This window comes from Centropristis striata, chromosome 4 (assembly GCF_030273125.1).
Source record: "Centropristis striata isolate RG_2023a ecotype Rhode Island chromosome 4, C.striata_1.0, whole genome shotgun sequence".
Lineage (NCBI taxonomy): Eukaryota > Metazoa > Chordata > Actinopteri > Perciformes > Serranidae > Centropristis > Centropristis striata.
The window spans coordinates 9,953,880-10,076,410 of NC_081520.1; the positions used below are offsets into that span (position 1 = coordinate 9,953,880).

At 37.7% G+C, this 122,531-nt stretch overlaps 6 protein-coding genes across 6 annotated transcripts; 3 read left to right on the forward strand and 3 right to left on the reverse strand.

The window, feature by feature from the left end:
* The first annotated feature begins 21,378 nt into the window (after positions 1–21,378).
* On the forward strand, positions 21,379–75,008 carry esamb (endothelial cell adhesion molecule b). Its single transcript, XM_059331242.1, has 7 exons — positions 21,379–21,671; positions 59,943–60,088; positions 61,255–61,456; positions 61,936–62,091; positions 69,120–69,242; positions 69,328–69,457; positions 71,438–75,008. The coding sequence occupies exons 1-7, from the start codon at positions 21,617–21,619 to the stop codon at positions 71,907–71,909; spliced, it is 1,284 nt and encodes a 427-aa protein (XP_059187225.1). The 5' UTR covers positions 21,379–21,616; the 3' UTR covers positions 71,910–75,008.
* A 117-nt stretch (positions 75,009–75,125) lies between these two features.
* On the reverse strand, positions 75,126–82,915 carry acad8 (acyl-CoA dehydrogenase family, member 8). Its single transcript, XM_059331243.1, has 11 exons — positions 82,776–82,915; positions 81,130–81,230; positions 80,444–80,613; positions 80,101–80,210; positions 78,765–78,841; positions 78,504–78,641; positions 78,243–78,378; positions 77,197–77,294; positions 76,935–77,087; positions 76,735–76,837; positions 75,126–76,645 (listed from the first exon to the last, which is right to left on the reverse strand). Exons 1-11 carry the CDS (start codon positions 82,891–82,893, stop codon positions 76,590–76,592), a joined length of 1,260 nt encoding a protein of 419 aa, XP_059187226.1. The 5' UTR covers positions 82,894–82,915; the 3' UTR covers positions 75,126–76,589.
* Positions 82,916–84,138: 1,223 nt separating this feature from the next.
* Positions 84,139–89,082, forward strand: si:ch73-311h14.2 (uncharacterized protein LOC556846 homolog). The gene is made up of 4 exons (XM_059331548.1): positions 84,139–84,377; positions 86,331–86,443; positions 86,577–86,662; positions 87,416–89,082. Exons 1-4 carry the CDS (start codon positions 84,177–84,179, stop codon positions 88,282–88,284), a joined length of 1,269 nt encoding a protein of 422 aa, XP_059187531.1. The 5' UTR covers positions 84,139–84,176; the 3' UTR covers positions 88,285–89,082.
* A 1,210-nt stretch (positions 89,083–90,292) lies between these two features.
* On the forward strand, positions 90,293–94,942 carry thyn1 (thymocyte nuclear protein 1). Its single transcript, XM_059331743.1, has 8 exons — positions 90,293–90,394; positions 91,596–91,660; positions 91,736–91,893; positions 91,982–92,050; positions 92,208–92,300; positions 92,400–92,495; positions 92,577–92,727; positions 93,656–94,942. The coding sequence occupies exons 2-8, from the start codon at positions 91,612–91,614 to the stop codon at positions 93,700–93,702; spliced, it is 663 nt and encodes a 220-aa protein (XP_059187726.1). The 5' UTR covers positions 90,293–90,394; positions 91,596–91,611; the 3' UTR covers positions 93,703–94,942.
* Positions 94,943–96,040: 1,098 nt separating this feature from the next.
* On the reverse strand, positions 96,041–101,760 carry vps26b (VPS26, retromer complex component B). The gene is made up of 6 exons (XM_059331742.1): positions 101,095–101,760; positions 99,570–99,726; positions 99,231–99,395; positions 97,849–98,024; positions 97,613–97,755; positions 96,041–96,710 (listed from the first exon to the last, which is right to left on the reverse strand). Exons 1-6 carry the CDS (start codon positions 101,315–101,317, stop codon positions 96,573–96,575), a joined length of 1,002 nt encoding a protein of 333 aa, XP_059187725.1. The 5' UTR covers positions 101,318–101,760; the 3' UTR covers positions 96,041–96,572.
* Positions 101,761–103,759: 1,999 nt separating this feature from the next.
* Positions 103,760–114,337, reverse strand: jam3a (junctional adhesion molecule 3a). The gene is made up of 9 exons (XM_059330404.1): positions 114,193–114,337; positions 109,107–109,178; positions 108,914–109,027; positions 108,555–108,707; positions 107,289–107,491; positions 106,587–106,686; positions 105,135–105,264; positions 104,998–105,049; positions 103,760–104,881 (listed from the first exon to the last, which is right to left on the reverse strand). The coding sequence occupies exons 1-9, from the start codon at positions 114,251–114,253 to the stop codon at positions 104,846–104,848; spliced, it is 921 nt and encodes a 306-aa protein (XP_059186387.1). The 5' UTR covers positions 114,254–114,337; the 3' UTR covers positions 103,760–104,845.
* Between the last annotated feature and the right edge of the window lie 8,194 nt (positions 114,338–122,531).

Consider the following 122,531-nt stretch of genomic DNA (forward strand, 5'->3'; position numbering starts at 1 on the left):
AGCAGATGAATCATTCCAAAAAGAGAGTGAACCTGGGGTTTGCTTTCACTTCGTAAGCAGTGATTCCTGCATGGTATGCCTTTCGCTTTACTTAAAATAGTTTGAATGCTGTTTAGCCTCAGAACTAAGGCCGTAAATGGTTACGAGGGCTCATAAATTTATGTTGTTTTATTTAAAGTGGTCACAAGCCAAAAAAGGTTTGGAAGCACTGGGTTAGAGGTCAAATTCTGGGGGGCATGTTAGCTGGGTTTTCAGGTTGATGTTAAGGTTGGAAGTCGAAATCAAATAAGGGAATCCTGGATGTCATATAGTTACATCACAGTAAATGAACTGCACTTATGCATGGGGCTTTTTCTATCTGAAGCACTTCCACTTATGGCAGCTATACTATAACTCCATTCAAGGGGCTGAATGTATTTACACGAGGAAAGGAAGGCCAATGAGACTTTCCTCATATCTCTCTTTAACAGTGTCAAGCCAATGTGATAGTTCTATGTATTTCTTCTTAGTCACTGCCTTAACAAGATCTTTACTCATGTTGTGTTTTAGTTATCTTTACCAAAAACACATCTTGTGTATTTCATGCCCTAGTAACTCTTTCAACACTAGTGATTGTTGTGTTATATGAACATTCCTGGTATAAAATAAGCAATAAATGAATGAAAACATTTTGTTTATTCCTCATAATGTGCCTTTGGGATCCGCTTAGATTTGCCTGTAAAGTTTCCAGTCTCTGTAAATCCTTCTGAGGGAAATATCTGATCATGTGCAGGATTAAAATAAACTTGAATTCACAGCCATTATTGTCACCATCAGTGCTGCTGCTGATGGAGAGCGTGCATGCTAACAGACGTCCTCACCACTCCAGATCATTGAAGTGCTGCTGTTCAGCATCCACTCTCTCTGATTTATAAAGCAGCTGTTGTTTCACACTCCCTTCTCCCTCCACAATCTGGCCCTGGCTGGAGCCTCTGGTGCCTGGCCTCTGTCCTCCTCCTCCTGTGGACAAACACGGCTCCCTTGGGGGTATGATCTCTGTTTCTCTCACTGCCCCTCCTCCAGCACAGACCAGACCGGTTCCTCGGTGCCGTTGCTTCTTCTCCCTCCTCCTCATTGTCTCCATGTCAGGCTGCGAGAGCCTAACATGATGGAGAGCGACTTTTGGACGGTCGGACGCCTGCTCTCCTTTGTCCCACTTGAATGGGACTGGAAATTGGGCAACAGAAGAGGAGTCCAGATGTCTGTTGCGAGGCGTGACACAAAGAGGGGCCCCACAATGGCTTCAATCTCAGCTTTGGTGGAAGTGTGTAGCTTATTAAGGGCCACAAAGGCTAAACGGGCATAAAATAGAGGCATCTTAACAGGAGAGTGGCCGGAGTCTTGGAGGTGTCAGATGGGGATGGTGGTCTCATTTAACTTCAACTAAAAAAGCTGATAGAAGTCATCAGTGGATCCTCTATTTATGGCTCTGCTTGTCTGCTTTAATGCAGGAAGAGTCGTGTTTGGGTTGCATTGCCAAGTTTTGATGCCTTTTAAATGAGATTTTAACATCTTTTTTTTTTTTTTCAAAGAGCTCCAGTTTAAATCCAACCCATACAGCTACATATGTCCTTTGTCCCTAACCTCTAACACCAACCCACAGAAATGATTCCTAAATTACCTCCATTACTGGTGCCAGGAGATTAACAAATGTAACAGTCGTAGTTGGCACATGTTGTTGGCCCACAACAGGTTTATATGATTTTTTTACAATACCTTTCGCAACACGGTTTGTGAGATATACCACGAAATAACGGTGGCTGGTTTTAAAAGGTGATGGCAGAAAAAATAAAAAGGTAGATAAAATTCCAATGAGACACAGTGTGGACACAGACAAATCCCTGGTAAAGCAATAGTTTGACTGAAATGTGTTTATTCTAACAAGTCAAACAACAGAATACAGCTCTCATCCCATTTTACCATTAATTCTTGAAGAAAACAATTTTTTTTTCACAGATGCTTCCACAGTGACGGAAGAATCCAAAAAGTCGAAAGGCGTTTTTAACAACAGCAAAACTATGTCAAAACAACTCAGTACTTCCAAACACGTGCATTTTCACTAAAATTGTCCTATTTAAAACTTCCCCACACAAACTGTTTCACACTTACACAGGCACGCTGTCAAGATATGCGCTAAAGCTTTAAAATATGGTTTCAGTGAGAATGCACGTTTGGAAAGTAGTTGGCATAAGACTGGATAAATGAGATTTTCATATAGTTTTGCAGTTGTTAAAAGTGGATCCCCATTTACTTTGATTCACTCATTTTCTATATTTACCATGAAGTCATGAGAGTAAAAGTTTTCTCCAATAATTCAAGGCAACCTAGTCGAGTAAGTTATATACAAATTAGAACTTTAGGGGTGAAGTATTCCTTTAAGGTGGGAGTTTTTTTCTGCTCGCTGTAGGTAGGTTAGTGTGTGTTTAACTGTGTGTGTGTGTGTGTGTGTGTGTGTGTTGCCAGTACAGGGAGGTACAGATGGTGGGATGTGGCAGTCTGTCTGACTGCGGTGAAGAATGTGAGGTTCAGCTGTCGGCCTCTCGCCCCCTGGCTCTGACCTTATGCGTCTCTGATCGCCGTCTGGCTCCATCTCATTATGACAAACTCCATATTGCTTCACTCACACAGCACCAGCCACAACAATTACTAAACAAAAAAAACTCCAAAATGTCTCAAAACAGCACTCACAGCAGACATGCATTTAGATTCTCCTCTGCTGTCACTGATTGAGCTCCCGTTATCTCTCTTTACATGGTCGAGGGTCTTAGCTGTTGACCTGCCAACATACCTTGTCAGCAGATTTCATTAGTCACACAAGAGCAGGGCTTTTGTTTCCCTGTGGTGTGTGTGTGTGTGTGCATATGTGTGAGCAAGTGCAAAGGACCTTCACATCGCCAGGAGGACCAGGGAGTTTATTTATAGGCCAAGTGTCACAGCAGCGCAGGGCCAACAGCAGCAAGTCATTTACATCCAATGCACCAGAGTGCGAAGGTAAGCAGCTACTATCACTGCAACATTTGGCTTAAAGGCTCAGCTTTTTTTTTAATGTTTCGGGACCCTTGCCAGCAGAGGGAGCACATTCAGGGCAACACTGCTCCTCCTTTGTCATGCTCTTAAATGGCGGTGTCACATTGACTAAGAGATGTTTGTAGTGAGCTGTGCAGAGAGCTAGAAGAGCCCTGGAGGAGCCCCGGCTCCTGCTGCATCTGATAAACCAATATAATGAGCCTGCTTACAGTACAGCACGCTGTGTGATAAATTTTACAGTTGCTTTCAACTCATCTCACTTTTTATTCAGATAGGTTCGTGCTCTGTAAACACTTTAGACATGATAGAAGGAAAGTAGATTCAGAAGTTCTTTTTATTTAACTTTTATAGTGTTCACAACTCCTTTTTCACAACTCTTCTTTACTTTTGCGAAATATGGAAGCAAGTTCCTGCCAAAACACAAAACAAAACATTACTTTTTATCTTAAAATACTAACTTTTCATCTAACAATTTTGACTTGTACCAATAAATTTGATAGTAGAAGGATAGTAGGTTGTAGACATTTTGACATTTATCTTTTAATCTTAAGTTTTTATCTAATAGTTTTGAGTTAGTACGTTACATTTTCACTTCTTATCTCATTTCTGGCTGACTAATTTTGTCAATATTGTTAAAATTATGAATTTTATCTCTTAATTTTGACTCTCCTAATTTTCCATTTTTATTAATCCTATTATTACCATGCTATAGTGTTGACTTAGCCAGTCTCAATGAGAACAGTTCTTGGTAAATCACATGTTCTTCTTAGCTCATAATTCAGAATTTTCTTCTCTTTTTTCTTTTCGGCAGAAATGGGCTTCTGTACTTACAGGTACATCTCAAAAAATTAGAATATCATGAAAAAGTTCAATATTTTTTGTCAATCATTTCAGAAAGTGATACTCATACATTATATAGATTCATTGCACATAGAATGAAATATTTCAAGCCTGTTTTTCTTGTAATTTTGATTATTCTGGCTTAGAGAAAATGAAAACCCAAAACTCAGTGTCTCAAAAAATTAGAATAGTGTGAAAGAGTTCAATATTGGAGTTCACAGTCAGTGGTGATTTGGGGCCATGTCCTCTGGTGTTGGTCCACTGTGTTTTTTTAAAAGTCCACAGTCAACTCAGCCACCTACCAGGACATTTTACAGCTCTTCATGCTTCCACAAGCTCTTTGGAGATGCTGATTTCATTTTCCAGCAGGACTTGGCACCCGCCCACACTGGCAAAGGTCCCAAATGCTGGTTCAATGACCATGGTGTTACTGGGCTGGACTGGCAAACCTACTCGGCTGACCTGATCCCCATAGGAGTCTATGGGCTGTTGTCAAGAGGAATGTGAGAGACACCAGACTCAGATGACCTGAAAGCAACATTGTACCGTAGACTTATCTCCTCCATGCCATGCCGTATTAATGCAGTAATTCATGCAAAAGGAGGCCCAACCAAGTATTCATGTATAGAAATGAACATATTTTTCAGAAGCATGACATTTGTGTTTAAAAATATCTTTTTTCTTTATTGATCTTATGTAATATTCTAATTTTCTGAGACACTGAGTTTTGTGTTGTCATTATCTGTAAGCCATAATCATCAAAATTACAATAAATACAGTCTTGAAATATTCCACTCTATGTGTAATGAATCTATATAATAAACAAGTTTCACTTTCTGAAATAATTGACAAAAAATATTGAACTTTTTCACAATATTCTAATTTTTTGAGATGTACCTGTAAGTGTGATAATGTCAAACCTTTTTTTAATGCTTGTCTTTTTATGCCGCAGTGAGCAGAAATAGCAATATAAAACACAATAAATCATAATTTACTTATGTATGCATGCATGTTCACAACTTTAAATGACTTAATTCATCATCAGCCCTTTCTCATTTATGTTAAGTCAGGATGATCTTGTGTCTCTGTCATTGATTTAATGATAATGAATGTAGCTTCAGACTGCTGTGTTTGCTGTTGATTGAGAGTTTTGTATGTGTTGTTTTGGTAGAAAACGCATTTCATGGGAAAGTAATTAAAGTAACTTGTTTTGTGGGATTATGAAACACTGAGACTGGATGAGATGAGCTCCACTTCAACAACATCATCCAATGATCCTGATATTTGCAGAAATGATGAAAAGCGAAAAGACTTCTCAGTTTCCACATCTTCAGCCACTGATTGCTCGGCCCAAATAGATCTCTCATGTAATTGCCACTTGTGCTCGAGAGCCCATTTATCTATTCTGCAGTGTTACGTCACAGGCCTCTCGTCCCTATGTTTCTGCAAGGAGTCAGACGTGTTTAGCATTGAGGTAAAAACAGAGGTCATGGGCTGAGGTTGTGTACGATCAAGAAGACATTCTGTCCTCATGTTATTATAAGTATCATTCGCTGGTTTTATTTGTGGGTAGTTGCATTATCCAGCAATGCTTATGAAAGGACTATTGACTATAAGAGTTCATGACAGAGGAGGAAAAAAATGATTATTTTATATTGAATTTAATTTAGAGCAGCGTCTCATTTCAGTGGAGGCTCAGGGGAGTCCTCTGCTGGTCTGATGTCATAACTGCACATCTTTCCTGGGAGATATCAGAGCTGCACGAGTCAGCAGAAGTGTCGGCACTGATACACGTTTAAAATTGAGTTTTAGCTTGTAGGTCAGCTTCCGTGCCCACACCAGATGTTGAATGTCTACTCCCTAAAAATGCATCTCATAGTATCTAACAGTACAGAACTCAGAAACTACTATAACAAAACTGTTTTGAGGAAACCAAGTGCATGAAAACAGAGTTAACAGCATGGTTGCAACTAACAATTATTGTAATTACAGTTAATTAATCAGTTTGGTCCATCAGATTAAAAATCACATTTCCCTAATTGAAGAATTCAAATGACTTGTTTTGATTGAACAACAATGCAAAACCCCAAAGGTATTCAGTGTAAATCCTCACTCTGTAAAAATATAATCTTCTTATAGAAGAACCTTCCCTTACTTTTTTAAACCATGCCAAATAAGGGCAAAAAAAAGCTAAGGAGGTTTGATGGCTCACTTTGAGGCGAGGGATTTTGAGCTATGTCTTTCTATTCTCTTTTTTTTTGTTTTTTTTGCTTAAATCTTGACTGTAAAGGCACACCTTCAAATTCTTAAAAAGAGATTCGTAGTCAGGAATGTCCATAGGTAAGAGATGAGAGAACTCCCGCATACAGCCCTTTTACCTGCAATAAACTTTATTAAATACAAGACTTCTGGAAGACTTCATGTCTCATTCCGGTTCCTTAGACAAAACACCCCAGGGAGCCAGGTGACTTCAGGCCAGTAGCACTGACATCCCACATCACGAAGACCTTCCAATGGCTGCTGCTTCATCTCCTCAGACCCCAGGTCCACCACACACAAGATCCACTGCAATTTGGAAACCAGGAGAAGGTGGCCGTGGAGGATTCTATCTTCTATCTGCTCCACGGGGCTTACTTTCCTCTGGTACTTTCATTCCAGCGCCTTCAACGCCATCCATCCCCTCCTGTGAAAGACAAGCTAAAAGAGACGAAGATGGACCCACACCTGGTGAGATGGATTACGGATTACCTCACCACAGTACGTCAGACTGAAGGGCAGCACGTCAGACACTGTGGTCAGCAGTACCGGAGCACCACAGGGGACTGTGCTCTCTCCCATCATCTTCACCTTGTACACATCTGACCTCCAGTATAACTCCGGGTCCCGTCACATGCAGAAATACTCGGATGATAGTTGGTTGTATTACAGGAGGGGTAGTACAGGAAGCTGGTCTATCTATCTATCTATCTATCTATCTATCTATCTATCTATCTATCTATCTATCTATCTATCTATCTTTCTATCTATCTATCTATCTATCTATCTATCTTTCTATCTATCTATCTATCTATCTATCTATCTATCTATCTATCTATCTATCTATCTATCTATCTATCTATCTATCTATCTATCTATCTATCTATCTATCTTATTATTTATTTCCCAATTGTTTGTCCCATGTATGTCGAAGTTTGTCAAGGACCTCTTTGGACATAAGTTATTTCAATTCTGTGAAGTGCTATACTCAGAGATTTTGTGTCACAATAACCAACTTTTGACTTGTTGTACTTTAAAATTCCAAATAAAAATCTAATCAATCTTTGCTTTAGCTCACTGATCTGTTATAAATTCTACTGGAGGTGCCACATTTTCCAAGCCAATACCAGATCAGTCAGGCTGACATTCGGGGAAATGTGTATGAAATGATAATATGAAACATCTAAAATATTTCCACTGATTAAAAGTTCGCAGCCATAAAAATATCGAGATCTCAGTTTGAATTTTTTACTCGGTGCGATCATCACACAGATTCGATGGACAAACTGATACAGAATATATTTATGAAACTGTCAGACAGTGTGGCAACAAGAGGATTTTTCCAACGTTTAAGCTTCTTAAGAAGAAACAGAAGCGGGAAACTTAGCGGTCAGTGTCTTCATAGACAAAGGAAAACAGCAGCATTCACATTTTTGGAAGCTGGAGGCTTTAAATGATTGACAGAGTTTTCCGTCTACAGACTCATCAGTTCAGCTTTGGAAGTTTAGCTCCGAGGGGCTCACTGTCTGGGGCGGGTATCGTTTGAAAACTTTCAACATCTGTGCCAATATGATACCTGAACTTCAGTATCAGCACCTGAACAGCAGAGCCAATGAATCGATTAGCCTTCTCTTTTTGAGTCTTTTGCCAAAATGCTCTGGTTTCAGCTTCTCTTTTATCAATATGTCACATTTGCCCTCATTACAGTTTTTCTCAGTCGCTTTGGTACAATTCTCAAATCATGCTCGACATTTGCAAAACAGTAAGTGCATTTCTCAAAACAATTTGTACAAATAGCAAAACACCATGGATGACCTGCAAAAGCCACTCTCTTGCTCAAAATCCTTAGTTCATCTCTCAAAACTAAATATCCGTGTCAATGAACATGTCAGTGCATCAGAATGACAAGTCCTTGTGTCATTGTGTACGGATAAGACAGTCAAATTGCTTAGTCATGTTGTCAATATAACAGTGTACTCTGGAGGGATGTTCTGATGTAAACTATGGCTAAAGTTTTGATGACAATTATTGTAAATTGTAGGTTACACCTTAGTGTATGTGGAGTTTGAAAGAGACTGGACAAGATTCACATTTACGCTTTTATTTTTTTCCTGATAAAGAAAAGAAAAGACAGCACTGCATAGCACAAAGAAAAAACAAAAACAAAAGTAGAAATGTAAACATAGGACAATCTCCTTAGGGAAAACTGTACATGTGCCTCTATTTTGCCTCCCAAGTCCTCCGCCACGCAGCCTCACTCCTCTTCTTCTTCTTCTCGCTGGCTGTTGACCCCGTCCAATTCCTTGTCCGTCCATTTTCAGAAATTGTAACACTGTGTTGTGCTCCGGCTATATACGTATATACTTGCCAGTTGATTGATTCGTTTGAGAAAGTCAAGATTCACCTGGGAGCAATTTACCAATTCAGGACAGACTTAGAAAAAAAGTCTCATGGAAATGTATAGAAATATGCTTGACATGTAATGACAACGTGTTCAACCATTTTGCATGTAAAGACTTATGCTATGAACTAATGCCTAAATGTTGTGGGTGGTGAGACTATTCAACAGAGACCCATGATAATACATTTTGATCAACATGACATAAGCAATTGATAATGTAGGAAACAGAAGAGAATTGTACATAATCATTTGCATGGATGTACCAAAGCATTTGCAACTTGCTCAAAGAAATGAGAAACTGCTTTTTTGATGTGCACAAGTGACACAATGATGTGAAGATTGAACAGGTAGTTTTGAGAATTTCAGTTCTGATCTGAGAAATGTACCAAAGCGACTGAGAAAAACTGTAATACTTAGTATGTGTCTGATTGGAAAATCCTTACACTGATTAATTGTTTGGTTTAAATGATGTTCTGATAACTGATGATACTTGCTATACTTAGTAATATATTATATATTATATATATAATATATTATATTCATATATTGTTATATAAATGTTTTATCCTTCTTGCTTTTAAAGTGTTATGTTTCAATTCACCACAAGTGACTTTTCTTGTATCACTGGTAGATTCTACAGACTACAGACAGAAATTACTGTTAAGCTATATCTGCTGCAACAAATGTATTATGCATTATTCTTGTGCGTTCCTGGACAAGTACTAATCACTTGTTTCAGTTGTCCCAATTGTGATTGTGATCCAGATGCTATACGATAGCAGCAGTTCTATGAGATTTACCTTCCTGTTTGATTTGCAGACTTATGGGTCTGTAAAGTTCTTTGAAATAACATACTGTAATTTAAACTCTAGCACGCTAAATAAACATGAACATGAATTAGATACAACCATGAGGCATAAGGCCAAACTATTAGCAACATTTTCTCTCATTCTCTGATACTGACACATTTTGTTTTAATAATACAGGATTATAGCAACATAAACAGCAGCCATCTTTTTGTCCATATGTATCAAAAAAAAAAATTCATTTTCCCTCTCAGCTGGTTGTCACCTTCTTTTGAATGAAATTCATGACAGGAGGGTGAGTCAGAGCACCCTCTCCAGGCTGCTGTTATTAAAAAAAAGCAAAACAAGAGTCTCGTCTGTCTGAGATGCACAATGACATCTTTAGGCTCAGCTGTGATGTCTTATATTTTGAACACCGTTTCATGTTTATTTTGTTGTCTGTAAATCCTAATCCAGTCGGACTGTCTGCGGCAGGAATTTTGTTCTCACAGGTTCACTTTCAAGATGGTGAGTCTCAGATGTTTGAAAATAAAACTCTTCAGAAAACAGTAGAGTGTGTTTGAGGCTCTCTGTAGTGTGGAGCTTCTAAAACATGTAGCTTCATGTGAAGAGCATAAAACAGATGCAATGCTGGCGTGAAGCAAATTGGCAATTACGAATTAAATCAGGATCACTACTGTTTCCAGCCTCTGAAGAGAAGCAGGACCAGGACGGTGCAGAGCTACAGCTGATGATCTTGCTGAGTCACATTACAGCAGCATGCCGGGATAGATGTTTACTTCTTACTACAAAGTAAAAGAAATGCAGATTAAAACTCACGGGGAGCAGTTTAGAATAAGTGTTATTGTTCTGAACAATAAGAATTGCATTATCTCTTCCTGAAAAAAGAAAAAAACCCAAGACAAGGTCATCTTCATATTCCTTATGCTCGTCCAAATCTAATCTCCTCTGTAATGACGGTAAAGAGTGATAAATGACAGAAGGCCCATTGCACAGAGGGCTCATATCACCAAACACGTGGCAGACATCCAGCCTCACATACACACACACACACACACACACTCACACACACACAAATAGCCTCTGAGATTATTCACCGGCCCGCCTGTCACCGTGCTCTGCTGCGAGCCTTCCTGCTGCACAATATGAGCGTGTCAGTGTGACTCCTACATTTTTAATGGAAATGCAGGAAGGAAACGGTCAATGTCCACAGCAAACTAATAGCTCCAATTTCACTGTAAGGATTCTTCAAACTCTTGTTGCCAATAAACATTCATATTTCCAGTAAGAAAAGAAGGCTTTTGTAACAAAGGAATTCATTTAAAAGATATGCAGGTAAAAAAAAAGTGGATTTAATTCCAATTTACTTCACTGAGGAAAGAAATGATTCATGCTTTATTTTGTTTGGCATTTTGAAATCTATAATTTATGATGGCGCATAACTTTGCAGATATTCCTGTGTGCCCAGTACGTCCATGCTTCTGATGTTTATATGTGAGTAGGCGTCAAAGGTTTCACATGCAGGATGAATTAAAAGTATCAGGCCTGGCTGCTGATTTATTGAAGGGGTCACTGAAGTAACTCTGGTCTACAATTGCTCAGATATAGTGTAGGCGGATTTTTAAACGTCACTCATCCAAATGTCAACCTTCGCAATCTTTCACGTCCTTCAAAACAGACATTATTATTATTATTATTATTATTTGTGAGGGGGTGAAGGGAATTTGTCAGAAAAGAAGTTATCAACTAGGACTGCAAGCAGTACTGAACGGGCCCTCACAGTACACGCATGCTGCTGTCGGGGTGTGTGCTTTACGGGGCCAGTCTATACCACCCCTATGAATTTCATTGCCTTAAGTGTTATAGTGTGGCCACGGTACCAAATATGAAATTAGACTGCCACCACAGTGCCACCTAGGGGCCGATCAATAAAACCTTAAAGGGTTATCCTCAGGAGGGCATTGACAATAATTGTACCAAGTTTTGTATAATAATGCACAAATTATCCAAATTTTATTTTTATTTTTATTTTATTTTATTTTATTTTATTTTTTATTTTATTTTTTATTTATTAATTATTATTATTATTATTATTATTATTATTATTATTATTATTATTATTATTATTATTTATTTATTTAAAAAAATAATAATAATAATTTTTTAATAAAAAAAAATTTTACGTTTCTGCGCATGCGCGGCCTTTCCGGCTTCTGCGCATGCGCGGCTTTTCCGGCGCTTCTGCGCATGCGCGGCCCCGCTGCGGTTCTGCGCATGCGCGACTTTTTTCGCTTCTGCGCATGCGCGGTTCTTCTGGACATTACGCCGGAAAGGTCGCACATGCGCAGAAGCGCCGGGAAAGCCGCGCATGCGCAGAGGCCAGAAAGGCCGCGCATGCGCAGAAACGCAGAAAAAATAATAATAAAATATTTAAAAAAATAAACAAAATTAATAAATAAAAAAATAAAAAAGAATAAAAAATAAAATTAAGAAAAAAGAAAGAAAAAAAAGAAAGAAAAAAAAGTAAAGAAGTAAAAAAGACAGTGGTGGAAGAAGTGTTCAGATCCTTTACTTCAGTAAAAGTACTAATACCACACTGTGAAATGACTCCACTCCGCTCATTTTAACTACCTAATAAACTTTTAAGTGGTTTAATTTAAAAAAATGGGTAATCATTTTAAATGTATCATGTTTTTCATTTTAAATCTTGACCTGAAAAGTAAGTAAAGCTGTCAGCTAAATGTAGAGGAATAAAAAGTACAATAGTCTCAAAATGTAGTGGAGTAGAAGTATAAAGTTACATAAAATGTACATAAAAGTACCTCAAAATTTTACTTTAAGTCCAGTACTTGAGTAAATGTACATAGTTACTTTCCACCATTGCTACCTGCCTCTTCTAACTTATACATATCAGTTAAGAGTCCTCCTTCAGACACTGTATGAGGATTAAAGGGATAGTTTGTGCATTATTATACAAAACTTGGTACAATTATTAGGGCCTCGGGACAATCGCACCGAGCACTACTGTTATACTGTGGATTTCTTCTTCTTCCTCTTCCGGACGCAATTTCGTCCCGCTACTAATCCTACAACTTGAAGAGTTGCAGGACAAATTATATATCAAAACGGTTTGATCGGGATCGGTGTGCTATTACTTTTCTCTACAGAATACGAATTTTTCGCGACGTAAGTCGCGAAAAACTGGCCAAAATTTTGCATTGAAATGAATGAACCGACAAAAAATTTGCGAAAAAGAACAATAATTGAAGATTTTTAAACGTCTACTTCTCTGGCATAATTTCACCTAGAGACTCCATTTAAACTTTAAACAGTAGGCACAAGTCTTGTGTATTGGTGTATTAATCCACGTTTCGAAAGGTCATATAGTTTTTTATCAATCTCTGTTCAATGACCATGATCATTTTTGGAGAAATTCTGAGATTATAATGGTTGTTGCCTGCTCGGGCCCTAATAAACACCAGCTTCACTATCAGCAAACTTAAACTAGGCCATTGCTGTTTTACAGAAATCTAAAACATACAAGATGTACTCTTTTGGTAAGGAAATTAAAATAAAGGCGTGATATGCAACGAATATGACACAGCATAAAAACCTAAGTCAAAGACATTAAACTACTCATCAGATTTTTCATGGATTCGAAGAGCAATTAAATAACCATGTTAATGTTGAGCACAAAATATTCTAGAAACATTATTTAGACTCTCAAACTCTTAAGTTTCCCCATGATTTTCACATCAAATCTCACTTTTTACTTTAATCTATTTTGAAGTTTTCATCATTTGTAGTCATCACTTTTTCTTTGTTTGTCCTGCCATAGTTGAGTTGTTGCATTAGCTCTGCCCACCCTATAACATCCACTATGGACAGTATGTTTTTGCAGGGATGTTGTCACAGACGCTAAGTTCATAGTACTGCAAATATACTAGAAATGCATGGCTTTAAATCTTAAAATAGTGCATTATGTGCATGTTAGTGGCAAGCATCAAAGAAACTAAACACCAGCACTCAGAGATAAATCATTTTCTTATTTACTATGGACAAACCCCAATGCATTTCAGCAAGAAGTCATCATGATGGCTTTTGCAGACAATAAATAATAAGATTATTTATATGTGAGTGTCAGTGTTTTGGTTGTTTTTTTCTGTGATATTCCAAATGCAAAGGCTATGTCAGATAGAGAGCAGATAGATTATGACTCAACAGACATTTATTAAAATGGAAAATGATTACTTTAAGTAACTTAAAAGACACACTACCTGCTCTTTATATAGGAGTACCACTCTGCTTGTTTAAACACTTTATTGAAGCTGCTTACTGAATGCTCACTGTGTAAAAGGTGAAATGCTCAAAGCAGACACAGCACTTTGCTTACTTAGTAGCTGCACTGTTACATCAGATGGAAACACTGTAGATTTGTCGTTGTGCCTCATTTTATACAGTTTCAAAAAAAATCCAGCCTGATATATTTGGTATTTTTAGACTTTCAAGCAACATTTTCCAAATTGAAATACCTTAACAACTATAGAACGGTTTGCTATAAAATTGTATACACACATTTGTATCTCCCTCAGGATATCGCTCTTCATCGACCACCATTGTCAGGTCAACATTTTAATTTGTCCAATAACTTTGTTACTTTCCAAATACATGACTAAACTAAATGATACAAACAATCTTCATGAACCCTTCCAATCCGGCTTCCGTCCAAAACACAGCACTGAAACAGCCCTAGTCAAAATCACCAACGACCTCCTCCGTGCAGCCGACTCTGGATTACTCACCATTCTCATTCTCCTCGACCTCAGTGCAGCATTTGACACCATCTCCCACCCCCTGCTCCTGGACCGCCTGGCTGGCATTGGGATCACTGGTGCTGCACTCTCCTGGTTCACATCATACCTCACTGACCGTCAACAATTTGTGCAATTAAGGAACCACAAGTCTGGGTGTCTGGGTGTCTCACTGGGTGTCCCCCAGGGGTCAGTCTTGGGTCCACTTCTCTTCACCATTTACCTCCTCCCCCTGGGCACAATCCTCCGTCACCATGGGGTCCATTTTCACTGCTATGCCGACGACACACAGGTCTACATCTCCTCCAAACCCACCGCTGCCATCCCTCCCACCTCACTCACCACCTGCCTTGAAGACATCCGGAGCTGGATGAGCAGGAACTTCCTCAAACTTAACGGCAATAAAACCGAGGCCCTGCTCATCGGCTCCAAATCCACCCTCACCAAATCACAACGTACCCCAGCTCCACCCATCATCGTCGACGGATTCCCTGTACCCTTCTCCTCCCAAGTTAAGAGCCTCGGCGTCATTCTGGACAACACCCTCTCATTTGCACCCCATATTCAAAACATCACCCGGACTGCATTCTTCCACCTCCGCAACATCTCCAGACTCCGCCCATCACTGACCCAATCCAGCACTGAAATCCTGGTCCACTCATTTGTCACATCACGCATCGACTACTGCAATGCCCTCCTCACTGGACTCCCCACCAAACTCATCAACAGACTGCAAATAATTCAGAACTCGGCCGCCCGGATCATTACCCGTACCAAATCAGCTGACCACATCACCCCTGTTCTCATTCAACTCCACTGGCTCCCCGTACAATACCGCATCCAATACAAGAACCTCCTCCTCACCTACAAAGCTCTCCACAACCTAGCCCCCACTTACCTCTGCGACCTCCTTCAAGAATACACTCCCTCCCGCTCCCTCCGCTCATCCTCTGCTGGACTACTAATCACCCCCACATCACGCCTCAGTACCATGGGTGCCCGATCCTTCAGCTGCTCAGCACCCAGACTCTGGAACTCCCTCCCCCCACACATAAGACAGTCTGACACCATCACAACCTTCAAGTCACAACTCAAAACTCACCTGTTCAAACTGGCATACACTCTATAACTGGACACTAATTCACTTGCTTTTATCGTATTGTCTTGTTTTTACCATGTCGTGATGTTTTTACCATGTTGTCTTGTTTTTAAAGATGTTTATGATTTTAGACTTTGTAAGGTGACCTTGGGTGACATGAAAGGCGCCTATAAATTAAATGTATTATTATTATTATTATTATTATTAATGACATTGCCATCAGCCTCTGCTGTACAACAACGTTTAATGGTAAATAGCAAATATTAGCATGATTGGCTATGATAGGGATCATAGTAAACAAATTACCTACTTAATATTATCATGTTAGCATTGTGAGTATGTTAGGTAAAATATTTGTTAGGTCATTTTGATTTACTTTTACTTTACTTGGGTATTTTTATTTTTATAGTCTTTTATATACTTTATCTGTTCTACTCCATTACATTTTGAGGCAAACATTGCACTTTTTACTCCACTACATTTAGCTGCCAGCTTTAGTTACTTTTCAGGGCAAGATTCAACATAAAAAACATGATCAATTTACAGTAATTAGACTTAATGATCCAATAATATATTTGGAACATACATTTAACAATCAAAGTGGGACCATTCTGCATAATGAGTGCTTTTACTTTTGATTTTTATACAAGTTTTGAAGCAGCCGGAAGGTCAGAACAGACGACCGTTGCACACCTGCAGTATCCAGACATCTGGACAACTTCCCTTCAACTTACTCTGGAGAAACCTACAGATGCCTGGAGGAGTATAAATGGACGGAAGTGGAGATTTGAGAATATAATATATCTAATATATAAATTGTTTCCAGCTCTTTTTCCTGCAGTAATCCATTTTTGCCGTATTTCAGGATATTTAGGAATCTGTTAAAATGTTTTCCATATCACTTACTTTCTGTATGTTCTGGTGTCCAGGCGCACAGCAGCTATCTACCACACACACTCTGTAAATCAGGTGGCAACTTCCCGGTCTGAGCAGTGAAGTAATGCGGAAGTGCCTTAAGCATGCAACTTTTGAAAGTCCAGCAGGGTTCGACATCGTCGGTGGCAAGAGAAGATCGGTTCTATGATCTCAATATAAAATGAGACTACTTCTCACTTGATTTATTACCTCAGTAAAAATGCTCGTGGCAAGATTATGGTCTCAGTCACTAGTCTTCTTCAATGCAAAATTATATTAATTGCGTAAATAATAGTCCCATTTAGAGGAAAATAGATGATATAGCAGGGGATGATTTGGGCCGTGGCTACCTTGTGATTAAACACAAGTAGGTTGGTTTTAACAATGATTGGCTGCAAGTTTATAAAGTTATAACAAGTAGCAACAATAGAGTTTATAATGGCAAATGATCACACTTTTCATAGTGAGATGGGATCCAATCACCATTACACAGGGCTTGTCCAGTTTAAAATAATATTAGCAATGCCATCTTCAACCCAATCATTTAGAATAAAGGTGGAGGTTGATCAAATGATTATGGACCTCATTTTTGAGATCCTCTTTTGCTAGTAGGACAACCGTATGAATACATGGTGTCACTTCACATTTTAAGCAGAAGTACCTTTTAGAAAACTGGTGCTTTTGCATGTTTTAGTGGGAACAAACAGGCTTGGGGCTGGCTGACACAGACAAGGGTGGATTGAGAGGCATTGTTGGTTTTTGGGATTAGGCACCGAGGCATATATACAGTTATGGCGGCATTTTTTTTAAGCAGCAGACAAAACGCTATCAATGCCCAATAACATTACTTTTCCATGAAAAAAAGGTCCAATCATCTTAGTGTGTAATAACAAACTTAATTTTGTGGCATTAGGATCCTATTTTGTGGCAATTTACCCTCTGGAAGCGCTGTGCCTGTCAGTTAACAATAACAGGTTTGATTCCTGCTGTGGCCTTTGGTAAGAAGACATTGCATGTTCTCATGCTCTCACATGGATTTCCTCTGGGTGTTTATTCCCAAATCTGTCCAAAGCCACAGCAGGTCAAGAGTGAAGACTAAAGCTGCCAACAGGTACATGAGCGTGAGTTTGAATTATTGTCTGTCAGTCTGAATTAGCCCTGTGAGGGACTGCTGACCTCTTCAGTGTTTTACCTGCAGCCCCACAACCCCTAAAAAATAATAACAGAATCCAGAAAGGCAGAGAACCAGTGGTTGAGGCATTCACCACTAGATGGCACAAAAGAATCAATAAATCTGAACTCTTTGCACTTTGTAGGAATGCCAGTAATTCATCATTTTGTTGTCTTCAGACACTGTAAAATACTGTGGAGTGAGATGAAATGTTCTTCACAAAGAAGTACAGTCAGGCTATCTAGAAGAAGACTGTCAAGGCTGAGTTCATCTCCCACCAGCTGTCAGTAAGATAACAGCATCTCCACCAGCTTTAACAATGAATGTATTCAGGAAGACAGCAGGGAGTGTTTTTCTTATATAGATATCTACTGAAAGTGACACAAATCTCAGAGATACTGAATTTTTTTTTTACAACAGAGACATTCCTCATCTCTTCTGTGCAGTCTATAAATCATGTGTACACTTGCATGAAAGGACAGGTGGTAAAGTACTCTGTAACATTTTTGCTGAATCCATTTTGTAAAATCTACCTGACCTACTGAAAATGTTCCTTATTGAAGAGGAACGGGGTTCGGAAAAGGCCGGAACATGCAAGCTGTGCAGTTTCATATCGCTGCTTCTTTCACACTTGAGTAATCAGTTATTCACACATAGCAGAGACATCAGGTTTCTAATGTACAAATGTCCAACATTTGCACATTTTCACACACAAATATAAAGATGTGAATGTCATGTTTTGATTAAAAAAAATACAGATGGTTATAGCGTAAGAGGGGACCTACAGCTCACTGTTTATGCCAGCGACACATGCTTTAGTTGTATTTCTACACTCAAAAACTGCTCCAATATAGATAGTCAATTCAGTGGCATTTCCATTATTAAGGCTACAAGCATAAACATGCATATATCTTTTGTGCACTTCAGTGTGTTGTTTTACACCTGCTTGCTCAAATTAACAACAACGTAGGAATAAAAACAAAGGAGTAATAAATGCAAAGCTTAAAGGAGTAATGCTAACACCAGTGCCTATTAGAATACCAGTGTAAGTAAGATACAATACTTTTTTAATGTTGTGCAAAAATGTAATTGTAATATTACACATGTCATTGCTATTTTAAACACTGTTACCCCATTTTCCCTGCCTTGGTGCCCTGTAGTGTCATTACTGCACTCTATAACTATTAAATAGGTACAAAGTAATTAAAGAAATACTTACAGCACAATGCTGGTGGACACAGGAAGGCGGCAGGGGTGAGCATCACCCTTGATTCCCTGCACATTTTTAATAAAACTTTGGAAAACTGCCCTTTTTATTGCCCATATTTGGGATAAACAAAATGCTGCATCCTCTAAGGTGTACTTTCAGTTATAAAAATGTGCACTAATGGGTGGCCTTAAATGGAGAAAAACAATCTAGTGGAAAAAAAATCCTTTAGAGTTGCCTTAAAATTAAGAAAACATAATGCAGTACAATAGGCTGCCCTACATGCTTACATGCCCCAGTGTGTCATTTCCTCTATAACACAAGGTGTTGCCTCTTATTCCCTGAGGTCTTGTTTTCGTCTATGACACAGTTAAGGGACCCAGAAAGTATTTTATTAATATCATGATATGATAAATAATAACTTATTTTCAGGCAGTAATATAGAGCATCACATAAATTCACAGTTTACCCTAAAATTTATGGATATTTTGCATCTTTCAGGTGTAATGTAATTCATAAAGGACTCATGGCTCATTTGACTCAGTGATACTGACTCATATTTATCTTACACAGTGTTTTCTGTAAAATCTTACTTAAAATCTGACAACAATAGAAGAAGACAGCAGGTTCCACAAAATGAGAGCAATATAAATAAGTCAGGAGTGTAACTGCCTGTCAGACAGCATTAAAGCAGATTTTTTGAAAACTGAAGAACAACACAGCATCTTCATATCTGTCTTCATGTCTCTGAATGAGGGTTCGTGGCCCTGTGGTGTTTAATTGTGAACGTCAGCACACGCACAGGTGCTGCCAGTGCTCTCAGAAAACATGTGAAGCTTTAATATCATGTAATAAATCCATTATATTCCATTAAATATACAACACATCGACCCACCTGCATTAATATTTTACCTGACAAGCCATTTATTGTGAGTCGAGCGGGGACCTCAGACTTACATTACAGTGTAAAATCCCACAGCAGCTCCTGTTCTCCTGTCTAAGTGGCTGCGCGCCGTGTTCCTGTGAGACTTTTACCTGTGACTCTTGATTCCGCTCTGAATTAGACTTTGTAATACATCAGGTAATGCATGGTAATTGAGTTGACATTACATTAATATGGCACTATGTGTATTCATGAGAGTTTTTCATTATTTTAATGTTTGCAGGTAAAAAAAGGATGTAATACTGGACTGTAAAATACTCAAATTAAAATCACTATTAACACAGATTGGTCTGTTCACTTTGTTGCTGACTTTAAAGTTAATCAGTTAACCAGCTTCTATTTTTTATTTTTTTATTTTTATTTTATAGGAATACATGTGGCAAGTCCCTGAGGGGCAACCTCTGGGCCTGAACAGTGAAGGCATTGCTGAAGTGCCTTGACCCTGCATTCTTCCTGATGGCCAGCAGGGGGCGACACCATTGGTGGCAAAAAAGTAGTCCATTTATATGTAAGTCAAACAGGAAAATGACCCTACTTCTTACTTGATCTATTACCTCAGTAAACATTTTCCCTCATGACTTTATGGTATCAGTTGTTGGTTTCATGTCTTTTTAAATGATGGTCCCATTTAGAGTAAAATATAAGATGAAGCAGGGTATGATTTAGGGCGTGGCTAATATATGATCAACAGGTAGCTAAATCAAAACATATCTAATCTGAGTGAATATTAGATAGACAGACAGACAGACAGACAGACAGACTTTATTGATCCCAAACTGGGAAATGAATGTGTTACTGCAGCAGCAAAAATTAAAACACCAAGCAGAGAGTTTAGTGTCATCTGTCAGACAGAGGTTAAGTTTTACACGCACAAGTTTTTTATACAGTTTAATTGCTACTGGACTTGCACTCAGCATGTGAACACAAACACAACTGCTCTTTTCATAAATAATGTTTCTCTGTAACTGTTGGCTACTGCTTTCTAGCATTTGCGGTTATTAAATTAAAGTCTTAACTTAACCTTGTTGCACTGATGTAGAAGTGTACTCCATGATGGTGTGGTTATCAGGGCAATAGACCACTTCTATCCTTTTTCTACATCTTTCTCCTGTGCAGGGATGTGTGGGACAATCAACAAAAAAAAAAACAATTGACACAAACCTTGGGATGCAGCCAATACTGAGTAGCGGTCCGAGACCAATATTTAATCAGACTTATTTCATCAAACTGTAGGTATCACTGTGTTGGATGTGAGTGGGATCACATTAAAATTGCTTTTCTAACTTTGTAAAAGTAACAGCAAAGTTACTTTAACTAGGTTATTGTGTTTTTTCAACACTGATGCTAACTTTGAATCTGTAAACAGATTGCTATGAGTGGGAATGCAACAGTGTAACTAATTTTATTTATTGTTATGGCAATTTGTTGTCATTTTCCACCATTGTATTAAGCGGGGAAATGACAGGAATAAATAAAATCTACAATATTCATGACATTGTGTACAGTAAGCCTAACCCAAAAAGAAGAACCAAGAGAGACGCACAGTTTTTGGCACACCCACTCCCACTGTCAGTTTAGCATGCTTTTATTTTAGGACGCTGTCTATTAAAGACAAAAGGTCTAATAATGTCAACTGTTTTCTAGCCTCGTGAGTACAGACATGTCCCCTGGCGAGCTGCAGTTGAGGTTTTGTTGCCAGGGGGCGTCACCGAGCAGCAGGCAGGTGGATAAGCTCCTGCAGTTCACTGTGTGAGCAGGTTGAGAAAGAAGCGACACACACTCAGCAGCACAAGTGAAGCAGGTTCAACATAGAAAGGGACGGAAAAGAAAAACCTGAATGCTTTTTAAAACAAGCCTCCTGTGGTTTTAGGTGAAGGGGAGCGGAGCTGCCGGTGCGCTCTGCGATGTCAGCCGCTGTCAGTAGGCGGGATGGGAAGAGGAGAAGAAGCTTTACTTGCAGACGTTTCCTCGCTGGGTTGAGCAGCGGACAGTTAATTGCTACCTGAAGACAATTAAAGCAGCAGTTGAGGAGCGAAGACAGTGTTTGGTGTCAACTTTGAAGAAGCTGCTGTGTGCTGGAGCAGCCGGTGGATGTTGCGCCATGGAGATAAAAAGAAGACTTCGAGCCATGCTGATGTTAATATGGATTTTTCAAGGTAAGCCAATTAATTTAGTCGACGGACATTAAGCCGCGTGCTGCTGCAAGTGGCAGAGCCCAGTAGCAGGTTGTTATTGGCCTAGAAAGTGATAAATATATGTTTGGAGTAACATTTATAAGGGGGAGAACTGTTTCTCCTCTAAGATGCTTCCCCTGTCATCAAACTTCCACTTTTGAACCACTTAATAACACAATTTCTCTTTTAACTAACGTATTCCCAGTCATCGTCAAAAGTCTTTTTTCATGGGAAATGTTGCTTTAATCTTCTCAAATGTGGATAGTTTCTTCCTTCTCTCTGTTTTAATCTCATATTAAATTTAAGATCGTTTGTTTTTGGAGTGAAAATGATATTTATAACTATTTTCGATATTTTTTAGCCCAAACGATGAATCAGTTAATCGAGACATTTATCAGCAAATCGACGATTAATCGTTAGTTGCAGCCCTGTTCCATACAGAAACAAGCCAACGTGAGTGTTAAGGGTTAATTGTGGGGAATTAAATCACTTAAGTACTATACAGTAAAAAGTACTGCTGCTGCTATAGCTGCATGACCTTTAACCCAGGTTGCATTAACACCCGATTTAAATCCCGAGTGGCTGTAAATGTATTCAAATGCATCACTCAGTTTCGTATTATTGGCAGTTGGGAGCAGCTATTAGCCTGGTCAGATGCCAAAGATGTGTCAATATGAAAAGCCACCCTCTTCTCCTCCTCCTCCTCCTCCTCCTTTCCTCCTTCAGGAAAATTTTGAATTCAAATGCAGGAACAAGCACGCTGACAATTCATGAAATATGTAATTTTTATTGCTGAGGCTGCTGCTGCTGCTCGTAGTTTAACCAGAGGTCCCCTTTTAAGCACACAGCAGAGTACTCTTCATCTTAAGAGGGCATAATGTTGTTGCATGGTTGAATGCTCTGAAATGAATTTCAAGGAAGTCAAGAAAGTGTTGTTGCTTTTTTTGATGGTTATTGTCCCTTGTGAGCTTGGAAATAACATAAAAGCGCGAGTGTACCTGAAAAAAGAGGATGTCATTTAAAAGAATTCTGGACTAGACGTCCCAGCTGTCACATTTCGGGTCACTTATTTGCCACAAAGGTTCAACGTCCTGCAACCAGCAGTGTTGTTTTACTCGTCTGGCATGTGTGCATACACTTAAGCGAATAATTCATCAACATCACAAAGTAACATTGAATGTTTAAGAAGATAGGCAAATTGTTTGCATCGCTTTTACTCAACAGTCTCGATATAAAAAGAGTTTTTGTCATGTTTGTCTTTTTGAACTGTAAACATTTCATTTGCAGCCAAAACTGAGAGCCAGCTGGATGTTTTTACTCTACATAATCACAAACAAACACAAGAATATTGACTTGATGAGTGTTAAATACTCCTAATTTTCCTCGTTCTTATCAACACGTACAGTATTCTGCATCATTCAGAACTCAAAGAATCCCTTAAGGCTCCTCTGACTTGGCCATTCTTGCTCCTGTCAACCGTGGCGCTGCATCATTTCTTACCAGATGTTGGCTTTCCTCCAGTGTGGAAATCAGAGATTGTTCCAGCTTGTGTCTTTTATGTCAGGATTTGTTTGGTTCAAACTCAGGTTTCAGTGTGGCGTAGCACTGGAGAAGACAGAAAGGGGGCATTATATCCATCTTCAGCTGACTTTTGAGTGCTGAAATTACTTAGGAGGTGTGTATGTTGTCCTTTAAGAATGCAGAGGACACCTGGCTTAAAATCAGTGTTGCTCTTATGGGCTTCTGCATGGAAACTCACTGTGGCATGACATTACATCTGCTGTCCTTTGATTTGGTTCAACAGCTAAATAAAATGAAATAAATGAATGCTTGCGGCCCACTGACAAGTAACTTCAGCCGCTTCCTGTCCTGATGATCGAATGGATTTCTTTTAATTAGCATGATTGATTTCTGTTCACATTTCTGACAGCAGCCAAGCCTGTTATAAAAAATAAAAAACAACAACAGTGCTGCCTGTCAGAAATGTGAAAAAGTGAATCAGGAAACTGCAGGACAAAACTGCATCACCTGTCATTTTCAACTGGACCTGAGCAGAGTAGATGCAGCTGGTATTGATGAAACGCAGCAGCTCATTGGCTTCACATGAGATGAACCATAGCTAATTGACTACTGAACACAAAAATAAATTGGTTAATACTTCGCTGCCTGCGGGATTCTTTAATTTTTGATGATTAGAGACAGACGCTGAACATTTTATAACCACTGACAGCAGTAAATCACATTTTAGTTCTATCATAATGCCGCTGCCCATCAGATAGCACAAACTGGCCCGAGGACAGTCACAAGGTGACCTGGCTCCCAGCAGTCTGAGAGTTGCCAACCTCACCCCCCCTCTTGTAAAAATGCCTTTCTCTTCGGCCCGGCTATTAAAATGTTGTCATGTCCTCAGCTGATTGTGTTCAGTGACGGCTGGTTTGTAATGAGACGGGAGCCACTTGGCCCTGGTGTAAGCTGGTGTTTTGCGAGCCAGCTATATCCCTTTTCACAGAATAACTCACAGAGCTTAGGGTAATTCTGATTATGTATTGCATGATTAACTAAACAAGAAATTGGTCGGTCGATGGAACAAACAGCGTTCCCGGCAGGGTGCTGCATGAGAATTAACTATTAGGGCAAAGCTTCCCCTCTGGCTCGCCTCTGCTGCGACCGAAGTTTGTCGATGAAGAGTCAAGATGTGGAAGATATGTGGAGGAGAACAAGTCAAAGTCAAAGACTTTAACAGTCAAATCAGTTGCCCTTGAGTTTTTTCTTCTAGATACCAACGTGTGGGTGTGTAATATTGAGGTAGAGTTGTTTTTAGAAGAAGCCTTGTACAATGGAAAAGTAATTGTAATTTTACTAAGATGCTCCAAACTGCATTTTCCAGAGCTTTATTAGCCACATCTGGTGGACTTTGGTGGAGTTTGCTCAGTCATCACACAAAACGTTTTAATTGTAATCACGTGAAATTCATTGCTCATTTGATTTTTTATTAACATTAATTGGGTTGCTACACAGTGGTGTAGTATTCTTGTAAGAGGGTTGCCAGTTCCACTCCGGCATGCGGCTCTTCTGTGTGCAGTTTGCATGTTTTCCCCGTGTCAGCGTGGGTTCTCTCCAGGTCCTCTGGCTTCCTCCCACAGTCCAAAAACATGCAGTTTAGGTTTAACTGGTGACTTATATTAACTGTAGGTGTGACTGAGATTGTGAATGGTTGTCTGTTTCTGTGTGTCTGCCCTGTGATAGTCTGGCGACCTGTCCAGTGTGTTCCCCACGTCCCGCCCAATGTCAGCTGGGATCAGCTGCAGCCCCCCGCGACCCGAGTTCCGATAAGCGGTTAAGGATAATGGATGGATTAATGGGGTTTAACACAGGTGGCCCAAACAGTCTGGCAGTAAAGTGACAGGAAATCCAAATGGGAAAGGAAGTTGTTTTATCCATTTCCACTGCACTTTCTTGCATTTTAATTTAACAATATACCAAATTTCCCACCTTGGCCTAATGTAAAAACATTTTCTTCCAAGACTTTATTTTTTAACTATAGCAATTCCACTCAGGAGTTTTTTGTGCAAATTAAAAATGCACATGAAAACAGGTAGATGGAAACACATAATGACACCAGTGGTAGTTTAGTAAAAAAAAAAGATATTATTTGTTTAGTGAACATCTAGAGGAAGATTTAGATTGGCTGACTGCTGACATTGTTATCCCTTGGTGATTGATTGATTGATTGATTGATTGATTGATTGATTGATTGATTGATTGATTTTTTTAAAAATGTCACATGCTGCCTCCATGTTTCTGTCATCTGTTACAGCTTTTTTACTGTTGATTTCCATCTGACTGATCTGAGTGAATAAAGTCCATGAACTTAGCTAAGGGCAAGATACTTTTTATTAACAGCAGTGAAATAGATGAACCAACTAGATAAACTTATGAACAGGAGATATTTTTGAGTTGCAATGTTTTACTAATTAGAAGCTACAGTGTGTCCATTGTCTGTCTTTCACATGATTTTTTTTGCAAAATGCAAGTCCTTTTTAGTCTCATATTTGGCATAAAAAATAGGTCACAATCAAATAGTTTTTGTCAATTTTTCATTGCTGAAATCAACACAGAATGACACTTAAAGTCATATTAGATTGTTTCACTTCTAAGATGTATGACGAAGAATCTGATTTTTTTTTTACCGGAATCTCTTCTCAGAGAAAAGTGCTGAAATGTTCTCTCCTCCTGCAGACTAATACGCTGAAAAACATTAAATGTAAACAATAGCCATCTTTCTTCCGCTTCACCAGAACAATCTGCTGCTGAAAAACATCCTGGTGCCGTATATCTTCTTAGTCACTTTATTGAGCTGAATTAATCTTCTCTGACTCAAACTGGTGAATGCTACCAGTTCCCTGAATGGTTACATTTGTTAGACTGACGCATACCTTCGTGTGTGGGAGCCTAATTGATCCGGTCCACTGTGTTTGCCTCAAACACACACAAAGACCCCTGCAGAGGACACAGAGGCAGGAAGAGCCTGTGCTACCTAAAGGACTCTCTCATGTAAAACTAGGTCAAATTAATTGGCTCATGCTCACCACACAATAAAGAAGATGGTGGTGCTCACATTTTTTTAATGTTTCCACACACAACAGCTGCAGCATGTTAGACTTCATTCTGCACCCAGTGACAGTTACGGTAGTGGAGGTTGACAGGTGTTGATTGGAGCTTTGCGTGCCGGCTCATTGAGCTAATGTGACTTTTAGGCAGGTGATCAAAACAATCTGGATGTGCCGAGTTAACTTTGATGGATGTGCGACTATGTCAAAACTGACACAGCACAGATTTTTACACTCTGTTATATAAACTCAGAAGATTTTACCCTGAATAAAGCTGCAAATCGAGCGCTCCGTCTTTTTCTTCACTATCACTATTCCAGCAAACATTTATAAAGGTTCTATAATTAAATGAAGCGACCCTGTTCCGCCCACATCAGACAGAAAAATATGGCACACAATGTTAACTATTATGTTCACACAAACTCATCAGCATTTTTCTTGCTGAATGGCTCACTTTGATGTTTGGCTGCATCAGTGATCTGCTATCTGCAGCACACTTAAACAGCCCAGTTACTCTCATCATCATGCTTATTCAGTAAAGAACCTTTAAAGCAGTAACTTAAACTGTTACTTTAGGCAAAATGACTGTATGCAAAGGAAAATGCATCAATCATGACTGTCGAATATTGGGTTTATTGATGTTTGTTGTTTAAACTGGACGGAAAGACAGTTTTTTAACAGGGCAGGAGATTCAGCATTTCGGCCAATAACTCAGTCTAGCCAGTCAAGCTTGATATCAATAATAGTCTGATTGGTGTTAATTTGTTTAGTTTGGGAAACAATTAATTGAATCAGTGAAGTTGTAATGGAAAGCAGTTGACCTCCAGTAATGCACAGTGCAAGGCAATCACTCACATGAAGCCTAACATTATACCTCACTTTTATCTTGAGTATGTGGAACTGTGTCGGAGGTCTGGATGCTGAGGCATTTCCCTCCTCCCTTCTTTTCAGTAGCAGCTCCAAGTTATCTTTCTCTAGGTTATTTTGCTTTGTGTTAAAAAAAAATGGTAGTTTTTCCACAATGGATGTTTTCATTCACAGCTGTGAAACGGCTCTAAATGCTGCTTGCATTTCGTTTTTCCATCACTGCAATTATGTGCTCCATGGTGTGCTGCAGGTGCACAACGTGTTTTTGAGTGTGCATAGTACAACTACATCAATGGAGAAGCAAAGAGTACATACACTGAGATGTGTTCATGACATCTGAACGATACTCTTTGATGAAAATAAGTGTAATGTAAAGTAGAGATCGGTATGGATCCTGTTGACGTTAGAATCTATGTTAAAAAAAGATGATCTAGTATCTGTATTATTGATACGAGCAGCAGGGTAAACCCTGGACAGGTTCAGTCACAGGGCTGACACAGAGAGACAGACTACATTCACACCTACAGGCAATTTAAAGTCGCCAGTTAACCAGACCTTCATCTCTTTGTGAGGGGAAACCAAAGGAAACCCACGCAGGCACAGAGAGAACATAAAAATGTGAAACTGACAGAGAACCACATGTTTTGTTTGTAGCAGCAGTAATAGAGCATCTACAGCAGTTTGAACATGTTTTGTCGTGTGTAAGGATTTTGTGTTCTCATGTGTCATTCAGCAGTAGTCACTTTCTCAACTGACCTTTTTAAAATGTCGTCACTTCTGGAAAAACAAATCTGCTTCCAAATGTATTATCCACAGCGTCTTTCTATTAGCAGAAGAAGAAACTCAAATTATAACTGTCAATCACCTCTGCTCCAATTCAGAATAAAATGTCATGCTGTCTCAATAATATGCAAAACCCTGAGACGATGAATTTTTACTTATCTGATCTGATTTTAATACGTTTTTATTCAGCAGTAATGGATAACAAATTCAAAATGAAAATGGCTGACAGGATGTGGAAATACATTGTTAAAACCAGCAAAATTACTTTAAATACAATACATGAAAGAAACTCAAGCTGATGAGACATACAGTGTATCTAGCACTAGTGTTGTTACCAAGAGAAACCTTTAGTAAGGGATTCGTCGATTGTGAAATTCTGGGCTGATGCCAAGTTTAATTTGTTATTTATGTCTCCTCTTGTGCCAGGAAATATATATTATAGATATACTAAACTGTTTAATTGAATCAGCCTTTTTTTACACTATCTTTGAATGATCAAAACGTCAGTCATACAGATGTAATAAACAATACCTTTTTAATATAACCTTTTTTCACATACATATTTTTTAATACCTGCTTCAAAATCCTATTTGCCTGTACCTAAACTAACTACAACTACTAAAGATATTGTAAACATCTCTCAGTTTATTTCTCCTCTCCAACAAGATGTGATACACACACACAACAGACACTCACTGTTCACGCTGCACGGAGCACATAGATATTGCATGTTATTTGTGCCAGCAGTGAGAACTGCAGGTTGTTATTTCTCCAGTATCCGTGCACAGTTGTATTTCTGGAAATGGGGTCTCTGCAAAGAAACATGTCTTACAAACTGCATGTGGCTGATCTTTCTCTGAAACAGTGTAATGGCTGCCTTATTCTTTCATTATGATTTGAAAACAAAACACATGTGCACATGGCACCTGGTGCCCTCTTACGTCATGCCAGTGTCTTGTCAAGCCAGTGACTTCTTCTTCACATCAGCTTTGAATCCGTCAGGCTCAAACTACTGTTATTGGAGCACCACAAACGACAAACAGAGCATTTAGCAGTCTACAGATTATTGGTGAATGTGAGGCCTGTCACGATGACACATTTTTTAGGACGATATATTTAAACTATCACGATAAACGATAGTATCGATGTTGTTTTAGTTTTATAACGATATTAGACCATAATAAGTACATCCTTTTCTACGACAAGGTGTTTTTTTATCTCGAGAATATTAAACATTGGAATTGAAATGTGGAAAAGAAAACATAAATAGATAAACTACAACCAAAACAAATAAAATAGACTTTCAGGCTCTGTTAACAAAACAGTGCAATGAGATAATCATTATGTATTATATTAATTTATATTATAAATAACATATAAACAGCTGGAATGGCTGCTTGGGAAATAAAGTTGTTGTTTTTGCCAAATCGTACTGCCTGTCAAACATTTGCAGCTTTACTTTAAATACAACACAAAAAAGCACAAAAAGTCACACGTGTAAACAACAATATATTGAGTCCAGAAAAAAACTATCGTGTCCATTTTTATATATTGAACAATAAGTTGATATATTGTGATAGGCCTAGTGAATCTTTTTATCACAGTCAACATATGGTGAATCTGTGCTTGAAAGGCACCATTGGTAACTTTTATATAAATATGTTTTTGTTGTATTTGATGAAATTGACGGTAGTATATAAGAAGTTTAATCTATCAATAATGCCGATGACTACTGTTTTAAGAAGCACATTTTAGCATACTGTTAAGTTGTAAAATTATAAAGTTTGAGAGAGGAGACAAAGACCTGAAAGGTCTCACTCTACTTTAAATTCTGTCTTGTTTTTTTTCCCAGTTTCCTGACTACTTAATCTTTACGTGTTAGTTTGATAATGAATCATGTTTCATCACCAACATGTACACTTCATAAGGCCGCATTCAGCTGTTGAGCAATCAGTCTTCTCGAAGTTTTTAATTTTTAAAATGGAAGAAGAAATGTAAATGTCACAGCACAGGAAATTAAATGTACTTCTCCGTGTTTAAAAAAAGACATAGTGTGTAGTCACAGAAACAGGAGATTTATCCTCTCAGCATGAACCTAAAGCTGCAACATACTTCAATGGCGAGATGTATGTATGAATATGAATCACACTGAGAAAAACCACGGATGCTATGTTGAAAAGCAGTCTCTGTATATTCCATTGATTTTGTTGATTCAATTTTTAAACCGACTTCGCTGGTTGTAGCATAATTAAACTTAAATATTGCAGCTCATGCTGTGCAGCCAGATGCTTCACCTGTTGTCACCTCTCCACCCACATTCCATCTTCATGTGGTTAATGATGCGGTCGCTGGTGACCAGTCTGGTTCGTCCACCGGGGAGATGAGACTATCAGGACACTTTATGAAATCTTCCTACTCAACCAATTAGATCGTCTTTTTGGCTTTTAGTCTCACCTCGGCTGCAGCACCTTCACAGGGTCTGAATCATAAACACTCTGCGAAGGATGAAGCATCCAAATGAAGTGTAAGCTGCGTTTGTACTCGCTGAAGGTTCATCTCCCTGTTGATCGTTGCCCATAAATGATGCATCTCGGAGGAGTGTGTCAGACGTGGGCGAGGGTCGTGATGATTTAGACCAGGTGCACCCTGGGAAAATGGCACGCTCTAATGAGGTACATTCCCCTCTTTAAATGAGACCTTTGCGCTGGGTAGAAACCAGTGTGGGACTTCAGAGACCAGGCATACAAACACACACACACACACACACCCACACACACACACACACACACACACACACACACACACACACACAGACAGAACACGACATGTGATTTGCCAAGAGCCATTTATCTTAAAGAAACCCTGTTAATGCTGGTGAAAGCAGTGGTAACCTGCTGAAATTATTTTTTTAGACAACTCATCACAATTACTCTGTTCTTTTTAATGAAAATCTGCATCTAAACTGTAATTGCAGGAGGTTGCTACACTCTGACAGAGGCGCTTTTCTTTTAAAAGCAATATGACTGTTAAAAAAAAGACTGTTTCATCAGCATTTTAAAATGTTAGCTTTTATCCAGAGAGGAAGATTGATTTTCAAGGGTAAAAAGCGTGAAAACTGCTGGTCTGTAAAGAAAAAAAAAACCTTTTATTCTTTTGACTTTGTAGTGCAGGTAGGAACTGGGCTGTCTGGTGGCAGCAGATGAGTTTTGCAGTAAGACGCTCGAAGATTATAGTCCTGTTTGGCTGTTATAGTGAAGCAATAGAGGATGGGATTTTTTTCCTCTGTGGTGTCATAGGGTTGGATGGCTTTTTCTGCCACGTGGCATTGGTGATAGGTTAGTTTTAAAATGGTAGGTGATAGCCCTGTGAAACTGGTGATTTTTTTTCTTCCGTTGTACGTGGAAGGAACCGAATTGGAGTGTTTGGAAGCAGAGATGAGAGATTAGTATTCATTGAGGAGTGAGAGGCATCCTTGCTCCTTTCTCCTGTTGCTCGACTGTCTCGCCAGATGGAGGGGAGGGTTGTTGTGGCCAGATTAATGCAGTCATCTGGTTTGAGGTGTAACCTGGCCATACAGGCTCCAGGCGTGGTTATGTGAGGATAAAGAAGGTCCCTCGAGTCAATCCTGTGGTGGCGAGTTAACTCAACCGCACAGGCTGCGGTAATTCGTCCTCACAGATTAAAACAGCATTACGTTGTGCCTCTGTAATGTTACCACTTCTCATGTAATGCAGATGCACTCTTCTAGTAAAGCTTTCATTTTTATTGGATCTTACAGAAAACTCCTTAATATTTCATGATCTTGGAATTATAGGCTTCTGTGTAGGCCCTATGTGTTGTCTTGAGCTATTGAGGTTTACACATCTCATATAGCATAATTCTGTTTCATTGGCGAGAATAACATGCATCTATGCCTTCTGAACAGCAAGCAGCTCCACAGTGTTTCTTGATCCTGTCACATTTTACTCACAGTTGCCTTGTTTTTCACTGCAATATAAGTCCTAGAAAACCATTGCCAGAAGTATGGAGAGCTCTAAAATGCCTTCTGTATACCATAGCACAGTTAGAATTTCATAAATGAGGAAAAAAAAAGAAAACGCTCAAGTTTGTTACTTTACATATTGAACTATCCTGCAGTTTTGTCTGATTTTCAGTGAATTTTTGTTATCATTATGGCTTCCCAGTTGCGCCAAAGAGCGTAGAATTTCATGTTTTTTTACACAATGTAGTTAGTACAAGCTGTTTATTTTTGGCAAATCTTTATGGAGACATGTAGAATAAAGTGATTTTGAAGACATTGCACAATTTTAAGCTTCCTTTTTGGTTACTCTTTCTAACCAAAACCTTAGATGATATGTTCAAGGACCATTGGAAAGTTAAAACCCTGATGATAATGCCATTATTTCCATTATCTGAATCCCAAAATTGAAATTCAAAAACCTACCTTACTTACAAATGAATGATGATTTACGAGTAGTGAAATATTTGAGTCCAGCCCCAAATACAACTTTTTCTCATTAAAACATAGTCAAAACAAACCTTAGAAATGTGTGTTATAAAATGTTAGGAAGCGGTAGAAGATGCACATAAATAGTCAGATTACAATTTTAAGGTCACAATTTATTTTCTGTGCTCGTCTGCTCACCATGTATGTTACACCAAACCCTCCGGTGGTGGCCTTTTGTTTTTTTCCATAAATCCCCTCACTTCGTTTTCCAGCCCTCAAGTGTTTATTGCAGCTGTAACATCAATTTACTTTGTGGATCAAATTTTCACTCTGTTTGGACCCTCTGGTCGTGAGGCAATTGCCATTAGAATTAATACCTTCGGGGGTGTTGACGCTTAAAATAGAAACAACCTAGCAAGCAGAATATGAGGCCCAACAGTATTTTATAATCTCAGTTATCTGTCAAACCTCGGAATAATTGGCTCTTTGGGATGACTGAGAATTGAAGCTGGGCAGAGTAATGACCTTACCATCACTTGAGGTGACACTCCTGTCTGTAAGCTCCTCCAGATGTCATTAGTAGAACCCGGCTGGAATGATAAGAGGAATTTCTCCCCTTCTCATTGCTAATGTAAACCTCTGTATTCCTGCAAGGACTGTAGTCCTGTCCAGGTGAGATTCATGATACTTTGCATACCAACAAGTTCAGGAGAAATGTAATTCATTTACCAGTTAGTGAGCAACACACTGACATACCCACACAGAAAATATGATCAAAACACACACACAGGCTTCTGTGCAACAGTTCAAACGAGAAGCATTTAGGTCAAAAGAAAAAGGATTTGTATTTAGCATCAAACAGTGTTTCTACAGTTTACAGATTATGTGGAAATTCAGTGAAATATATAGTCAGTCATTAAAATTTCAAATAATTTGAATAGGATTAGATCTACAGGTTAGAATGAACATATTTTACATAATTTTAATCTAAATTCAATCGTGTCCAGTGCAGCTACGTCAAATTCAATGACTTCCCCCTCTTCATGTCATCATTACTTTAGTCAAGATGACAGCATATAAATACACCAGGGTACTCCAGACTATTATATGACTTTTTCACAGCACCTTAAACCTGAATGAACTGAAATAAACCATGCTGAGATATGTTTTGCTGATATTTCTGCTTGTGCTGCTTCTTCCTGTCTGCTCTCTGTGTCACTATGTGTTACTCCACACACACACTTCAGTATTCATTGCTCTTATGTTATCATCATATTCGTGGTGTTAGATGGTCTTAAAGCAACAATAATAATGTTAATTGCAATTATATCTGTGGCGATATATTGTCAAACAAAATGTGGTTATCGTGGTATCTTCATAATAGAAATCTTTGTTTTTATATGCCCTTTTTTCAAAAGCCTGTTTTTTATTTTATAATGCCATTTTTTCCAATAACAATAATTATATGTCTTACTATTCCATTGTAACCAATTAAGACGTGGTCTTGTGACCATTGGTGTAAAACAGACATGAATTGTACACAACATAAACGTGTCATGATTGGAACTCTTTAACTCTTTTAACTTTGACTCTGACTAAATAATGTGAAACTGTATTAACAGACAGTTCACACAGTCACTGTTTGGCAAAGGTGTTTGAATCGTCAGTTTTACAAATCACTCCGAAACAGTCTTGTGAGCTCTGACAAATAGCTTTTTTTAATAATGTCATATTTAGCAATCCTAGAAATTAAATTAGCCAGAAACATGACCTGCTTTGTGCAGCACTCTCCTGTATCTCTTTCAGCAACGTGGCAGCAGGCAGTCATGCATTAAGTTACATATATTAGGATCTATGGAGCCAGTCTTACCTCATATAGTTTTTTTTTTTCAGGAGGGGAATTTGCTCATTTCTATTTCCAGCCCAGAGGTTGGTTGGTCCTCTAAATTGATCTGGCGAACACAGCTGCTTCTAAGAAACCTGCTCACACCTGATAAGCCCAGTAACCATGGCACCTTTACCGGCAAAGCTCAGACTTCAAATATGTTTCATTTCAGAAGGGAAGGTGGAAGTCATAAACTTTCTCCGGTATCAAGTCTGCAACTAAAATACAGAATTAATTCTGAAACTGGTTAGAAACAGGAGAAACGATTCAGCCCTGAAAAATGTATTCAGCCTGTCTTTACTCCACATGTGACACGGTTGTCCCTAAAACATGTGTAGTTTTGAATTATTTGCAGAAAACAAACACATGCTGGAGTCAGAGAAACATAAGGAGGAATTCCTCTAAAATCAACCACCTCTAGATTGTTATATTAGCATGTGAGGGTATTGGTTGGTGGTAAGTTTTGATCAGAAGGTCTCCAACACTGACTTCCCTTAATTACCAAGCTATAGACCGTTTCAAAGTAAAATGTCTTTGGGTTTTGAACAGACAAAACAATAAGTTGAAAAAGACCTTGGTCTTTGAGAATCAGGATAGGCCTTTTTTTTTTATATATATATATATATATTATGACATTAAATAGACTGATGAATTGAATATTAAATCAACAGCTTAATCGATAATGAAAATAATTGTTTGTTGCAACCTTACTGCAAAGCAACAAGAAAACATTAAGTATATTAAATGGATTTACAAAAACCATTATACAATCCTAGCTCTGGTTTTGGTCTCCACCATCTCCTGAGAGAAATATCAGGCTCAATAGCTTTAGCCGCGACTTAACTTCCCCCGTTCTCCCGTGTGCTGCTTTCAGGTGCGACTCTGCCTCTGGAGCTCCTGTGGTTTTTTCAGAGGCAGACCATTAAATAGGCTCACTAAAAGGACAAAAATCCCATGCAGTTTTTCTGTTTTCTGTTATACATTGAATATCTTCAATAACTGAAATTGTTATGTAGCCTTACATAACTGCTCTGTAGTAAAGTGATGTTTCATTACGTCTAATTAAGTTAAATTTTTGGCAGGTCTTTGTGTTTGTGTTTTTAAATCTTTGTTGTTTTTGTGCATGAGCCAGTGTGAAATACACAATGAAAAATATGAGCCTAAGTTTTGTTGTTTGTAAATACAGATGGCATGCTTGTTTTGGTTGATTAAAAATGTGCCTGCAGACTAGAGAAGATAAAAGTAAAGCATTTTTCACACCCTCTCTTTTAAAATGAGCTTTAGAGTCACAACATTGACCGACAACAAAGCAGAGGTTAACAGCTGCTCTTAAAAGCTTAAAAGAATAAAGTTGCTGCAAATAACTTTTATCACAGATGTATTATTATTCAACGTTAAGGCAAAAATAGCTCTTTATGCCCTTAAAATTACCAGTGTTCTATTTTCACGTTGTAGCGAGCCAGTTTATGATTAATCAATGATTCAGACTAAAACATCTGCTGGTTTTGTAGCATTTAAGACGGCATTTCATTATTCATGTGTTCTCCTCCTCGCTGAAACAGACTAATTACCCAAAAGAAGGACAAAGTATGGACAGAGATCCTGCTGGAGTTTTCAGTAAAATCCTGGAGTGGAGACGACTGTCGTGCATTTAGATCTTCTAATCAGCGCACTCTTGTGTCCTCACCGATTTGAAATGAGAAAATTAGTGTTACTGCTGCAGTCACAGACATTTTACATCTGCGGTATTAAAGACGGACAGCTTTCCCTGCAATACCAGAGTGTTTTTATTTCTAAATCACAGGGTTGAAAAGTCAAGTGAAGCATGTAAAGGTCAAGTTTTTTGAAAAGATACTTTGTGGAATTAAATTATTTTGAGGTCAAATTTTCATCACACATTGCTGCACCTCCTACTGTGACTCTTTAAACCCAGTTGACTCTCGTTTGAACTTTGGCTGGCATTCCTCGTTTTCAGCCCACAAGTTTTCTGCCTAACATTCTTAATGTCATAGCAGAAAGTTCTCTGGATAACCTTTTACACTTACAGTCACCGTTCCACACCACCTGCGACACCCTCTCCGTAACACACTTCCATTTCGTCTGCACGTGCTGGGTACACCAGATTAGCTGCCAACCCAAGCCAATTAGCGGTGAGTGGCAGTGGGTTATAAATCCCTGAGTGAGTCTACATTCATGCTGACATAGTGACCACATGCAAAACCACCTGTGTTATACTACCCAAATAAACATTTACTCATAAACTGCTGAAACAAAGATAGACATTTAATATTGTTATGTGGAGATTAACAACTGTAATGTCATGCTGCATTTCAGATTAAATACAGGTGCATCTCAATAAATTAGAATATCATGGAAAAGTCAATTTCCATTAGTTCAAGTCAAATAGCCCCAAACCAAGTATTGAGTGCATATAGGTGGACATACTTTTCAGAGGCCAACATTTCCATATTAAACATACTTTTTAACATTGGTCTTTTGTAATATTAAAAAAAAATAGACTCTTGATTTTAGGTCTTCATTAAATGTAAGCCATAATCATTATAATTAAAATAAATTAAATTAATTAAGACATGAAACGTTCATTCTGTGTGTAATAGATCTATATAAAGTGTTATTTCCACTTGAATTGAATTGAAATACTGACATAAATAATAAGAAAAAACTTTTCTATGATATTCTGATTTATTGAGATACCCCTGTAGTATAAAATAGTGTTGTATAAAGACAGGGGACTACATAAACACACAGAGAATATTATTATTGTTATTATTATTATTATCTCCTCCACATCTTCCAATAGTGGATGGCTCATGCAACAGCATCCACCTCAAAAAGATGCTGATACATAACTACAGTTGTGAAAAGATTGTTTTGATTGAGACTGTTTTTACCATATTGAGAGAAGTTCGAATGAAGCTGAATTTTTACCCTACAACTTAATCATTCATCCATTCAGCTGTGAGTGTGAGTACAAACAGAATTAGGCTCCTTGATGGAGTGGAGAGGCTCCAGTTTGAGGAAGGAAGGCCTGTGGAGAGCAAAATATTGTTGAGCAGCGGTTCTCAACCTTTTTGGGTCGTCACTGCCCCTGAGATTAACCAGGTTGGTGTTTGGCAACAAGAGAGAGCTGCAAAGTAGCGTAAACCACGTAATTCTTTGTGTTTTTTAACTCTATGGAGTCTTAGGCTATTTTGTCCATTTTTGAATCGTTTCATATCTTTTTATTTTTTTTATTTTGTGTCTTTTTTGTCATTTTGTGTCTTTTTTTGGTCATTTTGTGTCTTTTTTAGTAATTTTTTTGTCTTTTTTGGTAATTTTGTGTCTTTTTTTAGTCTTTTAGTCCAACAAAAATATGATTTTGAATCTTTATTTTACTTTCAAAACACTATCATGCTCAATAAAGAATTTTAAATGTTTCAGTGTGAACAAAGGTTGAAAATATAACATATAAGAGGGTTACATCCAGTTCTATCATTTTATACTAAATATATTTGACCTTATCTCCAGTTTTACTTGGTATATCATCATCAAACTGAAACTGGCCTCATGGAGTTTACAGCCAGAACTTTAGAGGTAAATTTACAGTAGGGCTCCACGCTGCTCTGTTTTCTAGTCTGGATGTGGTGAAGAAGTCATGCTTTGGCGCTTTTGGAGACTCCAGAGGGTTTGTGTTTTTTAATCTTTGTTGTTGTTGTTGTTGTTGTTGTTGTGAATGACCGTCTGTTGTAGGTGTTATCCACTGTGGACGTTAGATTTGTCTTGTGACTTAAGTTACTTAACTCACTCTGATCCAGGACCCCCTGATTTAATAAATTAAGCACTGATCAAATTGATGAAAGCCACCGAATTCACACAGTAATGTTAAAACAATTCCCCAATCTAAAATATGCGTTTTTACATTTAATATGTTGATTTTTTCCCCTCTACGACCATTTGGCGACCCCAAGAATTTATCCTGTGACCCCTCTTTGGGGTTTCCGACCCCCAGATTGACAACCATGACTGTAGAGGACAAGATAATTACGATCAATCAATCTGTTTCACAAATGGATAATGGTCAAATTAGGTGAAAAACTTGATGCAGTTGAAATATAAAAGTGTCCTGTATGTAAAGGAATATCTGGTTAGGTGATGGTCTAAGAGAAGCAAGCAGATCAGCAAGCAAATGCATGTTATTGCTAATATTTCTTCCCAGTTACAGTTGTGTTTCTACTCCTTCTGGGAGAGTTGGGTGGCGTGAGGGGACAGCTGCAGTTTACCAACACTTAGACATAATTGGTTTAGCAGAACACCCGGACAATGGTTTGTGCCCTCAGGAGCTCACTTCTCTTCTTAGAAGACGGTTTTCTTTGAAATGGCTTTGAAACAAAGGTTAGAGGGGCAGTTTTCACCAGATTAGTGTTTCATCATGGCACGAAGCCCAAGACTGACTGTGGTCACAAAAACATAATTGAGTCCAGAATTGATCGGATGTTGGCTGCATTTTTGCTCGGTGTGAACACCTGAATCTGAAAGCCAACTTTTTGTTTTCATCCCAGATTAAAATTCTGGGGGTTTGTGAAAATGTCTCCTTTACTCCTTAAAAGTTCCAGCTATGATTATACTGTATGTATATATAAGCTGGAGCACAAAATTCACTGATCATTTATGTGCCTCATGTTTTTGTGTAAGACTGAAGAGACGTAATCTAAACTCTAAATTAAAAATCTGAAATAATAAATCCTTTTCATATGATTCACATGATTATGTAATTATAGACATTTGATAACCGACAGCTATTCCAATAAATATAAAGCCACAACGACGACTCTGTGGCCGGAGACATTATGTGTTCGGGTTGCCTGTCCATTCATCCATCGCCCCATTCTTGTGGATGCGACATCTCAGGAACGCCTCCAGGGAATTTCTTTAAATTTGGCACAAACGTCCCCTTAAAGATTGACTGATTCGATTTTGTTCAACGCTGTTAAACTGTTAACTTTCTATGGTAAAGATCATATTACACCTGAATGTGTTAATTGGTGTCAAAGCAATAGTTCAGCATTATACAGAGAAATCCTGTGATTTTATACAATAAAAATATGAAAAATATACAATTTTTCATCCTCTGAAAAAAAGAGATTATCTTTGTACATCATTATAGAATAGTTCAGAACAATCACAACCACCATGCTCATTACTACCAGGTCTGTCTCTCTACTATAATGCCATTGTCTCCCGAGTCAAAGGACGGCGGTCATGTTATGATGTCTCCCTGTGTGTGACTTTTGTCTATCTCGTCTCCCTCCCTGCTAAAGCCAGCTTGGGCTGATAATAAGATTAGAGCGTAGAGAGGCGGCTTAGCGACCTGACCTAAGAAACGGTGATCGTTTATCTGTGAGGCAGCTGCAGATAGACATGCCAGGGGAAAGGGGTCTCAGAGTGGGTGTGAGGCTGCTGAGGTTAGAGGGCAATAGGTGCCATTCAGTCACAGCATAAAAACGTCGATAAGATTACTATGTGGACAGCTTTAATTGGTCCGTAGAAAACACTCGGGTACATTCATCCTTACAGCACACACGTGTGTAAAACATTTTTAATGAAGTTTTTCATTTTATCTGCACTCAAACCACGTGTTTACCTCTCCCTCTATAATCACCTCCTCCACAACAGACCTAACTTTCGCCTCAATCAGTGGCCTCATCCATCCAAACTAATCAATGCTCTGTTGAACTGTGGCAGAATTAAAGGCTTAACCCCTTATTGCCAACTGTCCACACAGATCTTAAGAGCAGCAGAGCTTTAGAGAAGACACTCTAATACGTATTGTGGAGCATCAGGCACATGCAGAAGCAGAAAAAAACACTGTGATCATTGAGCTTCCAGGATTTAGGAGTTATGCAACAGGAGTTTTGTTTACATTTTTGTGGTTGCAGCTGCAGAATAATTTATGCTAGGGGTAACAAAATAAACATCAAGTTGTAAACTTTTTGTGTATCATATAAAGACTTATAACCACATTAAACACTCAGAATAGCCTATAAGATGCAACTGCACCTCATTTAATCATGATAAAAATGATTTAAATGTCTCAAATTGTAAAAAACAACAACAACAACAACCAAAAAGTTAGATTATTTTTTATTATAAAGCAGTTGTAGGTACAATAGAAATACTGTGAAAGTATCAAAATTCTCAATCCACAGAGTATTAAGAATGAACCGTATTCAGAAACTGAATTGTATTGAGCCATCAGGACTTCAGTAAGGCTGTGGTGTCACAACTATACTATATAAATTGGTGCTAGAGTTCCATACAGTGTACAGACATGCTAAGAGTGCAAATGTGAAAGACCTGGAAATATCGACCAATCGGAGAAGACTGAGCTTTGTTAGGAGTGGGGATTACAGAGAAGAGCACTAAAATCTTGCATTTCAGACAGAAACCTGAAAATGAGCAATATATGTCCACTTTAGATTATGTGGCTTTATCACTGTCACTTGGAAATGTTATGAAAGTGGATGCCAGAAAAAAGGCAATTGCAAAGCAGAGGCTAACGCAATTATTTTCCATTTATATATATATGCTGACAGATAATTTAATAAACACAACAAAAATTAGCAAGTGTTTGTACTCTTATTAGTTCAGGGCAGGTTTTGAAGTAAACAATCAGCAGCTATCTCTCAATCCATCTTGAAACTATGGTGACAGGTCAAAAGTTTTTTAATCCAATGTCTGGCTGCAATTAATGATTATTTTCATCGTCAATTAATCTGTCAATTATTTCTCAATGATCCGATTAGTTATTTAGTCTTAGAAAAATCTCAGAAAATGGTGAAAAAAAAAAAAAAAAGTTTATTTTTCCTAAAAAATAACTTGATACATTTTATAGCTGACAACTAATCAATTAATATTTGCTGCTGTAATCCTAACAAATGACAAATGAACTCAAACATATAGCCGAGTATCATTCAAACTGTTTAAATTCTAGTGCTGACATGTTGACTTGTTGGTGCTAAAACTCAGGCAAAGTTTTAAAAAATGTATTTCAGAATAAAACGTTTTGATGATTCACAGATAAAATGAGATCCTGTGTGAACGCCCTGCTTCTGTGCTTTCAACTGTTATTCCCAGCTTCCCTCTACATGATACATAAATAAAGTTATGTTACTATAAATAAGACTCTCAGTATTCACTGAAGAATAGACAAACTCCAGAGGGTTAATAGTTGATTCATTGTTTACATCTTTTTTTAAGGCACAGATGCCAAACATGTCCTGGTTCCAGCTTCTTTTTTTATTGTGGTATTATGGTTTGCTGTTTGTTTTCTCCCTTTTGTAGACTGAATATCTTTCAAATTAAAGACATCATCCAGGGCTTTAGAAAGTGTTTCACTCTTTTCTAACATTTTACAGACCAAATAATTAATCGATTTTCTATCCCTAGTCTTATCATGTATCAATCATTAAATCTTTTCAATACGTTTTTTTCTGTCATTTTTTTCTTCTTCAAATAAAAAATAAACACGTGAAAAAAATCATGCCATTACTTTTGTTTTAAATAGATTCAAATGTTTGAATCCATCAGCTGCAGTATTAACCTATTTTTTCACCTACGTATGAGTTACTTTTTGTAAAAGTAATTCATATATTTTAAATGAGAAAATCTGAAGACTATTTAATATTGCTGTTTAATAAAACTACTGACGTGAAAAAAATGAATAAAACATACAAAATAGGGCTTTTATTCAAACAAAAAACAGTTATTCCTGAGAAACATGGTGCATCAACTATTTCCCACACCATTTTTAATTTATGATGCAATATCTCAAAACCACAGAGCCATGGTAGTGACGCATTACATTGTATTGAGTTTTAATACCCGCCCTTTGGCAGGTGCTATTCCAGATATATATTACAAATCTGATATACTTGAGATTACTGCCAGCCAGACCGAATCACACACTTCTCCCATTTGTTCTTGGACCTGCACCTCAGTCATTAAGACAGCAGCTTTTTATCTTATTGTGGAGAAAAGTAAAGTAGCTCAAGAGGATTACACAAAATAAATCCCTTTTAATGTGTCTTTGACCATTACACAGACACCACACAGTCTGTCTCAGGGGAGCAACTGTTCTCCATCTAAACACTGAAGGGAGCACTTCTGCAACAGCACAGTTTGTAATGCATTCACAAGCAGACCCTCGAGAGGCCTTAAGAGCCTCTCTCGGTTAATCCTTCATGTCAGGGTGTGTGAGCCATCGAATCCTTTATACACTTTGATATAATCCATGTTGATTACAGTCCTCTCACCTCTCTTAAATTACTGCTGTTCTTAATTTTGTTGAATGCAAGACTTATTTTCACTGCTGTGTACAATCTATTTTTCTGTGTGTGTGTGTGTGCATGTGTGAACGGGGAAACTTTTCATTTAATTTAGTTGTAAAAGAAAGCGTGAAAGATTTAAAGTTATATAACTAAATCATATGGTCCATCACGTTGCAACAGTTTCTCTCTATTGTGTGTTTATGAGGCCATTTGTCGTTTATTGGCAATCTGTTGGTGAGAAAAAGCCCTTTTCAGCTCTTTAAAGTTAATCACTCAATCCGTCCCTCGTTCACTCACTGCTAATCATTCTGCAAGTGCAATATGCTCTTCAGTTTGCTGTCAGTTTAAAGGAAATGTTCCGTTTTGTTCATCTTTGGTCTCATTTTTTAGACATAATTGATGTTGGTTTTTTGAACATTTTTTACCTGAAGAAATATGAGCTGTTAGATGATCACACAGGTTGTGAGCAAACCTCCCAGTAGAGCCCTGTTATCTAAAGCTGTAGCTCCCAAAAGGCTGAATTGTATGTCTTTATATTCTATTTCAGGCAATTTTTTACAGTAGTTGCCTTGAAACATAATGCAATGTCTGTCTGTGCTGCATCTTTACACATAACTAAACCAAAAAAAATGAGTATGCAAGGAAAATTGTCATCCACTTGACCTCTGAAATGTTTAGTGCTGTGCTCCCGTTACTGGCGCAGCTTGATTAAAGACTGAATAATATGCAAAACTTTGGCTTGGGAACAACTGTTTTAAAGCACCTCTTTGGAAGTGAAACCCAAGTACCGTGACCTAAACCAGGAACCTTTCTCGTAATTCTTAAATCATTACAGTGGCCAGATGGGCAGTTATTTAAATACGCAACATTCAGAACTATAAATATAGCTGCAAGCAAATATTTCCTACATAAAGATAGAGTGGAATGATCGTGCCCTGACCAGAGAAAGAAGTCACTAATGAACTCACTATGTGGGCTGTGAGCTTCTCTGTTCTTTGTTTTGGTAGCTGATCCAGCCGTGAGTACGTTAGTGCACATGGTGAGTGTGAGCTAATTATGGAGCTACAGTAACTAACCCACATTACTACTGTTGACTTTGTTGCGCTTGTTGTTAGCGCTCCGTGTTTCTTCCACCCCTTTCCTGATTTGCTGATCAGCAATTATCTCTGTATGAGCACCGATCTCCCACAGAAGCACAGTCCGGATAGTGCACAGTGCAGGGCGGCAGCAATTAGCTCGCCAGTGGGAGCACTATTGTTGTTGTTAGCTTGTAACAGGGCCACAAGCTAGACTGTTCCCTGCTTGACTGGCCCTGTTGGACTAATGCATTTTTACTTATACTTCAACTTCTGCTGAGTTGGTGATTAACAAGTAATCATAACTGAAAGAAAATTATTGAGAATTCATTTCTCTTAATTAAATCTGGCTCCGATTTCAACTCTGCGACGTGTACATCTACATTTATGTGCATTCAGGAGTCAGAATGGCATCATGCTCTTTCTATAAACATGCAGAAAGAGAAATAATGGAACTCAAGCAGCACTTGGCAGCACATTGAGTTTGGTGACCGTCCTTCAACCACAGGCCACGAGTTCTAGCCCCATGCCGTCAAACATCTTTCAACAAGACACTGAATCTCTCCTGTTACTGACCCTGCACTTAGACCTTGCTGTGAAAAGAAAATTTCCCTACAGGGATCAATAACGTGTCACATTAGCACCGTAATGCACAGCGGGGAAGTAAAGCAAGAGCGAAATTGCCTGTAGAAATCGCTGCGCCACATTAATCATGTCTGTGATTTGCGAGCGTGCCAAACAGACGACTACAACCCACTTCACTCAGCAGTAAAATGTCACACATGATCACCGCTGCACTGGACAGCAACATCAGCTGCTGAATCTGCAGGGCTGATTGACAAAACAACTTATTTTACGCATGTTGTAAAACATAATGACTCTGGCATTTTTCTGAATTTTAACAAACCTTTTAACTTTTATTTCTGTTCTATAAATCCACAGATTTGACAGGAATGTTCCTTTTTTAATAGCAAGATATAAACAGAAAAGCACTGTTAAGGAGAGATTTATTTATAATACCCACAACCTCATTTTTTATGGCATCCTATGACATCTCAGCTGCCAAAGGAAATGTTTCTGACACCCAGTTCTAAATATATCGTATAATATATTTACATGCCATTTCTTTTATTACAAAATGATGCACCTGCAGCTGCTTTAGCTCCTGTAGAGTGTGTGTGTGTGTGTGTGTGTGTGTGCGTGTGTGTGCAGTTTGTTGTGCTGAAGTAGCTGTATCATGTTGGAGCATTTCGGGGAAATGGGGACAAAGGTAAAGTTACTGTTAAAGGTCAGCTCACCAAACTTATCTCCCCGAAAACCTGAAAATGACTCAATTTAAGATTAAAGTTACCTCAGTTTTCACTGGGAACTATTTCTACTTGAGGGGAAATTAATAGCAAAAAAAAAAAGAACCTTACACACAGATTATCCAATGTAACTGGGACATTCGTGTCTGAACGGATAATGTTTCTTTTTAAATTTTCAGACATAATATTTAATTTAATATATTTTTGAGCACCATTATACCTCTATTGTATTGGGGTGGCACATCTCACAGCAGATATTTCTTAAAGGGATTTATTGGATTAATTGAAGTAGCAGTTAGGTGGGTTGTGCGGGGGAATGAGTGTGTCACCTGTAGTAGATGGCGTTTGTTAAGCCTTCAGTTTGGGGAAGCAGACAGTACGGACAAGGAAAGAAAGCAATGTACTGCTGTTGACGTGGGCGGCAGCAAGAAATGGCTCACTTATATTAATAATATTATAACCACTTTACCTTGCTCTAAGACAGTGCTTTCTGATGGAGAAATGAAGTTGTGTTGAAAGCCCCTTGACTACTAAAACAGTAATTTTACATTGCAGAACACAGGAGTTCCTGGTCTGCTGCTGCCTCGATCATTTAGTTTATATGTGTTATTGTGTGACTTTGAAGTTTTAAAGGATTAGTTTGGATTCACCAGTGTCACACAATAACGCAAAAAAAGTAAATAATCGAGGCAGTGGTTGACCAGAAACTCCTCTGTTGCAAGGTAAAGTAACTGTTATTGTCATAGGAGTCTGGTGGCTTTGAAGAAAGCATAAAGGGATATTATAGCTTCAGTTCCCTTTAAAAAATGGCTGTCTGATGTAGGGCTGGGTTATATGGAAAAAAAAAAAAGATCACAATATATTTTTTCATGTCATCTGATCTTGTTGTTTTTAAACTGCCAGTTTTAAAGCATCTGTACTGAAAACTAAAGAAACTAGAGATTAGTTCAATATTTTATTAACATAAGAATTCAATAACAAAGCATATTAAATAAGATTAACATAGAAAAATATTTTTACTCAACAGTACAAGAAATGTAGAAACATATAAAATAACACAGTGTACTACTTTTAGTCCTGAGTGTTTTTGCAGGTATGCAAGACCCAAAATAAACAAATTGTGACCCTAATTTGCTAGTGGTGGCTGAACTGCAAATGCTACATGTGTCGGCAACAGTGGCAGGCTGTGCAGACTCTGCTCGAATTTTCATGCTTCCACATTAACAGATTTGTTGTTGTTTTTTGTTGTTAAAGCCCACACTGTTAATGTTTTGTTAACTTGTTTATTGAACTAAGTTCCATTCAGTTATAATTTGTTTCTCTGTAAATTTTCATATTTCCCACGCTCTTGAACGTACCATAGACGTTCCGGCGCTCTTGAACATACCATAGCGCTCCGACGCTACTGAATGCACCATACCTGTGTGTGAATTGCCGTGCTGTGAATGTTAGTTTTCTCTCGATGCAGCGGCGGACAGATTGTAATTCCCTTTGCTCTTTCCCAACATTCACCTATACCTCCCTAGTTTATTGCTCCAAGTCATGGCTGACATCTATTTTGTTTCCCTCAGCTCCGCGTTTAGCTCCACGTTTGGTCTTTCTGTTTATTTCTCCAGCAACTTAAAAACGGCAATGGAGCAGGAAAAGGTCGACTCTGATTGGCTGTTGTCACGCACATTTCTCGACATGTTTGATCGAGTAAATATGCTCATATGCTGATCACCCTATACAACCTGAAATTTATCGCGATCAATAATCGCGATCATATAATAGCCAGGGCTTAGTCTGACGGCAAAGTAAAGAATGGAAAAATATTCTAAATATAACTTTCATATAATATAATAATATAATAATATAATGGGCCTTTTTGGTCCTATTTTTGCATAATTCTTTCGCAAAAATAATTTTTTTTGCCCTCATCCACAGTAGTACAATGCTTAGCTTCCATGTCTGTACACCTGCCCACTTTTTTAAACTGGGGGTGTGTCGGTTGTGTTTCATTCTCAGCAACACATGTTATTTGGGTGTACTGACCCTTTAAAGTGCCATCAGAGGAAAGCGGAGAGCAGAGCAGCAGGAAGTGAACTGGGCTCAGGTGGAAGACATGATGGGTTAAGGTCTCTGTTGGCTCTGAGCTGCAGCTCTCACCTTTAGCCAGAACTCCCTCAGCTGAACTGTAGGTGGACATGTGGGTTCATCCGTGTGTGTCAGCTGTGTTGATATAATGTACAGTGGAGATGAAGGCCAGCAGGGCTCTGCTGACCATCACTGCTGACCATCTGAGCCCTGACTCTCAAAGCACTTTCATCACAGCATTTGTGATTTTTCAAAGGTTTTTTTTTACAAGGCTGTTGTTTTTCTAAAGAAGTCACATATCCAAGAAGGAAAAAAGGAAAGCCTTTTCCTGCTCTATTAGAATATGTGCAGTGAATTCTGACCACCGTGTCCTGAATACATGTTAAAATGGCATGCTATAATTAGGATTTTTTTAAAATATTGATTTCACCTATGTAATGGCTCCTGCACCAGGATATGTTAATTATTAATCACCTCATTTCTGTGCTTAAGGTAAAGATGGAGGTTGAGACACACTGTATTTTATATTTGACCAAGAACTAATGTATTGTAGTGGATTCCAAAAAGGACTTATTAGGGTTATTATAAAAACTTTTCTGAACTTAAATTGAAAAATAAATTATTTAACTGTCTAATTCATTTGTTTAACTTTTTTCTTTAGACAGATTCATTTTCTGTATGATAATTGTTTGGAATTTTGAAACATTTGAAATAAAGCTTATTTGGACATGGTAAAATATTTTTTAAAAGTCCACAAATTCTTCTATATGTATTGTCTATAGAACATCTCATGAAACAGGTTTCATTTGTTTCTTCTCTTGTATCAGATTTATAAGGTTTTGTTTTGTTAAGTTAATATTACATCAAATGACCATGTGTAATCTAAAAAGTATTGCTTGTTGTGACAAACCAACAGATATTTATCATCCAACTTCCCCTCAGCTTTAATGTCTATCAGCAGGCAGCTGCTGTCAAAGAAATAGCTCTCATAATCACAAAATCAAGAATATTTTGCTAGATTTTCTAAAAGCAGTAAAATGCCACTTGTAGTATGGTTCAATATGGGTTTTTTTCACAAATCAAATGGCTTTATCCATGAAAAGAACCCTGATGAATCATATTGATTAGTAACCTCAAAGTCACTTATATGGATTACATTTCACTTTATAAAATCTATACCTGGGCTTTGAGAGTCTCTGGCTGTGGGAACTGATTATACTCTCAGTGCTTTGATTTTTAAACATGGACCAAGACTTACCTTCAAGTGTCTGGTGAAACTTTTACTAGTAAGATAAGAAGATTGATACAACTCTTATGATTGTACAGTAAAAAATGAAGCCACAGCCAGGAGATGGTATGGTTAGTTTATCTTAGCATAAAGACTGTAAATAGAAGGAAACAGCTAGCCTGGCTCTGTCCAAAGGTTAGCAAAATCACCCTCCGAGCACCCCTAAAGCTAAACTAGTATGTAATATCCTCTTTGTTTAAGCTGTATAAAAACAACAACTCTCTGTTATACGTTGGGTCATGTACTGGAAAATTTCTTGTCTCTAAGTAGTTACCAGGCAACCAGCAGAGACTCCAGAAGTTACTGTGTTGTACCAAAATGCAAAATTAGTTTTAAGATAATTTAGAAACAATGTCTCTGTTACATAGTTTGTCCACCTAGGAGCACTGACGGGAAATCTTTATGACTATAAAATGTCGAAAACTGAGTTTTTTTTACTATTATAAAAAGTAAAAGGGTCTGTGTCAATCATTGAGCGTCTTGCTATTTCAATTCAGAGTCGAAAATCTATCGAAATGAGCCAGCACTTTTTTATGTGTCAAATCGAATCGCTGATTTGATTTGATTACTTTTGACCAATAAGCAGTATGATGATCAGACTTAATTATTGTTATCATTATTGGTATCAACCTCAAAAGTCCAATATTAACACTTTTCGTATCTGTGAGTACGCAAGGGCCTGCTAGTGTCCATGAGACATAAGTTCAGTGTGTTGTTTTAACTTTCCAGTGTATAGTTGTAACTTTAGCGTAGGTTTTGTGTAGGTAGTGTAGCGACTGCACGTGTGTGGAAGTCCTCCAATTAGACTCCAGACCGCTTTTTCAGCAGCTGTCAGTGTATGCATCTGCTTAGAAGTATTATCAAGGTTTTTTTAATTCAGTGTACAAATTTGAGAGAAGGATCTCATATTTGAGAGGATCTTTTCTAACTCTGCAAGAAAAAACAATACGCGTGTGACAGTAAGCAGGGAGACATTAGCGAGAGAGCTGTTTCACTGTTTCACTCTGCACCTCTCCCATGATGAAGTAGAAGAAGCATCTGAGCATCTGATGGTGTGTACAGATTATAAGCCTCATGCTGTAATTCCTCTCTGATGAGAGCCAAGTGGAAATCAGATCACTCAACTTCTTAATTACAGTGTCGCTGCATTGAGCCCTCCCTGTGTCCCACAGGCAGTGAAGTGGCAGGGCTTCTGCCGCCTACTTCGACCCTGGACTTGTGCTGCGGTGGCGGCCCTATCGGCCCTCACTCTGTCACTCTGTCAGCACAGCTCGCTGCATGTGCGGTAACACATGACAGATCTGGGAGATAAAACAGCCAACCCTCGCCCCGCTGCCACACTAATGGTTTATAAATATCTTCTTCAAAGACCCTAGACGGTGCGAGGGGTGGCGGGGTGGTTATGGGCTCTGTTGTGGTGCAACATTGCAGACCCATTTAAGCTTTCAGTTTGCCTTTCATTCCCTGCCACTCGGACCCAAGAGCTGGCTGGGGGAGGAGGGGAGCGGGTTAGGAAGGGCAGTGTGGGACTTGTGATGGACAGCTGGGATGAAAAGGCCGCTGGCATCCAGTAGTCCGAGTCAGTCTGACCAACATCACACAACCACCACACATCAATTACTTGTTGTTCAGCCGTCTGTTTTTCTACAGCGTTAGATTAAATTAATACTGCTCACATGTGCAGATGTAAACCTTTTCCCCTAACGTGTGTATTACGCAAAAGTTACTCCACAATTAAAGCCTTTGTTCTCCCACATAAACACCTATATATCCCCTGTGTGTGTGGTATTTGCATGTGATCAAAGCCCACTGCTCCTTCCTTTCCTAGCTGACTATAGAAACCTGTTTCTCTGATTCATATTTGTCTCTTCTCTCCGAGGGCAATGTGGTTAAATGTGTTGGATGTCAGAGCTGTGAGAAGACATGTAAGGCATTCAGTATAAACACAAGCATGCATGCCTCTGTCGCTTTTACCACACAACCTGCATGAAAGTAAACATTGTAATGTGAGAACACAGCGTGCGAAAGGGTTCAAAAGGGCATTGAGCTGCAGTGGGCTCCAAAATACAGGAGAGAAAGTATACAGGATACATACACACACACACACACACACACACACACACACACACACACAATAAGGCAGTGAATAAATGGGCTTTGTTTGCCAATAATGTGAACGTCCTAAAAAAAACATGATTGTTAGAGACGGCGGTAATCATATTTCCGATGATTTAATGTCCAGGAAATTACGGTTATAAATAGTTAAAGCGATGAGAAATTACAGGAGAGCTTTTTGTTTTACATTGATTGAGCTTCACAATATATCATGCAACGTCGGCCTCAATCCTTTATATTTTGCCGATCCTCAACATCTTTTCTCAGGCAGTGAGGAAATTAATAATTAGTGTTTTCTTTAAATTGTGGATTTGTTGGTTTATATTTGCTGTTACGCGTGACTGTGTACCGGTCTTTTTACAAGAACCAGGCTGTCCCTTTAAGTGGCATTGATCAGTTATGATAACCTCTCATAATGTGGATCGGTGGCACTTAGAAGCCATGTAAAGCAGGCTGGTATTGTGTTAGGGGTGTTAATCTTGCTTTTGTGAGTAGAAAATAGACAGCTTTTATAAGCCCCTCAAGTACCCTTTATGGAAAGGGTACATGAAATATCATGAATACACGCATGAAAAAGCATGAATTTACATTTACATTTAGTCATTTAGCAGACGCTTTTATCCAAAGCGACTTACAGGAAGAATGAAAGCAAACAATCAAGGTATAGTGCAATAAGAGCTATTAGTGCATCAATAAGTGCTAGTGACAATTCTTTAAGGAGTAGAATTATCGTGTGAACATAAGTTCAGTGTGTTGGTGCTAGGAAGGAAGATGCATGAATTAACTCAGATACGTTCCTGATTGTTCATTAAGTGTTCCAAAAATGAATAGTATCTTATACATGAGTTAATGGAAGAACAATACCTTAATTAATGCAGCAAGTATCTCAATCATCATGATTTGTGAAGGAAATATCACTAACAAACCAGCAAGATTTTTATTTTGTTTCGAAGTACAATGCCATGATGTGTAATTTGATCTGGTAACTCGTGAAAAAACATGTTCGAGTGAGGCATCTTGCCTTCTTCTCATCTCTGTTGAGAGTTGCACATGTGCAGTATTGACTGGGAACTCACATAAAAATGGTGGAAGGTAAAAAATAAAGTTTATGAGCTGAAGCGCAAACGAGCATTTCAATTATCCTGTAAACAGGAGTTTAGTTGGGTGGCACTGGAGCATGTGGGCGATACTCCAGCTATGTGTTGTGCACATGCCATTTAACTTTAGTTTTTACTGTTATTTGATCATTGCTACTAAATAAAACAATTTGAATTGGGGCAACTCCTCCCATCAGAGTCAAACTGAATGTTGTCCATAAGTCAGTGGGAGGATTTTTCTGTGCTGCACTAAGTTCAGTACAGTAAACTAGTTCCACTTCTGATTTTAGTTGACACTTTCCTGTCATGAGTGGGCTGGTGCATCTGCTGTGACCTGAAGGTGATACTGTAAACAACAAATATATATATAAAAAAAGAGTTGTGTGTATATTTGTTTGTGTGCATCACATGTGCATGTGTGTGTGAGAGTGAAAGCGAGTGTGTTTGCACTGAGAACCAGAGGGAGGTTGTGGGAGTTTGGAGCCATGTGTGCGAGGAGAATCAATTTAAACACAATCAAAAGTTAAGAGGGATTAAAGCTACTGTGATGAGATAGCACACTCAAAATGGTTTAAAATAGCTGCAGAGATTACACTAATGTAATCCAATTTAAAGGAGCCTTCCCCAAATATTTATTATTGAAGCACCATCTGTTTGAAGCCTGTAGGGTCAGTCCAATAGGCGGTTTTACACCAACAAGGCTATTTTGTTGTCCTACATTCCTCCCTCTCCTGTCTGTCAAAAAGTCAGGGAATAACCCCATTTTTTTGGGCACAGTCATAATCTTTGTTCATGTTTGTCCTCATTTGACATCAACAAATCTGGAACAGTTTGCAATCTGTTCTTCACTTGTTCAATTCTCTAATAAAAGCAAAATTCAAGGTCATTCAGATTTGATCACGACTAATGAACGATTATAATGAGGACAAGAAATCTGACGCTTAAATAATGTATTATTATGTTGTCTGTTCTTGCATGGCTTTGCGTTTATGGGGTCGTTTTAAGACTTTGTTATCAATGCTCTGACACAGATCCCAGCTCAGTACAGACAAAACATGCTGCTGAGATCAGACGAGCAGGGTTTCATGCACATCTGCTGTGTTACTAAGCAGAAAACTATTCTATTAATGATGTGCTACAGGATTGGGCAATGCCACAATATATTCTGTTGGATTATAGACGTTTTTCAGCCGTTACAGATATCTCTGGTTCAAATTGCAGGAAATGTTGCAAAAGTCAGTGAGTAGAACGGTTTAAAAAAGTAGAAATCTTGCATGAGGATTATAGCATTTATACCACTACACTACTACATTGATTCGACCGGATTATATTATTTAATCGATAAACTGTTTCTAAATTAAGTTTTCAGAAATGTATTTGTCAAACATATAAAGAAACAGAGTAACTGCACTTTTTTTAGAGCAGAGGTGCCCAGCCATGCCTTAAATAACGAGTGCTTCCACTAATGTCAGAAGACATTTTATTTTTCTAAAATCTAAAGTTAGGGTGTGTATATATAATGTATTCCTTTGTTGTGAAATGTGAAAAGTGGCAAATTCATTAAGGAAATGAGATGCACCAGGATCATCAGGTCTGATTCAGCTTGCATAGGCAGACCTTTCTCCACAGCACTGTGTCAGAGCTGGAGAAAGGTCTGGCTGGGGGGGAAACGATCCAGCTTGTTTGTATTTCTTCAAACCAATCAAAATCATCATGGCTGGTGCTAAGGCCAGGATGCATTGATAGTGTCCTGGCAAAATAGAGAGCAGAGATAGTGGAGGGGGAGGAGAGATGTGATCAATGGAAAAATATACCCCCGGTCTTCTTCCGGTGAGACAGACTAGATTCAGCTCAACCAGCCTGTGAATGTGTAGCAAATATTGAAATTCTATTCTGTTAAATTCTTGCAGAGACCTCAGTCAGGACACCTGCAAAGATTCAAGAAGGGCACAGATTTACGGGTCAGTGACTAATCACCAATTTACGACAGGATTGAGCTGACCTTGAGCGATACTTCCTCCAACACAGGATGGGATCTGTACAGTGACACACATGCTTAGAACAAACAAAATAAACTAGCTTTTGGTGATTTAGATGTAGGACATCAACATGTTTCAGTCAGGGTATATTGATACTGACGTGGTTTTCCTTTTTCCTATTCATGTACTTATTCATATTTTTACTGCACTAGGTGATCAGGTGTATTTGGAGGTATATAAGACACAATTTAAATGTTGTTATTTGATATTAACCTCCCTGAAGGCCGAAGTTGAGTGCAATCACTCCTCTCCATCCTCACATTTTCACGAAACATTACGTTGTCGTCTCTTGAGTCTTATTAATTACCTCTCCCTATTTTGGAATTAATTAATGCATTTATGCCACAGTATTGGTGCCACAGCATGAGGCATTCATGCTCCAGATGTGTGCAGTAATTTATCCGAGCAGCATGTCTCAAAGCCGGAAAAATGTTCCACAAGTTCGAAACGGTAGGGACAAACCCTGATGAAATAAAAACTGCTATTTCAGTTCTTCTCTTTATATTGTTTTTATCCTCAACAATGGCCATCGCTCCTACAGCCATCAGGCTGTCTCATTCTACCAGAGTTACCAGACTAACTGAATATCCCCTTGGGGATAAATAAAGTGATTTTGATTTTGATTTGAAAAAGCAATTGACAGGTTGTCAAAATGTGACGAAGCCTTTCAGTATGTTCAGGCACTTGACTGAAGTCCGCTGCTACACCCTCATGGCATACTTCTCTCACTGCACCATACTGTATAAACAACGCACTCTTTTCTTTGTGACATTGTACTTGAGCCGTCAGTGCTCTGGGCACGCACTGCTCACTTGAAAGCTTTGCTGGTACTTGGTACCTGTGTTGCTGCTGCATTTAAAAAGCTCCACCTCCACGCCAGCATCCACCTGAATGCTCCGAGTCTACCTTCCCCCCTCGAGAGGAGAAGACTCCCCGCTGTGTCGAGCTTGAATTGAAGAATTTGACCTAATTCGAGTGCTGTTAATATAAACAAGTCTGGAGTAAATGTAAAGGTATACAGAGGTACTATAAAGCTTTTCTCCAACATCAAAATTGTGACTTTTACAGCATCATTTGGAAACTGAAAAGTGCATCCAACCTGCCGTCAGGACCTTTAATCTTAAAACCGTGTTGTTGCTTCAGATTATCAGCACATTTTGAAGGCTGCAGACCCACCGCGCTGTATCGATGGGGAAAACTTGAGGGGGAAAAGGTGTAAATGGAGGGTAAATCTGAGCCTCAGCTAAAGCTTTAGCGCCAGAGAGGGACTCACATGAGAGAGAGACATGGGTGGAAGCAGAGATTACTCGGGGAGATAGAGTGGGGCTGGTTAAAGAGGATCAGTTTATCTTCACACAGGCCTTCGTGGCTCCCCGAGGGCTTTGAGAGAGGGACTGACTTTTTATCCTTCATTTGATCACAACAACACAGCAGAATTAGGTTGCCTTGTTAAACATGCAAATCACATGTATTTCAGTAATAAACTATACACCTGTTTGTTTATTTTTAGATGCACCTGCTCAGCCTGGTTCTCAAAATCTCATTTACATGACAGTTAATGTGTTTTGCTTCAGTTTATTTATGTATTCTTGGAGTCTTATATTCAGAGATTTTGGTGATTTAAATATCTCCACTGTGGTTTTATCTGTGTTCAGATGATCTGTTTTGTCACATGAATGTGCTGCCCCCTATGGACGTTTCACGGTACCACAACAAACTCACATTTGATCTCTTAATTGTGCCCCAGCTCAGACATGCATGACAGGGTCGACTCTTCTTTGATTAGTCCATGCAGGTTGTGAGTCCGGTGTCCATGCCTTCTTAATTGCAGTTACAGTTGCGCCAATATCTCATCGCCAGGATGCCCTGCAGGGGGAAGAAAAGAAAAAAACACTGTTTATTCTAAAGAGAAGAATCCAATTAGCAGATATAAAGCGTGGCTAGGCTGAACGATCGCCTCTGGCAAAATGTAATTAGGACAGAGTTTACTGAGGCTACGTAGTATCATATCTGCATCCCTTTTATTGGCAGCTCTTCCTGATTTTTTTTATTTTCTTGTTGTGAAGGATTTAGATTGACTCCATACCCATATCCACATCTTGAATCTGTCTGTGTCTGCAGCCAAACACACACACACACACACGAACACACACACACATCCCAGATGGAGACAGCCACGGATTAGTGAAGATTTTCCTTCATTTAATAAACAATTGAATGACACAGTTTTGAGGATAAACCCGCTCAAAGAAGCACAAGAATAGTCTGGAGTGAGGAGACTACAGGGCATTATCCTCCTTCATCGTGTATATCATTCAGAATTACTGTCCATCCATTTGCTGCATTCACATGAAGAAGCACCGTAGTCTCATCAACCTACAGAAAGAACTGATCCTTTCTGATTGTGTCTCCACTACACAATGTATATTAATCGCCAAGCGACGCCTGCACAGCACTTTATAGCATTATACAAGGAGAGATTTCATGTAGACACAATCGCAGCCTCATCCCAAACAAGGCCTTTTCCTCAGTGTTGTTACATAATTATTACAGCGCACACACGTCGGTTCACAGGAAACACAAAAGCTGCTGGAAATGAAATCGGAGCACTAACAGGATTCTGAGGATGTTTCAAATCTTTATAAAAAAAGGGAAAAGAAGAGATGGTGCTGCTGTGCATTATGAATCAAAAACAAGCTGATATGATGTCAGCTGCAGTAACGATGGTGATGATGGATATTAATCTCATGCATGCATGTTCAATAGATGGCTTATCGACACTGACAAGAGGAAACACTGGATATGAAGACATGCTTTATGATTAGACGGGGGGAGGTTTTTGCATTTATATCTCACAATACACATCACAGAGTCTGACATCTTTTCATGTGCTGATGATTAAAGGATTCTTCTGGAGGTGGGTGTCCCACTCTATGAACGGCTTTATGAACGGTCCACCACTTTGTTCCACACTGAAATATCTCAACAGCTATCCGGCAGACTGCCATGAAGTTTTGTGCAGACATTCATTTTTCCCTTAAGAATGAATTGTAATAACCTTGTTGATTCTTTGACCTTTTAATGTTTTGCCATCATCTGGTCATAATTTTAATTCTTCAATACATTGGTTTATGCCCAAATATCTGTAAAAATGATTGCCATTCACAGCCATAGACTGTATTAAAGAAGTACGCCTAGCCATGTAGTAACACTGTGGTGGCAGCTTTTCAATCACAAGATAGCCACGCCCTAAAGCATAACCTCCTTTAATATCTACTCTAAATGGAACCATAATTTACAAAATGAACATCATGCAGTATTGAAGAAGACTTGAAACTAGTGATTGAGGCCATAAACTTCAGACAAATGTTTACTTAGGTAATAAATCAAATGAAAAGTAGGTTTATTTTCTCATAAATAAATAAAAAATCGGACTTATTTTTGCAGCCAGTGGAGTCGCCCCCTGCTGGCCATTAGCAAGAATGCAGATTTTAAAGGTCCAGTGAATGTTTTTTACCTAAAAATGGAGGGAGTGTGTGATGGTTTGGGACGTTTCTGAGCATCATAATTTGGGCACAAAGCTTTGAAAATGGCAGACACGGCACTGAAAAGGCAAACACATCGAGATGAGACGCCACGCTGACAAAGCTCGTTACAACAATATTAACTCAGTCTTTTATGGAGTTAGGACCAAAAAAAACCAAAAACAAGTTTTACTAACACTGATGGACTGTGCTTAAAAATAGATGATGTATTATTCTAACAATTTGCCATCAGCTTTTTAACAAGCAGCATCACTCTTATATATGTTTTGGGTGTGGAGCAGTATTGTTTTGACTGTATTCACTTCAATGAAAATTCAACTTCATCTTTCCAAGTACATTTTCTTTTAAAAAAAAAAAAATTCAATACAAACATTGCTAAGTGCCTCATTGCTCGCACGTTGGATGCTTCATTTCATGCTGTAACATGTGGACTCCACACACGGGCTCGGCAGACGTTGCATGACATGAAAGATTAAATGTAAAGCGAAGCGATCTGCTAATAGTAATTTAGGGAATGTAAATGCTGATGCCATGATGACAGCAGCGTCTGTGGCTGCAGTGACCATGTGTCAGATCATATCCATGTCCAGCTGAGCTCTTTTGCTCACGTGAGGTGAGAGGGATTGAGCCTGGGATTGTTGAGGGATTAGTCAGCAGGATTTACCAGATTCCGAGATTCAGAAATTAAGGGACAGCAGCGCCACAGCGGTGGGGTCACATTGTCCCGAAAGGAATAAGAAAGCACTGAGTCACTGCAGCAAAAGTCCAAAAAACTATTTTGTGTTTCTCTTGCGCTTGCTGTCCTACAATCACAAACACACATGCACACTTTCCTCCTTTTCGGCTGTACAGCCCTCAGCCCAGCCCAGCCCCACCACCACCTCCACCACCAATCTCCTAATTCCCCTGCCTCTACACGCTTTCAGCCTGGAAAAGAAAGAAGGCGTGCCGGGCTGAACAGATGTGGAGATTTCAGCTGCCGGTCTATGGATCATAACACTCCCTCTCCTCTCTATATATTCTCCTCTATCTAAATATACACTCTCTCTGTCCGTTTGAGCAAATGAGGGACACTTTCCACTGTGTTTTTTGCTCTAGAAGGATTTTGTGGAAATAATTTTATTTTCTTCACGTGAGGTTTTTTTTTTACCAATCAAACTGGAGGAACAAGTGGACCCCGACTGCTGGGATCAGTTGATCCAACTTCAGCTGTCCGGTTCAGGTGACTGGGCACCCTGTGAGTTAAACATCCTCCTCTTGTTTTATTAAGAAGCTTGTCTTCTTTTATTCAACCCTGTCTTTTTTGCTCATGTTTTCTGTGTGAAAATAATATCAAGCATTTTCTTGCTGGTTGCTTTGATCTTTTTTGACATTTGTGAGCACACCTCCATTTTTGTGTTCTCTGAGGGACATGAAAATGAAATGTTCTTGCTTTGTGTGTTAAGCTTTACTCGTGTCTGGAAAATAATTGAGAAACAAGTTTTTTTGCAGGCTGCATATTACAGCAGTACAGTGTTCTGGAAAAGTAGTAAAATGTAATGATAAATCTTTGCATAAAGTCATAAGAGAATTATCAGGTGCAGTATACAATGTGGAAGCTAATGAGACGAGCACATCATTATTGTACGCTGAAAACAATGTTTTACCAATTTGGTTATTAAATTTTTTTGAGAAATAGGAGGGTGACATTAAGAAACGTCTACCTCTTTTACAGCTAAATAAAATGCACGGATATAGTGCTGAAACAGTTGTGTTTTTTTTTTTTTCATGTAGGAAATTGGAGGAGAATGTCAGCAAAATACTTTAACAAATGATCATCTAATTCAAATGAAGCTGAACAACTGGAGCACATGTCTTTAGTCTGCTGCCATATAATGGATACGTTTGCCTTGTTTTACTTCCAGTAGCTGAATGTACAGAAGCCAAAAGGACAAGGCACACATGTCAAGATGTTTGAGCATGTTATTTTTTTTTCCCAGTCCACAATTTTCCATATTTACATTTTTTTTTATTGTTCCTCTTTCTGATCATTTTTTGTCATGCTAAATGAAACAAACCACTTACACACAAAACAATATTGTGATAATCAAATAACGATCAGTTATTTTTCCAGCTAAATTACCAAAACATTCCCTTGTTTTAGATCCTTAAACATGAGTATTTTCTGCCTTTCTCTGTTTTGTATCACAGGAACCTGAATACATGTGAGTTTTAGACTGTTGATCGGACAAAAAAGATGTTTGAAGACAGAAAATTGTTTTGCAGTTTTCTGACATTCTGTATCGAAAAAGTTTAATTAGTTCGTTGCAGCACGGATGTTTACATTTAAAATATTTACCTTTGTGTGTATGTGTAGAATATTGCTCTGATTTTTTTTTTTTCAAACTCCACCTTTATTACTGTATTTATATATGTACATATATATATTTATGCTCAAACATATTACTTGTATATAAGCCACTTTATAGGTCATGGCACATACTTTTTTATTTTATTTTTTGATATGTATATATTTATATTTTTAATTACTGTATCATATGTGTGAATGCACCGTCAGTACTGCTACTTAATTGAGTTGTACTAAACAACGACAGTAAAAGCATTCCAATCTGTTTTATTCTAAATCATTATTTCTGACCATAAAATTAAAGTTTGACACAAGATGAAAATACTAAAATGTATTCTACCTTACAGTATCTCCATTTGGCACCGGCCTGTCCCAAAATCCCAAATAAACCTGCTGCTACATTAAATTAGTGACATTTCTGTTTCCTGTGCTGTTTTGTTTCAGGTGACACCAAGAAGGTGGAGATCCCTAGAAGTGAGATGGAAGCGGTCAAGGGCCAGATGGTGGTGTTACACGCCTGGTACAGCCCCCACTCAGACATTTCCAAAAACTCTGTTGTCTGGCACTTCACGGGAAAAGCGTCCAAGCAGGTGAGAAGATCAAAACATCAATCTACAATGATGTGCTGTATAGCTGACCCTGCTCTGACCTCTAGTGGAGTAGAGGAATGAGCCTCTTTAAAGGGATTAAAATGAAGTACAGTGTCTTCGCTAATCCTCCTACTACTATAGTGAAAGTGTTATAGATTACAAGCCAGTATATCAGGGCTGAAACAATGAATGGGCAGCTTTTCTGACGACTGATAGTTCGAGTCGTTTTCTGTGGTTTCAGCTTTTCCAATGTGATGATTTGCTGCTTTTCTCAGTTTACTGTAATTTTAATCTGAAATATCTTTGAGTTTAAAATTATTGGTCAGACAGAACACGACATTTGACGACATTATCATGGTGCCTCAGGGAACTTTAATCAGCATTTTGCACCATGTCTGCCACTTTTTAGGTGGATTAATTGAGAAAATCATTGACAGAATAATTGGTAAAAAACAAACAATTGTCGGTTGCATCCCTGCAACATTTAGAAAACCTATTGAAGTTGCCTTTTATTTTACTATAACAAATAAAAAAAGTTTCAGGATTTCTTATTTAAGACCACAAAGCATTGTAGGTTAATGTCATCTCTGAATTTTATTCAAGAGGAAAGAAACCTTTTTTTGCATTGCATGACATTTATATAATATTCTGAAAATATCATCGAGTGAAATGTAAAATGATCTGTAGAGATTAGGATTATTGCCAACACTTCTAATTCATAGAGGAAGTATTAACGAAAGGATGGCACTAATGACATCTCTACTTTTTACTGCACCTCCTATATGTGGCATGACCTGCTGCTGAAACTGTACATATCTGCACATTCTGTGTATGTGTATGGATGTATGTATGGATGTGTGTGTGTGTGTGTGTGTGTGTGTGTGTGTGTGTGTGTGTGTGTGTGTCAGATTGTGTAAGGTCTTTGCATGATTAATTTAATCTAAACAGTTTCAGTGTCCGATGCCTGCAGGCTTATCTCTAACAGAAAATCTGCCTAAAATTCAACATCCACCATCTGTACATATCAGGATTATCTTTATGAAGGACGTTGATTTGTGTTATATGGTTAATCTGCACATCTTTATATATATATTTTAAAAACTAAGGGTGTAATGATGACACGCTGCCATGTTCAGTGTTTCCATGGATATGTTTTCTCTGTTCAGGTGATAAACTTTAGCTCAGGCGAGGTCGGGCACGGCCAGAACGAGTTCACCAAAAGAGTGGGCTTCAGTGCGGCCATGCCCTCAGCCAACCTCTCCATCTACATCAACAACACCCAGGAGTCTGACTCTGGGCAGTACTTCTGCCATGTCATCATCCCTGGAAGTCCTGGCCTTACCGGAGATGTGCGCCTTAATGTCAAAGGTAATGCAGCAGAGCATCAGAGGAATTTCAAAGGTTAGATTTAATCAGAGCGCTGGGTGACGCACGGATCACACATTTCCTTGGATTTGGAAATTCAGGCGAAGTAAAGGCTGAACATGTTTTGACGGATTTAAGATCAGACCAGTCTGTTACAAAATCATATATTTATGGGAGTAATCACAGTTCAAATAACTAGGATTGGCTTGGCTCTGATGTCATTATGTCACCCTTCAGCAGCAGATGGAAACAACGTGAGATCAAAACATTTATTCATTTATAAGCAATATGGCTACTGCCCTGAGAAATCTCCACTTTGTTTATAGTGGATTAAAGCTTAACGTACAAGTTCAGTATGAGGTCATTGATCCTGCTTTCTTATCTTTATGTATAACACTCTGTCTGTCTGACTCTGTCTTTGTCTGTCTCTGTCTCTCTGTCTCTCTCTCTCTCTCTCTCTCTCTGTCTCTCTCTCTCTACAGTCCCTCCTTCTCCACCAGTGTGCAGCATGACAGGGGACCCAGTGGTGAAGGGCAACGTGACTCTGAGCTGCAAGTCCAGTCATGGGAAACCCATCCCTCAGTACAAATGGACCAAGGCTGCACCCTTGTCTGAGGTCTTCTTCTCCCCGATGCAGAGTGAGTAATTTCTCAGCACATAACAAGGATTTTCATTTTTCCTCCAAATAACAAATAATACATTTCTGTTCCTGCAGTCATCCAGATATAATGGACGTTTTTGATTCTTGCAAATTTGAAAAATATGATTTATCAACTTCTCCTCCTTTTTTTTCTATTGTAGAAATACCCCCTACAAAAATGGCTCATTGATTTTGACAGATTACCACACTTTCAAAGCAACTGACCCTTTGCTGAGTCCTGCCCTCTTGGTTACTGTAACCCTGTCAAGCTTTCCCAGCTGGCATGCCAATATGGTGTTTTCAACGATATCAGTGAGAGATATTCGGAAAGAAATAAAAGCAAATTTCTAAAAGTAGTAGACATAAATAACTACAATATGCACATAAGAGCTACAGAGTATTGTGAATGAAAAGGACATTAAAATTTGAGAGGAAAGCTCACTGATTCCAATACAAGTGACAGGCACTTGACAAAACGTGAAGGAAAAACATATATAGGCAAATATAGCATCGCAAACATTTAGACATGCAAGAAAAAATTAGCAAGTGTTGAGAAATATATTGAGGAAACCTTTAAAATTAAATTATCTGACTCCAACACAAAATCCTCACCTATTTCTCTGTCCGATCGTTTGATGGGGAAAGGATGAGCAGTCACTTTATTACAATATGTCAAGAAATCTGCAGTTTTTTAGAGTCTCTGGGTTCAATCCACACTTCTCTGACATGACATAGGCTGGTCAGTTAATGGAGGCTGAACACAGTCTAATTTCTCTAAACCCAGTTTTATAGCCTAACAAAAGTTTATTAAGAATGTAGGTAGATCTCTCCAGAACTCGCCTCCTTTCGATCCGCTGATTTGTCAGTTTATTCAATATGTGGACATGACATGTCACCAAACAGAGAAGACAGTTATCTTTCTGCTCAGCACACCATGTCCGTGACCTGACCGGGGAACAAAACGTTCAAAACACAAACTCCTGCCTTGATATGACTTGCAGAGATATTATTGGAGACACAGATTTTGCAACAAACAATAAAACGTGAAACATAAAATATATCTTTTTGTGATGATAGAATCTTACTCTAAGTAGGGCAGAGAATGTTTAAACAGAAGGAATACATGTATTTAGAGTAAATGTATTTAGTTTAATCATAGTTTAAAAACAATATTAGCACATGAGCATTGTAGCATAGCAGCTTCCATGATTAATCTATAAATGCACAGAGAGAGGGTACATACACAGTTAGTGAATTTCGCACACATAGATAGGGACCTACGTCAACAGAGACAGACAACAGAGACAGGATAAAAGACAGAATAACAGATTATTCTAACACAAGACAGCCAGCGAGTCAGTAACAAAGAAACAGTGCCCAGTCTGTCGGTTCCTCGACAGCTACAGCAGCAACAGAGAGCGAGAGAGTTGTGAAAGAGAAGGAAAAAACAAACCTCAGCCTCACTGCCTGTCCTCGCTGCTTTCAACTGCCTTTACACTGCTGTCAGACTTGGTTCAAAGTTCCATATAAACACCATTTGGGTATTTCACTTGCAAATCCAACATCTTAACCCTGAAGGCTTGACAGGCTTCCCCAGCAAAGTTACATTTTCCACGTAGGATTGAACAGTGGCCGTTCTAGGGAAGGGCTTAGCAAAGGGTCAGTTCAGCTTAAGAGGCTGCAGGCCAGTGATTTTATTTCCCACCAAGCTACAAACAGGTTCCCTTATCTTATTCAAACTAAGAATTCAGAATTCAAACTAATAAACTTTTGTTTTTTTGAAATACGTACACACATTCTGAATTTTATCCGTTCTGTTTTTATTTTACACAGCGTCCCAACATTTTTGGAATCTGGGTTTTAGAATCAAACATAGAATATCAGTTAATTAAGAAAAAGATAGAAACATGATTTTATGTAGGATTATGCATAAAAATGCAAATTTACAAATATTTTGTCGTTGCTATACTAGCATTACTGTGGAAAGCGCTGTAACCAATTTCTTAATAATTTGTTAAAATGTATACAAAAGCAGATTTTGCTAAATTCCAATTTTTCTTAATTTACTGTGGGTTGAAGCAGGCTTGCGCACACACACACACACACACACACACACACACACACACACACAACTGAGACGAATCTTACACTGGCTCATCGTGTCGCATTCAGACAACCTTGTTAAAATAGTCACATTTTTACCCGTTAAATTGGAAGGCTTTGCAGAGAACAGCCGATGAAAGCAACATTAGTTTAGTCAGGTTATTTTCAGCCAGCCTCATCTCCCTGTTAACATAGATACATGTCAAACAGAAGCAGAAATTGTCGATCTGTAAGCCTGTTTACACGCAGGTCTAAATGTCATGCACTTTGCTGCTGCCTCTGACACCTTACATGCAGATGAAGTTGCGTCTGTGGCATCAGGTCACATACATGATCAAACGTGAGCTTAACTGATAGACACACCATGAGGAAGATTCTCCATCATGCCGTAACATGCAGCATGAAATCCTCTTTACAGACTGAGACAGCTCAAACCTAAACATACTGCTCTCACAGCACTGCTCATGCAAGAGAGGAGGAGAAATGCATTTGTGCATTCTTCTATTGTTGCACTATTTTATAGATGTTTTGTGGGCAGATGAAGAGAAAGCACCATCTGTTTCTGAACAACGGGACTTAGGCTGATTGATTTGAGTATTGGCTTAACTGCTTTGATCTTTGGCCCTCATCTCTTTATAGCAGCAAATTTCTCAAACTCAAACAATGAAAACTACTCCCTCTGATTGTGCATTGACCCAAGTTTTTTTAAGTGCAGTATGTACACTCACGCCTACGTCACATCTGTGTCTGCACCCTGTTACATGCCACTCAAAGCCATCTTTTTTATCTGCGCTGATTTATGCTCTCGCTATGACTCTCCATGACTCTTGAACTCTGCTATCACTGCTTATCTCTTTCAGCAATCTCTCTCTCTCTCTCACTCTCTGTGTTTTCTGTCTCTGTTGATCCTCTCTCAGCACTCCTCATTTCCTGTTGACCTTGGTGCCTAATCTAACAAGCCCCATGTCATTACTTGATCAACCCCTCTAAGAGGCATAAGTTGGATTTGGGACTTCGCTCCACCCCCTCCCCTTCAGTTTGTACCGCTCATTCCCTACCTCTCATTCATGCTCACTCTCTCTCTCTCTCTGATATCTTTCCATCTGAAAAAAAAAAAAAAAAAAAAACACAGAATGGAGATCCTGCCCCCAGCCCATGCTTGTCCTTGGGTTCATGGGTAAGGGTTTTCACTCATACATGTTCCACTTATTTCCCCATCCCACCTCCTCACCTGCAAACCGTGACATCCTGCAGAGTGGAAGTGTCACTCCTTTAGATCCAAACCATCAGGCTGTAGGAAAAGCTTTGAAATCAAATCAACCCAATTTGTATGAATGTTTATAGAATTATGTTTAAGAAATGACTGTTATGAAAAAAGGAAAAAGCTTAGCATAGGCACCGGGTAAAAAGAAGATTTTAGACTCCCAAGGAACAGCACTTTATCCTCATTGTAACCATCGGAACAGCTGTTTTATATTAGGATATTTTCCTTAATATATTCCATAATGAGGATTTTGCATATGAGAAAAAGACGGGTTGAATTTGTTCTTTAAATCTTTGTAGTATGTGTGTTGTGTTAGATTTAGCTCCATTTCATTCATTCATCTTTTTAACCAAAAGACATTAATCACAGTTTAGAGTCCATAGCAGAGCAGAAATTATTAGAATATAAAAGATAATAATTTTGGAAAATATACAGTTTTTTGCTAATTGTTAACTGAGTTAGATGAGAATATCAATATCCCTCACACTGAAATAAATAATGTTCAAATTAAGTCCTGAAATTTATAAATGAGGCAATACATATAAATGTATAAATGAGACAACATAGTACAATTAATTGTTTTTTTTATTTAAAAAATGTAAATTTTCTAAATATTTCTGGGGACCTTTATTTCATATTACCACATTTATTTCCATTTATTATATTAAAATTAATGGGGTGTGGTTATCTCAGATTCAGACAGTTAATAATTATTTTATTTTTTTTGTATTTTATTTAATACTGATTTAAATGACATTCCACACTAGCTCAGCTCCAGCACATGCCAGCAGCTCTAATTAGCTCAATAGTTAACATGTTATACCTTATTTGTCAAATGAGCACAACAGCGGAGAGTTTTACCTTTTTAAATTAGCTAACCTGGGTAGTGGTGTTAAGTTTTACAGGTTTCCAGCTTCAGATATTTAAGTATTTGCTCCTTTTCTTCATTTTATTATTGTAGACATAATATCTGTGTGTTTTGGACAATTTGTCCGACAAAACAAGTAATTTTGAAGCATATTTTTGGGTGTAATCATTAGTTTAAGCCTTAATTATTTGCAACAGTTTTTGTATAATTAAGCAGTGGCATGTAAATGGAAGCAATGAATGAATGAATGAATGCATACATACGTACAATAGTTGTTGAATAGTCAAATGTGTCCTGTACAGTCCTGTTTTAGTTTAGTTTTTTAGTCCATGTTGTGTCTGGTAGAATTAAATAGAAACATTTTTCATCCCTCAGTCCTATAGGAGGAAATTATTGTTAATAAGTAAATTGCAGTAATTGGTACATTTCTGTTTTTGTGTGTGGTAATTTATATTAATCGTCAAAAGTAATCCATCGCAGCTTGAACGATGTCATGTGATGAGGCAATCTATATGAGCTTTATATAGAAATGCTGCTGATTTACATTAATCACGTGTCGTGTGTCAGGGCTTTGACAAATGCTGCTGTGTGACCTTGCAGTGGCGGCAGCGTAATATGAGTAATGTCCCTGTCTTGATATGAGGCAGCACCTTCTGTAACGCTGGGATCTGGCCACTGTGCAGGCTTGAACTCGCTCCAAGCTCCGAGTCAGCTGATGTTCTGCTTATCTGTCACAATGTGGTTTGGTTCTTCACAGCTGGTTTTCAAGCCAAAGGATTAAATAATCAGAGAGGGATAAGTGCATATCACACTCATCTGCCACTGTTTGATTTGGCTCCCACTTATGTTTTGATTTCCGAGGCATGATTTTAATAATCTGGTTGAAAGGTCAACAATGATCTGTTAATGAAAACCAGCTATTCTTACTTACTCACGTTTAATCATTTTAGTGTGTATGGATGTTTTTAGTCATATGATCACATGTATTGAAATTAATTAGACCAACGTGGACTGATAGTGCTCACCAGCAGCAAATAATAACATATGATTTCTTACACCATCTAAAATCTAAAGTGAGAGACAGATTTACTGTGTGCACCTGCCGGACATTAACCTCGTTCCTATTGGTGTCGCAGCAGATGGTGCAGGATAAAAAAAAACACAAAACCCTATCAGCTCTCCACCCAAACTTGGGACGGAGGCAGCTGTTCGGACACAATGATTGTTAAGGATTTTCTGGGCTCTTGCTTGAAAATGTTGGGCACTGACATAATGTGACCCTTGACTTTTCATCTGGGATGATTTGGATGAGTCCCTGTGTTGCACTACTGTGGGGATTGACTCAGCGCAGAGCGACAACACGACACCCACCCGTCCGAAAAAACACTTGAAGAGGGTGACCCCACAAAAACAGATCAACTCGTATTTCAACCCGTTCCCTATGAAACAAACAAAAACACATCAGATGAAGACAAGCTGCAATGTGCCTTCTAAGATTGGATTTCAAAGGATTTGTTGTGATAAGTCCCTCATAAAGCTTGTTTATTTTCCTACAGCCTATGTTTGCAACAACACAGCATTTTAAAGCCAGATGTGGCAGGAGAAGCAGAGTGTTTGGATGTGCACACACTTACTTTGTTACTTGCTGTGTTGTAACTTTAGTGTGAGAAAATATTTTAAAAAAAACTGCTGACAAACATCATTATATAGGAAGACTGCAGAATCCTCTGCAGAGCAGTCTGCTGGGGGATCGCACCAATGCCAAACGTTTTATTGTAGATAATGGATAAGGGCCAAAAGTGGATTAAATTCTGGATTATAAGTGGGAATCAGTAAATAATGATTTAACACGACCATGATATGTTGCATATAATGATGGTATCATGATACAGATGACACGGTAATACTCCATACAGTATATCTGTAAATGGAGAGGAAAATATAATCACTGAAGTAATTATTTATTATGACTATTTTAACACCTTTTTTAGTATTTCAGAAAACATAAATAATACATAATTATATCAATACAGAAACAGACAACTCAGTAATATATATATATATATATATATATATATATATATATATATATATATTAATGATACATATATTAATAACAAAACAAAGAGCATAGACTGTAATTTTTATCTTTAACCCTTTTTAATATAAATATTTGCTAAATAAAATAAGAAAAAAAGCTTGTAATCACCCATGTCTAATGTCATCCGACTATATGTTTAAAAAAACAAAGTGAGATATACATGACTTACATCCTGCTCCTTGCACAGGAGGATATCAATAACCTCCTAAATCATTCTGCTGCATTATTGCTATTATATTTAATTAATAAATTAAGTAGATCAGTACTCAGTATTTATTTTAATGAATTATGTTTTGTGCCCAGTTGAAGCCTTTTAACAAACGCACTGACATACAAATATACTGTATATAAATCCAAGTGTAAAACAGCCAAAAACTAGCTGAACTCTCAGAAAGAATAAAAAGGGAGAAATTGTTTTCGATTTCTGTCAATTTCTTTTCATTTAATAACTGCACTGTTTCCTCTATATACATGATCGATGACAGATTTTGATAGGGACACAATCCGCTCTATTCTTGCAGTAAAGTTGTGTTTGCCACTCTTGCAACATAGTTCCCTAGTGTGTAATATTGTGGTATAACAATTTGATGTCGACCTATATAGTCTCCTAGCTGTGCCGAGCCCACTTGCACAGATTACATGAATATCTGATTGTGACGGTGTGTGTGTAACTGTGTGGTTGTTTTGCAGATGAGAGACACGGCACCCTCAGGCTGAGCAACCTCACTAAAAGCATGTCAGGGAAGTACATCTGCCGAGCCAGCAACACTGCCGGCTCTGACAGCTGCTCCATTAACCTGGAGGTTATCACCTGTAAGTACACTGATTTTTTTTTACTCCGCTACACACCAGTGTGTTCAACACTTCCATTAATACTGATCTGTGATCTGTTTCCCAGCCTCCAATGCAGGCATGATTGCAGCAGCTACACTGGGGTCGGTGGTGGGATTGGTGGCCATGGTGCTCTTCCTCATATTCATTCTGAAAAGGAGAAGGGACACTGAAGAGGAGATGGCCAATGAGATCAAGTGAGAGTTTCACTATACACTATAGCACTTTATTAGGTACAACTGTGCAGTTTAATGCAATCCAATACTAGCCTGGGTATACCCAGACTGCCTTGCACGCTCGAATTTAATTTCGAACCTCCAGGCGGTCTGGAAACCAAGACAGTTTCTTAGCCCTGTTTTAGGGATCCAATCACAGAGCGGGGAGGGACGGCAAGACGATGACGCGTACTACTCGGCACTTGGAAGCTTGTAGTTTTCTTACGGATCCAACATGGCTGCTGCAGACGCGAAACTCTCTTTAGCTGTAGATGGAGTTTTAAATAGTTTAGAGCGAAAGTTGAAAGGCGAAAGGTCTCTCGGCGGCTCCGCTGTCCCCCGGCTCGTAGCGAGATCACCGGTAGCGGGACTATTAGCTAACTATTAGCGCTAATCACCGGCGCTAGCGGCACTAATCACCGGCACTAGCGGCGCTAATCACCGGCGCTAGCGTAACGGCAGTGATCTGGCTACGAGCCGGGGGACAGCGGAGCCCCCAGAGACCCGCAGCAGCTTGTTGATTGCCCATAAAATCAGTGGATGTGTGTGGCTGAATGACATGAGGGGGAATAAAGCGTGAAAATAAATCTTGCAGAAAGCGAGAACTAGAGAAGCAAAGCAGCAAGCAACACTCTCTCACAGACACACACACAACAAACATCCATTTCTGTTGCTCTACTACATCATCTGATATAACTGATCTGATTGGCTAAGAGCTACCTACAGACGCGTATGATAGACATTCTAAGCGCCCAATAAACGGCTCCGGAGGATCGTAAACCACACCGCCTCTAAGGAGAAATGAACGGTTGGTTTCCAGACCAAATCTCATTTGAGATTTGTCTGGTGTTAGCCAGGCTAATCCAATACCACAATTCAGTCAAAAACTCCACCTGTAGCTCATTGTTAGTTTGTTTCTTCCTTATTTAAATAAGCTATGATTTACATACATGAGGGGGGCAGGGGGAGCTGAATAAAATACAGTCTGGTAAAACACCATCACTAAACTGTGACCTTTGTGCTAAAATGTGTATTTGAATGATTGCATTAAAAAAAAAAAAGATCCTCATCATAAAAGTACTTTGAGGCAGCGCAGTTGTAATAGATTATATTAGACTGCACAGGTGTACATAGTGGACCCTGAGTGAATGTGTGTTTGTAAAAATGGGCTTTACAGTACAGATATTACCAGGGATGGTTTTGCAATGCTGGAAAGAGAAACAAAAAGAAACCAGGTACCATAACTGTACTGTACTCTTGCTTAACTTGAATATTGTGCTTTTCTTTATACTTTCTGGCAAAAGGGTAGAAAGGAAGGGGCTGTACTCATAAGCTCTTTATTTCTTGAGGGCACAGTCAGTCTGAAGCATAGATCCATTAAATGCACAAACAAGTAGGGTGAGCACTCACATTTTTTTTCTTGCATTTTTTTTCTTTATTAAATCAACAGCAACAGCGACTTTGCTTCTGCAGTCACTGATTATGATATTGAGTTGATCAGAGAAAATGCAATGCCAAAGAAAATGTTAAAATTTTCACATAAGTAACTTTAACAGAAAATTACAATTGTAAATTAACTAACAATCTAGTACTTTTACTATAATTTATTTTGCTGATTTACATACAGTACTCTTATTTGTAAGTATTTTTATTATCTATTATTAATTTTACTTGTTCAAAGTATCTGTAAATTTCCCTCTTACTGTGTAAGATAGTATGAGTCATTAAAAAATCTGCAGTGTACCAATGTTTGTGTGTCAGAACTCACTGTGAGTATGAAACACTGAAGCTGAATGTGTGTTGCCCTATTTCCCTTTTGTCATTTTTGATTTGACTCATTTTCATTAATTATGAGTTTTTGCTTCCTCTGCTTCCTTCTTGATCTCCTCTCTCTCTCTCTCTCTCTCTCCTCTCTCTCTCTTTCTCTCTCTCTCTTCTCTCTTCTCTCTCTCCCTGTCACAGGGAGGATGCTCAGGCACCAAAGCGTGTATCGTGGGCAAAGAGCAACACCGGCTCGGACATCGTATCCAAGAATGGCACGCTGTCCTCCATAGCAACCAGCCCTCGGCCCCGAGACCCCCACCAGCCCAACTACCACTACCCATACTCGCCCACGTCGCTGTCAGACACCGGCTCGGTGATCAACGCCTACCAGCTGCGACCCGGAGAAGCCAACACGCTGCAGGGACTTCCTGGCTACAACATCGGAGGAACCCCGTCACGCAAACACAAGCGACCTCCCAGTACAAACGGGGCCCCTCCGCAGATTCTGAGGAGCCCCTTGGTCGCCATCCCCAACAGGACTGAGGGGGCTCAGCCTCAGGTGCCACCTTCGCTCACTGTCTCCCCACAAATCAGCTCCTCCACTCTGACACGCATGGGAGCTGTAGCTGTCATGGTGCCTGCTCAGAGCCAAGCCGGCTCACTGGTGTAGGCCAGCAGAAGGACAGTGGTTACGGATGGAGAGAAAGTATGCCTTGAAATGGAAAGCACTTTCTCCATGAACACCTGAAAGGTTGTGAGAGATAAAAATGTCTCACAGGTCTCTACGGTTTGTTCTTTTTCTTTTTGTTCCTTTTTTTTAAGAAATATATTTTTATTTGCACTCTTACAAAGAGGACTCCAAAATGGAATCCGAATATAATTATTTTTAGTAAGGTTTCCTTGAAAACGCCAATGATTTCAAAAGGTGTTAAAGGGGAATTATGGCATTTCTTAGCCTGTTTTTGTGTCAAAGTGACAACAATTTCAGAAATGTATCCAGTATTGAGACTACACTTGATCTTAGCCAAACCCAGTATTGAGTGATAGCGCTATTATAATTGTGATAATTATATCCTGCTATGCTTTTGTGTGTATTGATGCCAGGTCAACACCATAGTCTGTACAAAGAATGGATGATACGCTTCTACTTCTTCCCATTATACAAAAGTGAATCCAAAATATCCTGGAAAGAGCCTTACTGCCATAGAGATATTCTTGCTGTTTAAGCACACGGTCACGTATACATCTGGCGGTGTTGCTTGTGTACAACGTGCGTTACTGGAGGTTTCCACCAGAGGGCACACCAGAGAAGTCAGACCCTATAAAACTACAGGATTTGCAGGATATAAATAACAAACATGGCAACCATTCATGAGGTAATTCAATTTGTTAATTCTGAGATCATGGGAGAAAAAGTGACAGCTGGGCCATTGTAGATGATAAAAAAAAATGGTGAGTACTCCTCCTATATGTCCCTACTGTTCACGTGTTTATTGCATCTTGCAGACGCAGAGCGTTCATTTCTGCAAACGAGACATTTGCCATCGTGCGCACGCGAACAAGTAGCTAACAGAAAGTATGTCTCCGGCCTTATGGACCTGTCAGACTGTCCATGTTTATATACACCCTACGATCAACACAGTCAATTTTTTGAAAAGCTAACAACATTAGCTTACCTCTGCTCTGCCTTAAGAAGGTGTCCAATCTTGGATCAGCATTTGTGTTACGGACAAGGCTCTTTGATACGGAATTTCCTCTCACAGATCTTTACTCAAACAGAATCCAAAAATTTGACTTTTTCATGAAAACCAAACAAAGAGGGAAACCGTTACGACACCCAGGGACTCATCCGGCTGACTGTCACCAGTTAACAGGGTCACTCGTTAATTCGTAACACCGGCTGCAGCACCCTCAATACTGGATCAGTTTTTAAAAAATGACCAAATAAGCCAGGTTTATTTAATTTTATTTACTCATTTAAAGTTGATTCAGTTCCGTCATGCAAATTGAACTTTCCCAGCATAGGTTAAGCAGCTGTGTTTGGATTTATGCTTTATTGAACCAAATCAACAGAAAATGAGTCATGTTTACTGAAATAATCCTGGCACTATTTGCTAAACTCACTTTATGGAAACAGGCCTCTGAAAAATGACAAAATTCCCCTTTAACTTTATACAGTGTCTGGATACTGTAAACAATAACCAACAGTTCAGTTTATTTAAGAGTTTTTGCAAAATATAAACGTTTGTATAATAACTAAATATATACAAATACTATGATTTGTATGGCTGTGAAAGGAACACTTTTCAGTCACTTCTCTCAGGCTAAACTAGTTCACATTCAGGTGAGAGAATAAAACGTCTCGCAGGTCCCTTCAGCTTCTTCTTTTTTTAAGAAATATATTTTTATTTACACTCTTAAAAGGATGTTTTTCAATATGGAATCTAATAGTATTATGATTTTAAGGCAGCACATATAAAACGGCAATGATTTCAAGACAGTTGTGTTGACTTACTACAGTGTGTCTAAATACCGTAAACCACTGAGGCTGGACTTTGCACTTCTTGCAAAATATAATGTTTTGCCAACGTTTATATGATACCTAAACGTATAGAAATATTATGGTTTGTATGGCTGTGTAAGGATCACATTTCAGTCACTTCTCTCAGGCTAACTGCACTAGTTCAGAGTCAGGTGAGAGAAGTTTAATTTACAATTCTTTTTTTAAAGAAATATGTTTTCATTTACATTCTTAAAAATGTTTTTTTTTCAGTATGGAATCCAATAGTATTATGATTTTAAGGCAGCACATGTAAAACGCCAATGATTTCAATATAGTTGGGTTGACCTAATGCAGTGTGTCTAAATACTGTAAGCTAATGAAGCTGGAAGTATAATGTGTTGGCAAAGTTTGATACCTAAACGTATCGAAATATTATGGTTTATATGGCTGTGTAGGTATCACGTTTCAATCACTTCTCTCAGGCTAACTGCACTAGTTCAGTCAGGTGAGAGAAGGAAACGTCTCACAGGTTCCTTCAGCTTAATTTACATTTCCTTTTGTTTAAAGAAATATGTTTTTCTTTACACTAAAAAGGATGTTTTCAATGTGGAATCCAGTGTTATAATTTTAAGGCAGCACATGTAAAACGCCAATGATTTCAAGACTTACAGTGTGTCTGAAAACCGTAAACCATGAAGGCTGAATTTTGCATTTCCATTTGGCAGTTATGTTTTGGCAGCATTTGTATTATAACTAAACATATAGTTTTTTTATTTTGTTTGAGTGGCTGTGTAAGAATCACGTTTCAGTCATTTCTCTCAGGCTACCTGCACTAGTTAAAAATCACAATTCAGGTATTTTTATGTTTTAAACCCACATTTTCTTTCATGTGAGGGTTGTTTTATTTAGCCTACTTTAACAGCGTCAGTAGGTTTCATGATACTGACGTCTTCTGAGAAAACATTTATGAGTATATTGCCTGTTATGGTAGTTGGAATGTAATCAAAATAGTGAGTACAACATGTTGATGGTTTCTTGCTATCTCGTTCAAAGGTGCTTGGTATAGCGTGATATAATTACTGTAAACATACGAGGCCGGTAGTCGATGAGATATCAGACCAACCTTCCTGCTGATGGTCGTTTGTTTTCTTGTGAACTCTGGAAATAATGTGACAGTGAGTTATTTATGCTGAGCGGCTACATGTAGCACTTTTAATACAGTTCTGATTGTTGATAATTATTTTCAATAAAGTGTTCTGGAGTGTTTGATTTGAGAATTTATGACTTATCAACTATGAACACACACAAGTAATTCATATAATGTAAATAATATCTTACCAGTTTAAGGAGGATTCAGGGTGCCAAAAAAAAGAAGCAGATTCCTTTTATGAAATCAGTTATTTTATTTGGAGTGTGATGAGCAGACATAATTTATAATGTGCCATTTTAATACATAACCCATGTTTTAACTATGTCATCAATTACATTACAGTAACCCTGAATATAAATAAGATCTAAAAGGCCACTTTAGGCTCAGAGCTGCATGTGATAAACATGTTTGATACATAAAACAACCACACCATTTTATCAACATAGATGTTAGTGTTAAACTTTGAATCTAAATGAGCAGCTTTGAAGAAAACAATGTTCAGATGAAAAAAAAACAAAAACTTTTCCTGATCTACGCTTAGATTAATACCACTGCAAGATTGAGGGCAAAACAATGGACACTGGAATCAAAACATTTTATTGCAAGTAAAAAATGTGCTCAAAATGTATTATGGCAGATCTAAAGCTTTGCAAATCAAAAAGTTTTGCTTTTGAACATTTTTTGCCTGCCATGAGCAGAATCGGGACCTGTCTTAAAACAATCTAAAATCCTTAATTAGTGGCTACATGTACAATGTCATACAGGATATTAAGACAGCCAATGACAGGTGAATGATCAGATAATCGAGCTAAGATAGCGGCTACTGGCTGACAAAATAAGGATTGATTTCTGTCATCTCCAGCCCTGCTCTTCTTCTCCAGACTTCAAAACTCTCATTCACTAACAGTGGATGTTGTCGCTCTGATCGAGGCTGGGTAATAGAAATGTGTCTTACATCTTTCGGCGTAGGTCCCGCACACAAGATTCAGCTCAACACCAAGCAAATCATCTGGGTTCAACATTAAAACTTTTGGATTTTGCAAGAAAACTTTTGGATTTACACAGTTAACAGGATTTACACAAAACAGTTTTGAATGCAGTGTGGAAAGTTTTGCTCTCAAACCAGATCTGTTTAATTGCATAATAAAGAGTCTAGGGATGACAATGTCAGTTGCTCCACCGCTCTGTTACAGACAAAAAAAAATCTCAACTACTTGATGGATTACAGAAACTCCATTATCACAGAACTTTCCCGGAGAATAAATCCTACTGACTTTGATAATCCTCTGACTCCCCTGGTGCCACCATGAGCTCGACTTTTATGGCTTTTGGTGAAGTATTTTCACAACTGTTGGATGGATGGCCATGAGATTTGTTAAACATGTTCCCCTCAGGATGAATTCTCTTGTAAATCTGTGCAACTGTTATTGAGATTTCACTCTGGACAGACTGATGAGTCAGCATTGTCATCCCGAGAGCTTTGCTACCAGTGGTGCTAAAAATGAAACAAAAGAACCGATATTACAACAGAAAAAACCTACATTTAACTGACTAGTTTACCTCCAATCACCCTTGACCTTTTAGAAAACCCACAGCATAGAGTGCATTTCTGGAAAAAAAACAGTCACACAGTAACAAACCAGAGTGGGAGACCAGAACAATATGGTCACTACTGAAGATCCAGAGGAAAAGAGTTATCAGGCCTCTGAGAGCAGACTTCGGGAAATGACCAACCTCATCACCTCATTTGTGCCTTTAGGGAGAACGAAGGAGAAAAAAAGTTAAAAAAACACGAAATTGATACAATTAAAAAAATTTAAAGGCACTGTTTAAAAGGCTCACCCTCTATGATCTGATGTGCTCTGATGTCTCGGACAAACTGCTGCACTGCGTAGTCTTTGAGGTATCCGTACCCACCGTGCATCTGAAGAGCCTGGTTGCAGATCTGTTGAGTAAGAACAAGTAATTATGTAGAAAAGGGAGAAATAAGTGAAAAACTTTTTTTTTTTTAAATACACCTATTTTTACTTGGTGTAACTCACGTTAAAGCACTCGTCTGTGGCAAAGAGTTTGGCCATGGAGCAGAGAGCCGAGGCGTCGGGGTGGTTCTCCTGCAGCGCTGTGGCAGCGTTACGCACCATTAGACGAGACGCAACCAACTTGGTGGCCATTTCTGCCAGTTTGAACTGGAGAAACTACAAAATGAAAACAGGGACAGGAAGAAAATGAAGGAAAATTTAAGATAGCTTTTACCTCTTTTAGGACCAGTCTCACATTGCCTCAGAACTTGTATGAGCGACTCACCTGGTTGTTGGAGAGCGTCTCTCCAAACTGTTTGCGTACTAACAGATGATCACTGGCGAGCTGCACACAGGCATGTGCCGCCCCAAGAGAAACGGAAGCTGTTGGAAGAGAGTTATATATAAATTGCTTAATAAGAAGCTGGACCTCATGTCAAGAACACAGGAAAGAAAGTTTTGTCACCCTTTTTTGCCTTTAAACCAAAGAGTTTGTAACATTTTGCAACAACAGGGAACATTTAAAACAGTAGGTCTGTCATCATATAGTTAGCATATCAGTTCTACAGCAATTTGTCTAAAGTTTAGTAATGTAACCAAGTGAAGGTGAGTGGGGTGAATTTTACTGCTTATGAATTCAACTTTTAAGTAATGAATATGTACATACATGTTCTTATAAGGTTAAGGTATCATCCCAGATGGGAATATTAATTGATACTCAACTGTGCAACATCAATATAAATATTTTACAAAGTGCAATACAACAATTCACTGTCTAATATATTTTGCCTTTTTACAATTTATTTACTAATCAGTTAGTATTATCAGGGCTTTCAAGTGATAAAAAAAATGTATTATTAATTGCAGAATTTGCTGTGAATAATCCCAATTGTTTTGTTTTTCATCTTTTTTCATCTATAAAACTCAGCCTGCTACACACTGGAACTTTTATTTATTGGGTTAATTGTGTACATATTTTTAACACACACACACAAAAATGCGCACAAAAATGAAAACCTTCATTTTGACGACATTATTAAACCGTATTTAGCATTTGTACTGATGATTCTAGTTACTGTATATATAACTTATAAAATATTTTAAACCCCATTGTAGGGCTAATAAAAGATGATCCTAATTTATCTTCTAAAAGTTGAATAGTCTCAGTTTAATGTCAACTTCCAAAGAAAACATTGAATCATCTCAAGATCTCAAATTTCTTTTATCAGGCTGACTGCAGTCATTTTTTTCAAGCTAAACGACATATTTAGGTAGCATTAATAATATTTTACAATAAAGGGGTCACTTCTTGAATAGTGTTTTCCTCCTCACCAATGTTAATTCTGCCTCCATTCAGGCCTTTCAAGGCCATGTTGAATCCTTGTCCTTCCTCACCGAGCCGGTTGCTCACTGGTACGGCACAATCCTCCAGTATCACCGCCCTGGTCGGCTGGGAGTTCCAACCCACCTGGAGAGCAGATTGAAAAACAGTTGAGCTACTGTGACCTACTTCTGCCATCTAGTGGTCACATGCTAACACTCGCTACAGAGCGACATAATTAAATTAGACAATCCAACAGTAATGAACTCTACCTTCTTTTCTTTTTTCCCAAAGCTGAGGCCTGGGGTTCCTTTCTCTACCACCAAACAAGAGATGCCTTTCGGTCCTTTCCCTCCCGTTCTGCACATCACAACGTAGACGTCTGCGTCTCCTCCTCCACTGATGAAGGCCTGAAGGGTCACAAAGAGACGAGGCATGTTTCTGGCTCTTTTAAAGAAAGTATTTACAGTTAAAAAGAGCTAAAAAACCCACACATACATTGACAATACATATAAAAATATAATATAAATTACCTTAGAACCATTCAAGATGTAATGGTCACCTTTCAGCTGTGCAGTGGTCAGAAGTGAAGCAGCATCACTGCCGCTGCCTAAAAACAAAGATCATGAAGTTATTATTGTGTTGTAGTTCATGCAAAGGGCAACATAGATGAAAGACAATTTACTTAGGGGTTCCTACACATTTTCATGGACAACATTTAAAAACTTTCCAATGATTTTTTAAGAATTCATAATAGTGACGTTTTAAAGATCTGGGCACCCTTCTTTAAATACGCTGGTAAACGACTCACAGCTATTGTATTAACCCATTGAGGCCTGAAAAACCACTGGGCGATTTTAAAATAAGCCTCTAATTTTCTGGAAATTCTGGAAAAATTCTGGAAAAAAAAGTGTCAACTCTTCTACTAAATAATAGATTTTTCAGCCTCTGTAGCAGATAGAAATGAAATTCAAAAAGTATTTGAGAGCTTATACAAATACTACAAAACGACGTATCTGATTTCCAGGCTTCAATGGGTTAAAAGGGATGATAGATGGCAATTTAGGGAAACTGGCTAACTGATGTTTTTGGGTTATAAGGAAGGACATTAATTTACTTATTATTTTTAATTATCCAAAAAAAATAGCTTTCTCTCAAAATGGAAATTGAGATTTTTGGAAAAAAAAAAATATATTTTTTATTTTTAACGACTCTTCACTTCTTTTTTTTCCAGATGTGTATTTGCTACATCACTGTCAATTGTAATGGGACAGAGCATTTTCATTGTATTGTCTGTATTACGTAATAACTAATTGGATATTTGTTTTCTGTGGCCACAGTGTGTTGTTTGTTGTTTTTGTCTATGTTGGAAAATGCAATAAAAAATATAAAAATAAAAAATAAAAAAAAGAATTCATAATAAAATTTCCATTACTAAGTGGACACAATTAAGGAAACCAATGCGGCAAAAAAGTATGTAGGCTTACGGTTAAAACGGTTATGTAAATATATAAAAATTCCCAACATTTATTTGAAGCGTCTGATTAATTTATTTTAATGCATTGTTGATACATGCATCATAGTAAACGTAAAACGCATATTAGAGCTAAGCTACATGGAATGTACACAATGTGACATTGCTGTACCAATTATTTCAATAGCACAAACAAATTCCATTACTTTCACAAAACTTTTAAGGATTTCATAACGTTTCCAGGCCTGGGAAATGAGAAATGTCATGGTACACGAACCCTGGTACTTACATTACCAACCATAATAATATTACACAGAAAAAAAAACATTTAATGCACAATACATTTCAAAGTTCTTTTATGTATTAAAATGTTTTATTTCTGTGTGAAGACTGACCTGGTTCAGTGAGACAATAGGAAGCAAACTTTTCCATCGTGCACAAATCGGGACAGAACTTCTCCCTCTGCTCAGTATTGCCGAAGGTGTCGATCATCCAGTTACACATGCTGCAAAGAAACGAGCATAATGCGAATTTGCAGGCAAATACATAGAATAAATCAGTCAGTTATTATTATATTGCAAACTTCAATAAATGTTCACAAGGGAACTCATTATTTGGTACACATACAAAACCATCTCTAGTCAACTTCAACTTCTCGTCCTTTTGATTTACAGAATAATTAATCATTATACTTTAATTTCAGACAAATGCTGTTATTTTCATATGTTGGGTTCGTACTTGTGGATGCTGATGTAAGCTGTGGTGCTGGCACACCCTGTGGACAAGGCCTCAAATATGATCGTCGTGTCCAGCCGAGAAAGTCCCGAACCTCCGACTTCTGGCTGAATGTAAATCCCACCGAACCCTAACTGTGCTGCCTTTCGCATCGTCTCTACTGGGAAAATTTCCTGGAGGAAAAAAAAGAACATATATTCTTACTCAGGGACACTTCACTTGTAATTATGCTCACATTTACAGAGAGTATCCTCTGACAAAAGATTATAAGTCTGATACTTGTTTAGTCATATTGGTGCAAAAGATGGTTCACAATCCAAATAGAAAAGGTCTATTTACATTCACATTTAGTCATTTAGTAGACGCTTTTATCCAAAGCCAATTACAGAAAAGAAAGGGAAACAATCAAAGTTTGAATTCTATTTGAATTCTAGCTCAAAATTTTACTGTATCAGCCGCAATAATAATTATAAGTGATTTTTTTCTTGTTTAGAAATCAGAATGAGTCTCAAAAATCCCATATTGATCTAGCTCTACACAGCACATCGTCTTTGTATCGTCCATGTCGACTTAATTCTCTTTAAAACACCAAAGTTGGAAGAAAGACTTCCCAACTTGTGAATCTGGGGTCCTCAGAGGGGGATGTGAATGCAGCATTAATAATATAGCGTATGTTTACTCCACCGTACCTTTTCGTCCCACTCTGCCATGTGTGGAGCCATTTCCTTGGCTGCAAAGTCAAAGGCCATTTTTTGAAACTCCTTCTGTTCATCTGTGAGTCCATGAGCAGCTGCAACAAAAAGCAGAGGAAAACTTTTACTATACTGTTCATATCTACTGATATTTTTATGTATTGTCCATATTAAAAATACAGAAAATAAAAGCCAAGTACGTATTATTATGTATATAAGGTGTTTATCCATGTGTGCATGTTTATTTAGTTTACATTTCTATGTACTTCTACTCCACTACATTTTGAGGGAAATATTGTACTTTTTACTCCACTACATTTAACCGACAGCTTTATTTACTTTTCAGGTCAAGATTTAACATAACACATGATAAATTTAAAGTGATAAGACATTTTTTTTTAAAAACCTCATTACAGTATATTTAGTACAGTAAAATGAGCCTTATCTGGAGAAAATTAGATTGCTGCTTACATGCATCAATAATCATTATAATACTAATAATCAAAAAAGAATAATCTGACGGGTCCATCCTGCATAATGAGTACTTTAATTTTTGAAACTTTAAGTACATTTTGATGCTGATACTTTTGTACTTTTCCTAAGTAAGGGATCTGAATGTTAACCTGCTTTTACGATTCCAGTACGAGATGAATACAATCTTATTTTACCTCATCTTCACACTGTTAAAATAATCGCCTAAGTCATTCTTTGTCAATTTTTTTTTTTTTTTTGCCTAAATCATCTCCTCATGACGCCGGCCACCTATGGTAAAATCGCCTACATCCTCAGTTGATCAGATCATGTGATTTTACCTTTAAGATAATGGACTATGTCAAGTGTGTGACTTAAGCGGATTTATTATGCCTAAGTCAAAATAAAATGTGACTTAGGCAGTTTTTGAACATGCCTTTGTGACTTAAGCAAGATATGGTAACACTTTATTTTGAAGGTGTCTACATAAGAGTGACATGAGCGTGTCATAAACATGACATTGGATGTGTCATAAACATTAATGACACTTTGAAGTAACATTAATACTCTGACAGGCTTGTGTGACTCTTATGTAGACACCTTCAAAATAAAGTGTTACCATATCTTGCTCATGTCACAAAGGCATGTTCAAAAAATCGCCTAAGTCATTTATTTCTCTTAAGTTACATAATTTAGTGTTATTACTATGCCAATAGCCATCCTTTGATACATCCTTTTTGAGTGAATTGATCAATAAATGTCACACAATGTTACACTTTAGGTGAAGTTTTTTGTGTTTCCTCCAAAACTTGAAGAAATGAGTTAGGAGATTATTTTAACAGGGTGACGTTATCTTATTTGCTAAAATTCCCCGACACATCCGCCCATGCAACCTGCCTAAGAAGAGGGGTGGTGTAAAACGGACCAATGGCAGCTAGTTAGGTAACGGGCCATGCGTTTACTGTTTAATGTATCTTGATGCACTCAGTCAAAAGACTGACAGATTTGGTGTTGAGACATGTGGTTAAGGAGCTGTTAAGGTGAATATCAACACGAATCAGCTTAGCTAACAAAGTTCAGTAATGGTCCGCGGTGCTATTCAGACTTTCTCTCATGATAACACACACCTGTCTGCAAACTAACGCTAACAGTTCTCGTTTTGGGCGACTTACCGTCGATACAAGAAGCTATCCCTCGTTTCTGTGCGCTTCTGTTAAAAATTAAACGATGGTTCCTGCAGATGCTGGAGCCCAGTCTAGCAATTCTCCCCAGAGGTCCCATGGTCGCCATGTTTACCTCCACAGCGGTTGTGTCACAGGCTGTAGGGGTTGATTTAAAGGAGTGTAGCAGGAGGAGGAGACACAGGGTCAAATGACGTCATAATCCGACGCCCACCGGAGGCATTTTACTGCGCATGTGTCTTCTCCTCCTTCTACACTCCTTGTGTTATGTCATGTTTCTGCTGCTGCTGGAAACTATCGCTACCTTCCGATTTACTATTTATTTATCAATGCTAAACTATTTTCTTAGTCATATGTATTATTATATTGAGCACATTGGCTGAAATATTTGTATATTTGAATTTTGTATTCAATAAATTAAAAAAAAATAGCGCTACCTTCTGCCTCGGAGTGTGGATCTATATTAATCATATAAATCATATCATTAAATACAACTCACTAGCTCCCATAAAGTTGTGCTCACTGGTCTAATATTTTACATTGTATACTATACTATATTAATATGCTGTTTAAAAAAACTACTGCAGTGTCTAAACTCGATGAATATGGGGGAAAAAATCCGCTCCACATTTAATTTCACACAATTTTTCTGTGAATCTGTTATAGATGGCTTATTAACTAGGACATTCCAGTGTTGTGTGTCTTTTTTTTGTTTGTTACTGGATTCATTGAGCAAATCACAGGCATTAGATGTCCTACCCAAGAAGAAAAACAAAAAAGAAAGATGCAGTGTTAATAAAAATGTGTAAGAGAAAAAAACCTTGCCAATAGCTGCAGGGGCAGCACATAAGAGTTTCTACAATTTCACCTCTCTTTAAACTAAAAAACGCAAAGGTTTTCATTTCAATAAATGTTTTTTTGTCACTATCTATCACTTAATGAGTTTTTTTCGTTCTTTTTTTATATATCAAACAGCAATACAATGCACAGTTACAAAGAAGAATAAACGAGTTACAGAAAGACAAACAATGCAAAAAATAAAATAGAAGAATAATTAAATGGAAAAGAATGAAACAAAATCAAATAAATAATAAAATAAACAGACGCAATGTTAAAAAGAGAGAAAAAATACAGACAGGAGAGAGTTAAGGTATACTGTTCAAACTCTGACTTCAACAAAAAGAAATTTGTGTCTTTACTTGAAAACTTTGTGAAAAAATTTGTGTATGTGGTATTTGGCAAAAAGAAAAATTTTATTTATAAGAAACACAGTGGTGAGTGAGACACAATGACGCTTCGCTTCGCTCCTCCCTCAAACGCTCCTCGTCCAATCACACCTTAGCAACCGTAACTAAAGGAAGAATGTCCGCCAAGCTTTGAGCTCTCTGCAACATGGTGAAACGGTGTTCATACGGGGTTTGTAAATCCGATACGAGGTACCCTGAGCGTTTAGAAGGAGGCGTCGTTTTTTTCCCGTTCCCGAAGCCCAAAACACAAGAGGAGCGTTGCCGGCAGTGGATCAAACAGTGTGGGAGACCCCACTCCGAGTTCAATATCTCCAAGATCAACAAACACGTATATGTCTGCTCCAAGGTAAGTTAAGCTGTGAGCTAGCAAACAAGAGCTAACTAACAATTGTCTAGCTTTGTTAGATAAGATTACACAACCCAGATTTAATAGTTATGGTTCCGGTCAACTAATATTATTACCACTACTAGTGCAGAACTAGTCCAACAAACTTATGTTCATGAAACCGTCTGTAAAATTAGCACTCTAAGCTAGCTAGCAGTGTTGCTAGGAGTTTAACAATACAGGGCTGTACAGTGCTACATATATGTAGCACATGCTACAAAAAATCAGTCTGTGATAAACAAGTGCTGGCCTCCAGCAGTTACTCAGAGTATGTTCACAATATGGCTCTGACTTTGATATTCAATACAATGGTAAAAAGAGCAATATTATGATAGTCAGAAGCAAGGAAGACAATAAATTGTCATTTCCTGTCTTCTCTCTCAGGCACTGTCCTTAAAACGTGTGAAGAGGTCAAATACTTAGGACATTATTTGACTGATGACCTGTCTGATGATAGGGACATTCAAAGACAATGCCGTATGATGTGTGCACAGGCCAACATGTTGAAACGGAAATTCTGTATGTGCTCATTGTATGTGAAGATCACTCTTTTTAAAACGTTCTGCACCCCAGTGTATACTACTCACTTGTGGTGGCACTACAAAAGTAGCAGTATTCAGAGCCTCAAGGTGGCATTTAATGATGGCTTGAGGATGCTGCTTAATGTGCCAAGAGTGAGCAGTGCTAGCCAAATGTATGTGAGTGTTGGTGTGTCCACATGTCCTGCTGTACTCAGGAACCTCATGTTCAGCTTCATGTGTAGACTTTCTCAGTCACCAAATAGCATAATTTCTGTGCTGGCAAATCCTGCCATGAGTACGGTCAGGCTCAGCTCAAGGCTTTGGAAGCACTGGCGTTTTCTCTGTCCTTTTTGTTTCTGTTTTGTTTATTTTATTTTTATTATTGTGTTTTTACTTTATTGTTGTGGACTGCCCCTGTGTCCAAAATAAAGTATTGATTGATTGATTGATTGATTGATTGATTGTGCTACGGATGATTTACCATTTTAACACCCATGCCCTGTACAAGAAGGGCCAGAGTCGCCTCTACCTGCTGAGGAGACTGAGGTCCTTCGGTGTCTGCAGGGTTCTTCTCAAGACCTTTTACGACTCTGTGGTGGCTTCCGCTATTTTTTACGCGGTGGTCTGCTGGAGAGGGGGCTGCACGGACAGGGACAGAAGCAGACTGAACAAACTGATCAGAAGAGCGAGCTCTGTCCTGAACTGTCCACTGGACTCCATAGAGGAGGTGGGTGAGAGGAGGATGTTAGCCAAGCTGGCATCCATCATGAACAACCCCTCTCACCCCCTGCATGCCACTGTGGAGTCTCTGAGCAGCTCCTTCAGCAGCAGACTGTTACACCCACGGTGTAAGAAGGAACGCTTCCGCAGGTCATTCATTCCAGCTGCCATAAGACTGTACAACACCTGCACAACCTGAACATTTTTGCATATAATCTGCACTCTGCACATTCTCCACTTAATTTGCACTAAGTTGTATGTAGTATATTATTATTATTATTATTATTATTTTTATTTTGTATATTTTGTATATTGTTAAATGTCTTTTCTTAGATTGTTTTTTATCTTATCTTAAAATTGTGTGATTTTCTGCGGCTGTAACAAAGAAATTTCCCCGCTGTGGGATTAATAAAGTCAAATCTAATCTAATCTAATCTTTAACACCAGTGGCACCATATCTTACATGTTCTAGAGTGTATCCTGCATATGAGGTGTTTGTAACTACATTCCAATGCAGGAAATGTTGTGGATTCCACTACAAAACTATCAACATCTGTAGCACCAGTGGTATGAGCAAAAAATAGTTAACATACAGCCCTGTAATGTATATATCAGTGTTGATCATAACGCACTAACAGGCCATTATGAACCTATTTTATTTTAATCTTTGTAGCATTTTGTGAATGGGAAGCCTACTCCTGAGAATCCCAACCCTGTGCTTGCTGTTCAAGTGCCTGGCCAGTCAAGGCGAGGTCCAGGAGGCAGTCGAAAGCCACCAACAAAACGGTACAGGCTATTCTTATTTGTACATGCATGCCTCTGTGATTATAAGTGTTTGGGAACACATTTCATGTACAATGCATTTAATCTATTCAGTGCAATCCATATGAAAGTAATACAACAGATTGTTGTTGTACAGATGCAAAATCAGTTTGCAAGATGCCTCCGCCTCCACCACCAGCACCAGTGACGCAGAAGAGACTCAACATTGTGTTGCTGATAGTGGTGAGTTATTCTCAAATTAACACAATGTAATGAAGTAATAAAAAAAAACCATCAAGGTTGTTTTTTATCTGCTCTCATTTTGCTACATCAAAGTGAATCCTCCATGTGGGAGTCTTCAGCACATCTCACAAAAAAAATCACCATGGCATACCTGTGAGCCCAAACTGCCCCATTTTTGGTAATAGTAAGCATGACACTCTTTTAGTTTGAAGCTTCCATCCGTCTGTTTTGAAAATTATGGAGACGGTGATGCTTTCCTTGGATGGGAACTTAATTTATAAAAGCCCATATTTTGAGCTTTTACTCTCCTCTCTCTGTGACCTTGCGATCAGGTGAAGTTCCACGGTGTGGGCATGGGGGTTTACAACAAAGCCACAAGGATACTAGATAACCAGTGAGGTTGTTGTACTGTGTTGTTGCAATGGGTTCCAGTTCCACACCTCTTTTCTTGGCATTCATTTGCACTTTTTAGACACTCTTAAGGCTCGCAGCAAGGCTTTCATGGTCAGCTCTGCTTGAGCAGATTCTCTTGAAGTAGGTAGCTGTAATTCAGATAGATCTTGCATAAAACCAACATTGTTTGTGTTTTAGCTGTGCATGTCATTTTCAACCAGAAGTGTGCAGGTTGGGGTAAGAGGTGCTCCAGGGTCGACAAAGACGCTCCAGTGTTGCTAACAAATGGCAACTGCAAAAAGGGAAGAAAGATAAAGAATTTAATTACAAACATTAACATGTAAACGTTTGTCTTTCCAGAGAATCTTGAGCAACCCCCACTTACTGAATTCCAGCTGAGAAAGGAACCTGATGAGAAGCTGGTCGCCGAAAAACAGATTATATTAGAAGAAGACAATAACAACCTGACGCTGAAATTGTCTTTGATAGAACCCCCACATCCTGAACTGCAGCTGAAAGAGGAACCGGAGGAGGTGCTGGTCACAGAAAAATGGATGAAATTAGAAGAGAATGACCACATGAAACGGAAATTGATTTTGATAGAACCCCCACTTCCTGAACTTCAGCTGAAAGAGGAACCCGAGGAGGAGCTGAGCATAGAAAAACGGATAAAATTAGAAGAAGAGAATGACCAAATGAAATTGTCTTTGATAGAACCCCCACTTCCTGAACTCCAGCTGAAAGAGGAACCTGAGGAGGAGCTGGTGACAGAAACACAGATTAAATTAGAAGAAGAGAATGACCACCTAAAATTGATTTTGATAGAACCCCCACTTCCTGAACTCCAGCTGAAAGAGGAACCTGAGGAGGAGCTGGTGACAGAAAAACAGATTAAATTAGAAGACGAGAATGACCACATTAAATTGTCTTTGATAGAACCTGAACTCCATCTGAAAGAGGAACCCGAGGAGGAGCAGATCACAGAAAAACAGATTAAATTAGAAGAAGTGAATGACAACTTGACACTGAAATTGTATTTCATAGAAACCCCATTTCCTGAACTCCAGCTGCAAAAGGAACCAGACGAGGAGCTGGTTACAGAAAAACAAAATAAATTAGAAGAAGAGAATGCAAACCTGAAACTGATATTATCTTTGAAAGAAGCTGAGATTGAAAGGCTGAAAGCACAAATTAGAACACTTAAAAATGAAAGCCAGTTCATGATTTAAAAGGCATTTGGTGACTTTGACCATGATCTTGTTAATGCTATACTTACTGAAGACAGGGATAAAAATATAATTTCATATATAATAAAAATATAATGGTTCATTCATCGATGTGCTGATATTGTGTAGTTTGTGTTTGAGCCCTGCTCTAAATGTTCAAACTATTCACAAAACAAAGGATGACGCCTATGACTCATATTTTGGCCTTACTGTTTTTCTATGATAAGCTTTTCCTACGGTAAACTTGGACACCGGGGACTTTGATGATCTATCTTCATTGTATTTTTGCAATTTTCATAACTATTGATGGTTGACTTCTGGATCATATGATTGTCATGCTTGTCTGTTTTGTAACTATACACTACTCAAATTGAACAAACTATCTGTTTATATGACAAAATATTTTAAATACAATTTAAATGCATTTCCCCCTGTTTTTCATGTTATTTGCTGTAGTGGCAGTACATGTCCTTCTGGGAGGTGAGTAGCTGAAAATGATTTTTAGTCTGATTTGAGGTATAATGAAGTATTTGGGCTGCAGCAAGAGTAATTTTCAAGATTGAAAGGTCATATTTGGCTCAAATTTAAGCTTATAAGCTCAGGATGTTTTCTATATCGTCACACTGTTAAAATAATCGCATAAGTCTTTTTTTTGTCAAAATTGTATTTTTTTTTGCCTAAATCATCACCTCATGACGCCGGCCATGGTAAAATCACCTACATCCTCAGTTGATCAGATCATGTGATTTAACCCCTTTAAGATAATGGCCTATGTCAAGTGTGTGACTTAAGCAGATGTATTATGCCTAAGTCAAAAGAAAATGTGTAAATTATGTAACTTAAGAGAAATAAATGACTTAGGCATTTTTTTGAACATGCCTTTGTGACTTAAGCATGATATAGTAACACTTTATTTTGAAGGTGTCTACATAAGAGTGACATGAAAGTGTCATAAACATGACATGGGATGTGTCATGAACATTAATGACACTGAAGTAACATAAATGCTCATGATACTTGTCATGTTTCTGACAGGCTTGTGTGACTCTTGTAGACACCTTCAAAATAAAGTGTTACCATGTCTTGCTTAAGTCACAAAGGCATGATCAAAAATTGCCTAGGTCATTTATTTCTCTTAAGTTACATAATTTACACACAGTGTTATTACTATACCACTAGCCTTTGATACATCCTTTTTGGTTGATGATCAATAAATGTCATATGTTACACTTTTGGTGAAGTTTTTTGTGTTTCCTGCAAAACTTGATAAAATGAGTAAGGCGATTATTTTAACAGGGTGACGATATAGAAGTGTGGTGGTGATACTGTAGTAGAAAATCTTTAAAGAAAACACTTGACGAACAGATAGATTCGAATCACAGCCTTGTGCGGGATTTATTTAGCAAGTATCAAAAAACAGATGATACAACGCATCCAATGGTCAGAACAACTCTGAGAGACAACACCAAGTTTCTCTCTTTTTACTTTGCAGGTTGGCTTGTCATTGTTTCTGTGAAACTAAGGGTCAACGTCCTGTAATTTCCTGTAATGAAAAACACTTGATATAAGAGCACACTTGGGATTTCCCAAATCCGAGCTGTTCATATCTCAATCAAGCAGAAGTTTCCTGTAAAGAAACTGTGACTGTTGGTCAGATTTCTGTGTGTTTATCAAAACATATTTGATGCATATTTAAACTGATATATGTCAGATATTTTAATACATCTTCAGATTAATTCTACGACACATCCCCCCTTTAATGGAGATATCCATTAGCATTACCATAACGTGCTGGAATAGTGATTAATTATGTCAGATGTTATCACCATTTTATACAGTCTATGGTTATCACCTGTCTATGGATAACTGTTGTCCGCCCTCCGGCCTCATGGGGGCGGTAATGAGCCACATAGTTCGGCGCACCAGTATGAGGAGGCGACAGTGAACCCTTATTGGACAAACGACACTGGGAGGGAGGGTTGAGGATCAATAGGTTGCATTTGCTTGCAGGAGAAGAAGGAGTATGTGCGCCGGTAAATTAGTTGACGTCACTTGTTAGTTTTCCGCGGGGTTTGATGGTTGACAAGTTACCTGTTACACTTCTGAGCTACAGGTAATATTTATCAGTGTTTATAGAGGTTATCTATTGACCAGAGCTGCATTAAAATCTGTATTACTCTCTTAGTTTACACGCGTAGCTCGGGTTTGTTTAAGCTCGCTAGTTTCTAGCATCCACGTGATGCTGATAATTGTAAACATTCAAGTGCTTTGAGGGGAATGCAAGTTTACAAAACAATGTGAAAAAACTGAGAGTGCAATTAAAATGGAGCATAGGCTTCTTTTTATAAGATGCACGCTTCCTACGTGGATCATTATGATAATGAACATTAATCTTGTTAGTAGGCACTCAATTGCAGTTTATCCATGTAGTGCCACATACTTGCAACAGATCCTCCCCTTATGAAGCTTAAAATGTTTATTGCGATTAAAATGTACAGCGCCATTAACTATCCCCTCTAGACAACCATATTATTGAATCTCTGAACTGAACATTATAACCTCATAAAAGCAATTTAGGATTTACTGCAGGGCTACTGTGTTAATAGACAGAACTAGTTGTCACTAGATGTAACTCATTTCTGTTCTTCAGATGGTATACAATGCTTAATAATGATTGTGTTAAGTGTCAAGTAGAGCTTCAATGATTATTCAACTGACAAATGATTTAGCAACTATTCTGGCAGTCTTAATTACTCTGGTTCATTTTAAGAACAAAAACCCTCTGATTCTAGCATTAGTGTAAGTGATTCATGTTTTTCTTAGTCTATATTTGAGTATTGGGCCATCAGACAAAATATGACATTTGAAGACATGGTTTTTGACATTTTTAATTTATTTTTTTAACATTTTAGATCAAAGATAATTCTTATTAGATTATAAATGCAAGTATTAATATGGATTAATGCTTGCAGTAGATTTTTGTAATTATGTGTTTATGTGTTAGCAATATGGATCACATTCTTCTTGTATTACTGTAATTTAAATATGTATTTATTTTTAATTAATTTGAGAAATTAATGGATACAAAAAATCTGTCAGGAATGTCTTGTTTTTGGCTTATCTAGCAAAACAATTACCAGAAGAATCAGTAAGTACTTAATTAAATGTGTTCAAGAATCCATGTAATGAACCTAAAGAACCTAAATTAAGGACTAATATATATATGAATGATATAAATGGTAGACAGTTTGATATAATCAGGGTATATATCGTCACATCATCCAACCCTGACAATACTTTATGTTTCTTTAAAGACTTTCTTTATGAGAGATGCCACCAAAGAAAAGGGCCAGAGTGACTAAAACAACAGCAAATTCAGGTAAGCAAATAAAGTCACAGAGTACAATGTCTTGTCGGGTAAGTTATTTTGTAATGGTTATTGATGCAACAACAGGCAAAGATGATGAAGGTGAAACAGTCGTCAGTAAGAGAAAAGCTGCAGCTTCTGCTAAGTCTGAAAAAAATAAGAAGAGCTCAGAATCTCCTCAGTACTGTCGCTGGCTGATGAAGTCTGAACCCGAGAGCCGCTTTGAGAATGGCATCGATGTGAAGGTACGGAGCCTCATCAGCACAGTCTGTTGTTTTGGGTAAAATGTGGCTGGGCTGCACTCGTCTGATGCATCTGGTTGTTATTCCGCAGTTTGGGATCGAGGATCTAAAGGCTCTGCCTGATCAGACCGGCTGCTGGGACGGCGTCCGCAATTATCAGGTTGAGCCACAAAACTGACTCTTGGAATGAAAAGATGTTTACCTGAAATAAGACGCCACTCTGAGAAAGATGTTTTATTCTCACCAGTCTTGTGCAAATTGTCATTTTTTCTCTCTCTCTGTGGGAATGTTCCTCTGAATTATCCATCATCTTGCAGGCGCGCAATTTCATGAGGCAGATGAAAAACGAGCAGTTGGCTTTCTTTTACCACAGCAACTGCAAGGAACCGGGGATAGCAGGAATCATGAAAGTAAGTCACACTTGTTCCCTTGCTGATTATATTCTTAAGATCTAAACAAAGCTAGAGACAGGATGGAGGCAGGATATTCAGCTGTGTTTCTTTTTCTAGGTTGTGAAGGAAGCTTATGTGGACCACACTCAGTTTGACAAGAAAGATGTGCATTTTGATGCCACCAGTAAACCAGACAACCCCAAATGGAGCATGGTAAACTGATTAAGGCATTTAAAAGTCAAAGGTCTGATAATAATCAAGGGTAAGGTTTGATCTTGTTGTCCTCTCTCTCAGGTAGATGTCCAGTATCAAAGGATGATGAAGCGTTTTCTTCCTCTGTCTGAGCTGAAGAAGTACCACCTGCAGCATGGGGCCAAAGGAGGGCCTCTGAAGGACATGGCGCTTTTTACAAGAGCCAGGCTCTCTGTGCAGCCGCTCACTACTGGTAGGTGAAGACAGTCTCACTTTGTGTCTTCTTTCAGTGTTTAACCCATTGACGCCTAAAACTTCCTGTAAAACCTCTGGCCGATTTTAAAATAAGCCCCTAAAACCTGAATTTTTCCTGGAAATTCAACAGAAGTGTCAACGCTTCTACTAAATAATAGATCTGCAAGCAGATAGAAATGAAATTCAAAAAGTATTTGAGAGCTTATACAAATACTACAAAACGACATATCCGATTTCCAGGCTTCAATGGGTTAATGCTGGTTATCGACCCTCGAGAACCAGGGTTGGTACAATGTCCTGAGTTTGGAAAAAGCTCAATTTTAACAGTCAGATTTACATTTTTTCCATGTCAGACATATGCTTGATTTTGAATAGACTGGTTGAAAAATGCCTGATTTTGAACACAATGTGGTGTTTCATATACACAATCACTAACGTAAACCAAAAATTGTTTATTTTTATTTTAAATGAATCAAGCCCATGGCATCCATCTCACAACAGATATGGCTGACCTGCACGCTCAATAAGAAATAATCAGATAATTTTGTTCATTTTTATTCTTGTTATTGTTTTACCATTGCTGTACTCACTGTTATATGCAAACATGTAAGTTTTTTTTTATTATTTCATGTGTTTACTTGTCATTCATGGCTAAATAGGTTGTCTCTTGATCCCTTATTCTTGAGATAAGCGAGGTTTTAATAATGACAATCAAATTTGATATGAACAGCTTGGTAAAATAAACAGTTAATTATCATATATTGTTGTGTTTTTGAATTAATACAGTAAGCTATATTTTTTGCGGTTGCATTTACAGTAAGAATTTAGATGTGGCTTTGATTTTGTGGAAGTTTTTTGTTTAGTGCTTGACTTTTACTCTTAAAAACTGTACGAATGCTGACCCTTGTTCTGCTTTTTCTCTGCAGAGGAGTTTGACTTTGTCCTGAGTTTGGAGGATGAAGAGCCTCTGTGAGGATTTGGACCAGATGATGCTTTGTGACAATGAAATCATGAAGCTGTGACCTCATTTACAGATATGTAGTATGTTTTTTTTCTTGTTTATGAACAGTATTAAATGTGTTTTTTGTCAAATTATGGCTGACATCCACTTTTTTAACCTCCCTTTGGATACTTTCAGTACATACAAATCTTTGAATTGTATGATTTGAATGCAGAACAGCACTTTATAAACTATATTATAATGAGCCTGTAATGTTGATGAAGGTTGCCCTTCGCTCCCTTAGGACAGCTTTAGACCTTGTTTTATTGCCAATATTCAACTCGTAATTTGTATTTAGCGTTATGTGAGGCAATTCTTCACAGTGCCCAGCGAACATTTAATGCAAATGTCATCAGATAGAAAATTAATTCACATTCTGCACTCTTCTATAATAAAGTCCACTTGTGTTAAGTGGTGTTTCACATCGGCTGATGGCCCAACTATAACTAAAGGACAGGATATTATTATTGGTTGTGATGAGGAAAAGTGTGGTGCAGACTGCTTATTTGGCAAATTATAATTTTTCTTGTGACTTGGGACCTGTGACCTATACTATTAAAGATGTCATCCTCGGACTAAAATTATTTTTAAATGGCCCGACAAAAAAATTCTAACTAGAGCCAAGCAGATACTGATTATAAATAGCAAAAAAATTGCAGTTTCACCTTTTTCTATGTGGTTTTGCGCCAATATGATTATGCAAAGGTACTCAGAAGGCTGCTTTTTTTAAAGGATATTAAACATTATAGTACGCTGTTCATACAATGTATTACTTTGTCAACTACATCACCATCTTGAGAGGTAATGTTCCACCTCACTGCTTGTTGGCGGACTTTTTTCAGCCATCTGTCTGAACGAGAAAAGAACATTTTATTCATCCAATGCTCTGCTGAACAAACTACGTGATGATGACTTTGTTTCTTATCACCTTAAGAATCCTTTTCTGCTTCATATGTACTGTACACTTGATTTTTAGTGATTTAATGTGGTGTTGAGCAGCTCTAGTGTTTCTACCAAGTCAGTACCATTGAACTTTTGGCTTACTGATAATAAAACAGCTGCAGATCTTTTTTTTTTGTCAACCAACTAATGCCGTTTTGTGACTGATGCAGCAGGAATTTGGGAACCAACTACTTGACCTATTCTACACTCTGTGGATCCACATACACTACCGGTCATAAGTTTTAGAACACCCCAATTTTTCCAGTTTTTTATTGAAATTCAAGCAGTTCAAGTCAAATGAACAGCTTGAAAGGGTACAAGGGTAAGTGTTGAACTGCCAGAGGTAAATAAAAAAAAAGGTAAGGTTAACCAAAACTGGAAAATAATGTACATTTCAGAATTATACAAGTAGGCCTTTTTTCAGGAAACAAGAAGTGGATTAACAACTTAACTCTATGGAGTCTTGGGCTATTTTGTCCATTTTTTAATTCTTTCCATGTCTTTGTAAGTCATTTTGTGTCTTTTTGTCTTTTTTTTTGGTCATTTTGTGTCTTCTTTTAGTCCTTTAGTCCAACATAAAATGTGATTTTGAATCTTTTTTTTACTTTCAAAACACTATCAAGCTCAATAAAGAATTTTAACAGAGAATTTAAACTGCATCATTTTCAATTAAATTCTGGAAAATTTGGTGTGTTCTAAAACTTTTGACCAGTAGTGTACATTTAAAAAATCTCAAGAAATACTGAATTAACCGTTTAACCGGTCAATATTAAATGGCTCTCAATAAAAACACAGTTCACCCGTGTGCTGTACATAGCAGTGTTAGTATGATGTGTACACATTTAGATATGCATTTCCACCCAGTTCATTTAGGTTAAACAACAACACTTTCACTCATGTGTGCAAAACATTACCAAGGCTGAGTTTGTTTTGGGTTTTTTTTTTACATTTGGCATCAATTTATTTAACTTTCGGGGACAAGGAATAATTCATTAGCATTTTGCAAAAGATAGATAGTTCTACTGTAACTTTTTCTCTGGTTAAAAGACTAAAATTATGTTTCATTAGCTTGATACACGTAGGCACAACTTTCAAGTCTCTAATAAAGAGGATACAGATACTATCAGACCTTAATACAAACACCCTTTCCTAACACCACTGGAATGCCGAGGCAAAGCATATGAACATGAAAAGGTCATTTTGTGGCACCGTGTACTGCATAATCAATGTACACAAGCTGGAACAGGATAAAAGGTTTTAGCTGGTCTTATTTACAGATCAAAACAAAACAAAAATGTGTGGGATAATACTTTAGCCCTATCGCTCAACAAGGAAAAGTTTCAGCTTCCGTTATTTTTTTGTGCAAACGCACACAGAGAAAAATGTGTTCGGCAAGATAAAGCAGTGCAAAGTTATCTCAGATTTGTTGACCTTATAACAGTGTTAGGAATGCATTCATTAAAGGTGGAATGTCGGAGATACATTTCTGAAAATTCATGATAATTCAGTTGCATTAATTAAGAGATTAGAAATGAATTTATCCCAAAAAGCATTAATTAGAAAGTAACCAACACAGAAGGCTTAAAAATTCAAGAGTATCACATGAAAGGTTTTAACACAGTGGACATCGCGACAGGTGATTAGTTTGATTCCCATAAAGAAAAGAAAAATGCATTAATGAGGAAGGACAAGACCAGCAGCCTGAAGCCACTTTGAATGCCTCATGCAAACTGTTTCATTGTTCACATACTGTATGTATTACTGTATGTCGGTCTCCCTTCTTCCTCCCTTCACCAGCAGCGGCTACACATAAAAACAGCTGTGTCACCAGATGTTGTACAGTTGACGGGTACCTCCGACGCTGAGGAGTCTTGTGAGAGGCGACTGGAGGCTGCGCTGCTCTACCCGCTCTCCTCCTTTGCAGCCTGTTCCAGTGCGCTCTCCGAAGCAGCCGAGCCTTCGAACCTCTGAGAGGCGATGGCCGCCTGATGAGACATGCTCTTTCTCACCACGTCCCCTTTCCTCCACAGTGTGATTTCCTGCACAAGGAAGAGGAGGAGAAGAGGAAGGGTTCAGAGGTATTTATGTGCTTTATTTTTTAGATGTATTGATAACACTGTATATTGACGCCTTATTCATGACAGCTAATGACCTTAAAGGTAATCTCAAAATGAAGTATAAAACTCTCTACTTTGCTGATAGAAAGCAACTCATACCTGCTGTCATTACTTTTGTACATCCACAACTATTTAATTTATTGTTGACGTTATGATTTGCTATAAAAATACACAAAATAAAGCTTTTATTTACAGCTAAATGCTATGCTATTCTATGCTATCACAAGTGTGACAGTGACTATGATTATATGTACATTTGATGAATTTTTAACAGTCAACTTTTGAAATCAGGGTTGTATGTATAATTCAAATTCTAAATTACTTTATTTATTTAATGTATGTATAATGTCAAATATTCTTTAATAGAGTTATTTGGTTAAGAAAGCACCCCTCTGAGTACATTAGCATAGTCATATCAGTGAAAAATCCACATAGAAAAGGTTTATTTTCATTCCACCTTAAAATTTCACTACACCAGCCACCATATCTGTCAAGAGTGATTTTTTTTGCGCTCTAAAAGGTAGTATTGGTCTAAAAAAAAAAAAACACACCCAATCTTTCAGGCTCTAAAAAAATAAAAACACCCAATCTTCTAATCTCTAATTTAATCCACAAGTACACTAGGGAAACCTTCACAAAAGTATTAACGAGGGCCAAGTAATGAGGTTTCTGCAGCAGAAATGTTATGTGTGAGGACCAGGCATTACATTTGGATCAATGTTTTAAAAGTCGTATTGGTGCTTTAATAAATAAGGAATGAACTGACTAAACCAGAGTGGCCAGTCTAACTCGTTTCTCTTCAGAATCTTTCATCAGCAGCATACCTGCTGTTTGAAGTAGCGTCTCTCCTCCTCGTCAATCAGCACCAGGTTCAGGTAGTAGCGCACAGAGAACTTCTTGTTGATGTCTCTCATGGTGGGAGTCAGATCATAACCAGCCAGAAATAACCGGATGGGAATGGACTCTCCTGTAAAATGAAAAACAGTGTGAAAGGTTGGATCGGGTAGAAATCTTTCATGAGTAAGAGAACTGACTGAAATCATGAGTAAGTGTTGTTTACCCCTGACCGGAGCACCGTCCATGATCTCGTACTTGGCGATCGTGTCGTTTTCGTGGTATACACTGGGGCCGGTGCCTGTTGTCTCACGTTTGATGATGTCAATCTCCATGTGCTTTATCTTAATCCTCACCAGCAGGAAGTAGATTTTTCCCACGATTACATCTTTCAGATGGTACCTGTCAGAGGACGAATGAAGACACGAGCAGAGAATGAGACCGAGCGCTGTGAAGAACATTCAATCTAGTAGCTGAGCTCTAATGTTTGTTTAGAACAGAATAGTATTAAATGTTTTCCCCATTGTCTTATTGGACACTTTTCACTGCCACTGAACAGCATAAAATAAATACATTACAGCAGAAATAATTGGCCCATTAATCAGTTCATCGACAGGAAATATGAATCAAACGATATAAAGAAAAATGGTTTGGCTGGTTTTCTTTGTCTTCTATGATAGTAGACTGAATATCTCTGGGTTTCGGACTGTTGGTTTGACAAAACAAGACACTTTAAGAAAACAGCTTAGGCCCTTCGATTTTGCAATTTGCTAACATTTAATAAACCAAGTGATAAGTTGATCAAACAATGCTGACAGAGTCTGCAGTTTGTGCTTAATTTACACAAGAATTCATTTTCTACACGAACGTTAGTATTTCTGAAAGGCATTTAGGGACTTTATTTATTTTGACCTCTTTGCTGGATATGGTTCTTCATTTTCTGTAACAGAATAGTTTTCACCCTTTGATTTATAAAGTTTTTTCAAAAGGTATTTTGCAAATTCCATTCTGAAAAGCGCCATAAAAATAATGTTACTTATCGCCACCAAAGGAAAAAAAATCTTGGTGGACGGGTGTAGCATGGGCCAATAAGGAACCCAGAGGGGATACACAAAATGATTTTATTTACTTTTGTTAATGTGAGATGGCATTGTCTTGGTGGAGGTCTGTGTTCTCTGAGTGCCCTTCTAGTTACCTGTGTGCTCACTTTAACAAATTGGGTAAATGAAATGATAATGCTGTATTTTTTGTGTTCTTGAACAATTTGGTTGGTCGAGTCAAGAACAATTTGGAAATATAATTCCTTTTTAAACTTTTTTAACACTTTAAATGATAAACCATCTCTGGTTCCAGCTTTCTCAAATGTGAGCTTTTGAGACTTTCCTCTGTTTTACATCATTGTTATGACACTGATGGGATTATTTTTGTGTTCCAGGCTGTCCAGCTCTGTCACATTATGATGGACATCACATACTGTATGTATACATTATATAGATAAAACAGTCGAGCCATTGACAAAAAAAAGGTCTACAGACTGATCATTAATAGAATAAAAAATGACAATAAAAAAGAATAAAAAAAGGTTTGTTGCAGCCCTACAAGTCTTACTTGGATTTGTTGTACTCGAACTCAATGTGGAGACAATCCTCAATTCCAACTTCCATTTTAATGGAGGAGTTGAGTTCGGGGTAAGTGCTCAAAGTGTGAACCACGATGTCCATTTCTTTACTGATGTCATTTAGTCTTCTGATCACCGTGGCACGAAGAAAATATCTGCAAATGGAACAGACAGAGACTGAAAACACTACTGTTTCCACATGTGACATTTACTGAAAGGTAAACGTTTGGAACACCAGGCGTTAACATGCTCAGTTTGAATGTTATGGGTTAAAGAGTGACAGTCATATAATTCACTGCCTATAAAGCAGAGTGAATGATCAAACTCACCTTAGCTTGACATTCTGGCCTGTGTACGACTCGTAAGGTTTTTCAACATGAGTGAACTCAAAGTCGAAGGTCTGTGACTGAGTTATTTCACCCGGTCTTGCAAGATCTTTCACCAGGGAAACAAACTCATGATGGTTTCCTCTGTCGTAATACAGCTCTAGAAAAGAAAGAAGTTATCAATAAAAGTTAAATAACAAACGTCCATTTAAGGATTTTACATAATATTAGTAACATTTCAATTCTGTAATACAAAGTCAGGAAGTAATGCATTTATTTTGTTGATGCTCCTCCTGAATCACATTTGAGATGGATTACCACCTGATTTTTTTTTTTTTTACTTAAGATGACGCTGCTTACCCCAGTTTATGTGTCTCATCTATTAGCCTATTACTAAGCATTCAATTTTCCTGCATCTAGCAAAACCCAGTTGATTGTTAAACAGTATCCTGAGAGACTGTCCTAAAAATATCTTGTGAAAAATTAAAATAAGATTTTTAACCTGTATCCCAAATTTCAGACCAAAAATCATGTCTCCTTGCATAGTTTGCTCATTCCAATATGTTTTATTATACAAAAATACAAAAAAACAAGGAGTTATATCATTTCTTGTTCCCTAGATTAGCAAACACTGTTGTATCTTTAAGAACTGGCAAGGCTAATGTGTTTTTATTGTGTAGCAAATTGAAAAAATGTTTCATCCAGATGGTTAGAATGATCTTTAACGATTCTGGAAATGCCTATTGAAAAGTGGTAACTATTGTTGAACTGTTTTCAAACATCTTTGTATGTATATCATTTTTGGAAAAATTGGATGGTAAGTAGTGCTGTATGATTTGGAAAAAAATATTTAATTGGAATTACTTTGAGTGATATGGCAATTGGGACATAATTCAAGATATTGGAGGGAATCACATGTTTGCATCATTAGTGTTATTAAAAATTAAAATTTGAATGTTTTTTGCAAGGATCCCTACCAAACATTTTTGTAACTCTGTAGAATAAGTTTTGTAGGCAAGGGCTTCTCTGCAGCATCACTATACTTACACTTTAATTTTTTTATTTTTTTTTGACTGTTATGCTTTTAACCTGTAGCACTTTGAGACTGCCTTTAATGTAAAGTGCATTACAAATAAAATGTATTATTATTATTACACATACTTTACATTGCACTAGTCCATTTTGCGGTTTTAATCAAATTTTGATACATTTTGCAGCCCTAATGCTTAGCCCTGTGACAGTCCCTCTCCAGTGTTATACATATTTTTCTTTGGATCCTCCCCTTGACAATGAGCTAAACTGCAACACTCCTATACACAATATCTAAAAGTAATATAACCTGCTTTTAAAAATAATATTCAGCTTCCACTCCCCACACCAATACTTTGTGTACAGTCCCTAATATAGGTGGCTTTTCATTTGGCCTGTATGCATCATACTACCATAAAATGGCTAGACTCTACTGCATTAAATGATTGATTAACTAAACACGTATCAGTTGTGCAAGTTATATATATTTTTAACCTACCTATTTGTCCAACAAACTCAATTTTGATACCCTGGTGCTCCAGCCTCTTGCCGGGGTTCTTCAGTGTGACATTCACCTTCCCACTGACAGTCTCACCATCATAGAAAAGAAAGTATTTGTCTTTCTTTCCATCTTCAGTCTTGTGTTCAGCCTTCTTTCTCGTTTCGGCGTCATTCAAGACCACATCGATTTCTGCACTTTGTCCAAAACTAAAGAAACTCATCTTGTGTAAACTCTTATCGTGACTGACCTGTTAGCAAACTAAAAAAAGAAGAAAAAAAACCTGCTAGCTAAAGTGTTAAAGTAGAAAACACAAACACACAATAAGGCCTGCAGGGTGTGCAACCTCAGTTCCCTCTCGGAGCAGTAAACACACTATTAAACATGGGAGAAGTCGACGTTATCTTACAGAAAACTCCACATTAGCTACATGTCCATACCGACGAAGCAAGATAGCAATACGACGGCACAACGAAAACGCAAAATAATACGTCCATCAGCAAATTAGCCGCTTCTTTTTCTTCTTCTGTTGACCTTAATGTCTCCAATAAACAGTCAACGCCGGCCACAAACCTGTCTGCTCCGTAATGAACGCAATTCTCGCTGTGTGAATATATATTACATGTTTGTTTTCTGTACGAAAAGACGGTGACTGTTGTCAAATGATCAGGATGTACGCCACCTGCACTGGGCATCTGCTTCCGGGTGGAGTTTTTCATAATAAAACCCAGAAACCCTCTGGTCTGGAGATCCAAACCGGAAGTGAGATTACTTTTATTTTAAATCAGTACATTAACCCTCTGGAGTCCATCTATTTCGCATGTTTTATTTACAGTAATAACTTTATTTATATATCATATGTAGACAAGCTGAGAAAGCTAGTTAAAAGTGCAATCATAGGGGCTTTCACACAGTGTGACATTTATTTTTCTAGACCATTTTTAAAATTGGAATTTTCCTTTCTACAATGAATTACAATTTACATGCAAAAAGAATGTTTTATAGTTTTATTATTTGTTATTTTTATGCTGTTTTTGTGTTTATAAATAGTAAAACAAATTGGTACATTTCCATAGAAACTTGTGTCTTATGTTTGTATTTTGGGTTCCTGGCAGCTTTATACTAAACTAATACTTAATTAAAGAAAGAAGATAAATCTTACTGATAGCCAAGTTTTTGTCGAGAAAATGGAGCCACGCAAGTGATGTAAGGACAGACTGAAAGATGCTGAACAGAGACAGAAATTAATACATGGGAAGTTGACAAATTTGAACCAAAATCTCATTGACTTCAGAGGTGTAATTCATCAATATTGTATATGACATAGTTATTCTCAATTTGTACGTAAATTAGGAAAACTAACTAATTGCATTTACCCAAAAAGTCTACCGTACTGTAGACTGTATAATTGTTAGAAAGAAAAAGTAGTAGAAGCAGAAGCATCAAAAAAACAACATTATCAAGTATAATGGTCTCTGTCATTATGTATATTGGATTATAATTACAGGTGATTTAATATGTAAGCAATTTAAATGTTGCTGGTTGAAGTGGAGCAGATTTAAACTTATTTTTTACCAAAGACTATTTACCCAAATAGACCACTTTACTTGAATGCAATTATTAGAAAGCAAAAGTAAAAAACTATCCAGGTTCTGTAGTAGAGGTAGTAGGACCACATTATAAAAATTATTTCATTACAAGTAAATGTTATGGATTCAAATGTAAGAACACTCATTATATAGGAGAATGGCTTGTGTCATTATGTATATTATAATATTGGATTAGAATTACTGATAATTTAATATCAAATAAGCAAGTATATTTAACTAAATGGGTTACTGTTTAAGTTTAATTTTAGAAAACAATGGTGGATGAAATATTCAGTTGCTTTACTAAAGTAGAAGTAATTCCACAACAAAAATAAAAAATATTCCATTACGAATAAGGTAAAAGGAATGCATGTTTATTCAAGTTTTAAAAAAATATTTACAGCCATAGTTAACGTGTTAAACGGGAAAATAGCCACAGCTTTACTGTTACACCTGGCTGAAGTGGAGCTGATTGTAACATCTTTATGGACTGTTGGCTAGTTTCAATGTATAATGTATATTCCATATGCTCATTTTATATGTAACATCTAAATAAGTAATTATAGCTGTCAAAAAAACTATTATGATGCAATAGTTCCCTCTAGTAGAGTAGAAGTATGAAGAAACATAAAATATAAATTACATAAAAAATGTACTTATGAGCATTTTTTTGTTTATTAAATGTGACAACTTTAACTGCTTCTCTATTTCTCTTCTACTCCACTCTACATTTCAGAGGGATATATTGTACTTTTTGCTCCACTTATGATCACTATACTTGTAATGGGGTATTTCTACATTGAGGTATTGCTTCATTTTTTAGTCAAGTGTGTGAAAACTTTCTCTAGCACTGAGTAAGACACATGGTAATAATATAATGCTTTAAGCTGCAGATACTGTGGAAAAAAACATAGTTGACAAAGTACTTTTGCAGTAGCCTACAAAAAAGTTGTTTTTTTTGTCAATTGTCATATTCTCACACATTTTTATTGTGTCTTGCTGCTGTATGATTATATTCTAGTCCTTTCTCAGAATCAGTCTGACAATACACATGAAACATTTGAGTCTCCACAACATTTACAGTTCAAACGTATTTAATAGTAACAAAATAACAAGAACAAATAGCAATAATATCAAATGAACAGTGGACATTTTACAACAGTTCCTGAGTTGTTACACAAATCATTGACACTAATGTTTGAAATGACAGGCTCAACACTGCAGATACACACTGAACAGTAAATACTGTAAATTTATTTCCAACAAACAGTTTTATTGCAGTATTTACAATAAGGTATGGAGTGCCATGTATGAAAATGAAATGATCAAAAAAAGTATGTATTTATGTACATTAAATACTGAGTCGAAACTGGACAATATGTCCAATACTCAAAATAATTAGTAAAGCACAGAAGGTCACTTATACACAGAAACAGCACTCTAAAAATCATACTTCACCACCTTTATAGTACATATTGACTCTGCAGCATAGTGGGATATATGGTATTCAAACTCACGGGTTACTCGTACATACTTGTTATCATCTGTGAATATAAGAAAGGCTGATAAATTGTGCCTTCTGAATCTGAGCTCATCAGCCTTTTATAGTTTGCTGCTTATTGCCTGTATAACTACAGTATATACAAAAACAAGTTTCAACTCTTCCCCACGTCAAACAAACAAAGAACATGTTTATCTTATGAACAAAGATAATGTAAAGGAGTTTTGTAAAACAATTTCAGTGTACTCAGTAAAAAGTTTAAGAGTTATAAAAGAGGATTTGTCCGTAAAACAGTGAAGGAATGTAGCTTCCAGCATCTTTTGCGATGACACTGTGGGCTAAATATCAAATTCCACAGCTTTGAAATGGTTCTTGTATAATAAAAACATGGTAGCAAATTAGTTAAATGAAACGAAATAAGAAGTAAAAAAGTAAAGTTTTAAATGGAACACGAAAAAAAAATGCTATCACGTTATAAAAAACATGTAACAGTGCCACAAAACGATATTAAAATTACTTTGGCAAGTTGGTTAATTTGATTTAGATGTGCATCAGAGAATAATGTGCCATATTTCACCTCAAACTTTACCATCATTGTAGCAAGCTAACCTCAAGAGTTTTTGCTTTTTTCTTGGTTCCATCTTGTTCTTTGTCTCAGTTGTCAAATGATGAATGAAGACTTGTGGCGAAAATGGCCCTGTGGAAAAACAAGAATTATATTATTACTATGCAGAACTGATCCTTAATTTATTTAATTTTTTTCAGACTAAGAAATGCAATGAATACTGTGTGTATTCTCTAGATTGTTTTTACCTCATCTGCATCGCCATATTCAACGCCTTCATTCTGTGCTGGCCAGTTGTAGCTGAAATAAATACATCAAAAAGACATTATAAAATACAAAATCTTCTAGGTAGTGTTGAATTAAATAAAGTTGAGTTTATACTCACTTATTTTCATGGTGACCTTTTTTGGAGAAGCATCCACGTTTAAGGGAATGACAAATGGAAGCAGCCAAACAAAAGAAAACAGTCACCGCACCGAACGATTTGAGGAAAATCCCGAGGATGTCGACGTCATCTGCAACAGGACACAGACATAATATAAAATTATATATTTTAATTTTACACAGTTAGGTGGCTTGAGTATTGTGGCCTTTTCTTTTTATTGATATGCTAAAATCATCACTTGATTAATAGTTTAGCTGATCAGCCAGGTATCAAGTAAAGATATCAAACATTTACTGCTGATATCAGTTTTGAAAATCCTCCCCCCTGCCCTTTTCTAGGGGGCGGGACTTAGCCTCAACCTATCAGGCCACACCTGAAATGACAAGAAGCCTTGATTCAGTCTCTTCCTGTTTGCTGCATGCAAGTCTGCATGTGACATCTCCAGTGACTGTGCACGAGATGCATTATTTGAGTAATGCTACCTATACACCAGAAGACTTTGAAAAGATTTGGAAAGACTCCTGCAAGACTATCAGCTCACATCTAAAGACAAGTGTTTAGAGTTTTTAGCCCCAGCCTAGTCTCAGACTGAGATTCTACAAAGACTGTGAATCTTGCAGGGTCACTATTTACAAGACTACAACTAGATTTTCTTTAGCATTTTTTACCTACCATGCAATGTTTGTGTGTGCAGTGGTTTGTGATGGAAAAAAAAAAAAAAAGAAGAGAAGACGCCACAAAATGCCCCTCGCAAAGCTGAAAAAGGGTTTCTGTTTTTCTGACATGAAAAGTTGACTATTTTACAGTAAAAATAGACAAGAAGAATAGATAAGGAAGAATAAAGGAAAGGAATGTTTAGAATATAATTCATGATATACATTTATGTCCTATTTAATTATAATTTGTTTAATAAGAATAATTATACTTATCAGCCATATCAACTTTCATTTAGTTGATCACACATTAATCATCAATTATTTATTACTTATTTATGTATACATTTATTTAAAAAATGTAAATAAATATATTGCATCTCTATATTTGTATTAAGGACTGAGCTGCTGTTTCTTTGATTTATAGTAAATGAGTGCTTTAATTATTTTAAGATTTATTAAAATACCATTCTTAACTGATTTACTGTTTTCATTTGCCTTGTAGCCATGTGCTCATCTGTGTCAGTCAACTACTTGAATGAAAATCCTCTGAAAATAAAATAAATTGTTGCTATCATCTGTGAATCTTATACTTTAACTGTTGTGCCAATGCAGGTAGCTTTTAAAGAAACCGAGCAAACTGAAATCCTAATATCCTGAATCTAGATTCCATAACATTTTTAAATAAAACCTCTTTCAGTAGCTAATCGTATTAAGTAATACAGCTTTACAACTGTTGATAAAACTCAGATATTTTGTGATGGACAGAAAATATTGACTCAGACATTTAGACACTCACAGACTTCCATCATTTGTGAAGGGCACTTTGCGTGTCCGGCATCATTCTTCGCCTGGCAGTAGTACTCCCCTGCGTCCTCCTTCCTCACTCTTCGAAATTTCTGAGGAGACATTTTTAGAGATCTTTCAGTGACATGACAGCTGCATTGTCAACAATATGCTGAAGGGTGTTTGGCTGTGGATAACTTCTTATGACACTCTCTAAAGACTGATTGTCTGTAACATTTTAATATATGGAAATATCTTTAGTAACATTGTTATTTTGTCTTTGAAGTAGACCATAAACACATCACCGTGGCTTTGAATGCGACATTATCCTTCTTTCATATGCCAGTTCTAGGTTTAGCTTCCTCTCTGGCTATCTTTACACGCACAGATTAATCCTGCTATTAGTCATACGACGGTTTAAGGTTTTATTCAGATTAAGCTGTTCACATTTACATTAGATAAGCTGTAATTGAGTATCCTTGATGCTAAAGAGTCACAAACACAAATAGAACAGTCAGTCAACTACTTCTTCCCCATTTTACTGAAGCAGATTCTAATAAAGAGAGATAAATAGTAGTAGTAATGACAATTATTGCTTGTTACCTTGCTTTTATTGATGTTTGTGCAGTTTGTGCTGGCAATGAAAACTAAAATAAACAAGTAATAAATGTACCAATAGCATTCAAGGCTCCTTAAAGTGTGCACTCTTTCTTACCAGGCCTCCAGTGTCAGGGTTGATGCTGTAGGAAGAGTTGACCAACTTGGGGCTGATTTTGGGGTCCTGAGGAAGCTCCTCGTTGTTGTGGAACCAGCGGTACTGAGAAGCTGGGAAGCCCTCGTTCTCCAGACATCGCAGCTCCGTTGATGTTCCAACTGTGACTGCCTCTGGCACGCTGCACCGTGGTACAACAGGTTTCACTGCACACAGACAAAGAAACACATCAGTCGAACTGCAGCTATTTATTTCCCATTCATTAATCTATTGGACGGTTGTTCAAAGTGCAGCCCCTGAACGTCTCATGGAGTGCAGGCATGAGTTTGAAAGCTAATAACTATGGTTTTATATTGAATCCTAAACTCTACTAGACATCCATCCTCATGAAGTTGCCACCAGTCTCGCCGTGACAACAAGACTCAAGGAAGTCACTGCACTCGGCCCACAATTAGCCTGGCACATAACTTCTTGTACAGCAGCAGATTTATATTTTAACTTTTCAGTTTTGGCACATAATAAAGAAATTAGATGTACTGTGTTAACTGGTAAGCTTTAGATTTGCTGGTAGGCAGGTTTTGTTAGCTTTGGAGACAGTTAGGCTAACTGTTTTTACCTGTTTCCAGCCTTTATGCGCAGCTAAGCTAATCAGCTGCTGGCTGTAGTTTTGTATTTTTAGACTGGTGTTGAGTTTCTCATCTCAGTCTTGGCAGGGAAGTGGGTAATCAGTTAAACTATCCCTTAAATAAATATAAGAGAAATTAATAATCCTTTAATATACTCATCTCCATCCCTGCCTTCAAAGCTGCTCTCTCAGACATTCTCACTGACTCCTGCAACTGTTTTTCTACCATGTAATACCACCTCACCATTTTTTCTCCATATTTCTTTTGTTGACTGCTGTTTGTCTGTCTGTGATATTGTTGTAATTTTATATATATGTGTGTGTGTGTGTGTGTGTGTGTATATATATATATTTTGTTATTTGTTATTGTTGTTACTGTTGTTGTTGTTGTTGTGTCTTTACGATCCTTACTGTGTTTTACTCCCAAGCCCACCTCCCCTTCCCTCAAGTGGCCCTTGTCGCTTGTCAGGCCGCCATTGTAAATAAGAATTTGTTCTCAGTGACCTGCCTGGTCAAATAAAGGTGAATGAATGAATGAATAGAAACTGTAATTTTTTTTTAATCTATTAACCCACAAGAATGTAAATGTAGATGTGCTGTAAGTCTTCAGTCGTGGACCAGTCAGTGATACCCGAGTGCCATACCTCTTACTGCGAGACTAATAAGTATCTCATCAAAGTCTCTTTGATCATCGATGGCGGCCACCTCGCAGCGGTACTCTGCCGTGTCTGACCGGGTGGAGTTGAAGATCAGGATGTTGGCTGGCTCTCTGAGCTGAGCTCTGTGCTCCAAGTCCCCTTTTAAGAGAGGAAAAAAGCACTTTACAATTGCTCATTCACATACACAGCGTGACTTCACAGTTCAGAAAAACAGAATTCAATGCCAAGTTCTTTAAAGGTAGCATTCATTCAGCTAAGCTCTGAGTCCTGAGACACTACTTTGAAATGCTGCAGCCCACTGGATGATGGGCTTTTTAAAAAGAGAGAGATTGCAAGCGGTTTACCTGCTATCTTGTTTTGAAAGTACACATAACTGGGGACACCGTTCTTAATCTTTTTCCACTCAATCCTCGGGTTGTTTGTTGAGATGGACTCTATTAAACAGGTCAGTTCAATGGCTGTGGGAGAGACAGAATGCATCAGGAAAAGAAAAGCTACTTTCGCTAAATAGGTTAGAGTGATTTTCCAGCAACTTACGCTCAAACTCATTTGCCCACACAATCTTGTCCGTGGTTCGGAGGATTACCCCGAGTGATGATGGGATGTGACCTGCAAAAAAAAAAAAAAGGAAGATACTAAATGCTGAGTAACCCTGATGGCACACATTTTCATTAGCAGACATTATCAACTGGGCATGTTGCCTAATAAATGTGGATTAGAGTGATAAATATAGAAGTTCTCAGAAAGCCTTGGGTTCTGATTTAGAGTAAACATTTCTTATTAATCACTTCGCATTTCTGTTTAAGAAGAAGAACACCTGAGGCGAAATGTGTAAGTTTTCACTTGCATTTTTTATAAACGCGTGTGATGCACAGTATTGACTTAAGGCCAAATACATTTTCGGACAGTATTTGATTTTGGTCCTTTTATAGAGATTAATTGGACAATAATTTGGCTGATGATGAACCATCGAATGAGAGAGCAAGTTTTAAATGTTAAATTGCTGCAGTAGAAATGTTTTTGTTTGTTTACTCCCTGTGCACTGCATTTAAAATGAAACGCTGACAGAAGTTAAAGTGCTGACTTTCAGCTTTTTGTTTGACACACCCTGGAGAGCCAGTGTGGGAAGACTTTAAAACAAAGTCCCTCCAGTTTTAGGACAATGCAGCAGCAGGACAATAACCATAAGAATATAGAGAAAGTAACCAAGGAGTTTTTATAGGCCAAAGTATGTAAATCACCTGACTAGCTCCTAAATAAGTCAAAGTCAACATGGTATTTCAGTAGAGTAATTTATAAACCAGGGACTTCCTTAATATCTATGATAACTTAATTTGGATTTATGTTATCAGTTATGCATAACTTGATATGCTTTACATACATGAGGGTATCAATTGAAGTAACCACAGACTCCTATATTAAGAAGAAGAAACAAAAACTGCCAAAAAAGAAGTAACAATAGAGACAATGCTTTCAGACACAAAGTGGATGTGGTTTTCTGATTTCTGTCAGAAACAAATCTGACATTAGAGTTTGAGCATCTGCATCGTTCACTAGATCTCAGCAGTGTTTGGGTGACAATGTGCCTCTAAGGAAAAGCTGAGGAATTGGTCAATGATGTGTTACTCATTAGAGCAGAACATTGCAAAACATTACAAGAAATCTGTTTCATATTTTAGGTTTAGTGAAAGAGCTTCTTCGCTAAATTGTGACACTAATTTACGCTGAGGTTTACTGGATAAATAATGTATCAAAATCCCTAAACAAAACAAATCAGGAGCACAAAAATAACTTGACAGTGGGAATGTGCTTGAATCTGAAGCATATTTAATCAACCGTCTTGTTTCCCTTCGGCACAAACAACACATGAGATGTACTTATTTTAAGTTCCTTGCTTGAGTGCACTCCTTTAAGCAATTTGTGTTATTTTGTAAATGTCAGATTTTAATGGCAAGGGGCATAATTCACAAGTTTTGTCAAAGTTGGGCCAGCAGCATGCCAATTTAAGCGGAAAATAAGTGAGCAGGGAGCGAGGGGTGTGCAACAACAAATTAAGTAAATGTGAAAATTACAATTTCAAATGAACAAATGTGTCTGATTTAACACGCTGAGGATAAATAAGCAGGTTTCCACCTTCCGCTGGTACCCTACCCTCAACCTATTGTGTCTGTGCCTTTTCCAAATGCAATAATTGCTGGGTACACATGCAACTAATAGCACCCGTGCTGAGTAATGAAGGCGTTACGACTCCCAGCGGGGGCAATGTGAGGGGTTTCCAATGAAGGCTGAAATTGGATAACAATAACTATCTGAGCAGGCCTTGAATACTACGAGACATCCCCTCCTGTTTGCCCGAGGCGCTGTGCACTCTGAGTAACTATTTATTCAAAGCGGCCTCGTTAGCACATGAGTGACCCTGAAATGTGCAGTTAGCTAGCTAGCATATAGCCGGCATTCAGCCTGAAAGTAATGAAAACGTGGGTCCTGCCAAAGCATCCGGTCATATAAGCCCAGCTGCGGACACTGATGAGATCTGACTCCCCAGGTCTCAGCTTCCGTCTCTGTTGCTGACTTTCCCACCCTGTACATCAAGTGGCTATTTATAGCCCAGCTGTGACTGGACATCCCGAGAGACACAAGGAGAGCTCGTCCAACAAACGCTCCCTCGGCATATGTGAGACAGAGGGAAGAGTTGTGGGCTAAATCTACAATAGAGGCAAAAGATTTCCTCATACTGCAAGTTTACATATAGAAAAAAGGGAGACAAAAGAAAAACTGCAGTGCCATCAAATACTAGATGGTGGACACAATCGCATAACAAAAAAACTCATCACTTTATGAGTTACAACACGTGTGTATGTAATATGTCATTCTGAGTTGTCAGGGAATTATATTTTAATAATTAAGTTTGGCTGAAGCGATCTGTAACACTGATAAAAGCTCCATGGGGGCGATTATTGCTACATGTCACCTTCCGCCCTTTTCCCTTTGGCCAATTTTCTTTTCCCAAAAACTAGAAAATGTTCCATAGACACAGTGTTCTGTTTTAATTATACTGTAAACCTGATATTAAGAAGTTGGAGTTTATTATATGCACACTGGAGTCAAAAATTGTATACAAACTGCACAACCAGACACAGTGTTGACATGATTCTTTAAAAAAAAAAGTAGGCCGTGGGAAAGTATAACCACAGTCAATTAACATGACAATGTGTAGCAAATTACTAATACAAGCTAAGAATAAAAGCATCCACACAACAATGGTTTGTCCCCCCTGTGACACAATGCAGGCTGAAGAGAAGACAATATTTCAGAATTACAAAAATAATCTCAGCGCTTGCTGGAAAGCGAACACAGGCTCATTTTTAATCCCTGTGTTTTTGTCATGCATAGGCAAAGTAGGTCTATAGCCTGTTCTGAGAGAAATGCGTTCTTAAATGGCCACATTCTGCAATCCTCTTATGCACAAAAAATGAAAGAACTACCCATCCCAGTCCCTGTAACACAAAAAACAAAGAATAGTTGAACCCGTGCATCTATAAAAAGCTTTTTCCCAGACATTCCAGTGCAGTCGCTGCAAATATGCTGAAGGCAGAGTTAGCTGAAAGAAACATGGAGAGGTGTACGAACCAGGGACCACTGGGATTCACAGCATACTGGAGTGACTCTGCAGGAACAACTAATCAGAATGAGACAGTCATGTTGTCTTAAGCACTTTAGAAAAATTTAAGAAAGGGACACAAGATCTGTTTTGTTTTCATAGGCGACACGAGTGACACTGGTTGAAAAAAAAGTCCCCCCACCGCAGGATCCCAGAGTGAATAAACACTCAAATTTTCCAAGATACCATATATGTCAGGCTGACATTTAGAGAAATGTGCTGTCCAGTACGTGCAGTCTAGGCTTTGAATATTTCACTGAGTGTAAACAAGAGCTGTAACAATTAGTTGATTAACAGGTTATTTGACTCAGCAAGAATTTGTACAACTGATGAATGATTTTAGTCATTTTAAGAAACAAAAGTACCAACCATTCAGTGATTCTTTAATTGAAAGCTTGGCTCCTTTGATTGGACTGTTGGTCAAGTATAACAAGCAACCTGAACACATTTCCTACCTCTTTGGGAAACTATAATGCGTATTTACCTTTTTTTCGGACATTTTATTGACAGAAAGATTGATCTATCAGTCAAGAGTAGTGTAAACATCCTATGATTCCAATTAACAGCAGGAACAAGCCAATACAGTATTTATGATACTGTTTAGAATAACGTCATTTTTCCAACCTTAAAGCCACTTAAAGGGGCAATTTGAGGAAACTGGCTGTTAAGGGATTAAGATCATCTTCAGGCAAAAACATTCATTTTGTCATACTTAAATTTTAATTTATGCACCAATGCGTGCAAGTTATACGAAGCATGAATTAAACAGAAACTGATTAATATTCATTATCTACGCCTTAAGGCAGTCTAAAACTTGAGGGTAGAATTTCAGACTATTAACATTAATCTAAAAAAACTTGAATCATTTCTGCTGCTACTATCGTAGTTAGAGTTTCAGAACCAAAGCACACTGTCAAGAACATTTTCAAAAAGTGACGCTTTGCCTTGTCAGTCCCTTAGTCATTTGATTCGCACTTGCAGAGGAGCTGGGTCAAAAGTTCAGCACTTACTAATGGAAGCTGCCTTTTTGAATATATCCCACTCCACTGCCAATTGTCACCCAGCAGCAGGGTGACCTCAACACCAAGTGCAAACACACCAGGGGTGGATACAACATATCACCCAGCATTAACTGCATTGATCAACTCCAAGCTCCAGCTGCTGTTGTTGTTGGGCAGGGATGATGATGAGGCATGTCATCTCTAACACACCATGCCTTATTCTTCATTTTCAGCACACTAATAACACCACATTCGTCCTCATCACGTGATCACTAAAGGTCAATACCCACATACTCTTAGATTAGATTGAAGCTGGTTGGAGAGATGGCATATGAACACTGGATTTAACTGCACAAAACTCGTTGTTTTACTGCATGCCTACAGTACGGTAGATGCATGTTTGTGATGCTCCTGTAATATGGTATCTCACTGCTGACACGACAGGTCCCTTTAATGATACCAAGTGGTGGCTGTTTTGTTTCGCCCTAAGTACCGTTTTGCTTTGTTTTTATTCTGGAATTTCCTTTATGATTGCTCGCCATTAACAAATGAACACACGAACTACTGCATATGCTTTTTTGTGGGAGGTATTACTACAATAACGAAATAAAGCGACACTTATGCTAACAGTATGCTTGTTAGCAAGCGGCAATATACATTTTAAACGTGAAAGATGCTGTGACAACTACGTCATTTTTCAGGTTTCACTCGCACAACGGCAACGTAATGTTACCCTCACCGGGGAAATATGTTAATGAGAATAAAAACAGCCCACATATAACAATGCATTTCACAATGCTCTCTTGGCCATTCACAACCTGTTTATGTCAAGCTACCGTCTGTGTGCTTAGCATTGACTGCGCCTTTACAGCTGTGATTTTAACTATAACCGCACTTCGTTAAGCGCCAGCGATGTTTTCGTAACAGCGTTGTGTGTGTGGTGGGAGGAAGAATAACTTACCTAAGCTGCTGTACAGGACAAAACAAGCAATGAGCCGTGGAATCGCCATCTTGCAGCCCATTTCTCGGTTACAGTCGCACACACTCAGCACCTCTGAGAGGTCCGGGGATGGAGGCAGAACACACTGGTGGATGTTGCCATCGACGAGTTTCCATAGCTACAAGCGTTACTGTGGGGGTGCAGCCCTCCACGCTGCCTGACAGGCGAGAGGCGGTGCCAGCCGTCAGCTCCTCCTTCCAGCAGTGGTGGAATGTAACTAAGTACATTTACTCAAGTACTCTGTCCATGACATCAATATTGCTCAAATATGTGTTTTTATTTTTAACCCTATAAAGCCAAGTGTATCATATTAGATACAGTTATTTTTGAGACCTCTACATCATCAAAAACCTGATGTATACATGTGTTGAAGATAAACAAACTGAGCAACAAATTGCACAAAAATACCAGATGTAGCAAAAATGATATGCAGGTTCCACGAATGAATCAGTCATTGCTGCATTAAAAAACTTCATATCAGCAGATGTATGATGTTGTGTTATATGGAAAAAATATGTATTTTGCATGTTTGAGGAAAAAGGAAAAGTCAAAGTCTTAATAGGTTAAAAATGTTAGGGTTTATATGTTTTTGTTAGTTTGAGAAAAACAAACTGTGAGCAACAAATTGCACAAAAAGACCTGATGTATCAAATATGATACAAATTAGAATTCATATATGCAATTTATTTATTTCTTAAAATTCGTCAGCAGGTTAATAAGCACTCAGTTTTTACAAAAATTGAATTTTCTGGCAATTATTTCATGGTTCAGGCTTTATAGGGTTAAGGTGTATTCAGATCATGAAAACTTTCCAAAGCACTTTAAGACTTATTTTTAATTTAATTCTCAGGTTCAGTCTTATCCAACGTGTCAGTCTTTAGATCTTCATCCTCCAAGATTTCTTACATGCAGAGGTCAATTTATTTTTCAATTTAGGGGGACCAAATTATGGAATACCTTTTCCCATCTGGCAAAGGGCTCCATCTCTTTAACATGTTTCAAAAGATGTCTAAAAGCTCATTAAACTGCGGTTTTAAAATTCTAATTCACACAGAAATACACTTTTATAACATGTTCATTTTTGTTTTTGTTGTCATTATAACTTGTTGATGTTATACATATGTTTTTTCTTTTATCAGTTTATTACTTATTTACTTAGATATTAGGTGGAGGCTTTAAATAAGCCCATCTGGGTTTTCTGCCTCTCCCTGCACTTTACACTATATGTTATCTTTGTCATTTTATGTAATTCTAACTGTGCAAATAAAATAAACCTAAAATTTAAAAAAATAAAAAACCTACTCTACCTAAACTTCAGTCAAATCTTGTCACACTGTTAAAATGAAAGTCATTTTTTGTCAAAATTGTTTTTTTTTGCCTAAAACATCTCCTCATGATGCCGGACACCTATAAACAAAATAAAGTGTTACCATATCTTGCTTAAGTCACAAAGGCATGTTCAAAAAATTGCCTAAGTCATTTATTTCTCTTAAGTTACATAATTTACACACAGTGTTATTACTATGCCAATAGCCATCCTTTGTTACATCCTTTTTGAGTGAAATGATCAATAAATGTTACACTTTTGGTGAAGTTTTTTGTGTTTCCTGCAAAACTTGAAAAAATTAGTTAGGCGATTATTTTAACAGGGTGACGATCTGTTCACGATCTGTTCATGTCTACCTATCGACCCCACTACACTTCAGAGGAAAATATTGCACTTTTGACTCCTCTTCATTTGTCTGACAGCTTTAGTTACACTACTAGTTACTTTACAAATTAACATGGGTTAAGACTTTTTGGTTAATCTTCATTTTTCATACATGAACAATTTGTGGTTCCAAGCTCTCAGATGTGACAGTGTACTGATTTTATTTGAAATTATAAAAAAAAAATGTAATGCTTCTTTTTTCAGAATCAGAATATTTTTTATTGCCAAGTAGGTTTTTATAATTTGCTGTTGTGTATTGGTGCAAATGAACAAAGTACCAAATATAAATATATCTTAAAATACAAGCACTTAAAAAAAGCAGCATAAATAGAAAAAAAATAAAGAATAGAAAAAGTGGGGGTCTCTCTTGCTGCCATGGACTCATTACATCATCTTTAATTTATTTTAAGCTACAAAATAGTATAAATAGTATCAAAATAGTATCAACCAACTATAAGCATAAAATCCTGCTCTTACATTAATGCATGAGTAACTATATAATATAATACCAGGAAACATTTTTCAGCATTAATTACTTTTACTTTCAGTACTTTAGATATATATTCCTGATTAAAGTTACACACTTTTACTTAAGAAACCTTTTTCAATGCAGGACTTTTATTTGTAATAGAGTATGTTTACAGTGTGACAGGCTATTTGCAGTAGGTGAAAAAAGTATTTTGCTAATTACTGTCTCTATTGATTGATTGGTTGGTTTGTAAAAAGTCTGAAAAACAGTGAGAAATGCTGTCACAATTTCCAGAGATCCCAAAGAGAAACATTCTACAGTGCACACCTGAAAAATAATAAAAACGAATAGATACAATTATTAAAATGGAAAGCAGCCATGACATTCCTATGTTTAATAAAAAATAAAAAATGATGAAATTATTTTAAAAAATGTTTGCCAATTATTTTTCTATTTTTTCATTATTCAACCAATTATGTTATTGTGTTTTGTGCATGGACATTTTTTAATAACAGGTAACTTAACCCATAAGAACCCACGGTGACACCCATGTAACAAACACTTTAAATATTCTAGAACAGGGGTCTCAAACTCAAATTACCTGGGGGCCGCTGGAGGCAGTATCAAAATGACCAAAAAAATCTAAATTACTTAAAAAAGACACAAAAAAGAAAGACAAAATGACTTAAAAAGACACAAAATGACCAAAAAAGACACAAAATTACTAAAAAAAAAAGGACACAAAATGACAGAAAAAAACTAAATTACTTAAAAAGACACAAAATGACTAAAAAAAGAGACACAAAATGACCAAAAAAGACACAAAATGACTGAAAAAACACTAAATTACTTAAAAAAGACACAAAAAATGACCAAAAAAGACACAAAATGACAGAAAAAACTAAATTACTTAAAAAAGACACAAAAAAACCCACAAAATTACTAAAAAAAGACACAGAATGACCAAAAAAAACCCCACATCATAAATATGTTCTGCGTGGTTCACTTGGTCTGCGATATATCCCCCATATCGTTCCTATATGGATAACTGGGTCTGGGTTCTTATGGGTTAAGCTGCCAAATAAATGTAGTGAAAGGGTAAAATGTACACCTTTTACAATGTAGTGAAGTAGAAGAGATATATACTATCACTGTGGCACAAGGTTGTTGCCTGTAAGTCACTGCTGAGGGAAAGGGCAGGTTTTACAATCACTACAAGGGCATCAGGGCGGAAGGTGGAGCGTTCAGACAGGAAATGCCTGCACATCATATTGTCGGACATTGATTTCTAAACACCAGTTTCTGCTTTGGACCAGCACTCTTTCCCAGTCTTTCACCAAAACATAATACCAAGGCATCCAAAAAAATCACTGGTCATACATTAAATGAAAATCTAAGCAGAATATTTTGTAATACCTGACTTTTGCATGAAAATAGCAGTAGATTTATACTGCTGGTCCTTTTAACATTCAATTAATGGAATTCATCTTCAAGTTGTAGCCTATCCATATTATTTCCATGGATTAAATATAGCAGCTGCTTCTATTCCTCCAAACAAACAGCAGGTGGCAGTGTAAAACCAGACATTGAAGCAGCAGGCAATACTGAACCATCCAAATAAGTGCTTCATCTTATGTAAAACATATGAACATTAATATTATAAATTTATCACAAAATTAATTTTTAGTGTTAATAAGATAGGATAAGATATTCCTTTATTCGTCCCACAACTGGGAAATATTCAGTGTTACAGCAGCAACGGTGTACAGCAAAAATATAAATAAACATCAATAAAAGAACAATAAATAGTTAACAAGCAATATTAACAAGATATTTAAAAGTATTAACAATTTAAACAAGAAATGTAAAAATGAGGAACAACATATACAATATAGACAGATTTAGATAATATATGTTGCTAAGAATTATACCTGGCCTTTGTAGCATCTCATAGGAAACAGTTTTTCCTCCCTGGGAAAAGAAGTAAGGACCTTGTTGCATTACAACTGTGTAAAATATGTGGAGGAAATGGTGATCTTCAACTTGTTTGCACTGTAAACCAAATTAATGGCACCATCACTCTAACAAAGCAAGTCATATTACAGGTGTTTCTTATAGACACCTTCATTTCCTGCAATGCGTTGTTGTTTGTGCCTCAGCGCATCATTTAGCGATGTGAATGTATATATCTCTCACGAGATGAAGAATGCAGCACCGTTGGTTTTGGATTTAATTTCCACTCGTCTATCCAGCCTCAAACCTGTGAGCCCTGTTCCTGTAAGCTTGACAGACGGGTCTAACACCAAGCAAGCTATTTAAGGTGTGCACTGTGTTGAAATAAGCACAGGATATGAAAGCGTATCAGCCTGCATTATTATGCAAAATCTACAGTGAAATGAAACTGCAAATTTTCTTTTGCATAAAAGAAGATTATAACAGTGCTGCAGGTGGAAGAAATGAAATAAGTTTATGTTTTATATTCTTTCCAATAAGCATTGACACCTGCAGTATATTAAGAAACATAAAAGAGAGATTGCCACTGTGTTAGACTATCAATAAAACAACTGTTGTTGGGCTTTATTTGTTCATAATGTGGACTCATAAACAAGGAGGAATTTTCAGATGATCACAACAACATACGGTACATTCTGTGTTTTAAATACCTGGGAAACTGAAGCCAATGCAAAAGTGCCTTGAATCGGCATTCTTTCTAATGGCCAGCAGGGGGTGACTCCACTGGTTGCAAAAAAGAGTCTGTTTATATGTCAGTCAATAGGAAACAGACCTACTTTTCATTTGATTTATCACTTCAGTAAATATTTTCATGATGAATATAAAGTCTCAATCGTGAGTATCAAGTCTTTTCCAATACAGCACGATGTTCATTTTGTAAATGATGCTTCCATTTAGAGTAAAATAGACTATAAAGCAGGGCATGCTTTAAGGTGGGGTTACCTTATGATTGACAGGTCACTATCACAATGAGCTTTGCATTTTCTTCTTAGAACTATCACCTTGCTACAGTGTGTTTTCAGTTCATCAAAGTTAATTATAACACTTTGTGCACTTAAAAATGTCTTGTTCAGTGTTTGGTTTGATAAAAAGACACTCTAAGGAGTAGGCTGTTCATTTTGAATAACAATTGTCCTTTGCTAACCAAGCTAGCTAGCACTAGCGTAAGCTGATGATGTGGTGTTGATCTGGCTCCCAATCTGCACATGCGCTGGTTGCAAAAAAACAATATGGCGACAGCCGAAATGGCAAACTTGAGGCTTCAATGGGTGACATCACGGTGACAACATCCACTATTTCCATATGGTCAAAGGCACTGATGGCCTGAAGGCTTCGTGTTTTCCAGTTGTCTGCCTGTAAGGAAATTTCTTAAAATTTGTTAGACTAGTACACTTGGACAAAAGGATGAACTAATTTGATTTTGGTCAAAAGTCAAGTTCACTGTGACCGAACATCTGTTTCATCTCAGGAATGTCTTCCATTAACTCAAGCATTTCCTTGAAATTTTGTTATTAAAAACCATTTCCCAAAAATAAAAGCTCTAAAAAACAAGCAGTAGTTAAAAGGACAGGCCTCTAATGCTTCAGTCATCTGCAGACAAACATCTCTTAGTTTATAGCAGAATACAGAGCACACAGTCTGCTTTTATTATTGCAAAGACTTCTACAGTGCACCCACATTACTATTTCATGTGTATCTCAATTTTAAACATTAGGGGAGATATAAAGCAAAATGGCAATGCAGACTCCTAATAATACAGTGGTACAGTGTATTGAGATCATTATAAACCTATTCAGGTACAGTGTGCCAAGTAGAGGTAACACAGATTCCAAAAAACACAGCTGTTTTAAAAATCATTAATAATAATATGTGATCCAGAGCAAAGTGTTACACAAAAGCAATACATTTGGCTCATAGTGGTGCATGTTAATGTGAGCTATTATAGTACACGATCTCTACACTTGAAGATAAATGATACATGGGTGGCATTGGTAATGGCTCTGCAGGTCTTAAGTGATTCAAAGAAATGCTAATGTATACTATATATGGCCGTATATTGGTCATAACTGTCACACTTTCTCTGATGGATATTCTTATCTCTAAGTAACCTTCTGTGAGTGTCAAAAACCTGCTCTTTGAAGCTTCCTTTAGAGCTCCCGAACCCCTTCTTGCAGCTTTTATTAGTGTGAAGGTAAGACATTTTTTTTCCTGCTTATATTTCTGCTACTTATTGTTCTTTTCCCACTAACTCTGAAATTGAATTCCCTCTTTAAGCTGCAGTCTGCATTTCAACCTTAAAACTGTAGAGATTTCTCAGGATGTATGTGTGCTATTTTGGGCCTCTGCTCTTGAGACTTTTATTTTACATATTGAAGATTGCAGCTGACACATATTCAGCTATAGCTTTCATTAAAAAGCAGCAGACAGAAAGTGTCTCCTCAGAGCAGGAGTGGGACTTTAAGAGAGAGCTTGAGGTTCAGATAGCTCCACTCTTCCAGACATTACGATCAGATGGGAAATGCTAACTAAGTAAGCTGAGTAAAGCAGGCAGGACCGATTTATATATGGAGGATTTAAAATACTTTACTTTAAAATACTTTTATGACAATTATCAAAGATGTATGTTCTGAAAACAGTTTAACTCTCCAAAACCCGGGCACTGATGTTTATTTATGTAAATGTTTTTTTAAGGATTATTTATTATTTGGTGGAAGCCAGCCATTAAAACCCACTCATGCATTATTGTAACACTAAAAAAAACCCTTTCCAAATCATTATTCTTTTTAAATTATTAAAGTTTTTGGTAACGCTTTATATTAAGGTCCTCGTAATAACCATTAATTAACAAGTAATAAGGCGCTTGTAAGTCCTTACAAGATACTTATCAACATTATTGTGTGTTTATAAGCTTATATAAGTGTTAATAATGGCATTACAAACACCCATGACCCACCCATTATGTCTTTGCCATGCCTTTATTAATCTTATTTTGTTTGTTTATCGATATTAAAATATATTTTATTGCTCATCTGTTATAAGTTAACTTTAAGTTAACTATGCTTTTTGCAACTACCGGATCTAAAGCGAGAACAATGCCTTATTACTTGTTAATTAATGGTTATTAAGTACCTTATTATAAGGCGTTACCAAGTTTTCTATCACTAAACATCTTTAGAACAATACTACAGGTCAAAAAGTTACTTGGAAAAATGTTGAAATTGGTCAGAAGAAAGAAGTGGGGGGTCAGTGGGAGACAACTTTGTTGTTTGAACTTAAAATGTTGTGTGTCTTACAGTGTATCTATTCTCTGGATGTTGCAGTTATGCAGTTAGAGTCTGGGGAGTTGTGGGGATATGTCATCTTTTTCTGCATTCAGTCAGGAATAGGCATTACTACACTGTTTCAAATAAATCTTGCAATTTCACAACAATGAGCCCCAGAGGCTGAGTTTATTTCAGTTATCAGTAGTCAAAAAATTCTTTATTTTCCAAAGCTCATTATTCAAATATTTTTGATCAAATTAAACAATAGACAAATATTTTGTAGGCCTGCCAGGTCTAAAACAATTAACCGTAGTTATTAAACACTCTCTTTAAAAATGTAAACATTACTTTTTACTCCACTGCATTAATTTCACAGCTATTGCTACCTTGCAGATTGATATTGTACATAATGAAAAGTTGTGATCACTTTATAAAATATGATTGATTAATACAGGTTAAACTCTTCAAAAGTTTATTAAGTAGCCTTGCTAAAATATAACCACCTTGACCAGCTACAACAGTAAAATGCTTCATATAATGTGGCATAACATGGGTGTCTTTTCCTCGTAGTGAAGTATTTTTACACTGTGGAATTGTTACTTTTATGTATAGACCTACTTCTCCCTCCAACAATATTTTTATATGTTTAAAATATTCTGACCCTGCAGTCACCTCATTTTGAATGCTTTTATTTGCTTTTAAATATACAGATCAAGCTTCAGTGAGAGTCAAGCTTCCACTTATGCACAATAATTAATTATCTGCTGAAACTGCAAATTATAAGTAAATATAGAGTGAAAGAGACATCCAGTAATGCGCAGCTTAACTCTGTATTAGTTTATGC

What these genes read in the sequence shown, in the direction of transcription:
- esamb (XM_059331242.1), top strand. Translation starts at nt 21,617, where the DNA reads ATGGAGATAAAAAGAAGACTTCGAGCCATGCTGATGTTAATATGGATT. An exon ending in TGTGCGCCTTAATGTCAAAG is followed by an intron (nt 61,457 to 61,935) that starts GTAATGCAGCAG and finishes CTCTCTCTACAG; the next exon opens with TCCCTCCTTCTCCACCAGTG. An exon ending in TAACCTGGAGGTTATCACCT is followed by an intron (nt 69,243 to 69,327) that starts GTAAGTACACTG and finishes TCTGTTTCCCAG; the next exon opens with CCTCCAATGCAGGCATGATT.
- acad8 (XM_059331243.1), bottom strand. Translation starts at nt 82,893, where the DNA reads ATGGCGACCATGGGACCTCTGGGGAGAATTGCTAGACTGGGCTCCAGC. An exon ending in GCTTACATCAGCATCCACAA is followed by an intron (nt 80,211 to 80,443) that starts GTACGAACCCAA and finishes GTTTCTTTGCAG; the next exon opens with CATGTGTAACTGGATGATCG. An exon ending in CTATTGTCTCACTGAACCAG is followed by an intron (nt 78,842 to 80,100) that starts GTCAGTCTTCAC and finishes CTTTGTTTTTAG; the next exon opens with GCAGCGGCAGTGATGCTGCT.
- si:ch73-311h14.2 (XM_059331548.1), top strand. Translation starts at nt 84,177, where the DNA reads ATGGTGAAACGGTGTTCATACGGGGTTTGTAAATCCGATACGAGGTAC. An exon ending in ACGTATATGTCTGCTCCAAG is followed by an intron (nt 84,378 to 86,330) that starts GTAAGTTAAGCT and finishes TAATCTTTGTAG; the next exon opens with CATTTTGTGAATGGGAAGCC. An exon ending in CGAAAGCCACCAACAAAACG is followed by an intron (nt 86,444 to 86,576) that starts GTACAGGCTATT and finishes GTTGTTGTACAG; the next exon opens with ATGCAAAATCAGTTTGCAAG.
- thyn1 (XM_059331743.1), top strand. Translation starts at nt 91,612, where the DNA reads ATGCCACCAAAGAAAAGGGCCAGAGTGACTAAAACAACAGCAAATTCA. An exon ending in GGATAGCAGGAATCATGAAA is followed by an intron (nt 92,301 to 92,399) that starts GTAAGTCACACT and finishes TTCTTTTTCTAG; the next exon opens with GTTGTGAAGGAAGCTTATGT. An exon ending in TGTGCAGCCGCTCACTACTG is followed by an intron (nt 92,728 to 93,655) that starts GTAGGTGAAGAC and finishes TTTTCTCTGCAG; the next exon opens with AGGAGTTTGACTTTGTCCTG.
- vps26b (XM_059331742.1), bottom strand. Translation starts at nt 101,317, where the DNA reads ATGAGTTTCTTTAGTTTTGGACAAAGTGCAGAAATCGATGTGGTCTTG. An exon ending in GGACGGTGCTCCGGTCAGGG is followed by an intron (nt 97,756 to 97,848) that starts GTAAACAACACT and finishes TTCATTTTACAG; the next exon opens with GAGAGTCCATTCCCATCCGG. An exon ending in GACGCTACTTCAAACAGCAG is followed by an intron (nt 96,711 to 97,612) that starts GTATGCTGCTGA and finishes TTCCTTGTGCAG; the next exon opens with GAAATCACACTGTGGAGGAA.
- jam3a (XM_059330404.1), bottom strand. Translation starts at nt 114,253, where the DNA reads ATGGGCTGCAAGATGGCGATTCCACGGCTCATTGCTTGTTTTGTCCTG. An exon ending in TTCACAAATGATGGAAGTCT is followed by an intron (nt 105,265 to 106,586) that starts GTGAGTGTCTAA and finishes GTCCTGTTGCAG; the next exon opens with ATGACGTCGACATCCTCGGG. An exon ending in AAAGGTCACCATGAAAATAA is followed by an intron (nt 105,050 to 105,134) that starts GTGAGTATAAAC and finishes TATTTATTTCAG; the next exon opens with CTACAACTGGCCAGCACAGA.